The sequence below is a fragment of the Rhamphochromis sp. 'chilingali' genome (genome assembly GCF_963969265.1).
Source record: "Rhamphochromis sp. 'chilingali' genome assembly, chromosome: 11".
Lineage (NCBI taxonomy): Eukaryota > Metazoa > Chordata > Actinopteri > Cichliformes > Cichlidae > Rhamphochromis > Rhamphochromis sp. 'chilingali'.
The window spans coordinates 5,847,926-5,992,104 of record NC_137938.1 but is presented as its reverse complement, the minus strand read 5'-3'; the positions used below and the strand labels follow the sequence as shown (position 1 = coordinate 5,992,104).

The 144,179-nt window shown below is 40.0% G+C and overlaps 2 protein-coding genes across 7 annotated transcripts; both read right to left on the bottom strand.

Annotated features, from left to right (window-relative positions):
• Positions 1 to 51,706: 51,706 nt before the first annotated feature.
• cndp1 (carnosine dipeptidase 1) lies at positions 51,707 to 95,983 on the bottom strand. Of its 5 annotated transcripts, none has more exons than XR_013973259.1 (13): positions 95,847 to 95,983; positions 95,450 to 95,560; positions 92,535 to 92,678; positions 91,728 to 91,890; positions 83,494 to 83,582; positions 82,749 to 82,946; positions 82,583 to 82,667; positions 80,152 to 80,312; positions 79,626 to 79,790; positions 79,391 to 79,532; positions 77,711 to 77,858; positions 57,002 to 57,161; positions 51,707 to 54,169 (listed from the first exon to the last, which is right to left on the bottom strand). XR_013973259.1 is itself a non-coding variant. In XM_080895434.1 (13 exons), the coding sequence occupies exons 2-12, from the start codon at positions 95,558 to 95,560 to the stop codon at positions 77,013 to 77,015; spliced, it is 1,485 nt and encodes a 494-aa protein (XP_080751560.1). In that variant the 5' UTR covers positions 95,847 to 95,983; the 3' UTR covers positions 51,707 to 54,169; positions 77,004 to 77,012. The 5 variants fall into 5 exon arrangements, 4 of the variants coding, with proteins under 4 accessions (XP_080751560.1, XP_080751559.1, XP_080751558.1 ...); XM_080895434.1 differs by lacking the exon at positions 57,002 to 57,161 and adding an exon at positions 77,004 to 77,091; XM_080895433.1 differs by lacking the exons at positions 51,707 to 54,169; positions 57,002 to 57,161 and adding exons at positions 69,060 to 71,471; positions 77,004 to 77,091.
• Positions 95,984 to 101,566: 5,583 nt separating this feature from the next.
• On the bottom strand, positions 101,567 to 143,025 carry tgfb2 (transforming growth factor, beta 2). Of its 2 annotated transcripts, XM_080895431.1 has the most exons (8): positions 142,310 to 143,025; positions 141,773 to 142,075; positions 123,654 to 123,817; positions 107,842 to 107,974; positions 107,641 to 107,751; positions 105,837 to 106,011; positions 104,424 to 104,577; positions 101,567 to 104,309 (listed from the first exon to the last, which is right to left on the bottom strand). In XM_080895431.1, exons 2-8 carry the CDS (start codon positions 142,032 to 142,034, stop codon positions 104,151 to 104,153), a joined length of 1,158 nt encoding a protein of 385 aa, XP_080751557.1. In that variant the 5' UTR covers positions 142,035 to 142,075; positions 142,310 to 143,025; the 3' UTR covers positions 101,567 to 104,150. The 2 variants fall into 2 exon arrangements, with proteins under 2 accessions (XP_080751557.1, XP_080751556.1); XM_080895430.1 differs by having other exon boundaries at positions 141,773 to 143,025.
• Between the last annotated feature and the right edge of the window lie 1,154 nt (positions 143,026 to 144,179).

The following is a 144,179-nucleotide window of genomic DNA, read 5'->3' as shown; positions in this document are numbered from 1 at the left end:
TCCAGCTCTCTCACTGCATGTTATGCAATATCGGGGAGGATACAGACAATTGAGTTTCAGCATCTGACACTGACGGAGCACGTCTGTCTGGCTGCTTCCCTGCTGCCCTAAGCAGTCCTCCAGCCCCTAACAGAAAACACCACACACTGTGATTGGGTTGGAGCACTTTCTAAAAAAATATGGGAGTAATAACCTCCAGTGTTTGGCTCTGTGTGAGGGTTCTCATCAGTCTGTGTCTCTGCGATTCAGCTGACCCTGAGGCGTGATGCGAAATTGTGTTCCCTGACAAAAAGAAAGGCGGAGAAAAAGCAAAGAGACTCGGTTTAATAGGCAACATTTATTTTGGAATAATGCACAAATTGCAGCTTTGGTGTTTTGACTAAAAGACAGTAGACAAAGAAAAGGGAAGAAAAGGGAAGCAACAGTGAGAGAAAAGAGACAGACACAGCTGATGTCCCCAGGCTCAAATGAATCATAATGGCTTTTCAAAGAAGATCTTTTAGAAAATGAAGGCCAGAATATGCTGTGAAACTTTATGTAAGGTCAAATCAAATGAGAGGGAGAAAAGATGGCAGGTAAAAAAGAAAGAAAATGAAAGAAAAGGCAAAACAGAAGATAAAAGAGAAAAGAAGAGGCTACAGACGAGGAGGTGGAGGCAGTGAGCTAACACCCTATAAGCTAATAAAGTGGCAGTACTCTGCTCTCCCAGCCTGCTTCTGGTCCTGCTCTGCTGCTCTCAGTAAAACTGCTCTCATTCTGCAATCAATAGCCCCATAATTTCACCAAAATAGCTACCCCGGCTGCTGTGAAATGGCGACAAATCACGGGCGTGGTGGCGGCAGCGGCAGTAGTACTGCCGCAGCTCGCTCAGCACCACAGCTTTGGCGAGGAGCCAAATATTCTATTTATCTTCCTTCAGATCACTAAATGCAAATGGTGAATAAGTGAGAATGTGAGAAAGAAAGAGGAGAGCCGCAAAAAAACCAACGAAAAAAAAAAAACGGAGCAAGTTCGGCAGCACGTATTTAGACAGGACTTACAGGCATTTGATACCAGCTGGCTTTGAAGCAAGCAATGATGTTTTGATTGCATTGTTAGGGCTTTGTTTGAGGTCCAGGCACCACTCTTCCGAGAGGAACTGCGATGCTCTAGCCCATTTTGTGCATTTGTGAGTCACATGTGCTTCTGTAAAGTCAGGCCGAGCCCATCACGCATCACTATCATAAAGAACAAATAGAAAGCTTGGCGAGAATTCAACATCTTGCTGTGCATAAATGCTGTTCATGGACAGCTGATTCAGAGCCAACACAGAAACAATTCCTCTGCACTTTTTTCCATCCGAGTAGGGCTTGTAGTGTCAAACTTTGTCTCTACCCTGGGAATACTCACCCTGTCATTAACAGCATTTAGATCACATTAAGTGGTGTTATAGCGACCGTAACATGCGGCCGGAAACAGGCCAATATGTCGGCAGCAGTGCTGGGGCTTTAACGAGGGGAGGAAGTGCTGGTCTGGGGGTCATTACAGAGTGTAAACGTGATCTAGCTGTTTTGAGGTGGACACACACCCGTGCTAGGATTAGAGATAAAACGATACACATAAGCGCAAATGCAGACATGAATACACCAACACTATAATATACAAAGGCAAAGCTCTTATGGATGAAAAAGTATTTGACTCATCCGTACCTCTGAGAGCCTGATAAGCTTATAGGATTCACTGCGGATGGCAGGCTGCCTATTTTCTAAAATGAGTCTTGTCATTTGCAGCAGCAGCCCCGCCAGTCGCTCTGCACGCTCAGTGCCTGTCCCTAGACATTATAGTGATGATTACAATCTTTTGTATCAAACTAGTTGACCAATATTGAGTGGGAAAAGAGCAGGAGAAAATTAGTATTTGTATTAAGCATTGTTCCATCAGCTTGACATACATTTGATTAAGCAGGATAGAATATCAGATTGCATTTTAGACACTAGTGATGAGATTAGAAGGAAACTGTAGCTTCTTAGTAACATAAGAAAATGATCAATATTACTATATGGTTTTTGTGTTCCACTGGTTCAGACCAAGTTGTTGTTGTATCTATTTTGTCAGGGGTACTGCAGATAAGTAAGAAGGAGATATTCAAGTCAACCAAAAAGACTTTTTTGCGAAACTATGTTGGACCATGTTACATTAAAAAGCTTCAGTTCGTCTAGTGTCCACTCGAGGCTGGCTCCAAAGGCAAGTGAATCCTCACAGATTCTTATGTGCTTAATTAAAAAGGATGTTTCCAGGCTGGTACAAAAAAACTATGTTGGCGTCAGCAGACAGTTTGTGTAACAAACAAGAGAAGAGGAGCCAAATGCAATACAATCCAAACCTTCAATTCAGCCAGAGCTCTCACACAGGTACACAGTCATCGTTAGAGTAAACAATCAAGGCAAGCAAAAAGGCAAAGTCCAAAAAACAGCCATACATTTAAAACACATATGGAGAAGAAAAACTAGAGACTAGAAAAACTGACTGTGATGAAGAAAAATGGAATGCTTGATTCCATTAAAATAAGACTATCTTGTACCTGGGGAAAGCTAGACATGTAGTTGGACATTAGCTCATTGTTTACTGTTTGTGCTGTTAGTACCTTTGGGAGCATTTTTAATAGAATTATCTGACAAATATAAGGTGTGGTGTTTAGTAACATGTTTCCTCTCGAGCTTTGGTTGTTGTACATTTAAGTTACTTAAAACTAATTGGCAGATATGTGTGTACACCTGTACAAGATTATTAATGTTAGCTATAAACTTTGCACTTCATGCTTTTATCCAGTTGAGTCACTACTGGCTCCAGTGACTAAAACAAGGTAGCAGCAAAAATACTAATTTTTGCTGCTACCTAATTTTGACGTTTTGACGTCCATTAGTAAAACTAATGGACACATGACTGTGTGACTCCTCTACATTGAAAGAAGCCAGTTCCAGACCCAGGATACACTGGAGAGATTACATTTCTCAGCTGGTCTAGGAATGCTCCGGTGTTCCCCTAGATGAGTTTGAGGTGGCTGGGGAAAGGGAGGTCTGGGCTTCTCTGCTGAGGCAGGTGCCCCAAGGAACTGGTCTGACAGACAATAGAAAATGTACGAATGGATGAACATGGCTGCACCCTGTCAGCTGCCCACATTCGACACCTTCTGCAGTCTTGATCAAATTCAGTCAAGGTTGTATATGGCTTTATAACCCATAGCAACCACTATTTTGGTCATCTGTCCTCCTGAAAAACTGTCGTCTTACCTGAGAGTGTTTGCCTGATTGATTTGCCTGCTTCGCGTTTTTGCGTTTTTGCTATCGTCTAGCCTGGCGTTGCTATAACATAGCTGCAGTTTTGTAGGTGGACTCCTTGTTCACTTGGTCATGGGTATAACTAGTATCATCTGGCTCAGGTGGCAGTCTAACTTTTAATGAGAAGAATTTAATGAGAATGAGAAAAACAAATGGGAAGACGACTCCGGTTGAGTTCCTCTGTCTCCAGGCCTGTGGAGCTTTGTAGAGTCTTTGATAACCTGTTCATAATGAGTTTGAGTTTGCAGAGTTTGAGTTCGTTCCTGTACCAAAGACATCACATCCCAGTGGCCTCCAGGATTACAAACCTGTGGTACTGACTTGCCATGAAGACCCTGGAAAGACTCACCCTTGACCAGTTCAGACCTATAGTCGGCTCACATCAAGATCACTTAGATACACATAGATAATAAACTGGACTGGGTTAAAATACCACTGCACTCAGTTTTCAATTCAAGTCAATTTGATTTTATTTATACAGCGCCAAATCATAACAACAGTTGCCTCAAGGTGCTTTATATTGTAAGGTAGACACTACAATAATACAAAAGAGAAAACCACAACAATCATATGAACCCCTATGAGCAATCGCTTTGGCGACTGTGGGAAGGAGAAACTCCCTGTCGCGCCCTCCATGCTGTGAAAGAGAGCCAGAGATTAATAATAAGTAATGATTTGATGCAGAGGGGTGTTTAAACACATGAATGAGAAACTGAAGAAGGTGACTGAAGAAGAAACACTCAGTGCATCATGGGTATCCCCCAGCAGTCTACACCTGTTGCAGCATAACTAAGGGAGGATTCAGGGTTGCCTGATCCAGCCCTAACTATATGCTTTAGCAAAAAGGAAAGTTTGAAGCCTAATCTTAGAAGTAGAGATAGTGTCAGAGATAGTGTCTGTCTCCCGAATCCAAACTGGAAGCTGGTTCCATAGAAGAGGGGCCTGAAAACTGAAGGCTCTGCCTCCCATTCTACTTTTAAATACTCTAGGAACAACAAGTAGGCCTGCAGTCTGACAGCGAAGTGCTCTAATGGGGTGATATGGTATTAGAAGGAAGTTTGGTGTTCGTGTGTCTGTGTCTTTATTCCCCCTCCCTTTGTGGTCCTTGGTTACTGGTATCCTTTGCCTGTGTTTGTAGCTTGTTATTGGTACTGCCTTTTAGTACAGCATCTCCACAGTACTACAGGCTAGTTTTGTGTCCAGGCCTAACTGCACTGCCATGTTCTGAAACCATAACTCTCAAAAAGAACATTAATATATGCTTATCTAATTTGGTACAGTCTAGTTTTAAACATTTTCAAAACACGTAAAATCAAAACTATCTATGTAGTTACAGTCCTCGTGATGCATTTAAGAATTTATTATTTAAGAGAAGTGCATCTTTAAAAATGTCACTTCCTGTTTGTTGGGCAGATGCCACCAAGCTCACACCACTATTGTACATTATCCCTTCATCCTTCCACTTCTCTAGTGTCAAGTCATCAACTCTGTGATCAATTTTTTTTTTTTTAAAGGTAACATACACGGGAGTATTTTTTTAATGGGCTCTTGAAACATTCATACATTGAATGGGGTTTGCACCTCTGCGTTCTACCTACACAGAGCTGTGTAACAGCAGACGGCATGTTACACAATAAGAGGCTTGTCCCTGGAGAGGTCCACTAAAGACTGGAACTTAACTCTGAAATGGCTATCTGTTCAGAAGGAAGGCTTGTTTTTGTTACAGCAGCAGATGAGAAAAAAGTTAGTGAAGGCTGCAGAGCAGAGAGAGATAGTAGATGTATTGGGCGTTGGGGCAAAGAAGAGGAGAGGAGGACTGGAGGTTAGACACTGATGAGTGCAACAAATGGCCACATGGTTTAGGTTAAGATGAAGTGTCACAAAAGCACAATGACACAGGAATTACTCCCTGTCCCCAGGACACGCCATGCAGCATCAGCAAATGAATTCTAAGTTGTCATTCAGTCTTATGTTATTATGTCGTAGATAATGTAGAACAGACCGTGAATGGAAAACACAGGTTCGAACTTTTTAGATCAGATTACAGCTGCGCCAGTTGGTTAAAGAAACTTTTTTTGCTTTACTAACACAAATTCAAATATTCTCTCAAAAGAACAGCAAAAGTTTGTGTGCAGTACAGTGTGAATACACAGCTGTCACCTCACTGGGGATTTTAGCCGCTTTAATTAGTTATATTATATTCCACAAGACTGCAAGCACATTGAAGTTTCTATTCACTAATAATTGCACTAGTTCAACTTCATAATTGACAATGGGCGTTATACGGAAAGAGAAAAAAAGCTCTGATTAATTATCTGCCTAAAACATAAAAAGCAATATTCACGGTGTGAAAGATACAATAAAACATGAAAAACTGAAACCCACAGTAGAGGAGAGGAAAAATGATTATATGGATCAAAAAAAATTTAATTATTATTTTTCCAATTTTCTTGGCCAATTCCAGGGTGACCTGCCAATACAATACAAACAACTGTAACTGACGGCATTTAAAAACAAAAGACAACTTTTTTTCAATGCAAATTTATTGTTATTTTTACAATAAATGAAATGATGAAACAATTTCCCCCAAGCTGCACTATGCACCCAAGTCACATGTGCAGCATATTTATGTAACAAAACAAATGTCAGTTACTTACATCATTTTTTTGGTACTTTAATAACTTGGCCAGGTAACAGGAAACCAGCCCTTTTCTCTTTTTCCCTCATCTCCATAATTTTCCCCATAACTGCTTTGATCCTTTGATCATGCCATCACTGCTGGCTTGTAGCTGGCTCTGGACTCTGGATAGATTTAGGTTTAGCCACTTTTTCTTTATTAAAATGCCTTTGTTCAGCTGGAAGTACCATTTTGATCACTTTCAAATGGTTGCTGGATTTCCTCTACGTTGTCAAAATGGTAACCCTCCACCTTGAATTTCTTTTCATAGTGGGGGACAAAGTCACAGGGACCAAATGGATTAGGGCTGGCGGTGAGCACCACTGTTAAGCTGGGTTGCATCACTTGTCCTCCCTTAGATGCCTCATGAGATCAACATGGTTCTCTGTTGGCACTGTGCTGGGAGACTGTAGGGAATTACGAACAGCCTGTCTACCTGTAGTGAGCATCTGTTGCTAGATGGAGACAGTGTCTCAAGCAAGAGTAGCCAACACTCTGGTTCCACCAGAGTGTTGGCTACTCTTGCTTGTGCTTTTGTAGAAGAAGAAAGTTATAACATAGAAAGAACTGAAGAAAAACTGAAGGTTGAAACAAACAAAAAGTGTCACTGTAGCCACTCTGTGCTTTGTATGATATTTTTATTTTTGTACTTTTGATCTTTTATGCTTTTCTTCTTTTTCAGGTGAACTTCGACATGGTGCGGCATCGCTGTTCCGGCCATCATGTCAACCTATTAGCATTCAACCTACGCACAGTTGAGGTATACACAAACTGGAATTGGCTGGGCCGCGCTATGAATTCTGGGATATGGTTTTTCATTTTTGTTGTCCGGGTGGAAAATCAGGAGAAATTCGGGAGAATGGCTCTGGGAGATTTCTGGGAGGGGCACTGAAATTCCGGATTCTCCCGGAAAAATCGGGAGGGTTGGCATGTACAGTATTAGGGCTGGGCGATATGGCCTAAAATTCATATCGCGATATAATTTGAAGCATGTGCGGTAACGATATATATCACGATATATTCTTTTCTTCTGTATAATGTATTTTACACACTATAAGGCACACTTAAAATCCTTTAATTTTCTCAAAAATCGAGAGTGTGCCTTATGTATGAATTCTGGTTGTGCTTACTGACCTCAAACCGATTTTGCCGTGCAGAAATCTGTTAAAAAAGGTTTTAGTACAACTTTGGTAAGCCGCACTGCTTGATGGATTGTCAGAGCATTACGGCTGCTGTAGTGAGGAGCTTCGCGGAGTAATCTGGGTCCAAAACTCCATCTACTTCTGGTCCCAAAGTCAAACGAACACTAAGAATTAAAAACGGTCTATATTCTTTCATCTTTTAATTAAATCACCAGCGTTGCTGCTTTATCGGGTGTAACAATTAAGTTTAACATCCATGCATCCATGAAAACAGAAGTTATTAAATTTAACGGAGTTAGAAGTTAACAGGAATTTAGCTCGCTAGTTTACACCTAAACATTTCATACCGTGTTCTGACTGAGAGATTTTTTTACCTCTTCCAATATAAATGAAGACAGAAAACTAAACAGCAGTGGTGTTTGCAGGGTTACTGAAGTTGGACTACCTGGTATATAATGTTGTGCTACGTGATTGCTAGCGACACAGCTATGTTAGCATAACATTAGCACAGTGAAGCTGGAGGATGAACGCCAACTTTTTTCCCACTCATTAAAAGTTAACGTGAGGGATTCTGGTGGTCAGGGACAAATGCAATCGTATAGCAGGATGCTGTACACGGGCCAAACTTCAGTCAGGAGAACAACTGAGATAATTCACATCGCCCACCCCTAGCATGTATGGCATGAAACAAGCATTGTTTGATTGGTTGATTGTGTAACAGAGGACAAAATGACAAGCACCTCCCAGTGGGATTCCTGAACCCACTATGTTAAACACTACAGATTTACTTGTCACTGTGGACTCTTTCAGTGAATTGTTTGGTGTCTGGGTACAAGTGACGATCATTGATGTAAAAGTGTAGTTAGTTTTATACAGCTGTTCATGCGTAATTTGTGATTGGCGCAATTTTGAAGAAAATCTGTGGTAAAATTACAAATACGGGTACAGTTTTCTTTTTATTCCTGACATACAATACAAGACAAAACTAATAATACAAAACTGCATACAAACATTTAAAAATGTAATGTGTAAATAATTCGAACAAGTGCTATTTTAATTATGTAGACAAACTAAGCCACAAAAGAAGTGACAGAATCATTTACACAAAGCAGAATTCAAAATAAAAAACTGTCATGAAACCAGATGGGCAATTCATTTTGAGTGAGGCTTTATAATCGAAGGCACTGCATTATAAAACCATATAAACAGTGTGATGTCTGTGGTTATCGCTTGCAAATTACATGGACATCTGCACAGCAGACTGAGGGAGAGACAATAGTTAAACTATCCAGCAGACACACAAGGAGTGTTATGATTAAGCACTGTACTAATGTATCTTACTGCTTTGTTATGCTAGTAAACATTTTTCTGTACTTGTGGGTTTTCTCCAGGTTTATAGATGCAGCTCAGGTCCCCGTCCACATCCTGTATGCTTAGATGTGCACACTTAAGCACGCAGGATTAAGTGTGCACACTTAAATAGTCCCTGCTTAAGTGTGCACACTTACGCAGGGACTACTTACTACTAGGGATACTTAACAAGTCACTAGCTTCTGCTTAGGTCCCAGTGATGTAAATTTTAGCATCAAATGGTTAATGCAAAGGTCTGTAATGTCTGATTTTTGTGACCATGTCCACAAAGGAGTATAATCTAGGCTTTACACCATCATTTTGAGGTTTCATTGTCTATTTTGCTGACAATTTCTACACCAACACAGATTTCATCACTGTTATTATACTTTTATCACTAGTTTAATATGGCGTTATCCCTGGTTGTCTGTCCGATGTCTGAGTCCTCACCCAGCACATTGTGCAGTACAGACTCCCTGCAATAAGAACACTTCATGTTGCTTTTTTCCTTTAATTGGTCATTCATTTGCATATTGATTATATTGTTCACTGGGAACCTGAGCACATCATGCACATTTATTTATTTATTTTTGCTTAGTTTTTATTTGTTTCTTATGTTGTTTATTTGATGTATATACTAAAAAGTAGCCTGTATGCCTAATTGTTTAGAAGACTGCGTTAGGGGTTGTAGAGTTGAGGGAAAAAACCCCCAAAGAGAAGTCATGGTGAGAAAATCACAATGAATGACAGTCGACTCTGTAGTAGGCTCTTCCTGAAAGTGAAGTTGTCTAAAAATAGTTTTGTGTGCTATTTTAAAAGCACAACCCAAATTACAAATAAAGATAATGCAGTGAAGTATCTTTGTGTGTGTGTGTGTGTGTGTGTGTGTGTGTGTGTGTGTGTGTGTGTGTGTGTGTGTGTGTGTGTGCGTGTGTAGAGGTGGGACAGCAAAGGATTTGCTCTTTTCATGTTTTCCGTCATGTATTAATGAAATGTTAGAACTGTAAGCCGGTGATAAATGGTTCAATATCTTCATTATTTGGAGCCCATTTTTCTTCCTGATGAATGGCTGTATCACCACAGTAGCTTACAACCCTTCAGGTTATCAATGCTGTTGCACCATTGGTGTGAAGATTTGAGTCTTTCTGACAAAAAGGCAAAAAAATTCAACCAGCAAAAACGGGAACAGTAGCCCGACAGATGAACAGAGAGCGGCGCATTGCTGATGGAAAGTGATCTTCAACACAGCCCGGTGTGCATTGTGCTGCCTTGATTAAAGCCTTCAGCATCCACTCACTCAGTTAACGTGCAGGGGAGCGGGCAGGAGTGAGGAGAGGGTAGGAGAGGCAACCTGAGGAGGAGACAGGAGACAGATGGAATGAAAAAACTGAATACAAGTGCATGAATGTGCATCCATCCATGTGTGTGTCTTTGTGGAAGTCAGAGAGTGGGGAGGAGATTTTAGGTGGATGCAGACAGGAGCGGCAGTTCCGTTGCATAACGGCTGCTCTCAGCCAGGAAGCAGCCTCCTCACTAAACTTGTCAAGAGCTTCTCAAAGCCCCAGTTGCTTAATGCTAGAGCCACACAGAAACACACACGTGCCAAGAAACCACATATATGTGCATATTTGTTTATGTAAAGCTAAAAGCCTAAGCAGGTGGATATGAACCCTTTGACCTTCCATAAATACACACATAAACAGAGGTGTAAGTGCTGTCACAGCTACTAAATGTGTCTCTGCATACATGCGTGCATTAAGGGATGGATGTAAGTAGGTTGTGTGTGTGTGTCAGGGGACTGGTGTTGAGGAGGAGGAGGAGAAGAGACTAACAGCATATTAACAACACTAAGAGTAGGTGGGAAGAAGCTTACTGCCTATTTTACAGCAATTAAACACCGCAGTGGTTTCAGCCTAAAGTCTGCCGCACCTCCCCCCTTGCTCTTTGTGTCTCCTTTTCTCTTCATCTCTGTGTCTACCACTTCTCCCTTGTCTCTTTCTTTACTTGCTCGAATTTTCTCTTTCTGTGAATCAACGTTTCGTCTTTGTCTTCCTTCTCTCTCTGTGTTAACGTCTCCCTCACTCCCTACACTTTCTGGCTTTTAGCAGTGATGAATGGAGTTTTGATTTTAAGCTACATGATGATGGATGGGGATTCTTTCTTTTTCTTTGCGCTAAGATGTTGCTCCTATCAACATTTCTATGCCCTGCAGAACATAAGTTGTGTTGAAAAAAATAAAATAAAAATATCAAATGTATGACCTTCATTTTTTTGTTTTGAAATGCATTTTACTGGATTTTTCAATTACAGTTCTGTCTCTCACTGTTCATATAAACCTACCATTGAAATAGACTGACCATTTCTTTGTTAGAAGGCAAACTAACAAAATCAGATGGGGTTCAAATAATTTTTTCCCTGACTGTGTGTTGTTCATGTTATTACTTTAATGACATCTGCCACTGTGTGTAGACTATTGTTGTCACCGAATTTGTTTTTCTAACTCAACGTTTGCTGACGTTTAGCATTTAAATTCATGCACTAACTTTATATGTATCCCTGTGTGATATAATCTCTGGGAGGGCTGCGTCAGAAAGGGCGCGTGGCATAAAAACATGCTAACTAACATAAGCTGTGGCGACTCCTTGTGAATAACAGAGCAGCTAGTAGATGCTTTTGGTTTAACAAATGAAAATTATGGTAACGAGAGAATCTGTAACTATAGCCAATTAATATGGTTGAAGCAGCGACCTGGGCCAGAACTGGTTAAGATGTGACTGGAAAAACTGAACCATGGCTGATGTTGATGTTGTTTCCATGTATACTACAATTTTAATCCAATGACATTTGATTAACAAATAATTCGGTCACTAATTAGTAAACAGGAAGCCGCACAATATCTTCTCTAGTTTTTTTGACCTACTTATTAAGATAAGATAAGATAACCTTTATTAGTCCCACACGTGGGAAATTTGTTTTGTCACAGCAGGAAGTGGACAGTGCAAAAGTTATGACGCAAAAATTAGAATACAATAAGAATAAATACAGTACACAACTGTACAGAATAGAATAAAATAAAATACTATATATAGTAGAATAAAATAAAATAAATATACAATAAGATAAAAATAGAATACAAATACAAATACTATATACAACTGAGTAAAAATACAACGATGACAGAAAGGATTATTGCACTTAGTATTATTGCATATGTATGGATGTGTGTGCTTGATCAGTTAAAGTCTTTATTATGGAGTCTGACAGCAGTGGGGAGGAAAGACCTGCGAAATCTCTCCGTCCCACACCGTGGGTGCCGCAGTCTCCCACTGAAGGAGCTGCTCAGTGCTGTCACAGTCTGCTGCATGGGGTGGGAGATGTTGTCCATCAGGGATGACAGCTTAGCCGCCGTTCTCCTGTCACTCACCACCTCCACTGGGTCCAGAGGGCATCCTAGAACAGAGTTGTGTGTGAAACAATTTTTTAATATACCGGTAACCTTTTATTTTCGTGGAAAGTTGAACATGTTTAAGAAATGCTGAAGTTAAGAGATAGCAGTGAATGAAATCTAGAGATCAATACTTTTTGGAACAATTTCTTATAACTCAGATGTCGAGAAAAGACGACCAACGGACCATTATTTAATGCTTAAATGTTTGCTGAATACAAAAACTACAATTACACAATTATATATAATATTATGATATTATATATAATGCATTATTATTATTATTATTATTATTATTATTATTATTATTATTATTATTATTATGTACATATACGCAGATGACACATTCGGTTATCAATGCTAGCAAAGCTAGCACTCATTGTTTGCAACATTAGTGTGTGAAACCAAACCAAATTGCTTGTAGATAGTTTTTAACATCATTCAGTATTAATCCAAGCATTTAGTGACAAAATGGAAAGTAGAGAATCTTCCACAGGATATAAAATTTGGTTTGACCTGTTTATCTGAGCCCATATGTTGTATATTAAATATTGTCTCATATTTTAATTTTATTTACTATGTGCCAGACTTCAAAAGTCATTCCAGTGGCTCTGTCATTGCTCCTTACTGCTGATGCTACACCCAAAAACCTCTGAGTCACCACAAAGTCACAAGCTGTGCAGATTTTAGTGGAATTTGATTGATGAATCTACAAAGCAAATGAAATCCTGCAACAACAAAGAGGAAGCTACTTATGACTCACAGGAGTTGGAAGCAGGTGATTCTCATAAAGTTTTTTATTTTGCCTTTTGTCTAAGTTATTTTTTAGTTTGGCATGAGGAGAAGACAAAACTAGCTGTGGAATTTAACATTTTACATACATCATCATTTTAATCTCATATATCATTTAATCTCCTATAAAAGCTCCGTATTGATGATAATTATTGATTCACAGAACAAACAAATAAAATTCAGTGCCATACCATATGCTGGTAGTCCAAAGGTCTACAAACACATGTTAATGTACTTTCTGCCACTTATCAAATCATTGCCATTTTGATGCATTTTTTGTCCATCCATCCATCCGCTTCCGCTTATCCTTTTCAGGGTCGCGCCAGTCTGTCGCAGGGCCAACACACAGGGACCGACAACCATTCACACTCACATTCACTCACACATAGTGGCAATTTGGATTATCCAATTAACCTATCCCCACAAGCTGCATGTCTTTTGGACGGTGGGAGGAAGCCGGAGTACCCGGAGGGAACCCACACAAACATGGGGAGAACATGCAAACTCCACACAGAAAGACCCCGGCCTGATGTTGGAATTGAACTCAGGACCTTCTTGCTGTGAGGCAACAGTGCTAACCACCGTACCACCGTGCTGCATTTTTTGTGATCGCATTAAATTAACACACATTGAAATTCGGCTGGATGACATCAAATGAACCAGGTAATCGACCAGCTTCTCTTTGTCCATGCAACACATATGCCTGGGTGATATTTTTTTTTACCATATATCAGTCTAAAATCCAGTTGCGAGTTGGATCCACTTGTGAACTGGATTTTAGCTTAGCAGCTGTGTTGGGGAATAATTCGTAAGATGTTTAAGTGCATTTGTCACGGTTTGCGGGGCAAGCCGTGTGTGAATTATTAAAGGACCCAAGATACAGGCAGCTTCTGAAGTGAGCGAAGTGAGCCTTCTTTTTTAATATGAAGGGCGAAACAAACAGGAATGTAGTGGACAAAAACCAACACCTAACAATAACCTAAACTGGGAAAAGCTAAGCAAAAACAAACCTGAAACCTTGAGACATGAAACAGAGATGCAGGGAGACGTAGAAAGATACAGGAGAAACCACATAGGATGACAGAGGGCGTTACGCAGATGAACCAGCAACTAGCAGAGGCAAACACAAGGCTTAAATACAGAGAGGGATAATGAGGGAATGAGACACAGAAGGAGAACACAGCTGGGAGTAATTGACAAGACGAGACAGGGGAAGCAAAACTCAATGCATTTACATAGGACACAGACTTTCAAAGTAAAACAGGAAACATAACAGACACGGACTTGACTAGGAGGGAACAGCAACCATGGAACACAGAAACAGAAACCAAAAGACTAGAAAAGATAAACAATGACAAAATTTGCCTCATAACAAAGCTACATAGAGCAATTCAAGAATTACTATATATAATGATAAGAATTGGAGAAGGTAAGAATTAAGAATTTCATTACAAGAGTAGCATGCATATTAACAAACTATATGCATGTTTGTAAGTGTGAGTGTGTGTTTTCCAACACTTGATTGTGCCACCGAGACGGCCCAGTGATTCAGTCGTTTCTCACTGTCAGGGAGCCAGACTTTGCACTGATCCAGCATTCCCATCTCTCAAAATCACAAACAGATGAAACACAACACCAGGGGAAATTCCTTAATAAAATGTACATGTGGTGCTGCTTTAATATGGTATATTAAATTACAGAACAAAACAAGAGAAATTCAATCTGTGCTGCCTGCAATGACTCTGCAGATCAACTTTTTGTGCTCTCTGTTGAGTCAGTTTCCCATACACTGACAATGACGCTTTTCCAGAAAATTAGTCATTTGATGGATTACTGTGCGCAGCTTCTAAATGTTGGCGTCCCCAAACCTTTAAGTACCATGATTTCAGTGGTGAAGGCAAATAAGAAAATGTTCTTTGCAGTAATATCTTAATAATTTATTCATTTGCACTGTTTGGATATCTTGTTGTAAAGCCTAAGGCATGATTCAGTGCTCACAATAGCTGAGGGATGGAGCTGCTGTCTCTCTAAAATGAACTGACAGTTTAGATCATGAAAAATATGGATGCAGTCAAACTCAGTGTGCTTCGCAGTGGGGTAATTTGCAGCCCTGTGTGTTGCCAGACTTGATTGATTGTTTCCATGGTGTTTCTTGATGCACATTCAAGCATGAAACAGCAAAATGCAAAATATCACAAGTTGCTGAATGACATTGATTGCTGCAACTGCTTAATGCTGCAGTTAAAGAGAAAATAACATGTCACGAAAGCATGCGGCTCTTGGTTTATGATGGCTTTTCAATTCACGACTGCCCTCAAAGAGCAAAACTAATTTTTTTTAAATAAAATATTTTTTATGCTATGTTTTTAAATGTAAATATTTGATTTCATTGATTATGCATACACATTAGGGACAGAGTGTTTCTGGTAGAATTAATGAGCACTCTTTATTTGCACAGCACTTTCGACACATTACTAAAAGCCTTTGCTTTCCAAAATTGATTTTCTCAATGAACAACCAAGTGTTTCTATAAACACTGTATACATAACTATATACTGCAATTATGTGTGTGTACACATAAGAAAGATAATCACTCTAATGAAGCACTAAACTTCACATTAGGCCCAATTATTTTCCACCATGTTGATATTAAACAAAACTGTGTAATGTACAGTAGAGGGCTGCTCATGTTCATGAATGGATTTACGTCAAGCTTTAAATTCACATGATTCTGTATATACTGAAAAAAATGTTCCCTGGGCATTTTAAGGATAATAATAACATTTCCATCAATAGCGAGCTGTAATTATGGCTGTGAAAGGTACAGAAAAGAGAGTTCAATATAGAGTGCTATATTGAACGAGGACTGTATATTTAAACCTCGTATCACTATTCCACAATTACATCTGAATAATACTGCTAATTTCAAGCATTTATAGTATTTTTAGCACTTCATCCTTTAACATTATGTATCTTAGGTAGTATGATCTCCAAAAGTTGATTCTGTTCATCTGGACGTAGCGTTTTGTGGGAGAAACGTTTCATCACTCATCCAAGTGACTTCTTCAGTCTCAGCTGACTGCAGGTTTTCCCAGTCTTATAAACAGTACATTTGCATAATGACTGAAACCAGCCCACTGAAGGAACAATGGAAGGAAGGTGGTCAGTTCCTTAATCTTAATTATGCAAATTCTCATGACCATTGATCAACAACCACTGACCAAAACCCACTGATCAAAGACCACTGATCAATGGCTATGGCTACATTCACAGAGAGTTGGGATGATGTTCTTTGGAGAAAATTTAGCCCAAATGTTTTCTATTCAGTTGTTAGTGTAGGGGCAGTACATCAACGTGCAAGAGTGTGAAGTAAGATTATGGCAGACTCTGACTTGAACTTTGATTTATGAGCTCGAAAAGCTCTGTGACTAATCGGCTCTAGCTAACATGTTAGTTAGCTTGCTAGCTTTAGCCACTGCTGCTCGTAATATGTCACCATCATCATCATCAATGATTTCACAAGGTACATGCTTTAGTTTCGCCATGATCCTGTGATAAAAAGAAACAATGCAAAGAAAATTCAACTATAATTCATTTTTTATCTACTCCGTTTTTTGCAAAGACTAGTCAGACAGTAAAGAAAAAAACAAACAATTTTACATTGGTAAATGTTGACACTGACTTGTCAAATAGTCCAGTACTCTGAATAATTCAGTGCTATCTACCAGGATAAATAATTAATTCTTATACTTACAAACCTGTCCGTTTTTGTGGGAGAACAAAATGTCAGAATATTGAGATGAAATGTAGCGAGGGCCACGTGGGCATGAGCTGATAACATACCGAGCACATGGTTTGGATCTTTGTCTGACCCATCTGGATACGCTACATATGTCACAGTGGGGCAATGCTCCTGTAAGTATGAGTATATCCTATTTTTATTTAATTACACAACGGCCAAATCGGCCAGTGTATTCTTAAGCCTTTTGTCATCGTGACCTGAGTCATGATGACGATGTTTCTTTTTTTGTTGATGATTATGAGACCGATTATTGTTATAGTGACAATGCTAAATTACACTGATCACTGCCTTTGCTGCCACAGTGTATGGCTGATAATGATAAAATATTCGGTGCTCTTAGACACAGAAAGAGAGAACGAGAGATGAAAAGATACAGGCTGAGAGGGGAGGCTGACTCACCCGAAGGTAAGGAGGTAAGGGAGATGACAAGTGGACAGCTGGTGACTGGTGTCTGGTGGCTGTCATATTAATGACTACGGAGACTCAGAGATACTGGGACGTTCCACCTGCAGTCTTCGTACAGGGGTGTTTGCAAAGCACGACTGTGCACAAGCCATTTCACTTTGGCAGGCACAGCTACAGTGTAACAGAAAGTTACAAACACAGATAATATTAAAAGGAAGCTGTGACTCGCTGTTAAAGTCCAGGGGAATTCAGCCTCGGGTCCTGTAACAGCTCCTCCTGTGAAAGGATGCTGCTGATGCAACTGTCTGCACCTCACTGCGTATTTTTTTGTATCACAGTCTCCAGTCACACTGAACTGCCAGCTATACTGAGTAATATTCAGTAACTACAGTTTTAAGTAAAGCAAAACTATAGTTAAATATAATTAATTAAGTGCATGTGTACTAAATGCATCTTGAATAAAAATTATTTTATGTTTACCAGATGAATATTTTTTCATGCTGATTTGCCTTAAAGGCTAAATGCCACATGGTGAACTTGTTGGTGCTACTTTAAAGTACAAATAAGTACAGGTAAGGTTAAGCGCCCCCCGCGACCCTGAAAAGGATAAGCGGAAGCGAATGGATGGATAAGGGTTAAAAAAGTACACCCTACTCAATTTAGTCCTTAGTCTTAAAAATGGATAAATAGATCCTCAGATGAGCAAAAACATAGAACATATTCCACGTTGTCATTACTTATTTAACAAAAACTAGGTATGCTGTTTTCCTAAATATGGTTCAGTCGCTTGCAGCTCAAAGTAATTGTTTTCAGTATGACTTGATCAGCCTGTCACACTGTTGTGGAGGAATTGTGTCCCAGTCTTCGTAACACCTGATTTCATTGAGGTTTATAGGCATCTATACATCGCTTCTCTTAAGACACAATAATATTTCAATGAGGTTGAGGTCTGGAATTTAACTGGGCCATTGCAACACTTTGTTATATTTCTTTTTCACCTTTCTCTGTTGTAGATTTGCAACAGGTCCTGTTGCACAAACCAATTTTGACCAAGTTTTAGCTGTGAGACAGATGGCTACACATTTGATTATAGAATACTTAAGCATAGAGATTTCATGACTGCAAGGCTCCCAGGCCCTCTGGCTGCAAAACAAACCCAAATCATCACCCAAAGATTTTCTCCTGGCAACACTTCCAGACAAACCGCACTCACTGTCTTACTTTTACTTGTCATGATCTTTAACATTTAATGTGCTAACTGAGGTCTACTCTGAAGTGTATCTCTTGTATGTATATATATATATATATTAGTGCTGTCAATAGATTAAAAAAAATTAACTAACTAATCTCACAATTTTCTGTTATTAATTGCGATTAATCTCAATTACTTTATTAATAGCCTGGCTCCAATTACATTTTTTTATTCTTTATATTTTAAGTAATTATCGTTGTTCACCGAAGTCCAGTGGTCTCCGGTGAGAGAGACATTCCTTACTTGCACAAGCTTGCTGGACTGCTGAGCCCTCTGGTCCCCATACAAAGTGTGCAGTCTCGACACAATGGTTCCTCTCGAGGGCAGATTGTAACACTCATCTCCTGATGCAGCACGAATGACTTCTCTCAGTCCATCATCTTCTACTATGCTAACTGGTCGGCAGTTTTTAGCTATCCAAACAACCAAGGAATTGGTTACCTTTTCTCTCACATTTTTTGTTATTCGTCCACAAGCACCATACTCCTGAAGCGTAGACTGGCGAGGTCCCGTAGAGGTGGATTCAGTTGGGTGTTTTGCTCTCAGGTGATACGCCAGTGATGAACTGCTTCTGTGGTACTTGAATTCAGCGTTGCAAATTGTGCATCTTACTCTCGTTTTGTCCAACAAGCCATCAGGCAACTTCTTAAAGAGAAACTTTCCACCCAAAAGTCCGCCCTCGTCCATGCTTGCGTGTGTTAGCTAGTGTTAGCTAGATAGTAGCATGGTGTCACTTCTTCTTCTTCTAATCATTTCTGTCAGGCCAAACGCCAGCATAGCACACTGTTGCCCCCTCCTCCAGAGGTGCTCATGAATTTAAAGGTCTTAGATTACAGGAAATTAATAAAAAAACAAAATCAGCGTTAAATTTTTTTAATGCATTAAACATTTCGCGTTGATCTTAACAATTAACGCGATAATTTTGACAGCACTAATATATATATATATATATATATCCATCTTCATCCGCTTTATCCGGGGCCGGGTCGCGGGGGCAGCAGCCTAAGCAAAGAGGCCCAGACCTCCCTCTCCCCAGCCACCTCCTCCAGCTTATCCGGGGGAATACCAAGGCGTTCCCAGGCCAGCCGAGAGATATAATCTCTCCAGCGTGTCCTAGGTCTGCCCCGGGGCTTCCTCCCGGTGGGACATGCCTGGAACACCTCACCCAGGAGGCGCCCAGGGGGCATCCTTGTCAGATGCCCGAACCACCTCAGCTGGCTCCTTTCGATGTGGAGCAGCAGCTGCTCTACTCTGAGCCCCTCCCGGATGGCCGAACTTCTCACCCTATCTCTAAGGGAGAGGCCAGCCACCCTTCGGAGGAAGCTCATTTCTGCCGCTTGTATCCGCGATCTCGTTCTTTCGGTCACTACCCACAGCTCGTGGCCATAGGTGAGGGTAGGGACGTAGATCGACCAGTAAATTGAGAGCTTCACTTTTACACTCAGCTCCCTCTTCACCACGACGGACCGGTGCAGCGTCCGCATTACTGCAGCTGCAGCCCCAATCCGTCTGTCGATCTCCGGCTCCCTTCTCCCATCACTCGCGAACAAGACCCCGAGATACTTGAACTCCTCCACTTGGGGCAGGAACTCATCCCCGACCCGGAGTGGGCACTCCACCCTTTTCCGGGTGAGAACCATGGCCTCAGATTTGGAGGTGCTGATCCTCATTCCCGCTGCTTCACACTCGGCTGCGAACCGTTCCAGTGCGAGCTGGAGGCCCTCACCCGATGAAGCCAACAGAACCACATCATCTGCAAAAATCAGAGATGAGATTCTGAGGCCACCAAAGCGAAAGCCCTCCGCCACTTGGCTGCGCCTAGAAATTCTGTCCATAAAAATTATGAACAGAACCAGAGACAAAGGGCAGTCCTGGCGGAGCCCATCACCCACCGGGAACGAGTCCGACTTATTGCCGGCAATGCGAACCAAGCTCCTGCAACGGTTGTATAGGGATCGAATGGCCCGTAGCAATGGGCCAGACACCCCATATTCCCGCAATACCTCCCACAGGACACCCCGAGGGACACGGTCGAATGCCTTCTCCAAGTCCACAAAACACATGTAGACTGGTTGGGCAAACTCCCATGCACCCTCAAGTATCCTGGAGAGGATAAAGAGCTGGTCCAGTGTTCCGCGACCAGGACGAAAACCGCATTGTTCCTCCTGTATCCGAGGTTCGACTAACGGACGAACTCTCCTTTCCAGCACCCTGGCATAGACTTTCCCAGGGAGGCTGAGGAGTGTGATCCCCCTGTAGTTGGAACACACCCTCCGGTCCCCCTTCTTAAAGATGGGGACCACCACCCCGGTCTGCCAGTCCACAGGTACTGCCCCTGATCTCCACGCAACATTGCAGAGGCGTGTCAACCAGGACAGCCCTACAACGTCCAGAGCCTTCAGGAACTCGGGGCGGACCTCATCAACACCAGGGGCTCTGCCACCAAGGAGTTGTTAAACTGCCTCAGTGACCTCGCCCCCGGAAATTGGCGGGTCATTCCCCTCATCCCCAGACTCTGCTTCCTCCTCGGAAGACGTGTCAGTGGGATTAAGGAGGTCCTCGAAGTATTCCTTCCACCGCCTGACAATTTTCTCAGTCGACGTCAGCAGCGCTCCGCCAGCACTATACACAGTGCAGGTAGAGCACCGCTTTCCCCTCCTGAGACGTCTGACGGTTTGCCAGAATCTCTTCGAGGCAGTCCGAAAGTCTTTTTCCATGGCCTCTCCGAACTCCTCCCACACCCGAGTTTTTGCTTCAGCCACTGCCCGAGCCGCATTCCGCTTGGCCTGTCGATACCTGTCGGCTGCCTCCGGAGTCCCACAGGCTAACCAAGCCTGATAGGACTCCTTCTTCAGCCTGGTGGCTCCCTTCACCTCTGGTGTCCACCATTTGGTTTGGGGATTACCACCACGGCAGGCACCAACCACCTTGCGGCCGCAGCTCAATGCAGCAGCTTCGGCAATGGAGACGCTGAACACGGTCCACTCGGACTCAATGTCCCCAGTCTCCCTCGGAATGCTGTTGAAGCTCTGCCGGAGGTGTGCGTTGAAGATCTCGCGGACTGGGGCCTCTGCTAGACGTTCCCAGCACACCCTCACTACGCGTTTAGGTGCACCAGGTCTGTCCAGCGTCCCACCCCGCCACCTGATCCAACTCACCACCAGGTGGTGATCAGTTGACAGCTCAGCCCCTCTCTTTACCCGAGTGTCCAGAACATATGGTCGCAGGTCTGCTGATACGATTACAAAATCGATCATCGACCTACGGCCTAGAGCGTCCTGGTGCCACGTGCACTTATGGACACTCTTATGTTCGAACAGGGTGTTTGTTATGGCCAAACTGTGATTAGCAGAGAAGTCCAATAACAAAGCACCGCTCGGGTTCAGATCAGGGAGGCCGTTCCTCCCAATCACGCCCCTCCAGGTCTCGCTGTCGTTACCCACGTGAGCATTGAAGTCTCCCAGCAGGACAACAGAGTCTCCAGGTGGAGCACCCTCCAGCGCACCCCCCCCCCCCCCCCCCCCCCCCCCAGGGACTCTAAGAAGGCTGGGTACTCTGAACTGCCACTCGGCGCATAAGCGCAGATGACAGTCAGGACCCGTTCCCCGACCCTAAGGCGCAGGGAGCAAACCCTCTCGTCCACCGGGAAAAACCCCAACGTACCGGCAGCAAGCCGAGGGGATATTAGAATACCCACCCCAGCCCGCCGCCTCCAGGGGCAACTCCAGACTGAGACAGAGTCCAGCCCCTCTCCAGGAGACTGGTTCCAGAGCCCAAGCCATGCGTAGAGGTGAGCCCGACTATATCTAGCCGGTACCTCTCAACCTCACGCACTAACTCAGGCTCCTTCCCCACCAGAGAGGTGACATTCCATGTCCCTATTGCCAGTCTTGGCAGCCGGGGGTCAGTCCGCCAGGGCCTCCGCTCCTGGCCGCCACCCGGCACACAATGCACCCGACCCCTATGGCGCCTCCTGCGGGTGGTGGGCCTGCGGGAGGATGGGCCCATGTCTCCTCTTTGGGCTGTGCCCGGCCGGGCCCCATGGACTAAGGCCCGGCCACCAGACGCTCGCCCTTGGGCACCCTCCCCGGGCCTGGCTCCAGGGCGGGGCCCCGGTAACCCTATCCCGGGCAGGGTAAACTGTTCCCTCGGTGTCCTTTTCATAAGGGTCTTATGAATCGCTCTTTGTCTGGTCCCTCACCCAGGGCCAGTTTGCCATGGGAGACCCTACCAGGGGGCAAAAGCCCCCAGACAACATAGCCCCTGGGATCCCTGGGACACACAAACCCCTCCACCACGATAAGGTACATTAAGGTACAAGGAGGGGTATATATATATATATATATATATATATATATATATAATTTTTTTTTTTTTTTTTGGAGGGGGGGGGGGGGGGGGGTCTCTGAGTATTGCACAGTAGCACACCTGAATGCCTTCAACCAGCTTCTGCTTTTGTTCTTTGCACAGTTGCTGATGATAACTGAAATCCCTTTTCGTAAGCCTGCATAGTCCTGTGATAACTTAGGGCTTCTCTCCACATTTTCATACTTTACTTGAGCGTCACTCTGGATCTGAGGGTGTGTAGCTGCTAGATTTGTGTTAGGATCATAGACAGTGTGTAAAATAGCATGTCTTTTGCAGGTGCTTGTAGATCTTCGATGTTGTGTCCACAGCAGTGAACTATGGATTCTGGACTGAGTAAATGTGCTTTTTATTTGCATATTCTTCTCCCCTTATGGTTGAGAAGTTATCAATAAGTGTCTCACTTGAACTAAAGTCAAGTGGTGGTTGTCTCAGTGTCCATAAAAAGGCAAGCTGAAATATTTATTGTCTATCCATTCATTTGTGCACACATTTGAAGAATATATTTAGCACTGTCAGTTGATGCCAACCATGTGCTTTGATTTTTTTTTTTACAGCTCTGCAGGACTATGGTATATTCCAGGGGTCGGCAACCTGCAGCTCCGGAGCCGCTTGCGGCTCTTTAGTCCTTTTAATGCGGCTCCGGGTGGTTTGGGAAAATAAATTAGAAGTATTTAGCTGAAGTGTATTTATTTGTGTTTAGTTCTTTTTTTAACTTGTAGTTCTAAATTGGAAGATTATTGTGATTTTGAAATATAAAAATAAAATTATATCTTATTATTTTTTCATCGCTCAAAATAAGCGTCACACTCGCAGAAGCCGGTATACCCGCCGAAACGCCGTGCAATTAATCGAGACTTTCGACCACAGGTAGGCCAATTATGGATCTTCGGATCCACAGTATGTCGGCAGCTCCACTTAGCTGCTGCAGCTGAACTTAAAAACAAACACCGCTCACGCCCCACAGATGACAGCTTACAGTCCCGCGTAAAGATGAAAGCCCCAATTTGCAGACGCTGTGCGCAGAGGTTCGGGACCATAAGTCTTATTGTAAACATATCACGGCAGACCCGACGATGTTTCCATGAACACGCTTTTCAGCATCTCTTTATTGACCACTTTTCACACACGGTTGCTGTACGCACACAGCCGGCTGTAGCTTTTCAGCTCACAGTCTGACAACACAACAGCATAGATAGCACAGACTTTAAGGCGGTGAGGCGTGATTGCGGGTGCCGCTCAGGTGCGTCCGACTCCCCTGCAGCGGTGCTGCAGACCACGCCCTGCCACACACATTAACCAGGTAAAATACATATTTAGGCAGAATTTTGCAAATATCTATTTTTTTTTTAGCGCCATAGTGCTTTTTTCCAATTATTTTTTAAAAGTCAGGTCAAAGCTCCAAAAGCCCAAAGGCAATATAAGAGTGGCGGCTCACAACAGTTTTTGTTTGCTACTTGGATCATTTTAGTTCAGCTGGGTGCCTTTCCTTTTTTTATATTTCTTTAAGAGTTCAAAATGTGTTAATTACATAAATAAAATGTAATTTTCTCTGTAGCACTTCTTGGATTTCATAAGCAACACACTTTAGTTGCTCTGTGGATTCTTTTAAAAAGCAGTTAAAAACTTTTCTGTTCAAACAAGCCTTTTGTTGATCTACGTATTTTATATTCTTTACATTATTTACATTTGATCTTTTACATTGTGTATAATGTCTATTGATTGCATTGTTTATTTTAATATTTGTGTACAGCGCTTTGTGAATGCATGTCTGTGAAAAGCGCTTAATAAGTAAACTTTACTTACTTACTTTAGTTGTTCACACAAAGCATAAAGGTAAAAAAACCAAAAAAAAAAAAAAACAATATATGCAATGTTTTTTTCATTTTAGATGTCAAAAAGTATTTGCGGCTCACAGTGTTTTCTTTTGCGTGGAAACCGGGTCCAAATGGCTCTTTGGGTGTAAAAGGTTGCAGACCCCTGGTATATTCTATCCTGTCCCTTATATGTAATTTTTTTTTCCAATTTAATAATACACTTTGAATTAAACAAAAATGAAATAAATTCCATCTCTAATTCATATTCAGTCAGTAAGATGTAAGATGTCACTGGTACCACCTAGACTGAGTTTGATTATCTGTTATTCATCATGAATAACTACACACCTTCACATTGCCTTCTGCTAGCTTATTCTGCAGCTGCAGCTAAATGTTCCCTGTCTCAGTGCCTCATATCCAGCCATTTCAATACACATTTCCTGATTCACCATTTTGTCTTCCACAGAATAATATGAATATGCTAACATACGTCCACATAGCAGTGGTTTTGGAGATGATGAATTTAGCAAAATACAAAAACATGCAATCTGCCTCACAAAAGAAAGTAATTACAAGTTTAGTGGCTTGTTGCCTGCGGCCATGTTGGTTATGAGACAATCTGAAAACATACAAAGACATCCACTTCATGGTGCTACAGTTTGTCTCTCCTTATCTTTAATTGGTATGCCAGTGGCCTCGACTTTCTGAAACCCCCTACTGGAGCTTTTACAAGTCTTTCTCGTGTGTGTCCTGTATGACTCAGCCACTCTGTAAAAATGTTTTGAAGTGCCTCTTGTAGGTTCATACTTGAGCCCTGATGAATATCAGTGATGAGGTTTTATTTCTGCATATTTTCTCTTTTAACCTCTTGATGTGCAGATGACTATTACCTCAAAACGTGTAATGTGACTCTTCCAGGGTCCCTTTTGAGTGTCAAATTGTGGTCATGACTAGTACTAAAATGTTGCCCAGGTTCGTCCATATTGCTGCTTTGTGTGCAGTCTGTCTCTCCATTTTTATAGTCTAACAAACAGACATAATAAGGCTTTGCTTTACTCACAGCCTCAGTCCTCAGCTTAGAGTCCTTGATATTACTTATTTATCTTCCTTCAGGGAGAATCATGAGAGCTGGCAGCTGTATACAACAAGGACAAACATATAGAACCCTATAAAGAAGGCTCAAAATTAACTTGAGACAAATTCCATCTGATTTTATGTCAGTGTGGTCTCAAATCTAAAAATAATTTGACTTTTAAAATAAGAAATATTAAACATTTCATATCGAAAAATTCAAGACCATAAATCTTTACCCACTGAAAGCCTACCAGGAGTAAAGCTTGAAGCTCTTTTGTTAACTGAGTGTTTTCTGTCATATTTCAGGCCAAAATATCCATCAGAAGTTAGTGAGGGTGGTTTCTGCCTATGCAGCTACCCTTTGAAAAATCCGAAGTTATTCTAATGGTCAGCAAACCATTTCTTTATTGATATCTAATGAAGTATCAAATCTCATCATTAAGGATACTGGAGAGGTTGTCAAATGTTATCTATATGGGGGAAAGACAACATTTTGTAATCACAACTTTAAGATAATATAATGCACAAAGAAATGCAAGAAGAGAATGCAAAAAAAATACCATTTGTGCTTCCTGTCCTTTATTGTTTTAAATAAGCTTGCAGACTCCTGCACCTTGTAGCACTCTATGTGGAAATTTTCACCTTTCTGCACTCCTTCCTGGCTGAAGAGCTGTAAAATATCATTACTTCTTCAGGTGAATAAATATCTATTATATTACCAAAACAATTTTAGTGGTGGAAGACTATTTAAAACATTCCTACAGGAAAAGAAAACAACATGAAGACACTAAAATAAAACTATATTATTGTAAAAAGTGTCAAAAGTAAAACTAAATAATTAATGATGATTACAAATTATTCTGCAGAGAAAAATGTTTACCATTAATGTTAAATAAATTAATATTTGTGCTGCATATCCTTTCAGGCAGAGCTCATTTTGAATGCTTTATACTTTTATACAGCATCAAGTTATATAAATCATATCACAGGCTTGTTGTACTGTCCTGTGAGGACACCATATCTCTGAAATAGAAAGTTGTTCATTAACTCAGAAACACAGGCCAAAATCTTGATTTTAAAAAGTCAGACATTAATTAGCAAAATAATCAGCTAAATCCCCTCCGTGAATCACCACCTTATCACGGTGGAGGGATTTATGTGTTTCAGTAATCTCAGGAGCTTTGTTGTTTGGGGCAGTTTACCTCTGGTAGGGCTCCTGAGGCAAATTGGTCCTGGGCGAGCAGTCAGAGCGTAAAAGTTGTTAGATACATTTACCAGTCAGTCTGTGTTCTTACCCTCACCTGTGGTCACAAGCTTTGGGTAGTCACCGAAAGACTGAGGTTGCAGATGCAAGTAATGAAAATTAGTTTCCTTTAAAGGGTAGCTGGGCTCTCCATTAGAGATGAGAGAAGCTTGGTCATTTAAGAGCAACTAAGAGTAGAGACACTGTTTTTCCACATCGAGAGGAGCCAGTTCTGCTGGTTTGCGCGTCTGATTTGGACACCTCACAGGAGAGGTGTTTCGGGCATGTCCTTCAGAGAGGAGACTCTGGGGCAAGCCCAGAACTTGTCAGAGAGATTATATACCTCAGGTGGCTTGGAACGACTCAGTTTCCTCCCAGAAAATGAGCTGGAAGGGCTGAGTCTGGGCTTCTGCGCTCATCTGCTGCTGCCACGGCCCAAATGAGTGGCAGAAAATGGATGGATTGATGGATCAGCTTAAGCATTGTGCCACAAAGTTAACTGTCAATTTCTTCAGAGAGATTCAAAATATTACTGAAAAATGTAAGTGGAGTGCTAGAAAAACAGACAATTGTCTTTATTGTATTTATTCAACTGAGTCATTTCTCATAGTTGCTGATTTGAAAGTGCTGTTGAGCCTGCACCTGGTGAGCTTTTCTGTTTTATTAGACCAGTCAGACATGGTCAGAGCTATCATCCCTTCTCCATCATCGTCAGAGCGTTCTTTCCTAATGTGCTAAAGAAGTTCTAAACAAGTTTTCCAAACCCCACCTTCTCTACATTGCACATGTTGGACAAGGTGAAACACATCTGTCACAATGACAAATCACTGGATCTTGTCTGGTTGAGAGCTGGTTCTCTATTAATCAGAAGGTTGGTAGCTTGGCTGCTCAAGTCTGCATGTCAAAGTACACTAGGGTGATGCCTCTGATGCATTCATCAGTGCGTGTGGTCGTTAGGTAAAGCACTTAGGGACAGAATAACAGTTCTATATAAATGTGTGTAAATGAGATGTGTCGTAAATAAACATACTGAGTGCTCAATTAGAGTAGAAAAGTGCTTTATAACTATTATCCATTTGCATACTGTCACTTGAGCAGAGCCCATGTATGGACTGGGTATTAGTCCTGAAACTAAATAAAGCAGAGTCTACACATGAATTTAAAAGTGGTCTAACATAATACTCTAACCCTAGTGCCCTGTATAAAAATCCACTATTTGTCACTTTCACATCCAAATGTGAAGTTTTTGCTTCTTTGCCAAGAGAAAGCCATTCTGTTTCTGTCTTTCTGTAAGAAAATATTTTTCCCATTCAACCTTATTGTATATTGCATGTCCGATTTTGCCAAATAGTTATTCAGTCAGTGTTACTAGGCAGGTAATAACAATTACCCTTTTAGATTAGTATCTTCTACCATAGAGGTAGGATTAACTTGTACAGGTTAGCTAAGAAGGTTGCTAACAGCTAAAACTAACTAAGCATTATATATAAAAATGCATCTGGTGCTGTGCAAATTGGAGTTCCTGCTTTCCATAGTATTTCAATATGAAATGGCAATTGGTGGAATTGTCAGCCAGTACTGTATACAATAAATAAAACTGAATCTAACTGAACTGAACTTACCACCAGTCATTTGTTACAAGGTCAAAATAGAGATTAGAGGACGTGGTTTAAGTTAAGGACAGTTGGCCACTCTTTCTGTCTCTCACACACACTTAAATTTATAAAGTATGCCACAAAGTTATTGAAAATTAAACTGCATGGCTTAATTGTTCTTAATCATTACATCTGTAATATGACATCTACACACACATATACACATCACATGCAAGATAACTCCAGAAAACTGCATGGCAAGAAATTCTCTCCCTATAGAGGAGATAATCTGATTAGATTTTGGATCACCCTGATGCCTGCATTTGCATATTAATGAGAAAAATTTCCTTCAAAACTACCATACTGATGATGGCTCCATAAGACCAAAGTGGGTTAAATGAAGACAAGAGTGGAAAGATAGAAAGACAGATTTGCTCATTTATATCATTTAATTACCATAGTTTGTTTTGGTTAATAATAATAGTAATTATGTTTTCAAGCACCCATGTTTTTCTCACTCCTCAAGCAAGACAGGTAGGGAAAAAGTCAACTGCATAAACTCACACCAGCAGATGTAAACAGATGTGGAAGGCTCCCTCTAAAAGCAGATATTTTGTGTTTGTCTTTAATGGTACAAATGGTTCTTTTCTATGAAAGAAAGCATTTTACGCTGCACATTGGTAAAGGAAATAAAGCGAGGGTGACCAATTTACCAACACACTTAATTGTTTACTTAAAAGCCACATTTGGAAAATATAAGAAAACCACAAACTCAGCTGTCATTTCAGCATTCACAGAATCTTTCTGCATCTTACTCTTTTCTCCATCCATTAGCATTGTTGGGTATGATAATATAGCGGCTAGCTTATGTAATCATAACAGACAGAGGAGTGGGTTTACAGCCTCCTAATGGCCTCATCACTGTTAATCTCTTGGATAATAATGAGATGAAATGTGGGTACATGCACAAGCTAATGCACTGCATTGAGAAGAAAATAATTAACGCACATAACTTAATACTTAGACTAGTTTGCTAACATGGACTCATGTACTCTATAGTCTATAATTTGGTTGTAGGTGTCATTTTGGTGTTAATACCCACAAAACTGCTGTGGTGGTTTCATTTTGGTATAGCTGTGTATAGAGGTTGAGCAGTTAAAAAGACAATCTGTTATACTAGCACAGCTTTAATTGTAATTTAAGTGAACTTAATTGGTTCTGCTTTTTTCTAACATTTGTAAAGGTTACAGTTACAGTAACGGAAACTCATATTAAACATGGCTAAATTTCCACTAATGGGGTCACAATATGTACAAGTAATACCTGTAAGCCAAATGCCCAAGTTTGAGATTTCTCTAAACACTCGATTTTAAGTGATTTTTGTTTCATCTCTTGTGCCTGGATGATGCCAACTGGAGGTAATTCACTGTGCTGGTGGAGCACTTCGACCCTCCTGTTAATGTTCAATCAGATTTGGAAATATTTATGCTCTACTTATGAGTACTATTCAAGATTTGGAGGATAACCAAAAAATGTTTGTGGAGTAAATTGAACTTAGTCAGTGGGGATTACAAGCAGGTGCACTTCTAATGTTGGTCCCAAACCAAGATAAATAGGAAGGGTTGCATTAAGAAGGGCAATTGGTATAAAATATTTGAATAAACAACTTTGCGGATTATCTTTTCATACTAGATGGGTGGCGGCTGGAGTTAACAATCACAGCCACAGGTATGACTGACCAGCAGGTTATTGGTGGAAACTCTGCTACTGATAACCAGAAACATTTGGCAATGATAAAGATAATTGACAGGGCTATTACATCAATATAAGACAATACTGAGAGGTCCAAACAAGGATGAGCAATGGTGATACTATGCAGTCACAAAGTAACAGCACTAGCTACGTGCTACATTATCTTCCGAATTTCCTGATAGAAGTTGTGTACTTCGGTCAGCATTTTAGCACATTATTTTCCATGCATAAACTTATTGACTAAGACATGCAGTATACTGACAAAATACAGTTTTTGACTAAAAAGATTACATCCATTGTTATGTCCTTTGCAGATAATGAAAGTAGCATTTACCAGACATGATCATGCAGTAATCATTTTTGCTGTAGGTGTTTTTTTTTTACTGTTTTCCAGTGTCACTCAGCTTTTTTTCCACTAGTACCTACTCAGCTTGACTCAACTTGGTTTCAGTTGTAGGTCACGTAGGTCACTTGACATTACTTGTATGCAAAAGAAACAACGCAACAATAGAAGACATTGAAGCGATGCTATACCTGCCACCTCATCAGTGGACAACACAGGGAAATGGTTTGTCTGCAGCCATTTAACTCATTCCTCGGTTTCAAAAATGGCGGTTTTAATTTTAGTAAAAGAGTCCCTCTCATGTCTCATCGAATGATGCCACTGACTGGCCAATCAATGGCATGCAGTCTATTGACGTCACATTTTCAGAATGACTCATCCCACGTGGAACCACAGCTGAGCAGGTAAAAAAGTACCTGGTAACAGGTCCTACCAGCTAATGGAAAATGGGTACAAATGGAAACCAATTTACTTCTCTCAAAAAACTATCGGTCTTCTTCCAAAATGTGAAAATTAGTATCACTAAAAGAGTGCAGATGTGTAGCTCAGTCTTGTTCTGGTGAGACGGCTCTGTTTTGTTGTGAAGTGCGCTTGGAGTTGTTTGGTCTCTCCTATGTAGAGTCTAAGCACTCCTCAGTGCGCTCACAGCCTCTGGAATGAGAGGTGAAATGGCTTCACAAACCCAAACCATTTCAAACCCTCAAGAATTCACATGACACATATGTTCTGTTCGAGGTTTAGATTCTGACCTAAGAATGGTCTAGTAATAAAAACCGAGGAAGAGGCTGAGGTATTTATACTGGAAGCCTCAGAATTCGGACATCAGAGTTCCAGAAAAAATGAGGAAAACAGGATTTGTATTGGTCCTTACCAAAGTACAGACATTCAGATTACACAATACAAGACAATTACTTTTTTCAAACACTGCTGCATCACAGTTATGGATAGAGCCATGGTAATGCCCTGCATATGCCCAGGCTCTGTCCATGCCAAAGTGCATTTACTCCATCATAAACAAGCAACAATGGCAGTAGAGATGAAAGGTTTTATAGTTTTACTACTGTTTGCATTCAGCATTGTAATCTTGGATTGTTAACTCTGATTACTATCTGTTACACGGCACTAAGTTGGCAGTTTTAGCAACAGTTAACTTCAATGTTTAACCTAATTGAACCTATTTTAGAACTAGTATTTTACTATCAACACAAGAGACAAAAATGTTTATGAGTATGCCAAATTTAATCATTAGCATTAATAATTTAATAGGTATTCATTTAAAAATACCTATTAAAAAAACTATGAAAGATTTGTGGACCTGTGACTATTGCTCATGTATAGATATAGACATAAATGCATTACCAAGTCCAGCTCCTCTTAAACAATATGGTGGCTGCTTTGACACATCACTCAAAGGTATAGCAGCGACCAGTGTGCCATCTGTGTGTATATACCTTTGTAACATAAGATAGCTACAAGAAGCTCCACTTAGGGGGGTGGTGCAAAGAACACCAGCTGTTTCAGAATCTGAGAGTGTGCTGCACAGTTCTATAAAGTGCTGTTGTGTTTGTGTGCATGCACATAGTTTGATCATGCAGTTGACCCCACTTTTTCACTTGATGCCGTTTTTGTAGGAGCAACGACTGACATGTGCCATAATGCACCATAATATGCATATTTATGGTGTGTATTGTTCATGTCAGTTTGTATGCAAAGAGAAATATTGCAGTCAGTTGTACACCCCCACTGCTGGAACAATGCGCAGCCTGCATTATTTTTCATATGTTTATGTGAAACTGTTGTATCCAATTAGTGGCAGTGTGGTAATAAGGTTTTTTTCTTTAACAACAACAAAATTAAATATTGTTTAAAAAAATAATTTTCAGAGGAAATAACAACAGCTGATTTTCATATTGCAGACAAAATGAGGATCCCTAAAACTGCCATAGCATGCTCACTATGTGGTGGCAGTGCATGTGCAGATGTGCCACATCTGTTAGCTCAGGAATCAGAATAGCAGACACACCACATCACGTCTGGACGCTCTCATACAATGTTTCGCTTTATGGATATCGTAGACATACAGTGCTGCATACAATACACTTACAACTGGAAGTATACACACTCACGAAATGTCTCAAACACACAACAAACTGTCTGTGGATACGAGCATGAGTGCTTTGTCTCGCTTCTGTCATTCTCCCTGACCGACACACAGGCAGAAGTACAGAACACGACATCAACTGATGCACTCTTGACACAGCTACGTGAAAATGCACATGGATAATAATGTGCACATTAACATAACTGGATGGTACACGTTCTGTCTTATGTTCTTTAAAATGCAGCATAGAAAGATGTTGATATCTGTGCCTGAGCCGCAGCACTTCTTTTGCAACAGAATGTCACAGAGATGCAGTGTGACTGAAATTAAGGCTTTAGAAAAACACTTCACATTTTTGAGTGGCATCTAGCAGCGGCATCCTCCTCAAAGAAGGCTACTTAGCTTAACATGCGGCTCATGAAGCTAAAATAGGTTAATGATACAATTTGTTACACAAGCATAGTGGTTAAAATCGGTTTCCGAGCTGCAAGTTACTCCACATGGCGGCATGTAAATGGGGCAGTGAAGAATATGGCTGCAGCGAGCTCAGCCTTGACTGCAGGGCTTCTTTGTGCACCTGTCAATCATACAGCCTGTCGATATGAGCCCCGGCGCCCATTAGCCTTGCCTTATGGTGCCAGTAACTGCAGGAATCTGCTGTATGCACTTATCTTGTGTGTTGAGTACAACACTGATATATATCTGTAGATAGAATGATAGATAGTTATGCTGTAGGCATAACACATATGCCTACAGCATGCCTACAACATGTCTACTAGCTATGTAGACATGTTTCTAAAACAGAAGGAATTTTCTTTGTTTTCCAGTTGTAGTTCACTGATTTGCCGTTCTGTTTTTAATCATATATGCATTGTTTTGCGGATTGTTTTTCTTCTGAGTGTGTCTGTGTGTTCTTCCGTGTTTGCAGTGTATTCATTTCTTTTTGGCCCTCCTTTTGCTTACTTCCAAAAGGGTTAGTTTCTTATGTGGTTTTCTGTGTTTTACTTCCCTCCTTTGTTGTTTTCCCACCCACATTAGTGTCTGTTCCTTGTGTCTCTACACTTCCTAATGTGTGTATTTAATGTGCATTCTCACTCAGTCTTTGTCAAGTTGCTGTCACTGCATCTCCCTCATGTGAATCCACATTATTTCATCTCCTCTGTCCTTTGTCTGTCTCCTTCTTCTTGCCAAAGGAACTATTATCGAGGGTGCATAAGATGTATCCTTTGCTGATGAGTTTGTTGAGTTTTTTATTATCTTCAGAATGCAAAAGAGCACACCGTTGGAATATACAAACTATGGCAGGAGGAGGCCTCTTTAAATGGCTTTTTATTCATAAGCTGGTTAATTTATTTAAGTTAATCAGACTTTGTACTGTTCCGTGATTCTGCATGTGCGAAATGTAACAGTAATAAACCACTGTTGTGAATGTTGTCAGTTTTACATTATTATGTTTCAGATCACAAAATACAGCTATAGGTGGGCAACAAGCATAAATGTTTATGATGCAGTTTTGTCAAATGTCATGTTTACAATGATGGACCCCCTCATGCCTCTTCTCCATCCGCTCACTTCTCTGTGGGAGGGACTAAGATGCCAGGAAATGAAGGTGAGCTTTCATGGTTCTTGGATGGTTACTGTTCGACGTTGGATTCTTTTATTGAATTGTCATTGGATTTTCCTCTCTCTGTCTATAGTTAAGGCCACAAGTCCAATATTTTTAACAAAACTGCCGGTCTCTGTTGTCTACAACTTGGCTTTTCTTGAGGTAATATACCCAGTGTTGGTCAAGTTACTTGAAAAAAGTAATCAGTAACTAATTACTGATTACTTCCCCCAAAAAGTAATCCTGTTACTTTACTGATTACTTATTTTCAAAAGTAATTAATTACTTAGTTACTCCGTTACTTTTTAAAAACACGATTTACAACCTGAATAGGTGATAAAGCAATAGATTTTTCAGCCCAATTCTACTTTTTCTGCATAATCCATCATACAAAATGTAATCAAATGGAAAAGTCTCTTTTTAAAACTTGTTTTATTAGTTTTAATCTTTTAACTTTATGCATCAAGCAAAAATTTTATTAAATGCAACATTCTCTGACTGGAAGAAATTTGTTTAATATTTAAACCTATCTTCTGCACATTCCAGCACATAAATTTTTTTTTTTCTGTTTGTGTTTACACTCAGTCTTTCAAATAGATGCAAGTAAAACACAGCAGAAAATAAATAAAGTCAAAGACTAGCGGTCCTGTCGCTCTACTTTCACCTGTAAAGCAGGAGCAGGGTAGGCGGAGGTTTACCCTGGTGCAGGTGTGCCGCAGCGGTCAGTTGAAGAATCCGCGAGTTTCTCTGTGAGTTTCCCATTACGTCGTTGCGCACTCGGTGCTTGTTGGAAGTTTAGGGGGGTTTTTCGCTGTAAAAAGAAGTTTTCTTCCCACGCACAACGGACACTAATGTTTTTGTCACTTTTTATGGAATCAAACTCAAAGTAAGGTCAGTACTTCCACGCTTTAAACGCTGCACGCTCATACTCTCTCCCGCACTCGATATATGATCCACTGTTGATCTGCACACAGCTGTTGTCACGAACGTCGCACTCGCTTACGTCACTGTCATGAGACACTCTTGCAAGAAAATCACGGTTTTTGTAACGCAGTAACGCAGCGTTCCTACGGGTAAGTAACGGTAATCTAATTACCGTTTTTGCAATAGTAAGTGTGTGACCCCATAAATGACTTCCCTAAACCTGCTGGTCTGGAAGTCCAACAGTTCATCTAAACAAAAGGCACTTAGCCTAAAACAGATATAGATACGTTTATCCTACCATAAAACAATAAAACAAGGTACGACCTCTTCCCATGCTCCCAGGCTGTAGGTGTGCAGAATGCACACCAAGCCTTTGCGGCCTGCTAAAGATCACACATCCTATCACTACACAATTGATTATACACCTCTAAGCATATATGGTTAAATATTTCTAAGCATAAATGACAATCAACAATACAAAACACAAATCTAATTAAGCATGCACTCAGTACCCTAAGAATTATTATGGTAGTTAAACACAGTGATAGTTGTATATCATATTATATCACTTCAAACAGAGGTGACCCAGTAATGCTGCACTAATGAATTAGACTAACTATTCACTTTAGCTAAAGTTATTAAGTTAGCTAAAGAGTTGGGATGCTGTGTAAGACATAAATAAAGCTAAAATACAAAGGTTTGGACACCGTTTTGCATGTTTCCCTACTGTAGGGGTCTCTGCAAGCATACAGAAGGGGTACTCTGAGAGGGTACAAGATGACAACTTTGGAATTCTACTAGAAACAGTCGATCATATTTGTTTGTCAAAGCTGAATCCAGGGCAAACAACGCTAAATTAGCGTTTTTAGCTAACAGCTACAATAAGCATAAAAGTTACCTTACGGCTATCATTTGTTAACATTGACGCTTGTTCTTATACATGTAATACATTTATTACCAACCTGAGAGTTTATCCGCTGGTCATTCGACATGACGAATGACTTCTGAAGTCTTAATTCAGCTCAAGATGCTGTAGATTCCCGTCGGTAACACTTTCGGTCCGCTAGTAAAACGTAGTTCTATTAATCTGCGCTTGAACCGGAACCGGATGTAAGTTCCAAAAAACTGAATTTTGGAACTGAAACTGAATGGTGAGAAGTGAAACTGAAATTATTTGAGAGCTGAATTTTTAAAGGATAAAATGTAGTTTCAAAGAAAATAAATTCATTTTCAAAATTTAAAATGCAATTTGAATTTAGTGATGATCATTTTCAAACCATAAATTCAATTTCAAATTAGACTAATTCAAATTCAGTTTTCAAAAGCATTTATTCAAGTTACAATTCAGATTTAATCTGAGCAATTCAAATTCAAATTTAACTTATTCAAATTCAGTTTCTGATGGCACAGATTTCTGCCCATACTCAAGTAATAAGAGAAATTATGAAGTCTAATATGTATATACAAGGTCTGAATGATGTCAGTTAGTGTGGTGTGGGCTAGGCTCATTTCCCAGTCCATTGTGATTGCATGTGGATGACGATCGATACCTCCTCTCACAGGCATAACTAACTGACTTCATCCATAGCTGAGCATGTGCATCAATCCATAGGTGGCACATAGTTGTGGTGACTGATGTATTTGGGTAAATGAATTGGAATGAGTGTTTTCAAATGGTTGAAGAAAAAAACCCTTCAGTCAAAATGCTGCCTTCATCTTTGCATTCGTCTCTGCTTAAGATGTAAAAGGAGGATGGAGCCGCGGACGCTGGGAGCTTTTTCCTTTTAACCACCATAAAAGTAAACAGCTTTGCTCTAAATAATGTTTGCCTATGTGTTCTCAGCACCATACTGTATCTTACATTCATGGATAATCCCTTTCACTTTCTCGTTCTTAAACAAAAATATATGGTTTTATTGTCTCCTTTTTACATAGTTTGACTATACTTCAGTGTTGTAGTGTTGTCACAGCTTTACGCCTCTGAAAACTATTCATATTTATTATCTTTAAATAATTTATATTAGTAATAATGAGGCATTTGCAATAAATAAGAATTAGATTAGAAAATTTCTTCCAATCCACCCTGGAAGGCTGCTCTTCATTTAGAGAGGAGGTGAACCCTTAGCTGGGCACAGATGTCAAGCCAGCTGTAGAAATACTCCTGCTCAAGACTTTTTATTCAGGCACATGCACACTCTGGTCACCTTCCTTCATGGTTTGGTGGGTATTCATTCAATCAGACCACCTTCCCTCTTCCAAACACACACACATAGTCATTCACACTGTACACATTAGCATGTCTCACCCCAGCAATTAAACCCAGCCTACTGTAACATATAGGCAAAGCTTGGTCATTAACAACTGATTAAAATATGCTTACATGAATTAATACAAGCAGTTACATATCAATGTGAGAATCAGTATTTTAAGGATAAAGCAACACTGAGGACATAATACTATGTTCAAGTGGTCTATGTTCAAAAGAGTGCCTACACAACTGAGATAATTGAGACAACAGGTTGGGTCATTAGAAATATGGTCAAATATATGAGATTAAAATTATATCTAATGGATAAAATTGTCAACTGTCATGTAGTCCAATTTTTATGCCTATTTATAATCACTGTATTCAGTTCTGTCTGAGTAGTCTCGCAAGCAGAATCTGATCAGTGAAGGATAAAGGTATGTGAGAGTTTGGTGAATCATTAAACAATATATGAAACCCTCTTCACAGCTCACATCTTGGACTTTGATGGACAGTGTCTGGTTTTTAAACCTGCTGGAATAAGACCACATATGACATTAAGTCAGGTGCAGCATGAAAAGGAGCAGCTAGGATGGAGGTTGGTTGCAAAGCAGCTTGCAGATGCACAGCAACTGTAGACAGCCCAAAGCAGTTTAATAGCATGTTTCTATACATTTATTCAAGGTGTGACAATTGGATGTGCAAAGGGGTATTAGCTTAGCTAATGTTGGCTTTGGTGAGATCAGCTGTTCTATAGGGATTGAGACTGAGTTACACTTTGTGGTTTGCCACAAGTTAACACTATGGCATTTATCCACCTATCAGTCTGACGTCATTAGCCGTTTCTGGGTCCAAACTCCTCGTCAGGTCCCAAAGTGAAACAAACACTGCAGTATCACTGAGAGTTACAAAGTGTCTAAATTCTTTAATCTTTAATAAAATGATCAGTGTGGCTGCTCTACCAGGTGAGTTTAACATCCAGGCATCCATGAGAAAGGGAATTTGTGAAATTTAACTGATTAATAAGTTCGCAGGGAGTTAGCTTGCTAGTTTCCATTTTAAGATAATATAACATATTCTGACTGAGGGATTTCTGTAAAAATTAAAATGTACAGCTCTGCTATTATATAAACACATTAGCTCAGTGAAGCTGGAGGATGAACGCTAACTTGATAAAAATTAACATGAGGGTTCTCGATGGTTAGGGACAAATGCGATCGCCAGGATCCTGTAAATGGACCAAACTTCAGACAGGAGAACAAGTGAGATAATGCATCCACAATACGAGGTTAGTCAGTAAAATACTGCTGCATGCTCTGGACTGTAGTTACAGCGTAAGGTTTTAAAAACTGAGCTTTAAAACATGCTGCTGATGAATATTGGTAATAAAAACCGAGAGATCACTGACCAATGATCACTGACTTTTTTTTAAGGGCTTGTTCCGATTAAATACAATAAGACAAAAACTGAACAGCCTTAATAAATGCAGAGTAGTTTGGACCCGGAAGCAGGGTTCATACACATCACTTAAAGATAATAGATAAGGAAATTTCTCCCCAATTCTGCTCCATAAGTAGCATTAAATGCAGGCATAATGTCCAGGCTCAAAATGGTAGCAGGATCTGGCAAATCTGTCATATCAATCACACTGTAACTGCTGAAGAGCAGCATCTTCCTGAACTGACTGTGGTGAAAGTGAGGATGAATGGACAGCAATTTGACCAACTGCAGGAGAGATGACAGCTCACAGCGAGGCAGACAGTCGCTTAGCCACTGAGTCCTAACCTCTGTCTTTTTCTTTGGCTGTCTTTCTACCGCTCTCTTTCTGCTCATCTGTTTGTTCCTTGCATCACCAAATCATGACTGCTCTCCTTGTTCCCGTTTTATCACACATTTGATTCCTATACTTAAAAAATATCTCCTGAAGAGGCATCATTGATTCAGTCTACAACCCTTCGAGGCATCCCTCTCCCATTCCTTTCCTCTATTCATCAGTATCTTTTCCTCTTCCTTTTCATCCCTCCTTTCATTCCCACACTTCCTTCCACTCCCATTCTCCCTCATCCTTCTTTCCTTCCTTCTTTCCTTCCTTCATCTCCTTCTTAAAACCTCAAACTCGCAGAGAGGATGTAGTGAGGCGAGACCTCGGCGTCGATGGGAAAAAAAAGGGAGAGACCATCAGCTCGCAGACGGAGGGATGCAGAAAAGGTATAGGTTGGAAGGTAGTAGTATAGGCCTTCTAAGTCCTCCCTCACCCCTCCCCTCCCTCTGTGCATCCCATCAGCCCCCCCCCCCCTTTTCCTGTGCCAGGGTGGTATGACCTGCTGGATTACAAAACAGCCCTCCCATGTGTCTGCCTGTTCTCTGTGCCAGCCGAGAGACAAGCGATACCAAGCTCCTGGAGCACTGATGAGGGCGACAGAGAGGAGGAGAAGAAGAGCGGGAGGAAAAAAGAAGGAGATGAGTAAAGAAGAAAGTGAGTGAGAAAGTGAATAAAGAGTTTCCAAATGGAAAGTAAGAGAGTAAGAGAAAGATGAGAAGAAAGAAGAGGAACGTAGTAGAAAAAGAGGCAGGAAGTATGGAGATATAGCACGGGAAGATAAACACTATAGAAACAAAAAAGAGTGTTCAGGAAGCAGAGGAGGGAGTTTTGAGTGATAGCGAACATACTGTAGATGAAAGCTGTCGGAGGAGTGGGACGCTGAGAAGCGTCAGCATTGTCAGAGCATGTTCAGCCCTCAGGGACAGCCAGGGGTAAGTCACACACTACTCTGCTGCACATGCATGCATTCGATATCCACCGCTCTACACGCACGCACGCACACACACACACACACACACACTTTCACTCAGGCGTTTACACACTACAGCATCTCAGTGTATGGATATGCTCCCCTTTCGGAAAGGCCTAAAGGCTACATTTCATACCTAGTGGACACTTGACAATCTTTCAACAAAGTCTTAAATGCTGTTCCAGTCAGGTTAAACGGTTTTCCAGTCGGTAGGAACATTCTCCTGATGTGGCCAGCCCTGCAGGTTAGAAGCTTTATCGCGGGTTTAGCGAAGGAAGATCTCACAGACCTGAAAGGTACCAACTTCTGCACGCAAAATCAACTGTGACAGTGTTTAACGGACATTAACGATGCCTCCATTTGTGATCTGTACTTTTCTTTGTCTTTGTTAGGATACTGTAGCATGTTATCACATAATAGGATTGATCAAGAGCGGAGTCATCAGGGGACAATGGTGTAGAGAGAGTGAGGGGAGCTTTGGCTGCATGGAATCAATTTCATATGATGTCTGACAGGCTGTCATGGAATCATTATGCAACCCCCTGACACAAAGAGATGCTTTAAAAAGCTGTGTGTGTGTGTGTTTGGATTGTAGTTGTAGTGCACTTACACATTCCTGTAGCACACAATCAACCTGTCATTTGAGCTCAGTTTCAAAATAAGCAAGACCCAAACCAGGTTACAGAAGCCATTTAGAAATTTTTCTGGATGGGAGAGTAATCATGGGTAGAGTTTTTCATGTGAGAGAGGCTTGCCAGTTCTAAGGAGTTGTTAGGCTGATAGTTAGCAGCACTGGACATCAAATTGATTCCTATGCTAGCAGGCAATGGGTCACTAAACCCAGTGGAACTGAAGGGTAGAGTGGGTTTTATTGTCTGAATGACTCCTTGGATTGAGTTGCTTTAACCCCCTGGGGTGGAGGAATTACAGGAAAGGAGGAGGAGAGGGCTGGTGCTCTCAGTGTCGCTGGGCGCTCCGCAGCAGCAGCCATATTAGCTCAGTTACAGGCCTCGGGAGGACAGCTGGGTGGCAGAGGTCGTCATGGTGAAAGGAGATGGGGGGGGGAGGCGTCATGGTAAGTGGTTGTCATGGAGACTGTGCATGTGCTTATGATGAAGTTGAGTGGGTGGGGACCCTGTGGACGAGGCTCACCTGGTCTAGTGAGATCATTATGATTGTTTTCTACCTGGAGCAGTTTTCTTTTTTCATTATTCACAATGTAAGCATTCACATTGCTACTTGGTTTAGTATCTCTGAAAGTCTTAATACTTAATGTTTATTATTTATTCACCAAGAGTAAAAGAAACAGGTGTTAACATGGCAGGACTGGAGAGACAAGGCGGGGTCAGTGGTTTTTTGTCTAAGCTCTGGAAACAAGCTTGCAGCTTGTGTTGATATTGACAGAGTATCAACGCAGCTCTGACACCGTGTGCTTCATTCATTAATCCACAGATAAATTCAGCCTTGCACATGCTCAGAGCTGCACATGCAGAGATGCATTCAGAAAGCTGTTTTAAACAAAAAAGTTTTTTTTAAAAACCCCGCAAGGTCTTTTCATCGTTTAAACTGAGCTGAGTGTCAATTCTGGTGAAGTAAAATATCTCAAAGATGTTTAAATGATCGTGTTCGTGGGCTTGGGATCTCCTTATTTGCATTGAATGGCACAGAGAGGAGTACACAGAGCTGGGTAGCTCATTACTATGCCAAGATAGGGCAGGTACTGTACATGTGGCACCAGCCCACCCTGCCTCATCCTCCCCCACAGGTTCCGTTTATCTAAGCTGATATCACACGCGCAAAAACATATTTTTTCTCTTATCCTGTTTTCTTTTTCATACTCTATCATAGTACGATCAGTTTACACCCCCATCCCCCCATGTATCTAAAAGCTTCTTTTATGTGTTAATAATTGCCCAAAGCATTGATACTGATAGCTTATGAGTTTGTATATTTGGCCAGCTTTTATGCCATGAAGCCTCTGTGCTCTCACATGCCAGCGAGCACAAGCGAGAGATAATTTGAATATCTGAAATACACGGAGCAGTTGCTGTATGCAGCGGTGTACTGCAAAACCCCTCCACTCTTCTGTGAATCACACAAACACTTATTGGAAAACGTTTGAATATTTCTCATTAATTCCTATTGTTTCCCTGCTTTGTCGTGACAGGTGTTTGGAACCAGAGCGGAGCTCCAAGCTGGTTTAAAAACGTTGCATTTCTATTATAAAATCCAATAAAAAATTAATCCATACTAAGCATTTATATTTAAAAAAATCTGATTAGTTTTGTATGTTTTATTTGATCCGATCTGCACTAATTCAGTCTGCTTGTCTCGCTGACTGTTTGGTCATCCTTGTGCTCTCTTGTCAAGAGGCTGTGAGGCGGCAGCCTCGGTGGCCAGGCCATCTCAGAGAATACAGCGGTGTCATCATACACGGGGAAACTTGTATTTCACTGAGACTGGCCACTGACCCTGCTGCTGTGTGTGTGTGTGTGTTTGTGTGTGTCAGTGAGATGGCCTCTGAAGGAAAAGGAGTGGGTATCCATATACTGTGCTTGAGTGAGGGACCTTGGGTGTGGCATGCACTGACTGAACGCCTTTGTGCCACTCCGATGTGTTTAATCCTCTCAAAATTTGTCTGCATCCTTTTTCTTTTCCTTTAGCTTTGTTAGTTTTATTAAAAGCATTTTCAGAGAATGACATGGAGTGGTGGAAGGGCATGTGTAATAGAACACAGTGTACTATAAAGAGTCATATCTTCCACCGGGATCGCATTGAAGCTGAGAAAATGCAGACCATCAAAGAAGCTCTCACATACTCATACATTATTTTAAAGCGCTGCTTGATTATGGTTGCAATTAAAGGCTGTAATATATTTATAATGTTTTTCAGTCTATCAAAGAAGTTCCTGACATTTAACAGTAAATACAGTAAAGTTTTCTGATGTTAATAAATACTATTCATTTAAAACATTTTTACACATTACATATAAACGCCTGCAGGTGAAATGTCTGTGTGACAAACTTTAACTCTTCATGGCTCCAAAGTCAGATCTCATTGTGTTCACATTAAATCCCAGACAGTAGACAAGTGCTTCTGCACTGCTCTCTACAGGTGAAAACACATTATGATATATATAATATATATATATATATATGATATACTGATGAAATCTCACTGCTCACTGGATTTCACCTGCATGTGATCTTTAACAAAAAGGTAATATATGTATGTTAAGTGAAAGAGTACCTACTAGTTAGTAGAAGGACAATTACAATTATATAGATTTTTCAAATCTATCTTGGTTATAAAAAACGGACAATGGTACACATGGGTCAAGTTTCCTTGAGAACAAACTAACATTTGTATCTGTAGTAGAGCGAGCAATAATTATCATATATAAGCTGCACTAAGTGAACTTTGTGAAAATGGCAACTCCTCTACTCCACTTCATTCCCATTCACATCCTTGTCCATAGTTTTGTTTTGTTTTTGTTTCTTTACCATAAACCCAATTCCTACTAATACGTATTTGTTATTTCAAATGTATATAACAAGCTTGACCTAAAAAGAAATAGTAAGTAACGCTAAAATATACAGAAAATATGGATATGAAATGTAAGCCTTTTTAAAATAGTAAAAATGTTCATTCATTCTTAATGTTTCCATTATTTGCAGAAAATACCTGCAAGAAAAAGTAGTGAAAATTACCAACAGGTAGGTGTAAGTTCTGTACAGTTAACAGAGTAGAAGGCACATCAGACAACGCTTACTTGAGAATGCACGTGTATTCGTGCACGTTCTCTGAAATCCTTTGTTCTCCAACACAGAGTCGATAACAAAGACACTTACCCACAAATCCAATTAGAGTTTTTTTTAAATGGGTGTTTCAACACATCTGTACTTGCAGACATGTTGCAAAATTGTCTAAATTTCACTTTCACTGCAGAGTTAATAATTACAAATGTGACTTCATTTGCACCCTTTTATTTTATTTAATTACACTTCATTTGAAAACTTGTTTAACAAAGCTGCTGAGGAAAGTACAAAGGCTTATCAGATAGGAAGTAAATTAATTTCATCTTATAATTAAAAAAAAGAAATCAAGCCAAAGCAAAAATACGATTTACAAACTTCAGCAGGTGTGTTCTGATTTATTTTAAATAAAAGCCATGAAAAAAAAAACCATAATGCACTTTGGTGCTGGATCAACACAGTATGGTGTGTTCATGGGAGAGCAGAGTGTCTTTTCTTGCATGTGTGTGTGTGTTTTTCTAATTAGTAAGACAGATTGTAAATGTTGCTTGGATAAAATCCTGACCCTCACAACCTGTCTTGTTTCCACAGCAGTGCTGCCTGCTACAAATGCAGCCGGTATGCAGATCAGAACAGGAAGCCAGCTCGGCTTTTTGTCACACACAACCACTTTGCTAAAAGGTAGCCGTCTGCTGTTTTTAAGATTTACGTCTATAAGATTTACACCCCATGTCTGCACATTCAAAAAATACAGACGGCTAAGTTGACGACTTGGCTGGACTCAAACGCCTCGGTCAGCAGGATATAAACCACAGTGGCTCGGCTCAGACCAGTACTATCACACCAAACTGCCATATCTTAGAACATTAATTAGCTGTCTATCTTTTTTATAAAGGCCTAGAAAATAGCTGAGCTGTGTTAGCGCTTGGACCACCATTCTTTTAGTAACCCTCATTCTCTGTGAAAACACTCCACTCTGCTTCCTGCTCCTCTCCCTTTAAAATGCCAAAGTTGGCCCAGTGGACTTTAATTCCTTAACGCTTCCTCATTAGCCCTGTGTTAAAACATCAGCAGCTTCCTATCCTTGTAACTATCCTTGTAATGGCACCATTACATCCATCAATAATGCAGTGGGGGTAAGTACAGGTAGCTTTACTGCCCCTCAGGACTAATAGAACGGACATGAGAGCAGTTTCCTCGCCCAAGTGGCCTCGCCAAACAAGGGCTTGTAAGGGTGTGTGTTTGTTTATCCTCACCCATAATGCCTTTAGTGGATAACACACAAATACGCGCTTATGTAGTCACATGTTACACAGTGTGTACGTGCGAGGAAAACACACATCCTACATTGCTGTATCACAGCAGGGTGCAAAAAGGAAATGTGCGCAATGTAGACAAAGTAACTGTGGAAATATACCACATGCTCTCACAAGCATTGTGCATCACACGCATCACATGATCACATGGTGTGTGAGTGGGAGTCTTTGTGTGCTGTAAGCATATAGAGTGGAGAAAGTGTGTGTGTGTGTGTGTTGGAATTCCTAGAGTAAAGAGAGGGTACAAGAAGATAGATTGTTGATGCTGCGTGTTTCTTTTTTACTAGACACTGTGAGAAAGTGTGTGTGTGTGTGTGTGTGTGTGTGTGTGTGTGTGTGTGTGTGTGTGTGTGTGTGTGTGTGTGTGTGTGTGGGAGAGTGCTACTCCTACATGTATCCATCCAGACAGAGCTACGCAGCCGTGTGGGAGGGGTTATGAGAACAATGATGGGTTCTCGTCTCTCCCTCCCTGCACACAGTGTGTATGAGCGCGTGGGAGCACATGCATGATGACTGTGTGTGTGCATGTGTGTGTGTGAGGGTGATGGACTCTCACATGTGGCTGTGGAACTGAAAGGTAAGCCATTTTTCTTTATCTTGGTGGACTCCTTCAGTCTACGGACTTTAAGAATGTTTTGAAATTAATTTTCATATTCTCTCTACACACCTGGAAGATATTTGACTCCTATCTATCACCCTAACATGTCTTAACTGTATGCTCATCTTTCTTTGTTCACGTTGCCTGCCTCTCCACTTTGAGCACTTAGGTACTTAGTGTGTCTAAGCGGGATTGAACATATTAAAGAGATTATTGGCTCACAGTAACTCCATCATCCACACCTACCATTTGTCATGTGTCAGTTTCATGTGTGCGTATATTAGCTGTGGGCTGCGACAAACCCTCTGAGACAGTTTACCCTCAGTCCCAATTTCTCCAAACGGTTTACGACAGGGTTCCCCGAGGATACACCTTCCATTTTTCATTGTCTTCCCACGCTTGTCTCGCTCTGTCTGACACACATACATACACACACACACACACACACACACACACACACACACAGAAGCACACAAATGCAGTGCATATGTGTGCATCGTACATGGTGGCAGTGGTGGCATTTCCATATCAAAGACTGTCTCCCATCAAAGGAGCTGTAATGGGCGGTAAACTTTCCATAATCATTTGTTGCGGGCTAATATTAGCTCCTGGCTGTGTAGTGGAATGACATCTGAGGCACAGACAGGAAGAGGAAGCATGGCGGGAGGTGGGAGAATTAGAAGGGAGTAGAGGGTGAAAGGTAGAGGGGTCGTGGAGATGAGGCGAGCGTGAATGAGATGAAGGAAAAGGACAGTGGAAAGAAAAGAAACAGAGCACAAAGGCGTCAGGAGGAAGAGGAAAGAGACAGGCAGTGTGGAGTAATTTCACACGCCTGGTTGCTCCCCGCAGACAGCACACCCCCCTCCACTCCAAAATCTCACACACATGCACACACACCCACATACTACATCTCTGCCCCCCACCCCCACTGGCTGGCGGGGTGGGGGTGGGGGGCAGGCATAGCGGCCCTTTGTTTGACATATAGCTGCACACAAAGACATTCAGACCTGAAATAGCAATGGAGAGTACACCCCTCCACACACACAGAGTCAGACACTCTCATCAGGACCACTTCTGATTGGCTCAAACTAAACAACGTGCTGATGCTGGAGGTTGCCTCTATAATCAAACAATGCTTCTGGTTGCATTTCTCTTTCCAAACGTCTGCACTCTTCTTCTCTGACATTATAAAATGCACTAATAATGAAGCTGCTTCCAAGAGAAGCTGCAAGAGACCTTTGTCTCCCCTCAGACAAAAGAGGAGCTATTGACTCTACAGAGCACATCAGCTCGCTCTGAGACCATTCCTGTCCTGAGGTGATGCGAGTCGACTGTCACTGGCATCCTCGCAGAGACCCTACATGAATCATTACACTGACTGTACAGTTCTCAGCGATCAATGTTTTTTTTTTTCGTCTTCCAGTTTTGTATTCAGAACTGAAGCCAGAGTGTCTGTTGTGGGAAGGATTTTTTTTAAAGGTTTGATGCATATTGATCGTGAGTAAGAGCAGCATTTTGCCTCCATATGGTGCCTGAACGATGGAGGGGCATTCAGTGATAACCCGGCATGAAAGTGATTGTTGCACCAGCGTGCATGTCTGATGAAATCAGCCATAGGTTGTTGCATTGTCGGGGCACGGGAGCAGAAGTGCTGTAGTAAATGAAATGTTAAAGCTTTACTTACACCTGTTAGTGCTACTGTGCCGCGCACAAGGGGGCGGCTGCATACTGCATACAGACTTTATGAAAGATTAACGCCACCATGACAGAGACGCGGCAGCCATCTTTGTTTACTACCAGCTTTTCTTTTTGTGTATTACACTGAAGAAGAAACAAAGGTTCGGTCTCGAGGGTTGTGGTGGGGCTGATTTTGTGGCAGTAAAAGAACATCCTACTTTTTTTCTGTTTTGTAGTTAAGGCTTCTTTCCATATTTCAGGGGGGATCTTTTCAATGAGATGACAAGCTTTCTGCAGGAATCTGTGCTAAATGGATTTCACACCACACTCCTCGCAACAGGGGATTTATGGCGCTGGCGGGCAAGAGAGCAGTATCTGCCACCAGAATGTCAGCACTTTCCAATCCGCCATTTGAACTGCAAAACACTGTGGGAAAACACTGTACAAGATAGTTCACGGCATCAGCCCCCCTTGGAATCCTTTAAAAAAAAAACACCAAAAAACCAAACTTGAAACATAAAACGCAGCTGGAGTTTCTCCACAATAAAACCAGAATAAAACCCACAGAGGACACGAAGTCTGTGGGTATATACAAAGTGTAAGGCATTTCTGTTTCTAAGAAGTCTTTGTGAACGTGAGGAAGCCCAACCCTGCATTTTTTTTTCAATATGGAAGTTATTACCACAGTGCTTAATCCTGCACACTGTGTGCAGCTACTTAGAGAGAGAGAGAGTTAAAGAGAGAGAGAGAGAGAAAGTGTGTGCATGAAGGGGAGGGGAGAGAGGGGGGAGAAAGAGGTGAGGCTTTAATTCCAGCTGAGGATGGCAGGTATGTTAAAACCAGATAAAACGAGACATTAATTGAGTGACAGAGTTTGCCAGTGGGTTTTATCACAGGATACGTGTGTGTGTGTGTGTGTGTGTGTGTGTGTGTGTGTGTGTGTGTGTGTGTGTGTGTGTGTGTGTGTGTGTGTGTGTGTGTGTGTGTGTGCAGGCTTGTGAGAAAAAGAGGATTTATGCTTGTGTGGTCTTACTGAGTCTCTCTTTTTTTGGTTTGCTGGTTTTGGGCCATTCCTAGGAGCCCGGTGTGTAGGCAGGAGGTGTGAGAGCGAGGATGGGTGAACCAGGTGCCGCTTCCTTCCTCAGCGTGTGCAGCTGTCTCAAAAGCCTCTTGATCCCAACAGAAACTTGAAATCAGAGAGCTTTGATAGGCCACTCGGAGGGGAGGCTTTAAAAGATGTGAACGTCCTTGCACGTCATTTCTCTTCAGATGCTGTGGTTTGTGTCGAAACCTTCAGATTCTCACACAGTTCGAATCACCTCCAGGAAAGAGCAAAAGTGACCCTTTTCTCATACACGGACATACGTGAGTCCCGAGTTTGTTAATCAGTGCTCAAAATGTTTTTGCCTTGTGTGAGTGCATCTCCAGCAGCCTCCGTCTGACGCTTTTAGCGGGGCTTTGAGGACACATTTGCTTTCATTTGAGGAGCAGACCGAGGTAATTTTGACCAGACCCTGGAGCCTCTGTGCTCATCTTTTCTATTCCCATCTCTTTTTTAGGCTGCCCTGATTCCATATCCTGGTTTTTTTGTAGAGGAGGTGAGGGACTATTGTAGCACAAAGTACAGCATTCACTCCGATGGTAACAGAGATACATGTGAACATAACGCACCCCTGAGTGCGCCATATGACGCCTCATTATATTTCACTGACTGATACAGTTCAGGCTTTACAGGAATTAAAGGCTCGGTTTGCCTAAAATACAAACAACACTGTTAGCAAAGTCAGATAAAAGCAACATTATCCACATGGATGCATTAACCTAACCATGGATTTAAGAGTTGTTGATAATTATAAATGGTTTAAACAGCTTCTTGGTTCTTCTTCTTCTTTTTTTTTTTTTTTTTTTACAAATACTAATATCAGTTTGTGTGATCAGTCAGATGATCTGCATATGCCTTTGAGCTGACAACGAGCAAAATGGGCCTCATTCATGCATTTGTAAGCCGAATTAATTAAAGCGCAATGTATGTAAGCCTAATAGGTGATTATGTATATGAATGTTATTTGCATAATATATCCAATATATCCATTTTGTTAATGCTGGTAATCGATTTTTGTGATTGCAGCCTATTTCCAAACATACACAAGAATAATAGCAAACAGTCACTTTTTAATGTGCTTACAAACAACGATAAACTACATTAATGACTTTTGTTATTTATTGTTATTGTTATAGTTCATTATTATTATTCACCCTGAATGAATAACTCTGTTGCATAGGATTTTGAATGACATAAACAGAATATGCATAAAACACAATAAAGATAAAAAAGAAATAAATCCCTGCATCAGTGGCATCCAGTACAACATGACATGATGTAAGCATGAAAAAGTGAATCGTATTTATCATTTAACATAAGAATTTATATTTTAGTAGCTCCATAATGTAAAGATTATCCACCATACAGTCTTTTCACTTCATAATGTGAAGCTTAAAATTTAAAATTCTATTTAGACGCTTCTTCCTTCCAAGCAACATTTTCAGATTAGTTTGTTGTTAAAAATGAAATATTAATACTTGATAAAATTGTAAATAGTTATGTAATTATTCTATAGCTTTTGCACAGTTATTGTCTTTTTCCACCTCCGTACAGTTCTGAGTAAATTCATTTGCCAAAAAATTGACAAACACATATTAAAGATGAGTTTTACACAGTATAAGTGTATATATAGTAATTACATTTTCTACTGCCATTTTAAGGAAATCATTATTGTGAGTCATTTTGAATGCAATAATCATGCTGTGGAAATTTGATATCATGACAGTCTGCAGCTGCACCCTGTCACAGAAGCAGGTAATCACCTTTCAGATACCTGTTATGAAGAAATCGTGGAAAAATTCAAATTTTTTACACAATATTTTTTATTGTAGGGTCTACCTTACATTATTAAGCACCTTGAGGCGACTGCTGTTGTGATTTTGCGCTGTATAAATAAGGTTGAATTGAATTGAATTGATGCTATTTTTTACCATCTTTAATTCCATGTTGTGGTAAATATATTTTAGCCCTTTGTAATCTGCTATGACAGCACAACTTTTGTTATATTAAAAATTATAATAATAATTAATTCAAACAAAAAAAACAACCAGATGAGGTGTATTATTTTGGAACTTTTCAGTGTAATCAAAGTGATGTTTTACCGCTTTTGCAAGACTGGTTTAGAATCTAATGCATACAATAAAATCAACAGAATTGAATAAGAGTACAAAAACATATTTGCAGGGAATTTTGTGATCAAGCTGTTTAATTATTATAGACTCTTAATTAATATGAAGTTATTATATCCTGAGTGCAAAACTGAATCCATCCTTTTGGGGACTGTGTCTTGCTGACACATCCAGCACCACCAATAACTGTCTCATCTCTGAGGAAAAATATTCAGATTCCATTTAGTCTCCTCTCACACTTAAATCAATAACCATCCACTCTGTTACACCCCAACAACCTCTGCCTCCATTGGTCCAAAGACGGCAGTTGCTTTTTCTCTGAGCCAATTGATGCTGATAATCATAGGTATGGAGCTGCAGGCTGTGCGTGTGCATGATTAACGAGACTGCTATCAACACAAAACGGACCTCAGCGCCGCAGCGCTGCTTGGGACAGACATGGTCAACAGGGAGGTGCATGTATATGTACACACAGATGCAAAGCACATGCATCATATGCCTGTGTGCAGTCGCTGACCATGCTTATGTGATTTATTACAGTTAATTAATACAAAGATTCTATATGTGTGAGGAGTCCCAGTCCAGCCTGTTTAACACACACCACTGGCCCTCTATTATTATTCTTAAAGGAAAACAAATTAATTACTCTGACATTTGCTTTCCTCCCACAGGCCGGCCGTCAGCCTTTATTTGGAGAGCAGAAGCTTTTCCACACTACCTGAAATCAGCTGAGAGGTAGGAATTACTGCAAATGAGTCTGTTTACTGCCTGTTTGCTTCAGCCGTGTGAACATGAAGGTCACTTTCATTTGGCTTTGATTGCACTCAGTTGATTGCAATAAATTTATACTTCAAGTTTCTCCTTTTCAGATGTAATAGTTGCAGTGACACCTTGTAACCAAACTCTGTGTGAGAAAAGAAAAAAACAATGCTGTTCCACCCATGTCGGAATTTAATTGCACCTAATCATGGGTCCAAATTGAATAATAATATTTTTATTATATTTTATTTTTATATATATATATATATATATTTTGTATTTTAATTGAATAAAATAAATTACATTTAACAAGTATAGCTCCATAAATCAATGAAAAGCATTTGCTTTTTTGTGGTTTCCACTGGTTACTCTGGTTGGCAGTCAGGTCAAGGTCACACTCTGCATGCCTCCTCTGTATAAAACTGCCTGTTTGTTCAGTCGGGCTGGTTCCACTGCTGATTAGGAGGCCACTGTGGCTGATAGTGTGAGGTGGCAGCAGGACGACTCCTCGTCCTGGAAACTTCCATGATTCAGCTGAAATGCATCAAGGCAGCTATTTTAAAGGCGACTCTAACATTCGGAATTATCCATATTTTTCCAAAGACGATGATACAAAGGCAGTTATTTTAATTAGAGTCTCTTATTTTTATGCTAAGGTCTTATAAATTGTGTTTTATATATATACAAAAAAGACATAGTGACACAGTAACAAAGGACCATTATTTCCTAACATGTCTATAAAAATGAGTGGGTGCTCATTTATTTTCATATATGGATAAACTGTTTTTCAATTACTCTGTGATAAGAAATGTAATTACTAACTAAATGGGTTTTTGGAGAATTTTTTTCATGAATGAATGAAGCAACATATTCATAAAGTTCATCACAGTCAGTAGGAGGTGGTTGGGGTGTATGATGGCCATACTAAGTGCTGACTAATTTATGTCCAGCAAAGCATCTTTAAAGAATAAAGATAAATAATAACCTTGTATTTTTATTATTTTTATTTTTTAAATAATATTTTCTCACATTAAAACAACTTTTTATCGCATGTTCTATTTGTAATGATTCACAGGCACACATATTATAATCTACTTGCTCCAGTGTTTTTGGAGCAAGTCGGTTTTGCCTTGCTCCAAAAGCATTAAACCAGACATCAACTGCCTTACTGCACGCTGACGTCTTTTACTTTTTAGAATTTTGATATATTCTGCTACTTTCACTTGTGGTGGAGTAGTTTATTACTTGTACCTGCTGGCAGACATAAATCCAGTTAAATTCTCTTCTGTCAACACACACTGATGTCTACAGTGACAAAATATGATGAATAGGCTCTGGTTCTTTACACAGTGTGAGCTACATAATGCAGTGTTGGTCAGTTCTAACATGTATACTACGAAAATGGTTTCTGCCAGCCGGCTGAGCTTCACGTCAAGCGCTCCTCTGGCGTAGCTGTGTGTCCGCTGTGACAGACCACTTTCATAAAGTCTGCCTGTCAGTCCATTCAGCAAATCATGCCCCACTGGAACTACTCTCCTTCCTCTAGCTCTGTTTTCTTTCTCTCTCACACACACAGATCCCTGGGGAGTTTGGCAGACATCCTACTCAGTTAACTAGAGGGATAAAGCAAACTGTCTGCACAGCTCTTGAGGAACGCCATAGCAACCTTTTCTCTCCTCCGAATAATCCCACACTTTCACTCTTATCCCTGAAAGTTCTTCCTTTGCTTGAAAAATCGACACTAAACACACAACAAACTTGCTCATAAAGACCAGGAGATAATGCTCTTGTGTCTGAGAATGTTTTAATTAGTTTTGAGTTCTGGGTTGGATTCAATCAGATAATCCTGCCTCTGCTCGTCTGCACCTGCTTCGTGGCTGTGAGTCACTGTATTCAATTTGCATTTGCACTCTTCGAAGCATGGAACAAATTACATAATTGCTTAAATGCTTGAATGTATTTTTTTTTCTTTTCCTTTCTCTTTTTTGTTACACAACTGGCACATCCAGCTCCTTGCACGATTAATCATTTTCATCCCTGACTTCATTTTTCTTCCATCATTTTCACATTAGGATTAATATGACAAAAGCTGTCTCCTTCACCTGGCTCAATCAGCTAAGCTATATTTCAGCCTTATTACAGATCTTATCATTTAATGTGGCCTGGAAATGACTCCAGCCACGGTGCAGCCTAAAGGTAGTTACCTCCCATTTTAAATTGCTCTGCGGGAAGGATTATAAAAGTGACACACATTCTGGGATGCTGGGCCTTAGAGTTCACACTGGAGCTAATTAGGGAAAGCAACAATTTAATCTGTGATTCGCTACCACAGGCTCTTGCAGATGACAACTCAATTTGGTGCTCTGTACACAGAGAGGAGAGAACCAGATGTGAACATTTCTCACATGTGTGTGTGACAAGAGTGCTTGTCTTCCATTCCTTTCTATCCCTCCTAACCTTCCCTCACCCTCCCTTTCTTCACCTCTGTCTCATAGCTTCCTTCCTGTCTCTTTCTGTTCCCGTCTTTCTAATTGTGGATGCCAGCTGCTTCAGAGCCTCTGCTGCTGCTGCTGTGGTGCCACGCCTGCGAAGTGTCCAGCCCAGAGTCCCTCTCTCTTTTCTCCCCCTCTCTGCAGCTTCAACACAATAGCTCCCCCATCATGAAATTATCAGTGGCTCCATGGCCTCTCCTTGCGACACCGTGACACACCACTTTGTTGCATTGTGCCTCTTACTTGCAGGCACAGATGGCGGTATAGTTGGTGTTCTCTGTCAGAGTGCTGACACACGGTTCCTAAAAAGGAAAAGAAAAACAGCAGGGAGAGGGATGAGAGTGACAGTAAACACTGGTTAGCGCTGTCCTCTTAAGGCAAAAGGTGGGAGTCCCTCAGGTAGTCCAGCTTCCTCCCACATCCCAAAGACATCCACATTAGGCTAACTGGTGATTCTAAATCAGGATGTGCAGTAAAGTTCTGTACAGCCTACAGACTTTTAAGTGGACGCTAAGACTAGAGCAGTATATAAATACAAAGTCCGGTTCCATTTCCACACCCATAAGATGCTTTAAAATTAATTTCATTAAACAGGATGCAGCAGGGTTTAGATTAAAGGTTGCTGATCCTACCAAAAAGGCACTAATATAGGTGACATGTCAAAACATTAAAGCAGCAAAGCTCAAGAAAAGATAACAACATACCAGATTTTTCCAGTTAAATAAAGCTAATACTGCCGTTTACAGTCAGCTACACCGTAAAAAAAAATCCTAAAAAAACAGTAACAGCTCAGGCGCCAAAATAATACCATAAAATAACAGAAAATAACTTGCATGAAAATACGGTTATTTTCAGTAATGACAATACAGTTTGTTGCCCTAACTTTACATGGAATTTTGCCTTTTTCAAGTGCTTTTAAACATTAAATTAGGAACAATTTAATGTGATTAAACAATGAAATTACCTATAAACAAGGTCAATGAATGTGGCAATATGAATAATAATACTTAAATGTACAGAAATATACAGTTAACAGTTGGTTTAAATAATAATGGATTGCATTCATATAGCGCTTTATGAGACCCTCAAAGCGCTTTACAATTCCACTTTATAATTCCCCTCTGGCCATCACCAGTAGATAGCAGGTGAAGTGTCTTGCCCAAGGACACAACGACCTAGAGTGTCCAATCCAGGGCTTGAACCGGCAACCTTCTGATTACAAGGCGAACTGCCAACTCTTGAGCCGCGATCGCCCTAAATAATAATAATAAATATATATGTAAACATTTTAGAACACTATATTTATTTAAGTCCACAGTATGCTTATAATTTGCAGAATTTGGAACTGTTTGCATTTCATCTTATATAATTAATTCTGTTGAAGCATATATATTTCACATCTTATTATCCAGTATAATTCCATTTTTATTTTGTTTCCAGTGTTAAAATAGTAAAATATTCCAGGTCTTTTGCATTATCTTAATCTCTTTGTGCTATGCTGCATAGAAACAGCCCTGTTGCTGAGCTATTTTCCTAACTTAAACCAAAATAGTGTCCTCCTCCAGTGTAGCTCTGTAAATTACACTTGAACTGACAGAACAATCAGTATGATATCCACATCAGTTAAATTAATTTTTTTAGAGATGGTAAATGTACTGCGCAACTACAAAATTTAAAACTCAGATAAGATTGCAGGGGTGGGAGTTAAAAAGCTTGTCTTCATCCCACTCCTTTTCGAGCTAAACTTGTTTTTTTTTTTGTGTGTGTGTGTGTAATTGTACATTACAATAACTTTATTATTTGGTTGCTCGAATAAAGACATTCATTCATTCATTAAAAGGCATTAATATAAATATAATGTGGTGTACAAATTTAAAAACTAAAGATTTGACATGTTTTTGTGAGCTCTCTGGCACAAAATGGAAAAAGACATATTTGTTAGTTGGTTTTGGTTCTTTTCTTGGGATTTGTAGGCACAAAGAAAAAAATCTCAGAGTTTTCAGAGTGCTGTGCACATGTACCTACATTTGAGCATGTTTGTTCCTGTAGCATCCTCTAAACCACAGAGACTTTGATAGCAGCCCATGCAGAGCAACAGACACAGACCAATGGCTTTCTCTAATGAGCAGACTGTTGTTGGTCTGCCGTGGGGACCCTGCTTCAGGGCTGGCACACATTGCAAGATTTTATGAACTAATTAAGCACTAAAAGTTGCCTTCTTTGACAAGAAAGTCCAGATTTTTATGCAAAGTCAAAGAAAACTACTGGGGGATGGGAAAAACATCGGAAATTTCATTCCTATGTTTCATTTGCATTTGCAGTTCAAGTTTAGACCAGATCTACGAGCACAGAAAGAGACAGTTTGCTGTTGATAGGTGTTAATGAATCTTCCTGAAGCTCTGCCACTGTCCTGATATGACCTGGCGATACTGCCACATTTACTTTGGAGAGAAAATGAAGGGTTAGGTAAGTATTAAAACCAAACAGCTGCTTAAATTTTAGCATGTATAGCTAATTCTGCTCCATAAAACAGCTTTCTTATGTTTAACTGACTGTTTTAAACAAAGCTGACAGGTGGATGCAAACACAAGTTACCCCTCTATGGGGATTCACCTCTTCTAATTCCAGTCACTGCATTAGGTTGTCACGTTTGTCGTGTGAGTGGCAGTTTTGATGGAATTATCAAGAGTGTGTGTTTATGCTTTGTGTAGTCTTTGTGATGCCTTAAGTGCAACATTCAGAGTTTAATTCTTTATGGTTTTAAATGGTCACTTTTTTCTAATTAGTTAAACATAAAGTAATGAAACCTTTCTGACCTTGAAAACTGATTCTGACTCGAGGAAAAACAAATATCAAAAAGTTCAGTTCGTGTTTTTCAGAGCATTTACATTAATGCTCTTTCCAGGTGTTTCCCACATCAATGTTAAGAGCTCCTTTGTGCTGATGATCTGCAGCACTGAAACATAGTTTAAATGAACAGAAAAGACTAGATAAGGATGCTGAAAATGAACCGCCAGGAAACAGACACATCCACTGGGAGAGGCTAAAAAACAATATAAAGTTTTGCTTAATGCCTGGGGTTTTTTTCCCCCAAGAGTCCCTGCAGATACATTTGTGAATAAAAGCTGAATTACCTTCCCCAAATTCTGGAGCATGAATGTTGTAAAATTAGCTGCGATGTCACAAAATCCTGCTTGCAGATCCACGTGTCAAGCTCGGAGTTGAGGTGAGCACAGAGGAATGTTCCCTTCTTCAGCAGATGAAGATGTGGAAACAGCCCTCTGGTGTCAAACTCTACAACATCATAGTGACAAAAACATATTTTTGGTGAGTATCAAAAGGAATTTCCTCTGAGATCAGGCTCTGTCACTACATTTTGAACATGCGGTACCAGTCACTCAGCCCGGGGATTGTTCCAAATTCCTCGATCCTATTAGATGACGCATGTCAGGAAGTCACATTTTGCATTTCCTAAGCTGTAAATGCAGCTCAATCTGTAGATCAGCTACATTTTTCTGTGACTCATGAGAAGACTGCAACTTTAACTGTGCAGCTCCTTTCAAGCAGCAGTGGAGTTCACCTCCACGTTTCCCTCCTCGCTCTGGGAATCTGGAAAGACGTTAGATTGGCAGGTCGGGCTGCTGTCAGTATCTGTCTCCGTCACCTGTCCTGCTCGGCAGCCAGCTGCTCCGCCTGTGATAAGACTGGAGTTTATTCTGAGGCTGAAAATACCGGACTCAGTCTGGCTGCGTGCCGATCGCCTAGCCTCTCTGTCTTCTCACAAACCAGATTACAGATTTCTCACTGTCATTCAGTCGGCCGTGATGAGGGTGAACGAGCTTGTTTGTAAATTCCTTTTGTGTTTTTTTCCTGGTAATTTTTTGAATTCATAGCTGAGAAACTGTTTTGTTTCTACACTCTCATCCTGTCACTAAAGTTGAATAATGGATTTGATTCACAGTTAAATCTTAAAATAGGAAAACATCTGCTTGAGCAATGAACAGGCCTTTAATGGCGGTACGCTGGAATCAAAAGATTCTGGTTATGCTTTAAACTGACATATTTATAAAAAAGAATGCGACTTAATGAATGACTGGGTTAATGCAGAATTCCTGCTGCTCTCCTCATTTCTCACAAGTGTCAGCTACCTTCAGCTCCTCGTTCTCCTCCTCCTCCTCCTTCTGAAATGAATGATGTTAAATCAATGATGCCAATGTCAGCCACTGCCTGCATGACTGATCTGAATAAAATGGGCAAGGATCCATTAGGAAACAAAAAGCTTGCTTTTATCCAGCAGGCACTCTCTGTTTCTCCTCTCCATCTTCTGTCTTCCCCACACTCTGCTCTGCGTAATGCAGCGTAAGCACAGCTGTCTAAAAGCAGCATGAAGGATAGACGTCTCTTACAGGAGCTGAGGGAAGAAGGAAGGAGGTGGGGAAGGCTTGGACTCTACCTCTTCAAAGACTATCAGAAGTATCACTTGAAGCTCTTTTCTCAACTGAGTGGTACTGGGGTTAGTGAGGGTGCTTTCTGCCTTTGCAGCTAACCTGCAAACTGTTCTGATGGTTGTCAAACCACATCTTAACTAATACATACGAAGGTGTCACAACTCGTTATTAAAGATACACAGTTGTTGTCTCTGTTGTCTTGTGTTTACAGGGGAAAGAGTTAAGCCCAAACCTTTAATAACAACTTTGATGATAACATGAACCTACGCGGTATTTTTAATAACCAAAGCTTTAATTGTCCTATTAGACAATGGGAAATCTTTCCCTAAATTTAAGTTCAGTCAGGACCACCCATCTGTCAAAGGCAGGTTGTTATTTCTATTCTGGGACCCCTGCCCCCATCCTTCCATGGAAAGCATAAGGCAGAGAGTGCAGCAGATAGACCCCAGCACACAACAGGACTGTCCTTAATTATTCTGATTAAGTCAGGTGCAGCAGAAAGGGAGGAGCTGGGTTGCAAAGTGGTATGCAAACACCTGCTGTAGCAGTGGACAGACTGAGGGAGCTTAAATAACACAGCCACTAGGAGATTTATTAGTAGGATGTCAGTCAGTAGTATTGCATTGTGGGCTGGCACTGAACTGCCAGCCTTGCAGAAGAGAGGCACCAAGAGGGTTTTGTCCTGTACTCAGTGCAGTCAGTGACCACCTCAGGCAGACAGCTGAGGCTTGATACAGAGAGAGATACACTGTAAAAAAAATTGTAATATAAAAGTATTTTACTGTGTATTTTACAGTTTTGTACTGTTCTTCTAGAATATCATTAAATTCACATAAATAGACTGTGATTTTACATTTCAAATGTAAATTAACGTAAAATCACTGTAAATGTAATAAAACATAATATTCTTGTTTTTTAAATGTATCAGTCTGTACATATGCATATTTAGATTGTTAAAATAGATTCACAAATGTATCATAATTTCATAAATATTTGTCCGTTATTTGAAAGATTGAACTGTTAAATTCAATGCTATGGAAAAATATATAAAATGATTTGTATAAACGTTTTTTACATCAAATAATAATAATAATTATTGCTATTTAGGGCGAGCGTGGTTCAAGAGTTGGGAGTTCGCCGGTTCAAGCCCCGGCTCGGACACTCTCGGTCGTTGTGTCCTTGGGCAAGACACTTCACCTACCACCTACTGGTGATGGCCAGAGGGGAATTATAAAGTGGAATTGTAAAGCGCTTTGAGGGTCTCATAAAGCGCTATATGAATGCAATCCATTATTATTTAAACCAACTGTTAACTGTATATTTCTGTACATTTAAGTATTATTATTCATATTGCCGCATTCATTGTCCTTGTTTATTAGTAATTTCATTGTTTAATCACATTAAATTGTTCCTAATTTAATGTTTAAAAGCACTTGAAAAAGGCAAAATCCCATACAGTTTGTTGCCCTAAATCCCATGTAAAGTTAGGGCAACAAACTGTTTTGTCATTACTGAAAATAACCGTATTTTCATGGGAAAGTTATTTTCTGTTATTTTCTGGTATTATTTTGGCGCATCAGCTGCCGGAATATTACGTTTTTTTAGGATTTTTTTTTTTTTACGGTGTACGTTGCAATAGGCCTAGGCTGCTGGGGCTTCCCATGATGCACTGAGTGTTTCTTCTTCATTCACTACGTGTCTATACACGTGCAGTTAATCATTAGTTATCAGTAGTCTCTGGCTCTTTTACATAACGTGTCTTTGTCCTGTCCTTCCTCCCATCACCCCCAACAGATCGTGGCAGAAGGCAACCCGTCGTGAGCCTTGTTCTGGTGGCGGTTTCTTCCTGTTTAAGGGGAGTTTTTCCTTCCCACCATTTCCAGGGGTTCTAATTGTTTCATCACTAGAGTTATAGCTCAGATATTTAAGGTCTTAACCTGTCTTAACCAGTAAATTACCTTGGCATTGTTGTCATAAACAGACATTTTTTTAAGACTCCAGTGATTAGCAAATTTTACACCAGGTGGAGGCATAGTGTGCTGCCACAAAAGCCATGATAGAAAAGCTTAATAAATAATGTGAAGAAAAAATATTAGATATATAAAACTAAAGCTGTTTAGATATCTTTACTTTGCATATTAGATATGTAAAGAAAACTGTTAAAGAAATGTTCCCATTCTAACCATCAAGCCCCCAGCAAAACGTAATAAGACATGAAAGTCAAAATGATTAAGAAGGTCTGAACATTTAATATTCAAGAATTAAATAAAGCAATGATAAACATATGAGAAGGGGAAAAAAAACCCAAAAAAGCAAGCTTGCGCCCAGACAAACGCAGAGCAGGAGATGAAGCATAGCTAAATATGTTTTCACCTGCACAAGTGCCAAGGTAGGTCTCCCCTGCATAATTGGTCTTTCCTTCGTCGGGAGCATGCGCTGGGCTCTCCAAATCACGGACAAACAGTATCCCACATTCTTGATTTTTAGTTCACAAACACTTCTTATAATGACTAACTACTCCTGACATTTTGGAGATGTTAGCTCTTTATACAGCAAAGTTACAGTGGGATACAAATAATATCAGGCTGATCCTGCCATGATTTGTTGCCCCTGTCTAAATCACGGACAAACAGGATCCCACAGCTGTTTATGTTTTTAAACCCATTTTGCACAGAGAGGCATTTTTTGAAAAATGTATTGATAGCAATGTTGAATATTATTTACACAGGAAAAAAACAACTACACGTAAAATAATCACATCGTGACGCCTTTCTAAACGGAGGGACAGTAACTGCGTGTATATGTAAGCGTGTAAAACCTGAAGATAATCAGATTAACAGTAACAGTATTTTGTCTCTATCTGCCATTCTGCAATTCATCTCATGTAAAGAATAACGTGGCGCGCAGCGTGACGTGCAAACAGACACATACCTTTGACGTTGAGTGATGAACCCTGTATTCCTCGTCCACACATAAAAGGAGTTTTAAAAAATCTCAGTTTTCAGTGATTCGAAACGCCGTTTACGTGTGGACGAAACAGCTGCGTTTTCAGAAATACCCGTGTAGGTGTGGACGTAGCGTAAAAGAGTTAGTAGTTTATTTTCTTACTACCTGTAAGTTATTGCAGATTACTTGTATTTGCTTAATTGTTTACTAAATGTTTGAGGTGTGAAATAAACCGCAATGGAGCAAAACATGGTGTGTGTGGTTGGAGGATGTGTTTGTGCGTGAGTGCGTGTGTGTTCTTGTAAAACAAAGGGGGGCCTTGCAAAAAAAGTTTGGGAACCACTGCATTAGAGCAAGTGACCTTTGAGAGGAACCAGAAAAGAGGCTGAGTGGCAGCTCTGTTTGCTGCTCTCTTAATGCATCTGTTGTTTCAATTCTTAGCAGATGTCAAAATATTAGAAGTTCCTAATATTACAACGAAGTATTGGTTTAACACTGGATCATTCACTACAGGGAAACCTCCACCACCCTCACTTTCTGCCTCTGTACACACACTAACAGCATTGGCACTGAAGTCTCTGCAACTGTACACACACTGATGTGTACGGACAAATACATATGAGCCTTTTCTGACAAAGTGCACTGCGATCCACTTTTTCACAAGCTCTGTGCAGTCGTATGTGTGACTCGGTCCAAATGAACTGGTGATGTAAAGGCTGCTGAGAGAGTTGGGTGGTAAAGCTTAAAATCATTCTGGACAGTCAGAGAACGAAAGAGTTCTGGAGTCATGCACTTGGATGTTTTAAAGGAAAAGGAAAGATCCTGTGAGCTGTGGTAAAATATGAAAGGTTTTCAGACTTGCTGGAACATAAAACAAAACAGAAATCAATGGAAGCTTTTAAAAAAGTCATTGCCCAAAATCTTCAAACTGAAATGCTAGATCTAAACTGCTTTTCCTCCAATAGCGTTTTGTGACTGAACTGTGACTGAGCTTCCCCCTCTATTTCCACACGCACACACACACAGCGTTCTCCGGCTCCTAATCCCTCAGGCTAGTTTTGATTGTTACTTAAATCTTTGTGTTCCTTCCCTCTGAAAAGACAAAAAAATCCCCCCACATTTTCCACTTCTTTTCCTCCTTCCTCACTCAAGTGTTTCTATCCATTATGCGCAGTGACATTCTTTGTCTGAAGGACACTGGCGTTGAGCCAAGAGGCTTCCGCTGGGCTGGCCGAGGCGTTTAATTGAAACCTTAAAAGAACTTTCTTTTGGCACAAAAGCCCTTATGTGTGCTTTGTCACAATTAGATTGACCAGAAAGGCCAGCAGACCTGATAAAAAGGGATTAGAAAAAATGCTGGGATATTATGTTCAGTGTGACATGGCCGCTTGTGGAAGAATTAGTGCAGGCCTGACCCGTCCTGGATTAGTCAGGCAAAAGGACAAACCTGTGATTAATGGAGTGGTCAGAGGCTACACTTACAACCCAGTTTCACAACACCTCCTGCACACCTCCCATGGTATTGTAAACTGTCCCTCTCGACTGCTGTCCAGCACAGCACCTCAGAACAGCAGGGTGCAAATTCATCCTGTGAGGTCGCCCGCTGTGAGGGTGCAGAGTTTGGCCTAAAGGGGGCGACACAGTCAGGTTGCCAGGAAAATCTGTTACGTCAAACAGCCCAGTGTAGTCAGCCCCAGTCAGCAGGGCCCAAACTGGTGGAGTTAGGTGCCCCCACCCCCAGACCAAAATATGATTTATGCCAACATGGGTGGCCCAGGAAAAGATCAGATTTGACCATCCTCAATAAATCACATTGTTCTATTAGAATTACAATATGGATAAATATACAATATAGATGCAGTGCCCAGGTCTACAGTTACCACACACTGATGGTGACCTAGGCTAATATAATACATTATAATACAACAGCATGTTCTATACTTTGTTATTATTTTGCCACATTATTTTATTATGACTTTTTTTTTTACATGCATTACAGTAACAAATTATTGCCTTTTAAATATATAACAATTAGAATACAAAAACAGACATTTCTGAACAGCTATAATTATCATAACAAAGTAAACTTGATATTTATTCCTAAACAGAGAAACAAATTTTCTAAACAATGAAACACATAGTATTTGTAAAATTGATATTTGTTTATTTAATGCATGTCCAACACGTAATTAAAGTAATAACCAAAACATTTTTTACAATGACGCTTTGAGCGTGAATTTAAAACTTTGGTACAGTATTTTGTAAAAGTTTATAGTACCAGGAAATGTGGAGGTTTTGATCAGGTCTTAGGTGCCGTAAAGATTTCATTTAGCTCACATCTTGTTATAAATGTTAGTCCGCTCCAGGAATAAAGGCAACCTGTCTGTTAGGACAGCCAGAGGTTTAAATGACAGTATAGGGGGAAACAATGATTTTAAGAATTCACGTTTATGTTAGCACAATAAACTGATACACTTCAGTTAATGTAGCAACAAGACAATCAGAGCACTTTTTAAACAAGAAATTCTCTCAAGTTGACAGATAAAACAAGACACACAGTTTAATTGAGTGAACACCATCATGAGGACAGATACTTCCTTCCACAGTATGAAGCCTCTGGGTCCCTGTCTGTCCCAGAAGGGTTAGATTGGGGTGAAGTGCCTACTTGGGCGAAATATTTTGGGTAACTGCCAAAGTGCCGTTTAAGATGGCAAGCATTTGGATTTTTAACAGAGCTCTGTGGGAGAGCTGACTAAAGGCATCCCATTAATAACAGAAATATAAATACTGCACATGACACATCCCAGATCTGACTAGCTGCTGCCATAAATAAGAAGAATCAAGCACACAGTTATAAAAGAGGAACAAAAGAGCCTGGCACAGCATGACAGACTCACCAAACACCCACATTTTAGTGGTCAGGAGTTCAGGTTTTTCCCTTTGATGCCCGAATGGCTGAACTTTGATTAACAGTAATATTTTTATGTTTTGGATTTTGATACCAAAGTATCAGGACACAAATTGGATGGCAATCTTCATATTTCATAGACTGACAAATTCTTTCTAACTCTATTTTGCTCCTGGCTCTTAAACGTCATGACTCTTTAGGACCTGGCCATTGCACAATTGCACAAAGCCTGTACACAATTCTGTTAACAATTCCAACATACAGACATACCAGGAAACTGATTTTCCAAACATGCCCTGTTATACTGAAGCCCTGCATGCAGATCATTTTCCTGTAAACCTACTTTACAGTGACATTACTCTGAGCTTTGGTACACAGCGGGCCGCTTCAAGGTGGATTAAGGCTTGCCGCTGTGAAACCAAAGTTATTCTCAGCTCCATCATGGCCCTAACCTCAATTCCAAAGCACTTTAAAAATAGGCAATAAATAGAGCACTGTTACATCCAAGGACCCTGCTTAGCATTTCACTTTGCAGTCACACACTTTTGGCTAAAGATGTGTTTATGTAGCTGAGTCCTGTGTGATGTTTAAGGCTGTCCTTGGGTCACAACCTGCTTATTCAACTTTAATTCTCAAACACTACATTTGCATTGAAAGCTAATCCTCCAGCATGAAATTAATGTTCCTGTTTCTGCCTCATTATCTCCAGGTTAAGTCGTGGTGTGTGCAAGCTGCCAGCATCAGATCATCGTCCTCAAAGTGTGGGGGCAAGAAGGAAAGATGTTAGGTGCCCCCCGGTGGAGACTGTTTACTGTGTGCAAAGTGCTCTCCGCTCTCCTTTCAGTGTTTGTTAGTTAATCACCATCTGCTGCTGCTGCAGTTAGTTGTATAGCAAGAGTGGAGAGGAAAGGTGAGTATTCTCAGTCAACCAGCTTCTCATGCAAATAAATGGTTTTAATGGCTCCACAGTGTGATGAACAAAAAAGCTTCAAAAATACTGGTTGACAGTTTGACTTGGTCCTGTCACTGAAGATTAGCTTCCATTAGCTACTACAGCACTGATGGGTGGGGAGGGTCAGCTGGTGTTGTGAATCAGGCCGCTGAAGTGTCACGCACGGCTTTTTCACAACACCAGGGTTCCTCCCTACTACTTCCTGCTAGGACACATCCACCACATGTCTCTGCACAATGCTGTACATTAGAATACAGCAAAACACAAAGTGTAAATGTACGAGTTACTAACAAGTTTTTAAGGAATGTCATTTCATTGTTAAACAGTAAATAACTATTAACTTGTGACTTATTACCAATAGTATCGTGTTACCTACCAGCTTTGGAACAGTTTGCTATTATCACTATCATCTACACTGTTGTGCCCTTTTGAAACTGAAAAAAAAATAATAATACACACACATATATATATATATATGTGTATATTTTCTTGCCATGTTACACACAAAACTATTTAAACTATGGATCGTAATCTACTTTACAACTTTTGGACTTTGCAAAAGTCTTGGGCCACCCTACATTTCATTGCAATTCTAACAAGCTTGAAAGTCAACCCTTGCTTTGAGCACATTTATTCTTCAACACAGCATGAACTCTCTTAGACAAGCTTTCTTGTCATTTGTTGAAGTATTCTTCAGGAATACTTTGATAACTTTAGGCTCATTGAATGACATTACAAGCTCTTCTCTGGATGCTGGCTGTCTTTTGTTCTGCACTCATTCTTTCAACATGATCCCACACTTCAGTGAACAGCAGTGTTGGGTAAGTTACTTTAAATTAGTAACTTAGTTACATTACTAGTTACTTCTATTAAAAGTAACTCAGTTACTTCAAGTTACTCGTTACTTTCAGAGTAACTAGTTACTAGGGAAAGTAACTTTGATTTTACTCAGAATTCTCTTGTTAATGTGTTGCTTCCATAAATGGATACCCATCAAGATTGCCAGTCTTCTAGCTTCCTTACTTGCCACAAGTGCACTGTGCCACCTACCAATAGAAAGGAAAAAATAATGTGCACATTTCCACGAGAGAAATCCCACGCCTGATTCTATCCTAGCCTGCTTTTTACATCCAACACAAAAACTGCAGTCGTGGTGCTTTCGATTGTACTCAGAACTTGGAAATTCTGCCTTCTGAATAGGAAGATGTAGGCAACACCAGACTGAAGATGAGCTGCATACAGGGCTGGACTGGGACAAAAAAATCGTCCCGGGCATTTTGACTAGAGACCGGCCCACTATTATAGGAAAAATCATAAAGCCTTTGAATGAAAATAAACACTGTTGTGACAGTGATGTACACTGTTCTGATGGTATATATGTATCAATCTATCAATTGTTTGTTGTAAGACTCAGATAATTATTTTTTTAAAAGTGAGACATTTTAAATGAGAATAAGAAAGTATTTCCTTGTGCCCCCCTTTCCCTTTTAATGCCCTACATGGACCCCTGGCAACACTTTGCTAGACCCGCCCCTGCACAGTTACCAGCTGTCAGCTACATAGAAAAGGATCCTGGTGTTATTTGTCTCTCAGAAACAGTCCATAACTTCCCTTCAACTCATTCATGTTAACTAAAAGGTAAACCTGTTTCTCCATCACAGCTCTGATGATTCAGTAAGGACATCTCCTGGTTTCATCTTCATGTTTCCCTCTCACCAGATAACCAAACCGATATCATGACCAGCAGCTTTACAGCTGTGGCTCCAGCAAACATCAGCTGATACTAGAAACTAATATTAAATAAATTCTAACAACAGCTGATCAAGCTTAAAAGTGCTGCTGTTGTTTAGCGCGACATCCGCTGGTTTCCTCTTTCTAGCGCAAAGTGGACGATAAATAAACAAGAGGGAAAAGCCGATCAGCTGATCATTGATCAGTTTCATGATTGAAGTAGAAACAGGAGAGGGAGGGTGAGAGGATGAGAGAAGAAGAGGCAGCTGTGCAGCGCAAAGACAGAATAACTCCAGCTTTGTGTCTTTTTCATTGTAGCTGAAGTCCGGGACAAACTGTTCCTTTTCACCTAAATACGTAACACGTAATAATTTCTCTGAATACGGGACGATTCCGTTTTTTACGGGCGGTTGGCAACTCTAATAATTAACCTTATGAACAAAATAAAGTTCAACATCAGTAACATAGCACCACCCAGCTGTATAGAAACTCAGTCATGCTAGCTAGCACGCAGTACGAAAAAGTCAGCACAACGAAAATAAACTCCACCTAAACTTGGTTCATATCTGACCCAGATAGACTTAAGTAAAAAAAGTAAGTAAAATTTATTTATATAGCACATTTCACAGATAAAAATCACAAAGTGCTTTACAGTAAGATCAGACATACAAGTTAAAATTAATTAAATTAGTTAAAAGCCCGTTTGTATAAAAATGTCTTCAGCTGCTTTTTAAAGGAGTCAGTATAGAGTCTAGACAGCGTAAAGACAACGGCAGAGAGTTCCACAGCCTAGGTGCCAGTGCCTGAAAAGCCCGATCCCCACGTGTTTTAAATCTAGTACATGGGACCACCAGTAGCCTCTGACCTGAAGACCTAAGTGCTTGGGATGAAGCATGAGGTTTCAACAGGTCAGAGATATACTGGGGAGCTTCACCATGCAGAGCTCTAAAAGTTACAACTAAAATTTTAAAATGAACCCTAAAATTTACAGGCAACCAATGAAGAGAAGCCAAAACTGGAGTAATGTGTGACCTCTTGTTTGTACCAGTTAAAAGTCTTGCCGCTGCATTCTGTACAGACTGAAGGCGATCCAGAGCTGATTTGTTAAGACACGTAAAAAGACCGTTACAATAATCCAAACGAGAAGAGATAAAAGCATGAATAATTATCTCAAGTTCTGCCTTTGACACCAGTAGCCTGAGTTTAGAAATGTTTCTTAGATGATAAAAACAGTTCCGGACAAGTTGTTTAGAGTGTTTCTCAAGAGACATCGAACTGTCAAATATAACACCTAAGTTTCTGAGACTCGACTGAAATGAAGGTTCTAAAAAACTGATATGCTGCCTAATTTCTGAGAGCATGTGATCAGGTGCAATAATCAAAGTTTCTGTTTTATCTGCATTTAACTGAAGGAAATTGTCATTTAACCATTGTTTGATTTCTGACAGACAATTATTTAAACAAGACAATTTATACAACTCAGAAGCTTTGAAAGAACAGTACAACTGAATGTCATCAGCATAGATATGAAGAAAGTTATTGAGAAAGAAATGTTATTGTAACATCTGATAATGTGGCCTAGAGGGAGGATATACAGCAAAAAGAGAATAGGACCTAAAACAGATCCTTGAGGTACCCCAGAAGACAGAACTGATGTTTCCGACAGCACATGATTTATACAGACAGTAAAGGATCTCTCAGATAGATATGACATAAACCATTTTAAAACAACGCCAGTAATCCCAAACAAGTCCTTCAGCCTATTTATCATGATGCTGTGATCAACAGTATCAAAAGCAGAGCTGAGATCCAACATAACCAGAACAGTGTACTCTCCAGAGTCTGCTGCCATCAGAATGTCACTAGACACTTTAAGCAAAGCGGTTTCAGTGGAGTGCAATTTGCGGAAACCAGACTGGAAAATGTCCAGAACATTGTTCTTTTCCAAAAAGTTGTTAAGTTGTTCTGCAGCTGTTTTTTCCAAAATCTTTGACACCAATGGAAGTTTTGATATTGGCCTGTAACTGCTTGGAAGAGATGGATCCAAATTTGGTTTCTTTAATATTGGTTCAACAATAGCTTGTTTAAAATAGCTGGGAACTGAGCCAGTATAAAGAGAAGTATTAATTATTTCCAGAATACAGGGGCCAATAGAATCAAACACACTAATGAAAAATGATGGAGGAAGTACATCAAGGTGGCTTGAAGTCAGTTTCATTCGACCAAGCAGAGCACTGATGTCCTGTAAGGTAACAGGAGTAAAAGAGGACCAGGTATCAGAGGTAAGCAACGTGTCAATGTGATACTGAGAGGATGATGGAGAAATATTAGACCTGACAGCAGCGACCTTATTAACAAAATAGTTTAAAAAGTCATTACAGTCAGATTTAGTATAGACTGGTACATGAGGAATATCAGGAGAGACAATGTTTTTAATTGTATCAAACAATACTCTGGGATTTTTCTTTTTTGAAGCTATTAAATTAGCAAAATATTCCATTCTGGCATTTTTTATCATGTTGTTAAGTGAGAAAATTGATTCCTTGAGATGTACCCTATGGACCTCAAGCTTGGAAGCCTTCCATAAACGTTCTAATTTGCGACAATATCTCCTAAAATTTCGAATACTTTCATTTATCCAAGGACAGAAATTTGAAGAATGGACAACATTTAGTTTCAGAGGTGCCACCGTATCTAAAATAGATTTACATTGATTGTTAAAAGACAAAATAAGTGAATCCATATCATTTTGAGCCATGCGAGGGACAAACATGGCAGAAAACCTTCTAGCAGCATCCTGGTTTATAATCCGCCTTTGGATCATCAATTTAGGAGGTGAAGGATCCACGTAAAATGACAAATTAAAGAATATACAACTATGGTCACTCACATGGACATCTTCCACACATACATCATATATATTTAAACCCAGGGAGAAAACAAGATCAAGAGTGTGGCCCTTCGTATGTGTGGGGCCAGAAACATGCTGCTTAAAGTTAAAAGACTCAGTGATAGTGATGAGCTCAGCAGCAGTGTTACAGGAAGCGTCATCAATATGAAGGTTTAAGTCTCCCAATATTACAACCTTCTCCAGTTTAATGATCGATGTCAGAAGGTCGTTAAATTCAGTTAGAAAGACCCCAGCAGGTCCAGGAGGTCGATAGATTAAAATACAATAAAAGGTTTTCAGAGAACCGACCTTCATCATCTGTGACTCAAATGAAGAGAAGAAGTCCGAAGTCACCAGTTTGCATATGAGTCTGTCCTGGTAAACAACAGCAAGTCCTCCACCACGTCCTAAAAGACGCGGAGTTCCAATGACAGAACAGCCAGACGGGCAGATTTCATTCAAGTGGACATAATCCTTATTTTGCTGCCACGTCTCAGTCAGACACATAAAACCTAGAGACTCTTTGATAAAAAGATCATTTAAAATAAATGATTTGTTCGTTATAGAGCGAACGTTAAGCATGATGACGGTTTATCTGCGGAATCTACAGCTGACTGCAGCGGTACTTGAATTAAACACCTGTGCAAACCTGTGGACCTGCCGGGCAGGGCAGCGACTCCAGAGTTGGAAAAAACCTTGATCGATGAGCAGACGTAGCTGTCACCAACAAAACGGGAAATGGGTGACGGACACAGAGTGAGCAAACTGCTTTCGAGCCATGGGGCTCGGGTCCCAGGCGGCAGCGTAACATCCCCAGCAAACGACAGGAGAGGAACTGGTCGCAGACACCGAGAGTCACCCCACAGCAAAGCAGCTAGCCTTCGGTACCTTCTCCGTTTGCAAACGACAAGTGACGGCAGTGAAAAACTACACTGTCGCCTCCAACGAGCTGTAGCAGCAGCGGCAAAGCCAAACACAGGCGCCATTGCTGTGCGGGTCTCTCCTCTTGCCTCCCTTTTCCTTCATCCACCTGCTGGCCTCCACCACTTGCTAATGTTACTGAATCTGTGGAAGCTCCGCGATAGCCACCACACGAAGTAACGAATAACGAGCCTATCTAAATCCCAGTAACGAGTAACGCGTTCATGGTTTTGGCATAATAACTAGTTACCGTGCTCGTTACCACAATACTAACGTAGTTACTGTAACGCGTTACTTAATAACGCGTTAGTCCCAACACTGGTGAACAGTAGATGGATCACCAGGTGTCAGGTGCATCTCTCAGGTTCTGTATTAGGTCTTTGTTGGATTTGTTCCAGTTATTTAAGGGCATGACTTTCAGAATCAGTTTAACTGTTTCAGCCCTGCCACTTATGTTTTTGTGCTCTGCTTGTCCAGTTTCCTCAGATTTTTACAGGACACACCGCATCTCATGTCAAGCTTTCACCACCTCTGGAAATATTATTTTCTGTCTGTCAAATTGTATTTTATTTGGCATTTTTCATAGTTTTAAATAAAGAAACAGGGTGGGAGGTTCTAATAACAATATGTCTGCGTAAAATAGGTTCATTGCTAAGTTGTCTGTTGTGTGTAGACACAACAATGGTTTTTCACTTGTACCTTTTTAGACAAGTGTCTTAAAAACATTCAAAAAATTCAGAAATCCAAAAATTCAGAAAATGATCCAGTGCAATGTCTGAAGAAAAGCTTTGAGAGACTTTCAGAAAGCCTGGAAAACAAAGAAAGAAAGAAAAAAATTAAAAATAAAAACCAAAAATGGAAGTCTAGCAAATTGAAAGAAAAATATCAGGAAATGAGGGGTGGCTAGAGACTTTTTGTATATATCTCTTTTTTCTTCTCTAAAATGCTTGTAGGGTTGCTTCATGCAAGACTGTCAGTTTATTCTGAATGTCCTGGTGTAAGTAGTATTGCATAAGAGTGTAAAGAATAAAAGAATGATTTTGAACAAATTCATTTGTTAATTGATCTAAAGTCATTGGGAGTTTCTTTCATTTTCTTCTTTTTTCATTTACTATAATTTCAATTATACTTCAATTTCACATTTAACATTTCTTAGAATAGAGACATGCATGCTCCTCAGCATTTACTTTCATAGCAGTCTTGTATTGTCTTTTCATTTAATTTGTATTGCTACAGTACAGTCATGGCATAAAGAAAGTCAGTTTTAAGAGTTTTCATATCAAGGCACAATAAAAACTCATTTGGTCGTCTATAGACCTCAGTTAACACATTAAATGTTAAAGCTCATGACAGTGCAATTAGAAAAAACTAAACTGACTTGTTAGGAATGGTTTCCAGGATGCTTGTTCTCGCTAAAAATGAAGATCGCAATACAGCTTAGATTTGCAAAGTTACATCTGTTACATCTGCAATTAACAAGATTTCTGGAACACTAATGTTTGGACAGACAAGTGGACGTGGTTGACCATAATGCACAGTGTGGCTACAACCAACCACAACAGTTTTTTTTTTTTTTTTTGTGTGTGTGTGTGTGTTACTGTTCACTGGGATTGGGAACCACTGGACAGTATAAGGCAAGGGTGGGCAATTCCAGGCCCTGCAGGTTTTAGATCTCACCTTGGGTCAACACACCTGAATCACATGATTAGTTTGTTACCAGGCCTCTGGAGAACTTCAGGACATGTTGAGGACCTAATTTAGCCATTTAAATCAGCTGTGTTGGGTCAAGGACACATCTAAAGCCTGCAGGGACACCGGCCCTCGAGGCCTGGAGTTGCCCACCCCTGGTATAAGGGAAAGAAAGAAAGCGAGTGGCCTTCTTTAAGTTTCTTGAAAACATTTCACCTCTCTGTCTGCTTCTTCAGTTCTAAAACCTTTGATTTTAAAGCCCTCCATGGCCTAGCCCCATCTTATCTCTCTGAACTGCTACAGCCTTATATGCCCACCTGCTCTCTGATCAGCTGATCAGCTGTTCCTGAATGTACCCAGGACTGAGTGTAAACTTAGAGGAGATCATGCTTTTGCTGTAGCAGCTCCAAAACTGTGGAATGATCTGCCTGTAGAGATTAGAAAGGCTCTTCTCTGCCTGTTTTTAAATCGCTTCTGAAAACGCATCTCTTCACCTTGGCCTTGGCGCCTTGTGAGATGTTGGTTTTAGTTTATTATTATTTCAACTGTTTAAGTTGATTCCATGCTGTTTTATCTTGTTTTTTAATAAAGGGCTGTTTTAATTTTATATATTATGTGTTTTATTTTTTGCTGTTTTGTTTTATTCTATTGTTCTTAACTTATTTACTGTACAGCCCTTTGGTCCTGTGCTGGGTATTTTATAGCACTTTATAAAAGTTGGATTTGATTGGATTGGATCAGAAACCCAGTGTTGGTGAGTCCCAGGTATTTAATCCCTAGTAGGAGTTGTCCCTTAAGAGGGTCATTGACCCACTATTCACCATGTGCCTCACCACATGCACCAAGGTGTGAAAAAGGGTGTGGGTCATTATCAGCAGAGGCTTTGTGTGAAGAAATTGTGAGACCTTACCTCACCCTATCATATGACCCATTCAGATCACCTGACACAAGATGTGGGGATTGAGGTGCCTGGAAAGGCACCTCAATCCTGATAGCTGGTGTTATTTGTGTCACCTGTGGTTTAATGCTCTGGTGGGCCAGATATGCTGTATATGCACTAGAGATTTAAGACACAAATCCATGTGTCTAATTAATAAAGCCAATCTATTTGACTGGATATTATTGAGTCTATTTTACAGTGAACTACTGACATTAATTTTTTTAAATTCTAAAACTATAAAGAAAAAAATAGCATAACTGTTTCTTGTGCTAGGAGAAGAACAAACACATTTTAAATGTTACATTTAAGATATAGTCTTAGTCATTAAGCAAATCTGCCGCGATCTTAGTGAACAACGCCAACTGTCAGATGCATGAAGAATTTGCATTTATCTCAACGGGACTCATGGGGAACTTCAGACAATGCCTGGACTGTCAGTCTGCACATCGACTGCTTGGAGCAGAGCATGTGTCTTTGCAGCCACTCTCAATCTAGACCAGGTGCGGGGGAACTCCAGGCCTCAAGGGCCGGTGTCCTGCAGGTTTTAGATGTGTCCTTGATCCAACACAGTTTATTTACAGTTTTTCTCAGTTCCTTTGGTGCTTTTCTCAGATCAGAAAATTCTCAAAACCATTAGTGCAACCTCCACAACATTTATTCATTTGTACACATCATAGTTGCAATTTCTCCTTCCTCTGAACAAGAAAATTCTCAAAACCATTAGTGCAACCTCCACAACATTTATTCATTTGTACACATCATAGTTGCAATTTCTCCTTCCTCTGAACAAATTGCAAATGCTCTTGTACATGTATTAGTTGCTTTCATACAATTCTCTGCCGTTTTATAACATTATCATTTTCTTATGTCATGTCAGTCAAAATGAACTCTACTTTCGGATGCTGAATAGTCGTTCCCAATAAAACTAATAGACTTCATTTCATTGCTGGAGTCATTACATACAAAATTGTTGACTTAGTTATCAAATTCTGCCCAGAAAATTTTATACCTTTTGTTATTATTTTTCCTGGAAATGTCTCCTAAATAGAACAATTTCTCTCAGGTGAACTTCAGCTTTCACTGATGAGGAGGTGTGGAAAGTATTAGTTGTAACCAATGACAAGCCACTCATGGATCAATCATGGATCAATCCCATGAACCCTCAACTGGCAAGCATATATGAACCGAGCAGGACATAGGCTGTATCCCAATTCAGGGTCTACAGCCTTAAAGTACGCAGCCTTAACGATCCTCAAGGGCCGCATACTCAAAGACCGCTAAGGCCGGAAGTGCGAGGCTTGTGAAATGGGACGGTCTAGCCTCCGTTGCGCTGCCCAGGTTGCCCAGCAACCATGATACTAACAGCTGGAAACGTGTCATACAGCTTTGTTTGACAGAAATGAAGGAGAAAATCTTTTGTTCATTTGTTTGTTTGTTTCTACATGAGCTTTGATCATTCTCTGTAAGATTAAGCTCAGCTATTGAACGGCGTATATTTTAAAGTAAAGGCTTTAAAACCAAGTTAGTAAAAACGTCACTAATGTCACATAACTTTGCCGACATGTGGCCAAAAGTAACGTTTTAATGTTCTTCGTCATTAAACATTTGCACATAAATAAGTGACATGATATTTAGTACTTACTTAAAGTTTACTCTTCGGGCGCCCCTCATCCGCCGTTTTTTTTCGGCAAAATTATCCACACCCGCCGCCGCGCTATGCATTCTGGGATATGTTGGGCCACGAAGTCTACACCGCCACAGCCTTAAAATTCAGGGAAATGAAGGACACATTTCAGGGCCGCATTTCGAGCAGCCTTTGAATTGGGACAGCCTTCGGCGCGCTGCTGTGACGTAATCGGCCTTGAAATGCGTACTTTAAGGCTGCAGACCCTGAATTGGGATACAGCCATAGTGTGTACCATTTCTACAATTCTGTGACACAGAAATGGAAGGTCAGCATCGTGGAAGAGGGTTGAGGATGCGGGGGGGACAAAACAGGGGAAGAGGGAAAAGATGCCAAATACAGGCAGATTCCTAATTAAATTAGGGCAACACTTGTTGATCATGTTGTCAATCACGGCCTGGATGAGGCTGGTCGGAGGGTGTTGGAAGAACCACTGTGAATTTAATCATTTAAACATTTCGTAGGGAGAACAGGTATGTATAGTATTGGACAGTAATCCAACATCTCGTAATATCTCATGTTTAGTGTACATTATTGTAATTTTACTGTAATCTGCACCACAACGGATTGAAAGACAACCTCGCAGAGGTAGAAGAGGGCCCTTTTTTACCCCGCAGCAAGATGAAGCCATTTGTGCAATGGTGATTGCAAACAATGCAATAAAGTTGAAAGAAATTCAAAGCGCTGTAATTAATATACTTTGATGATGCGGGTTTCAATCTGGCCAAAGGCAGAAGGCGTGGAAGAAATCGCATTGGACAGAGAGCAACCACTGATGTCCCAAGCCGGTGCGGAGGGAATGTTACAATGTGTGCAGCCATCTCAGACAATGGCATTCTCCCATATTCCCCTTCTTGGCCCATACAATACACAACATCTCCTGACTTTTTTAGACACTCTTTACAGGGACATAGTCCCTGAGAATGAGAGGGGTGGAGGCCAACTCAACAAGTATGTTGTTGTGTGGGATAATGTCAGTTTTCACTACTCACATCTGGTCAGACAGTGGTTTGCAGCACATGACAGAATGCTGGTTCAATATCTCCCTCCCTACTCCCCATTTCTTAATCCGATAGAGGAGTTTTTCTCTGCCTGGAGGTGGAAGTTTTATGACTGGCATTCACATGTGCAAATGGCCCTGCTAGCAGCCATGGATGCAGCATGTGACAACATCACAGCAGAGTCATGGAGAGGGTGGAGCATTTTCTTGAGCATTTTCAGGTAGTGTCAACAAGTTCTGACCTTCTTTTGCATTGGAATACACTGAGAGAATACTGTACACTGTCATAATGAAAACATGACAAGCCATTTGACTATCTTGTTCATAAAGATGGTGTCACGACTTCTCATTTTGATGACACTGGCAGTTTCATTGACATGAATACTTGCTTTTGAGGAATGGATTATCGATTTTGAGCAAGTGACCTGCTTTTGCAGGTTATCCACTAGGTTTTGCAGTTTGCACCAATTGTTTTGAGAAATACACTAAGTGCTGTGCAAATGTTACTAGTGATGTGAGAAACGCACCAAAGCGACTGTAAATGGCGTAATTACCTCCTCAACATGTTTTGGAGATCTCCAGAGGCCTGGTAATGAACTAATCATTTGATTAAGGAATGACATACTATAAGAGTGAATTTTTCAGGAGTGAATAAATGACTAATGGCTAAAGAAACAGTATTTGTATATGTCTCTCGTATTATTAACATTCATAAAATAACATTTTGTATTTCTCATAAAATAAATGACGTATTCGTAATATTGCATTGTCCAGCTTTTACTACATGACACACATACAAACACACTCACAGTGCTGCCCAAGTTTATGTGAACATAAACACTGGCAAAAGAGATGGAAACAGCCAAAAAACCATGAGATAATGCAAAAATAGATAGACTTGAGGTGCAGATCAGTAAATGCGCCACAAGTTTCAAAACCTTATGAAATAAAGATAAAGGCACAGTAAAAATATCAAAACACACTTTTCTATAGCTGGAATGTTTTTGAAGAGGTCATGTGATCATACCATAAAACATCACACACTAGTCCTCTTAATCTGGGACACTTCATTGAGGTATGCGATGAATAACTTGGTTCCTTCAATATAATTGTACCTAGGAGAGAGAGAAAAACTATGGTTGGCAGAGTTAAAGGTCCTGTTTGTTTGGGTTGCAAATTTCCAAGTTTCCTTAACATAAATACAATAAATTCACATACACTATTATTTGCAGCAGTAGATGGCTACATTACACCTTCTTATAAGTCCCCAAAGCATTGTTCCACTTTTCTGCTGCCAGCAGCTTGTAAGACTTACAAAGCCCTCTGGAAACAGACCAGTATGTCTTTATATCTGCTGCTTAAGTCTCACAGCATCCACCTTATAATCGGAGAAGTCTGCTTTTAACCATCTTTTCTGATTTCTCCAGAATTTGCCCATTTACCCTTGTTGTCTTATGCTGGATTCCAACAAATCTGCCCCTAAAATTTGTCTACTTGGGTCTGCTTAATGTTTCAGTGTTAAAATAATTTCCTGTGTCCAGGTCCTGTATGGTGTCTCTATGGTAGTTAAATTATTTTTCAGTTGTGGATGGTTCTAACAGACTGCAAAGCTTTCTCCCTCAAGCTTTTCTCTTAAATATTGTGTTGAACACTCAGAAAGACTCAGTACAAGCTAATTTCTTTAAACATTCCTGTGAAATGAATAAAACTGCAGGAGTGTACAGACAGTCTAACCTGCTCATTTTCTCATTCTGAGAGTGCAGACCATCATCAAAGCCTCCGATGGGCATCATGATGATACTTTTTCCCGTCACATCTTGGAAGGTCCTGGCAATTGGGATGGTTCCACCCTCACGGATTAGATCAGGGTCCATGTTGAAAACTAAAGGTAGAGCAAAGACAGAATATTTTCTGCTAGTAAAGTGGACATGAACATTAAGTGGGAACTATTCTGGCATGTTTGAATGACTAATTGTGAAAATTGAAAGACTAACTTGTTTTCTTTACATTGTCTCACATTTTTTTTATATTCCTATAATACTAAACAATTAAGGACAGGTGAAAACATACACTGTTTCTTTGGTAACCTTTCAAAACTCCTGCAGGATATAAATGCAACAAAGCACACTACAAAGGAATGAAGCTATAATAATAATAAAAGGATACAAAAGTTAAAAGTTAGCCAATATCTTAAGGCTGTGTCAAAACCACTGAAAATGCATTTCTTGTGTTTCTACTAAACTAAGAGCTCCAGGTTTTGTATTTTACTGGTGTAAAATACTGGTGGCCTTATAGTGCTACCCCTCAGCCCACGGTATCAATTTCTAAATCCTAAGTCACCTAGGTCCTACGTTGTTGCATTCGCAAGATTTTCGAAAACATGACCTCTGACCTTGGCCTTGAGATCAAGGTCACTGGGATTTGATCTCATCGAAGATTTTTAGTACATACACCTATATCATGTCAGTTTCTAACTCCTGTCGCCTAGTTCTCTGTCATACAACAGACGCTACAATACTTTGTGTATATACTAATGCTGTCAGTGTTAGTCTCGTTAAAATGACGTTAAGGTCATAACTGCATTAATGCGGCATATGTCCGTCGGCGACTTAACGCGGCTCGCCCCGTGCGAGGGGCTGCACAGCGCTAACAGATTAACAGGCTAACTGCGCTAACACGTTGACGCCGTGCAGCCCTTGCACGGGGCGATCCGCGTTAACTCATTAACGGAGATTTGCCGTGTTAACGCAGTTATGGCGTTAACATCATTTTAACGAGATTTACGCTGACAGCACTAGTTTATACAATAACTATAACCACCAAGAATCATTTTCAAATATGATGAAAAAGCAGATGACTGCTCCTCCCTGAGACTGGTTCTGGAAGCTTCATCCTATTAAAAAGAGTTCTTCATTCCCACTGTTCCAACCCACTTCTTTGATGTCATCAGTTTTCGTTAATACTCTAGAGTCTTTGCCTTGAGGAGACTGTTATGTAAGGGAAACTGAAGACTGCCATCCAAAACACCAATGTGATCATAATCATAACTAAGAAATCGTTGTTATTATTACTACTAATTCCACTAGGTTTAGGATGTACTCCTGTCAAAACAGAGTGGCCTTATGCCAACAAAAGTCATTTATAACTGCTGTGGGACAGGGAAAATCAGTATCAACACAATGTCCCAATTCTTTATCGTTTCATTAAAGTCTATTCAAATGACCGAAAAATGAAAAAAATTGCCTAGTAATGTTAACATATGAAAATGAAGATTATTTGGGTAAAAACTGTCAGTAATTGTCTGGCTTGTAAGAGCCAGTTTTGGTGAAATTTTATTTGCAGTTTATCAAACCCGAGACCCGACATTCTGATAGCAACATCACCGGTGATTAAAGTAAGGTGAACGGTCAATACCTCTCTTAATAGCAACCTTTCCAGCCTCGTAGAGTGGATGGTGAGTGTCAGCCAGCCAAGGTTTGGCTCCTATCACCATTGTGACTTTGAGCTTGTTGGGACTCTTTCTTTTGGCAAACACAGAGTGAAGGTAGTCTGTTACCTGAAGAAGAGCACATCAAGAAAACAGCAGAAGCAGTTTACAAAAAGTAAATGCAACAGAACAGAGCACGTACATACTTTTCATGTATTTTACCTGTTTCTTGACCATAGCAGGGTCCATGTCAGGAACTTGCCTAATTGAAAACTTAGCAGTAACCTTAGCAGGGATGACAGTCTTAGTCCCAGGGTCTGAAAAGACCCCCTCAATACCGTGGATGGAGACTGTGGGGTAGCGCCACATGTGAGCCAACAAGTCCACCTTTGGGAGAGGGATATAATTCTTTATTTTCACTAATAATTTTACTTATATATTGTCAATGAAAACAACACTCATTTTAAGGAGCTTTATCCTGTAAAGATCTCACGAGATTGTAAGCGTTGATCTCCTATGACCAAGCACTTTCATGGAGAGAAGCAAATAGATGAACTATTTTTTCAGGATCATCCTAGTTCTGGTAATGTTTTACGTAAGAAATAAAGCCATATGAGAGACTTGTTTAAACAGTAGTTAAAAAGGTTCTTCACAGTAGCATTGGAAGCAAGGGTAATGACAATCTAAATTCTGGATTGTACTCACCTGCTCTTAATGATCTTCTGACACCAAGGATGCCTTACATTACCTTATTGCTGTACATGAGTTGGTTGACACCAATCTTATTCTTGTAGTTGTCCATGTCAAACTGGATATCCTGGTACATTTTCCATTCTTCATCAGAGAGGGGAGCTACAGCCTCTCTGATCCCAGGAATCAGGATCTTGCCACTGGGGCTGATCAGTGTGTCTAATGAAGTAATAATAGGATGATGCTATTGTTAATGGAACTAAACTTAGATTTTCCAAAGATAAGACTGGACTGGTTTATTGCAAATACTTATTTGATGCTTTGCTCAAGGACTTCAGTAGGGAAGATTCTTTCAACGCTGTAAGGACTAAAAAAAATCTCTATTATGATTACTGATTACTGTATATGACATTTGAAAATGTAACAAAATTCTCCCACTCCCAAATCAGCGAACACTTTTAACATTTTTCAACCAAATCTTAGATTTTATTTATATTTATATTACATTTATCTTTGACACTGACTTAGGCCTCACAGGGTTAAACACGTACTGATGAGACCCGATCCTCCTGATGCTTGAGTCCCACTGATTATTACGCATGCCTCTTATGCCTGATCCAAGAGAATGTAGCTTACTGAATGTTTTTATTAAATTTAATGTCAGCTAGAGTTGTCAACAAGGAAGTCTTGCATTGTTGAAAACACACAGGACAAAGATGATAAATATATTGTTAGATGTGACTGGACACCAGCACTGCTTATTGTCACCTGACTTTTGTCAGTTTGACAAAACATGAATTTGCTTGTGAATGTGCTAAATACGATCTAATGAACAAAATTAATGAGTGCATGATAACTGAAATGAAATAAGAGCATTTTCTTACTATTAAAATCCCCATCTTCTTCAATTTAAAATAGCCAACTTAGAGCCAGAGGTTAAAAAATGCATGTTTGTAATTACTAAAGTAAACTTAAACTTCAAACTTCATTGAGATTTAAAGTTGCAGCAGCCCTATGACAGGCCTTGGCTGCAGTAGGCAACCAAGGCCTGTCATAGGGCTACAAAGATTTATCAAACTGTAAATAAAAAACTCTCGTTGCAATTCTTTTGCTCTGATGCTCAAGGACTGAAGTGGGCGCCTGCTCAACGCACTGAGCTAAAACGGCACCCTAAGAAGACAATCTTTCTGGAAATGTGGTCTCATTTCACATTTCTGGCTGGAATAGTGGGATTCCTTATCATAGTGAGTTCAAAATGTTTGAAAGCACCAAGGGTTAACCTTATCACCACTGGGTTCATATAAACCCTGCTGAACAAAATCAATGAAACAGCGACTTGTCAGCAACAGACAGAACGCTTGATTGGCAATCTCTGTTTATCTGAAGGTAGGAAAAAGATTTCTTGTTGCAGAGAGCTCCTCCAGTTTCCATTTGTAGTTATTGCTTCCAGGGAACTGGAAATGCAATGTTGAGAGTACTGGGTATATTTTCTGATAACAATTTAGCTTCTACAATTTCTTTAAGTCTATGTATTGATGCATGCTCAATCATTTAGGTAGGTAAATCCTAAAAAAATGGCTGATTCTGTTAATTTTCAGTGAGGGAAACTTTTTGTCACTCATCCAACTGACTTCTGCAGCTGACTGCAGGTTTCCCCAACCATATAACAGTACATTTGCATGATAACTGAAACTAGTCCACTCAATGAACAATGGGCTGTTAGATCAGTTCCTCGATTATTTAATTTAAGTCTAATTTAATAGAACAGGGCGCTTGGGCGGGGGTGGGGTGGGGGGGGGGATAACTGGTATTCTGCTGATGAGCCAAGAGTACTTTTAAAACAACAGTTTCCTTTACAGTAAGTATATACCCTTACTGGCCACTTCATTAGGTAAATCTTGCTAGTTGGACCCACTTTTGCCTCCAGTTTTGCTTTAATTCTTCATGAATTTCCTGAGATTTTGGGCTGTATTGACATGATGGCATTTCACAGTGTTGTGAATCTTCCACATCCCAAAAAGGTGCTCTATTGGATTGTGATTTAGTGAATTTGGAGGCCATTTGAGTAAAATTCAGTTATTATGATGTCCATGACACCAGTATGAGATGATGTGAGCTTATGACATGGTGCATTATGCAGAAGAGTACAGAAAATCGGCATTTAAACTATGCTCCACTGGTACTAAGGGCAGTATCTACTGAAATACTGTAATGCTGATAACAGGCAGGATTAAGAATCATTTAATGTTGTTAATGCCAAATTCAGACACTTCCATCAATGTCACAGAAGAAATTAAGATTCATCAGAACTGGCAACATTTTTCCAATTTTCTTTGGTTGAAGAGTGGCACCCAGTTCTGCTGCTGTAACCCATCTGCTTCAAGGTCTGATGTGTTGGACATTCAGAGAAGTTCTTCATACATTTGACTGAATTATGCGGTTTATGAACAAAGGCTGCTTGCTTACGCGCATTCAAATATGAGACTCACCGAGAATTCCAATGAGGTCGGTCATTGGTTCAATCACAGTCCCTCCATAAACACCAGAATGCAAGTCCTGCTTCGGTCCTTCTACCTGCAAACATGGCAGCACAAATCAAAGACTGGAGGGTGACTCTTTGAATAAAGGATGGATGGATGCTTCTTAATACACCACCTCAGCAAAGAAGTAGCAGTTGCCTCTGGTGCCATAGGTGAGGGCGGGGCGTCTGCTGAGCCAGCCACAGTCTGATATGATGATGTAATCCACTTCTGAGAAGAAGGTGTCTCGCTGGGCCATGATCATGGCATCCAGGCCGTTAGAGCCCGTCTCCTCCATGCCCTCTATGACAAACTTCACATTCACTGGCAGATCCTGGTGAATGGGGGGAACAGCTCCATGATGTTTGGTAGGAAGCAAACAAACAGGCTTTCTGGGCAGAAAATTATTGTTTCCATAAAAACCTAAATTGTCTTTTTGACATTGTGAGTGATTAGCTTTGTTTGAATCAGTCTTCTCAGCGTCCACACCAACGCATTTCTCCTTCCACAGTGCACTCAGCATGTGGCTGAGGCCTTCTGATGTGTGCATATTGCGCCATATTTTTTAACATGACAACAAAGCAGCATGGATGGAACAGACTGCTCTAGTGACTCCACACAACTAGCACTGACATGGAAAGTTAGTCTGCCTTAGACTTGGCTCTGCTGTCTCACTAGCCTGAGGGTACGCACTTTGTTCCCCATATATCTGCTGAGTACTTCACTCAACTTAAAAAAGTCTGCTACAGCAATAGAAGTTATCTCTTGAATCTAGCCTGCCGAAGGCATCTCTCTCTGTTCCCACTCTTTGCATTTTAAATGTTTCCATTCAGCTGGGACATGAAAGCCTATCTAACAATATGGTGAACTCAGTCTCTTACCATACTGAGAGCCTGGTAAGCCTCTACAGCATGGATCCAGGCTAAAACTGGGGCCTTGTTGTCTGATGCTCCTCGTCCATACAGATTGCCTAAAAGTATAAAAATTACAATATCACTGTATTTATTAATGATGTACATAAAACTTTTGCATTCTATTTTTCATCCTATTTTGTAAATGTATCTACATGCATCCATGAAGCCTCATATGAAAAAAGCATCACCTTCCAATTCGTTTTGACTCTTTACATAAAACGCCAAAAGTTGATTCTGTTCATCTGGACATTGCATTTTCAGTGGGAGAAGAGTTTCGTAAGCCATCCAAGTGACTTCTTCAGTCTCAGCTCAAGGTTTCACCAAGAAACTCAACTGCTCATTGTTCACCAGGGGTGCTAGTTTCAGCCATTGTGCAAAAGTACTGTATATAAGGTTGGAGAAAGCTGCAGTCAGTTAAGACTGAAGAAGTCACTTAGATGAGTGACAAAACGTTTTTCCCACTGAAAACGCTACATCTAGATGAACAGTCCCAAAGGTGCCCTACGGGTTGATATACTCTACATAGCTTGGTTGTGATGAGTAGTTATTACCCTCCCGACTCACCTCACCAATCTGAGTCATGGTCTGAGTAACCCTCATCACTCAAGCCACTCATATGTGGACTATACTCAGACCAAGTTCTTTGCACTACTTCAACTTTGCACTCCAATGTGTGTCTTTTCTCTTGTTTTGTGTATATTCCTCTAGTTTGTATATATTTCTCTTAACTGCATATATTTATCCTGTTTGTTATTTATTCCTGCTGTCTTACTATTTGTATGTTATCCCTACACAGTTGGCATGGAGCACCCATAATTTCCTTGTACATGCTTCTCTTATGCTTTTTTGGCTGTACCATTTCATCACATGAGAATATTCTAGCTGTTTAGTGTGTAGAAAGTTGGAAATAGCTTTCTATTAAAATCTGGTATCAGAAATAGACTGGGAAAAAGTTTTTTGGTATGATCAGTGATGGGAATATCGGCATTACTTTTTTTTTTTTTTTTGCCTGTCCCGTTTGGCTCTTTTGCCATCAGAATTGTTGTCTAAAGGCAAAGAAAGATGCCCAACGGATTTACTTTACCAAATTGACCATCCCAGCCTTGCCGTAATGGTCCATTTGATTCACCTTTTATTGTTTATTTTATTTTCACTTACTGAATACGGGACAGACTTGACTGGGGGAAAGAAGGGGAGAAAGAAAGAGGGAAAGAGAAACAGCTGAGAAGAGGGACGGGGGAGAAGGGCAAAAAACAAAAACCAACAGAACGGGCAGAAAAAAAGAAAAAAAAATACATATATCGATCACCTGGGTCACCTGCTGAGAAAGAAAAAAGAAAACAAGCAGAAGAGAACAAGAGTAATAGAATAAACAACATCACAATGATATATGGGAATATGACAGTAAATACTAAATATTAAACATTATTGTGCAGCACATAAGATCGACAGAACACAGTGTGCTTTGAGGTAGGAGCCAAAAAGGGTGTAGTTTGTGGGTGTGATCACCCGTGTGTACACCTGTGAGCATGGACATGCTTGTTTTTTTTAAAAGGTTCCTTCATGTAATGATCTGCTAGAGGGTGTGTGTGGGGGGGGGGGGGGGGGGCACAGCCCCGTCCTCCAGGGCATGAAGCAGGTATGGAGGAGATCAAAACTCCAGACATCCAGAGGCCCTCAGAACACAAGAGACCAAGGAAGACCAACAGAGGGGCAGCCGCGCCACTGTCCCAGAAAGAGCTGAGGAGAGTCCCAGATGAGGGTTCACTCAGCAGCCGCGGAGCAGAAGCCAGGGGGAGTTGCAGTGACGCGCCCGTGAGCTCCGCCGGCAGCCAGCCGTGCCTGAGTGACCGAGCCCCAGGCCGAGAGGCCGGGGGCACCCCACCTCTGAAGTGGCCCGAGCGAGCCCCAGGCTCCAGGCCCCGATAAGCGGCTGCCAAGGAGTGAGCCGGTGTGTACCTGGACGCCCATCCCCGGACACAAAGAACCACCAACGCACCGACACCTGAGGGAGTCCGCCACTGGCAGGGGAAGTTCCCACCCTCATGCTCTCATATGCACTTACTTCACACTCAACCAACGTGGAGACAGACATAAAGAGACGCTGTACACACGATCACACTCCCCAAGCGTACTCTACGAACTGGGTCTAGGTACCCTTGCCCCTGGAGGGGGAACTGCACCCAGACCCAGGTGGTGTTACCCTTTTCCCTGCGGTGGGGAGAGGCAGACCGCCCCGACTCCACAGCAGCAGGGAGGCCCCACACTCCAGACCGCAGTCGGATGGCCAACTCTTCCTCCTAGCCCCCCCGCTCCAGCAGGCCGCAGAGAATGGGGGTGAGAGAAGACTCCAAACCTCCCTCCACCCGCTCATTGTAGTGTTTATGCATGTGTGTTCTAAGGTGCATTTAAAACCCAGGAGGGCATGGAGCTACCTGCCAGAGAGCAGCAGGTAAGCGCATGGTCCCTCCTGCTAGCCCTCAATGTCTACGTGTATTTAAAATTGAGAGGTGGGCAACGACGCCAGGGGTGAGGTGTACACCCTGATGGTAATTTGGATTCCGTGTATCGTGCCCACCCCCAAGATCCTATATGTATGTGTAATGAGAGTGTGAGTAATGTGAATGTCTAAGTTGTGGGATAAAATTGAGGCAGAGGCAGCCAGAAGGGGACGGGGGGGGGGGGGTAGCCTCCTCTGCACCCTGGTGACATACCCCTACTCCAAGGTCCTGCATGTGTGGGTGGTTGTGGTGGAGCGGGAAGGGGGAGGCAGCTGGAGATGGGGAGGGAAGGGAGGGGCAAGTGACCCCTCCCTGGGGCCAGCTCCCCCGCTGACCCCAGTAGTAACGCCGTTAGTAATATCGGCATTACTAACGGCATTACTTTTTTCAGTGATGAGCAGTGTGAGAGCAGCTGATAAAGGATTCAGAAAGTTTATTCATGCGGGCCCATATGACAGAGAATATACATGTTCTTTTTGTTTTCATATTATAATTTATATTTAATTGTGTTGTGGTTTGCAGTGTTTTGTGTTGTTTCACTTTAAATTTGTAAAAGGAAAAAGCTGAAAATTTAAATAGTTAAAAGTTGAAATGTGAATAGTTGATTTTTGTATTATATGATTTATTTATTACATTTTATGTGGAGTGAATAAATAAAAGTATATTTACGGTGGCCCCTACAGACAAAGCACATACAAACTTAAAATCACGTACGAACTCTGAAGCACGTACAAACCCTGAAGCACGTACAAACTCCAAAACACGTAAAAACTCCAAAACACATAAAAACACGTACAGACTCCGAAGCACGTACAAACTCCAAAACACGTAAAAACTCAGAAGCACATAAAAACTCAAAACACGTACAAAAGACAACAGAAGTGCTCCAGGATGCTAGGGGCAGTGTTGAGCTTTTGTTACGTAGTGGCTACACAAGCCAGCAAGTACCAATGACCGGATTTGGTGTGTGGTAATAACAGGTAAATGAACTTTTTTTTTTTTTTTATTATTTGACTATATATGAATGCTTGTGTATAAATACACAAACAATACACATATGCTTTCATGCTTTCAATTGTGTAATTTAAGTGATCTAGGTAGCTCTGTTTTGGAAGTTCAGTTCATGCTAGAAATGTGTTTTGGAGTTTGTACGTGTTTTGTCTCTAGGGGCCACCGCATATATTTATATATAAACATATATAAATAAAAAAAACTGACTTTTTCGTACTGGGTACTAGCTAGCATGATGGAGTTTCTATACAGGTGGGTGGGTGCTATGATGTTACTGATGTTGAACTTTATTTTGTTCATACGGTTAATTATTACCAACAATCCCGTAAAAAACGGAATCGTCTCGTGTTCAGAGAAAATATTATGCGCTTCGTATTGAGGTGAAAAGGAACACAGTTTGTCCCATACTTCAGCCACAATGAAAAAGACACAAAGCTGGAGATATTCTGTTTCTTTACCCTGCAGCTGCCTCTTCTTCTCTCATTCTCTCCCCCTCCCTCTCCTGTTTCTACTTCAATCGTGAAACTGATCAATGATTAGCTGATCGGCTTTTCTGTCGCAAGTCCCGTCTCTCTTGTTTGTGTATCGCCCACTTTGCGCCATAAAGAAGAAACCAGTGGAGGTCGCGTTAAACAACAGCGGCACGTTTAAGCTTGATCAGCTGTTGTTAGAATTTATTTAATATTAATTTCTAGTATCAGCTGATGTTTGCTGGAGCCACAGCTGTAAAGCTGCTGGTCATGATGTCGGTTTGGTTATCTGGTGAGAGGGAAACATGAAGATGAAACCAGGAGATGTCCTTACTGAATCATCAGAGCTGAACAGGTGATGGATGACATGAATGAGTTGAAGGGAAGTTATGAACTGTTTCTGAGAGATAAATAACACCAGGATCCTTTTTTACGCTCACAGCTGGTAACTGTGCTGGGGTGGGTCTAGCAAAGTTTTGCCAGCGGGGCCACGTTGGACATTAACAGGAAGAGGGGGGCACAAAGAAATACTTTTCTTTCTTATTCTCATTTAAAATATCTAGCTTTTAATAAATAATTATCTGAATCTTACAACAAACGATTGATAAATTGATACATACAGTGGGGCAAAAAAGTATTTAGTCAGCCACCGATTGTGCAAGTTCCCCCACCTAAAATGATGACAGAGTAATTTGCACCAGAGGTACACTTCAACTGTGAGAGACAGAATGTGAAAAAAAAAATCCATGAATCCACATGGTAGGATTTGTAAAGAATTTATTCGTAAATTAGGGTGGAAAATAAGTATTTGGTCAATAACAAAGATACAACTCAATACTTTGTAACATAACATTTGTTGGCAATAACAGAGGTCAAACGGTTACTATAGGTCTTTACCAGGTTTGCACACACAGTAGCTGGTATTTTGGCCCATTCCTCCATGCAGATCTTCTCGAGAGCAGTGATGTTTTGGGGCTGTCGCCGAGCAACACGGACTTTCAACTCCCGCCACAGATTTTCTATGGGGTTGAGGTCTGGAGACTGGCTAGGCCACTCCAGGACTTTCAAATGCTTCTTACGGAGCCACTCCTTTGTTGCCCGGGCGGTGTGTTTTGGATCATTGCCATGTTGGAAGACCCAGCCTCGTTTCATCTTCAAAGTTCTCACTGATGGAAGGAGGTTTTGGCTCAAAATCTCACGATACATGGCCCCATTCATTCTGTCCTTAACACGGATCAGTCGTCCTGTCCCCTTGGCAGAAAAACAGCCCCATAGCATGATGTTTCCACCCCCATGCTTCACAGTAGGTATGGTGTTCTTGGGATGCAACTCAGTATTCTTCTTCCTCCAAACACGACGAGTTGAGTTTATACCAAAAAGTTCTACTTTGGTTTCATCTGACCACATGACATTCTCCCAATCCTCTGCTGTATCATCCATGTGCTCTCTGGCAAACTTCAGACGGGCCTGGACATGCACTGGCTTCAGCAGCGGAACACGTCTGGCACTGCGGGATTTGATTCCCTGCCGTTGTAGTGTGTTACTGATGGTGACCTTTGTTACTTTGGTCCCAGCTCTCTGCAGGTCATTCACCAGGTCCCCCCATGTGGTTCTGGGATCTTTGCTCACCGTTCTCTTGATCATTTTGACCCCACGGGATGAGATCTTGCGTGGAGCCCCAGATCGAGGGAGATTATCAGTGGTCTTGTATGTCTTCCATTTTCTGATGATTGCTCCCACAGTTGATTTTTTCACACCAAGCTGCTTGCCTATTGTAGATTCACTCTTCCCAGTCTGGTGCAGGTCTACAATACTTTTCCTGGTGTCCTTCGAAAGCTCTTTGGTCTTGGCCATGGCGGAGTTTGGAGTCTGACTGTTTGAGGCTCTGGACAGGTGTCTTTTATACAGATGATGAGTTCAAACAGGTGGCATTCATACAGGTAACGAGTGGGGGACAGAAAAGCTTCTTACAGAAGACGTTACAGGTCTGTGAGAGCCAGAGATTTTCCTTGTTTGAGGTGACCAAATACTTATTTTCCACCCTAATTTACGAATAAATTCTTTACAAATCCTACCATGTGAATTCATGGATTTTTTTTTCACATTCTGTCTCTCACAGCTGAAGTGTACCTCTGGTGCAAATTACTGACCTCTGTCATCATTTTAAGTGGGGGAACTTGCACAATCAGTGGCTGACTAAATACTTTTTTGCCCCACTGTATATACCATCAAGACAGTGTACATCACTGTCACAACAGCATTTGTTTTCATTCAAAGGCTTCATGATTTTTTCTATAATGGTGGGCCGGTCTCTAGTCAAAATGCCCGGGCCGATTTTTTGTCCCAGTCCAGCCCTGTATGCAGCTTATCTGCAGTCTGGTGTTACCTACTCGGAAATTCTGCCTTCTGAATAGGAAGATCTATTCGGAAGGCAGAATTTCCGAGTTCGGAGTACAATCAAAGGACCACGACTGCAGTTTTGTGTTGGATGTAAAAAGCGCACATGAGGCTGTGACGTTGGCTAGAATCATGGCGGCAGTCAACGACGGTCCAGGTGTGGGATTCCTCTCGTGGAAGTATGCACACTATTTTTTCCTTTCTATTGGTAGGTGGCACAATGCACTTGTGGCAAGTAAGCAAGCTAGAAGACTGGCAATCTTGATAGGTGTCCAGTTACGGAAGCAACACATTAACAAGAGAATTCTGAGTAAAACCAAAGTTACTTTCCCTAGTAACTAGTTACTTTGAAAGTAACGAGTAACTTGAAGTAACTGAGTTACTTTTGATAGAAGTAACTAGTAATGTAACTAAGTTACTAATTTAAAGTAACTTACCCAACACTAGTAACGAGTAATCTAACTAATTACTATTCCTATCGTTACAACGCCGTTATGGTTACTAACAAGAAAATCGGTGCGGTCACGTTACTATTTTTCAACAAACAGACGGTTGAAGTTGTGTTCAGCTTACCGCACCTTACATCAGTTGCACGGAAGTCGCTGAGTGCTACAGCTGTAAGCAGCTGCGCGCGCTCCCGCAGACGGCAATCATGATCACTTTCTGGCACAACACCTGGAGTTAATGGGGATGTCACTACCTGATCCGTACTGGAAACCTGATCGGTACCACGCATGTGCGAAAGGTGTCTACTTCCGGTCATGATAAACAATATATACGCCGTGTGTTTTTTTCTGAATAGTTTCGTCACGTTTATCATCAGTACAGTGGAAATACATTTCACATAAATAATTTAGTGCTGAAACGAGAATTAAAATGTTTAAAAATGACATTTTGTTTATCTTTGTAAAACAAATGTGTTTATTGTGGATGTGATATTGTCAATGGATTTAAGCAGCATTTTGTTCATGCTTTGTCAAAGTTGTGTTGAGAGATTAATACAGTCTCTAGCTCAGGAAACTGTGGCCATGTACTGTAAATTGGACTGAAGCATATGGACATTTCTTTGCAGTTAGTGTGGTGATACCTGAAGCTCTTGTGAAGAATAAACCTTCCTGTTATGAAACCGACATCAGCTCCCTTTTTCTATTCTTTATCACAGCACCACACATTGTTGAACAGGAAACCAGTTGCCCCTCTGGTCATCATCTTAGGAAGGCAACAAGTCCAGCATTTGTACTTCACCAAAGGTTTACTGTCACGGTTCTGGGCCAGTTTGACCCAGTATTTTGAGTTGTTATGTTTTGGTGTGTTTTTGCATAATGGATTGTTTTCTTATTCTCTTGTAGTGATGATGATGATGATTATTAGAGTTCCATGTTTCTGTTTATTCGTGTTTAAGGATTTGTTGTCTCATGTATTGTTTGAGTTCCATGTGTTATATTCTGTCTGCCTCTCAGTCTGTGTCCTTGTTTAGTGGTTTCTTGTTTCCTGTTTTATTGTGAAGGTCTGTGACTCAGGTGAATGTGTTCAGTTTTACTGTGTATGCCCTTAGTGTCGCGTCGTACCCTCAGATTATGCCTGTGTGTTTTTGGTCTCTGCATTCCGTGTTCACTTCATGTTTTGTTTTCATGCCAGCAATAAAGCTGAGGTTTTGAGTTGCATTCTGTTTTCGAGTGCTGCATTTGGATCCTCATATCCACCTGCCCGCACACAGAGCCCTGACATTTACCCAGACATGTTCCTCTTTTTTAGAATCAAATGAAATTTGTGAGTTTGGATAGCATTCCTTTGTATTTTTAATTAGCTTAAAGGCTCTTACCATTGATCTCAGTCAGGTTGTATGGATCTGTTGCCCAGCCGTCTTCCAGTTTTGCTGGCTGGACATCCACGTGGCCGTAGATGCACACTGTGTGTTTGCTGGAGTCATTACCAAACTGAGCCGTCACCACTTTAGGCAACTCTAATGTCTGGCCATCAGGAAGCTGCACATACAGTCGAGATCAGCACACAATTTCTTTTCCATCAATCTATCAATCCTTCTGATTTTAAAGTGTGTTCAAAACGCTTGCAATAGTATTCAGCTGGTCTATGTCTCTCTCACATATCAATGCAATTTCTTTTATAGTCTTGCACTGTGTGTAAGACTATAAAAGGGATACTCCTCCAGGAGGCCAGAAGATCTGCTTTTCTGGAGGCATTATAGTACAGTAACAGTTCACACTGGGTGGCACCTAATTAATGGTTAATGGTGAAAAGCTAGGCCCTCTAGTATGGCCTCTTTCTCGCTCTCTCTCTCTCACACACACACACACACACACACACACACACACACACACACACACACACACACACACACACACACACACACACACACACACACACAGTGTGTTTAATGAGTGTGGAAAGCGGCTTTGTTGTGGCCCAGTCAGTAATAAGAAGGCAAAGCTAGTCCTGAGCCCTCTGATTTTTTTTTTTGAAGTTTGCCAATGAGCTGACCTCTGTGAGAAATCCACCACATTTACCAGCCAATTACACTGACAATTAGATACAAAGCTCCAATATCAACAAGCACTTCTAAAGAGCAGGGAGGGGTAATATTGCAAAGATAGGTGGTTCTTTCACTGACTTCTTGTTCTCCGATATCCACCAGCTGTACAGTCCCCCCCATCAACTGGAGTTTCTGAGCCACAGTCTCCATCATACGGTGCAGCTCTGGTCTCTTTTGGACATTGCTGGAGTCGCTTTCGATTGCAACCCAGTCCCTCAGCATCTGAAACACACAACCAAGATCCAAAACATTGTCACTGGACTTGATCTAATCCACCTGCCACTGAGTTTTATGTTATTTAATACTCCTGCCCTCAACTAGTGTCCAGTTCGCAAAATGTGCACTTGATTCTAAAGACATATTTTATTTGCAACACTGACATTCAGAAATAGTCAGTTGCTATATTGCCACTTTTTGACTTTGGCCACCAACACTCATTCATAAGACATTACATATTACATTTCCCCCTGTGGAAAATCACTGCGTTCAATATGTAAAAAAACACACAAAAAGTGTGAAATACTGTTGATGATTTATTCAAGTCTCCTGCAATGTCTTGGAATAAGCTGAATGTGAGAGTTGGCTAATTTCTTCTTCAAACTTGCTTTGTGCCTCAGCGGATGTATTCGTGGATACTAATGGATAGTAAAATTTTTAAAAGTTGTGACTATTCATGATATTTGGAGATTACCTAGGGCTGCTCGATTATGGCAAAAATGATAATCACGATTTTCACTGAAATTGAGATCTCGATTATTTGACGATATTTATTTAACAATAACAATGTATTGAATAATGACTTTAAAGATTGTCAAAAAATAATATAAAATAGTGTGCAAATACTGATAACAGTGCAAATGTTTGCAATATAAAAAATAAATGAAAGTTTACACACTATGTCTACTTGATCCACGTCTGACTCCGCGAACCCATAATGTTTCCACACCACTGAAGTTTTTTTTACCTCTCTTTTCAACCAACGGCAGTCACTCTCCTCTCCAAATAACTTCTGCTTAGCTTTCCGAGCTTCCCTCGGGTCCTCTTAATCAGCGGTCCCCAACCCCCGGGCCTCGGACCGGTACCGGTCCGTGAGTCGTTTGGTACCGGGCCGCGAGAGTTGAGGCTCAGGTGTGAAATGTATAGTTTTCAGGGTTTTTATCGGTTTTCAGCGTTATTTTGTTATCGTTTTTATCGTTTACTCGGTTTTCCTTGGTCTTTTCACGTGTGTTATGAATAAATTTTCTTTTTTTCGGTACCAGTACAAGTTTTATTTTGTTGTATTTATCCGCGACACCTTAAAGGCCGGTCCATGAAAATATTGTTGGGCATAAACTGGTCCGTGGCGCAAAAAAGGTTGGGGACCACTGCTCTTAATTGTTGTGACATGTGTTCGAAATGCAGAGAGGTGCGCTCGATTTGCCACACGGAGCAGCGCGAGAGTAAAGCACAAGGGAGGGGCTAATAATCAGCTCAGTCATTTTTAATGATCGTTGAAAGCCCAGATCGTAATCGAGATTAAAATTCGATTAATTGAGCAGCCCTAACTCTACCCCATTTTTTTCTAACTCCTGAGCCTTTATTTGATGTTTTTGTTTTAAATTTTGTCAAAATTTTGACAAAAATACATTTTAATGTCTCTTTAGTTGGAATAACTGCTTTCATATTCAAGTAGTCAGAGTATTATTATTTTTCTCAACAACAGCTGATATTGTACAGGTAAAAGTTGTGGTTGTTACTTCAGAGTCAACACCTCACCTTACTGTCTTTCCGTGTTGATGCCGAGTAAAGAAAGTGATCCAGAATCATTACAGTGTACTTTTGACCTCAGCCCCGACAATCTTCAAGGAGTCACACTTATATCACATGCAGATTCTTTTGTAGTTTGTGATTATATACAGCACGCTTAGCCTTACTTTTATTTCTTATTTGGTGTCTTATTCTAATGGCCTATCTATTGGTATTAAATTATATTCTTTCTTCTTGTCTAATAATGGTCTAGAGTGAAATATGGAACTATAAGTATGCTCTATTGAGATCAATGGGAGAATTTTGTAACAACATAGATTGCTTTCCACGATTGTTATTATTAGTTACGCTAATTATTACATTTGATTGGAGACTGTGTACATGCAGTTTGTAAGTCCTAGTCTCCACAGAAATTAAGTTAGTTGAAATAATCCATGTAGCTGCCAAATATGCAGCTACATGCATTATATATATATATATATATATATATATATATATATATATATATATATATATATATATATATATATATATATACACTAGAGGGTCAGTTCAGCCGATTGGTGGTGTTTTTGTTTTTGTTGTTGTTGTTGTTTTAAATAAAAATAATTACATTTTGGTTTGAAGATAATATTGATACATTTATGCATTTGCATGAACTGGGGATGGAGGCCATTTTTGGCCAAGGTCTTTAAGGTTGTCAAACTGTATGACACACTGACAGACAGAAGCCACACTGCAAGACCAACAAATGGACTGTGACAGGCACACACATACACCATTCTCCTCATAAAAACACTTAGCTGATCTAACTGAATCCCTCTCTGAGCTTACCGCTGCTAGCGGAATGAGTGTGATTGTTTTACACTTGAGTTTGCTGAGTATCTCGGCAAGCTGATTGTTATACAGTACTTTTATTTTTTACTGATTATTGCAGTATATAGGCTGTAATAATCATTTAATTTCAGTCTGTGTATTTTTGTAGATACCATACGAAATGACAATAAACCTTGACGACTTGACAGAATAATTTAATAAAACCAAAACTCATATATTTTGAATCTGTGTAGGGTTTAGGATTAGGGCTGGCACTAGGGTCATTATTGATGATGATTGAGATTTTGTTTGACTCACAAGCTCAGATATTAAAGTAAATTGTCTAAACCCAATACACCTAACAGCATAGATTACAACAGTTCTAGCATTCAGAGTTCAGTGCTGCTAGAGTAAGGAGCAGATATTTGTACCTCCACATATTCGTCCTGGTGGCTGTCAACATACTGCGCTAGCTCCGTGTACTGGAAAGCATGGGCAGCAGAAATGAGCAGCAGGATGGAAGGCAGGACTTGAGGGTTCATCTGTTACAAGAGTCAGAAACAAAATCAGCAAAACCACACACACAAAAAGATTATTACTTTATTACACTAGATGTGTGTACTCCGAAAGCTCCCACAGCCAAAACACAACAGATTAAAACTTTCCTATTTTAAATTTTTGTCACATTTTTGTTAATCTCCCCATCAGTTTAGAATATAAGCTGAATGGGAGGACTGTATCCTGAAATCATGCATGTTTTAATTTAGTTTGATATAAAATTCACCTACAAGCATTCTGAAAGTTACTGTCCGCTAACTTGTGTCTTACCTTTTCTCTGCTGGAAATGTGTAAGATAGTTTCCTCAGGCTCGCAGACTGTGGTCCTGTGCTGTTGACTTGATTTTTATACCGAGCCCCAGGGTCAAGCAGTGAAACATTTCTTGACATAAAGCCAGGACAGCTGACAAAGTGATTTTTTTTTCTGCTGAAAAGTGCAGGAATTAAACTCTGATCTATTGATTTGACTCCAAGTATGTGTACCTGTGGGCGAAGAGTGGACCTTAGGAATGCAGGGTCAGCGGGAACAAAGGAGCATGTGAAAGTCCAGTTGTTTGTGTTTTGGAATCTCCAAGCAAACCCAGCTGTGAGGACAAAAGCAGAGCTCAGCAAAGCTTTTGTTGTTCCATATTAGCCTGGTGTCCCACTGTGGTTAACTTAATGTCAGCCATTTCTACCTGACATTATTAACCTAAGCTGGGATTGTCTGAACATATTTAATCCCGTCACCACCTCCTGTTCATTGGATAAATTGTCCTCGCTCACAACATCCTGTTTCTCTTTGTGTGCCTCAGTGTGAGACAGGAAAAGAGACTCAGGAGTTGTTACACTGAAATAAAAATGTACGGGGGGGTGTTTAAGAAAGCCAAAGACAGCTGCCAACTTCTTAGTTCTTACTTTGTTTACTTATATTCATTAATGCTCTTATGGTCTTTCTTATTTTCTACAATGAGCTGATACAGTCATGTCAAAAAGAAGTTTTTTTTAATGTAGCCCTAAACTAAGCAGACTCCTACTGCTTGCATAGGAATTAAGAGGGTATGTAGAAGCTGCTGCTATGCACTTGGTTTAACTGCTCATCGAAGAAAGTTTTGGCAGTTTGCTGATGTGGAGCACTCAGTAAACACTATACCAACAAGGAAAGACATTACCAGTGACCTTAGATTAGTAATTTTTCCCATCATTGTGGAAAAGGTCATATCGAAAAAATGTGAACTATCTAATTCTACACTGAGAAATTCAATTCACTTTTAAATTCAAGATAGATTACTCACAAGTGAAAAGGATTCAAGACAGAGAAAAACGATCAGAGAAAAAGCAAAAAACCCAGGACCTACATCTCTTAATTATATTTTATGGTTTATTCAATGGGTTACCAGGAGAAAGCCTGTTCTCTTTAAAAAGAATATGACACATTAACACAGCTTGTTGGGCTTGTTTTGCCCCCACAGGATCTGTACAGCCATTCTGTCAACCAACTCCTTTGTATACCACAGTAATGTAGAGTCAAATGTAACACCATCTGTTTCACAGACTAAAACTGTGTCATACATCAGGAAAACAACCCAAGCACATCAATAAATCTACAACAGAATGACTGAAAACGAAAAGAATCAATGTGTTACAGTAGCCCAGTCAAACCTCAACCTGACTGAAATGCTGTGTCAGGAAAGAGCCGAATTAAATGCCAGCAAACCTCAACTGATCTGAACTGAAGCAACATCATAAAGATGAGTGGGCCAAACTTCACCCACAATAATGTGAGAAACAATAAGTAAGTTAAATCAAATTTATGTTTGATCTACGATCACTAAATTGTCAATACTCTTGTCAATACTCTCTCCTAAGAGACATGAAAGAAGTCTCCTTGTCTGACAAATTTGGAAGGAAAAGGAAGGTTAGAGATTGGCCTATAATTACCTAAGACAGTCAAGTGATGTGTTTTTAAGTATGTTTAACTCCTGCCAGCTTGAAGATTGACTGTCTGCTTTCCGTTTGAGATCAGACAAAATTGGGTGTGCTCAGGGTGGTATGCTCTAAGCTCACTATAAAATGCATAAAGAGAACTAATAATTTTTTAAATAACCCCTCAGATATCTAAACTCAGTTATTTACATTTTGTATTAATCACAACATAGCGTAAAGCATGCATAGCTTTTTTAGTAAGTACCTGTTCTGCTATCGTGGCTTTTCATAAAACACTGAGCATGTCTAAATGTCTGTGAAGATTCTCCAGGTCATCGTAGTCTAAGGAGCTTGGAAAGAAAAGCGTCTGGACTTCTTTAAGTTGCTTGAAGATGTTTCACCTCTCATCTGAGAAGCTTCTTCAGTTCTAAGAGTCAAATGGTGGAGAGTCCCAGATTTAGGACACGCTGGTGATCCTCTACCTAATCACATGAGCCAAGGTGCGAAAGTGGGTGTGGGTCACAATCAGCCAGGGTTTCGGGTGAGCTCATTGTGAAACCTGGCCCCACCCTATCATGTGATTTCCTGAGGTCAGATGACCCAGGATGTGAGTGGGCCTTAAGGCGTCTGGGAAGGGATCTCAAAACTGGATTATAGATGGCAGACAGTTGGTGTCATAAACCACCGCCTCTGTTCAAAGATGGTCGCTCACAGTGGACATAGATGGCTTCTTTCACTCCTCTTTCAAACCATCTGTCCTCTCTGTCCAAATTGTGAACATTGGCATCCTCGAAAGAGTGACCTTTGTCCTTTAGATCCAGATGGACAGCTGAGTCTTGTCCCGTGGAGGTGGCTCTTCTATGTTGTGCCATGCGCTTGTGAAGTGGCTGTTTGGTCTCTCCGATGTAGAGGTCTGGGCATTCCTCGCTGCACTGTACAGCATACGCCACATTGTTAAGTCTGTGTTTTGGCGTTTTGTCTTTCGGGTGAACCAGTTTCTGTCTGAGCGTGTTGCTGGGTCTGAAATACACTGGGATGTCATGCTTGGAGAGAACCCTCCTGAGTTTCTCTGATACACCGGCTACATAGGGGATGACAATGTTGTTGCGTCTGTCTTTCTTATCCTCCCTCGCTGGTGTCTGATCTTCTTTTCTGTGCCTCTTTGCTGACTTTATAAACGCCCAATTAGGATAGCCGCATGTTTTAAGTGCTTCCTTTATATGTGTGTGTTCCTTCTTTTTCCCTTCAGGCTCAGAGGGAACATGTTCTGCCCGGTGGTGTAGGGTCCTAATTACTCCAAGTTTGAGTTCCAGAGGGTGATGGGAGTCAAAGAGGAGGTACTGGTCCATGTGTGTGGGCTTCCGGTAAACTTCAATGTTGAGGTTGCCATTCTCTTCGATGTGCACAGCGCAGTCCAGGAAAGGCAAACAGTCGTCCTTTGTGTCTTCCCTGGTGAACTTGATGTTTTTATCCACAGCGTTAATGTGCGCAGTGAAGGATTCCACTTCTTGTGTTTTGATTTTGACCCAGGTGTCGTCTACATATCTGTACCAGTGGCTGGTTACTCTTCCTTTGAAAGAGCCAAGAGCCTTCCTTTCCACTTCCTCCATGTAAAGGTTGGCTACAATAGGTGACACGGGGAGCCCATGGCGCAGCCTTGTTTTTGTCTGTAGAAACCCTTGTTGTATTTGAAATATGTAGTGGTGAGGCAGAGGGTAACAGTGTGCAAATCTGATCGGGTGTGAAGTTGGTCCTGTCCTCCAAGGAGCTGTCTTCTTGTTGTCGTTTTCTGACAGTCTCCACGGCCTCCGTGGTGGGTATGCAAGTGAAGAGGGAGACTACATCAAAGGACACCATGGTTTCATCTGGGTCCAGGGTAAGTTTCTAGACCTTGTCGATGAAGTCGGTGGAGTTCTTGATGTGATGTGGGGTGTTCCCCATAAGAGGTGCTAGGATGGTAGCAAGGTGTTTCGAGATGTTGTAAGTGGCTGAGTTTATGCCACCTACAATGGGTCTGAGTGGGACACCTTCTTTGTGGATCTTAGGAAGTCCGTAAATGCAGGGTATGGCATCCCCTGGGTAAAGGCGGTGATATGTAAGGCGGTCAATGATTTTGTCCCTTTCAAGGTCTTGAAGGCAAGCTATAACTTTCTTTTTGTAGCTGCTTGTGGGGTCTCGCTTTAAGGCTTCGTAGGTATTGTTGTCACTGAGGAGAGTAGTAATCTTTGTGTGGTAATCTGTTGTGTTTAGGACCACGGTGCACCTTCCCTTTGTCCCTCTTGTCTCCCACTGGGTGTCCTAAATCTGGGACTCTCCACCATTTGACCATTAGAACTGAAGAAGCTTCTCGGATGAGAGGTGAAACGTGTTCAAGCAACTTAAAGAAGTCCAGACGCTTTTCTTTCCAAACTCCTTAGACTACGATGACCCGGATGACTGAGAACCTTCACAGACATATTTATTTATTTATAAAGTGCCTTTTAAGACACCCAAGGACACTTAACAATAGAACAAAAATACATAATAGAACAATGGCAAAAGAAGTAATATAGGTGCTCTTTTTTTGCCTGCTAAACAAGAGCACCTATATTACTACTGACAAAATGAAGAACAATGTAAAGGGTTCACGGTAAGTATGCAGATAATAAAATCGCACAGCTCTATCTCTCAGTGCGTTTCTCTATTTTCTGCCTTATTTACTTGCTTATTAGACACCAGTCTAGCGTTGTATACAGCGCTGTCGGCCGCTGTATACCGCTTTTTTTTCCTCCCCCCAAAAAATTACATCTGGCAAAGCCTAATTTCTGCTATTCAATACCAAAAGAAAATCACAATTTATGCAAAATTTTGCAAAACCTTTTAGCTATGTCTCTAATAAAACCTCTCTTACTTTGTGAAAAAAAGAAAAGTTTTTTTTCCCACTTTCTGCTATATAATTCTATTTTTTATGACTACAGTTAAAAAAAAACCAAACTAAAACAACAAAATGGACAGTCTGGGCAACGAGCTACCAGAACTTCTTGTGTAATTTTACACATTTATTTCTTACAATTTAAATTCCAAAGAGTTGTGCTTGACAGATTCTTTTCTTTGTCACAGCAGCTTTTTCTTTAACATGTAGTGTCATGTAATTAATATATCCTTAGTGCTTATTTTGTTTATTATATTGTTTTATGTACTTTAATAATGAAGGTTTGTAAAGCAAGGCCGCTTTTGACTCATAAACTAAGTGCTCAGCCAGACTGAAAAACAGGAAGTTCCTTGTACCTTGTACCTTACATGGTACAAGGAACTTGGGTGAAAGTGGTATGTTGTATTGATTGCTTTGAGTACTCCGGGAGAGCAGAAAAGCGCTATATAAGAATCATTTACCATGGTAACCCTCAATGTAAAGCACCACCAGCAGACTATTGTTGTTATTTGGTGCTATGTAAATGAAAATGAATTGGATGGCCTCTGGATAATCTTTAGTTTTCCCCATTATAATATAAAATGTGGTGGAGCTTAGGGTTGCATATTTCAACAATCTTAATTTAATTTTAATTTTAAGCACTAATAACTGGATATTTCATTGAGCTGAGCAGCAGGCCTTTTTTTCACATTTGTTTCCATTTTTCCATTCCATTGAAGTGCAGTACTCAGCTCAATAAGATTGTTTGAATTTGATTTTATTTCATTAATATCCATGTTTTATATTCTCTCTATCCCAACCTACCTCAAATTGCTGAATGGTAAATGGTAAATGGCCTGTATTTGTATAGCACTTTACTAGTCCCTAAGGACCCCAAAGCGCTTTACACATTCAGCCATTCACCCATTCACACACTGCTGAACTGACGCAAAGAATTATATCTTTAAAATTGCTATGATAATAATAATAATAATAATAATACTAATGATAATAATTTAAAAAATATTACTATTATTATTATTAGTAGTATTGTTGTTATTCATAAAGTCAGAAATATTTCTGTTGTCAACAGTTTTACTGTATGTATTATTGTCACTAATACCGTACAGTATTACTGTCACAATTATACATAGGATGTGACCTCACATTGTAAACTAATTTCAGCAAGTAACCTGTTAATGATGAAAACACATTTTATTCATTGCCATTACACATTTACAGAATTTTCTGTTTCAGAAATCTGAACATCATAAATAAACATGTATTTTCGTTTTTAAACAACACAGACAGCAGACTCGGGGTTGTAATGATTCAGAATCTAAGCTTTTTACTTAAACGTGTTATGGCATCTGTTACACTGGGCTATTTAAAAGGGCCAGTTGCCAGTTCATCCAAACAAACAAAACTAATAATTTTCATAAGAAATTCTGGAAGGAGACTATTGCTCCATTACTGCTTAAAACTGTTAACAAAGTATGCCAATTTAGCAATTAAAAGTTATTACATACAACACTGTTTTTCTTACCCCTTAAAAAAGTGTTTTATAATATAAATGGGAAGCTATAAAATTAATACTATTGCCATAATAAATCAAAATAGCCTTTACAATTCTAATGCAACATCTTATTCTCTCTTATGGCGGCTTAATAAAAGTTGTGCGTGTGTATTATATAAACTACAAAATGGAGTAGATAATATATGTCAACACTGCAAGGTTGCAGGACATCTTACTGCAATGTTTTACTGTACAGAATCAGAAAATGCAAAAATAAAGAATAATTCTTAAGGAATAAAATAAATAATGATGTATAAGAATGTGATATTGTGCCTTTGATATCTGCTGAAGGGCGAAGTGGTTGAAAGCAAAGTGTTAGGTAGGTCTGAGTAGATCTGTTTTTTCAAGGACTTATTTCACATATATACACATATCACTTACATTTCCAGTGTTTGCTGTATTCTCACATAACTTGGTACTGAATACTATATCGGCCTGGATTTTTTGAATGTGTGCCACTTTAGCGCCACAACATTTCAAAAAGATATTGGAGATGACAGTACTTTTCAGTTTTTTTAAATTCAGAACTCTGCAAGTGTATGATTTAAAAAACAAACAAACAAGCAAATCTCTAGCCTCATGTAGTGAACCAAAAACAAACAAAACTGGTGGAAAGTTTGTTATGATCTAAAACGCCACTGGATTTTAACAAGACTCCTAAAAAGTCAATGACGAAGACTCAATAATAAAATTAACTGTAAATACTAGACTTGATAATTTTGTTATTGAGGAAAATATTTCAGTATTGCATATTGGTGAGGGAAAAAAAAAACTATGTGAATTATTCATTATTTATTTTTCTGATGGATTAAAGCGGACAAAGGCTAATTTACACCATGGAGCCCTGCTCTCAAAAACTGATATGGATTTAACACTCCTTGTAGCTGGATTTAAGATACTTGTGCTTGTTTTAAACATGTTTAGCACCATCTTGTGATACAGAATGCTACATCACCGAGTTGGTTGGTTTGTTTGACTTCCGTTTATTTCAGCAAACTAGTAACTCAGTGGAATATGAGGAGGCTAAAACTAAAATTTAATTTAAAGGGTTCACTTTTGTGCTGCCTACTCTGTAGGGTGGCTATAGCTCAGGAGGTAGAGCATCTACTGATCGGAAGGTCGGTGGTTTGATCCCAGTCTGCATGCCAAATATGCAATGTGGCGTGTTGTATAGAGCGCTTTGAGTATTCCGGGAGAGTAGAAAAGGGTTAGGGTTAGTTTTAGTGTCCTTATTTTCACCTGAGTTGGTTGGTTCAGTGCAAGTCTGTTAACAGCAACCAACAAACCAACGAGGTGACATGTTCTGTACTGACACAAGATGGCACTAAACATTTTCTAAAAAACTTTTAAGTGTTTGTGTAGCTGGATTTATCTATATCAGTTTTTGAGAGCAGGCCTTCATGGTGTAAATTACCCTTACTAAGAAATATTATTAAGAACTATTATTCTTCTTTGACCATTTATTAGGAGAACAGCACACAAGCTCATTTTACTTGCAAACCTGTGTCAATACAGAAATACAATTCTTCCTATATGAACAAAAGTAATGGGTTACCTATACATGAAGCTTCTGACAGCTCTGGTATGCAGTTCTGGTATAAATAATAAATTAACTCTGTAGTTATTGAATCAACAGAGCGTTAGCGACTTTTATGTACAACATGCTTCAGAACTCCGTTGTAACTTTACACGGTCTTTCACTTCCTGGATGAGTTGCTGTTTCACTTTGCGATAAAACTGCTTACAGTTGATCACTTCATATCTATGACAAATAAAATTTAACATAATGACTCGTTGCAATCTTTAAATCTTATTATAGTACCATACTCAGTCAATGAGCTCTTTAGAATGACCAATTCTTTTACAGATCTTTTAAAGGCAGACTTCATGGCTAGGTGAATGTTTATTAACACCTGCAGGAACAAGACTGAACACACATGAATTTACATGAAGGCCCAACATTTTTGTCCATACAGTGCATCGAACTAAAGTTTTTGGTATTATAACTGCTCTGGTCCTGTATGTTGAATATGCATTGAACTCACATTGACTTGTTCCTTTTATTCTCTAATACACCATTCCTGGCCATGCCTGTGTGAAACGACTGCTGTAGGATTGCTAGTAAATGAGTGCAGCGGCACTTTGACGGTACGTTAACTCACTCCACTCTGGATGAAAGAAGAGTATGTATTTTCTAAGGACCTCTAGCTGCACTTGCAGGACTTGACCTTCATATTTGAGAGCTGTTCTATTTTGGGGGTCTTGCCGATGTAGTACAGGATAGTGAGAGGCTCCAGGTCTTGGGAGACACAGCAGGGGGATGCCGATGCTGCAGGGTTGATGGTGTTATACAGACCTAACACCTGGAATATACATATTAGAACCATATCATAAAATAAAATCTGATTTACAGTGCAGTGCGACTGCATTCATGTTTACGTTTACTGTGTAGCCTTTCAAACTTCCTCATTCAGTACCTTGGAATGCTGGGTGTCTGCACTCCACAGATATGGACAGGCCCCTGCACAAAAGTTGGCCTCATAGCCTTTGGGCTCATGGATCCACCTCCAGCCCAGGTCCCTCTTAAAATCAATGTAGAGCGATCGTAAGCAGCAGTTATCCTGAACATTTCTGTAAAGACATAAAGTGGAAAAGTGAATAACAGAGCTGTGGGAATCCTCTCGTCACTAGTGTGTGCAGTCTATAAAAAGTCACAGATGGAGAGATGAAGATAGGTGAAGATGCGCTCAGATTAGATTCTTTACTTATTGTGGGCAACCACTGAACCAGAAAAGATAAATATACATAGTTAAACAGATCAGCCAACAAGTTGTCCAGGGTGTTGCCTTTCACTTCTGCTTTCAGCCTGTTTTGAAAGCAGTTTGCAATACCAGTTAGTGGTCAACTTGTTGACACTCTCTGCATGCTGCCAAGCATCAGTGCCTTAGTATGTATGCCCCATTGGCTGTCCAGAGAGAGGGACTGTGGGAACTGAACCAATGCACAGTTTTTCATTTTAATTCACCAGGAAAGGGTACATCAAGCGTAGTTCATGAAGAAAAGGAAAGCTATATCCAGAATCTTGTTTTATTTGTTTGTTTGTTTGTTTGTTTTCAAATTGTCAGCATTCTGTTGGAAAAAACTTTGGAAAGCTGTGCTCTTCCTGGCTTCTTCGTTTAACAAAATTGTTCCAGTTTCTTCAGTTGGACTTGAACTGGTACAGACTTTTTTTCTTACAACACTGTTGCTACTTTTTCCCCTTCACCTGGAGGTAAAGATGTTTCCTTATTGAAAATAGGGACTGCATGGCATTATGAAGTATTGCACAGTGGTAAGAAAAATATAGCTTGCGTAGGGGTCATCACTCAAAAGTAACAATGAAACTCATTTGTTACACTATAGTTACATTAATGCATTGTCACATAATTACCAGTTAACAATATAAACCTGAGCACAATCCAACACATCAACACAAAACCCTATCCTAATGAGGATACACATAATATTTTTCCTTTTACACTTATGAACTCAAAGCAAAGATGAAAACAAGCACAAAGAGACTGAAACCAATCACCACGGTGATTCTACTTTAGAAACATGAACATGATCAGTGCCTTTTGTTACTTGTTGAAGTTTAGGCTGTGGTTGATGGGCTGTGGGTTAAAACACGCACTCACCTTTAACATCACTATGGGCTCTAGCCAAGAAGTCAGAGTGTTAACAGTTATTCTATATCTTTGTACCTAATGACAACCAATTCTGTGCAGTGCCTAGTGCTATTAGTGTTGCTTGGCCCCTTTTTACTTGATGACTCATTTCTGAAAATCTCCACAACAGATAGGGACATTGTTATTGCTTTGCATTTGGCAATTTGGTTTTCAGACAAGTACTTGGAGCAGTAGGCAGCATCAAGAGCTCTCTTGGATCGATGGTTCTTATGTTGGGACTGGGACTCCAGGCGGTATGAAGGTAGCAACATGAGGAGAAGATGTGGACCCCGAACACTGTGCTGCCACTTCCTAAAAACCTTTAGGTCACGACCACGGATTAGGTTGTCGTCGATACCTGAAAACATAAGAGATTAATAAGCAGCACTGCAAGGGCTGGTAATGACAGAAAAGTTCATTACAAAAAAACCATTATCAAAGTATTCAGAGTAAAATTATCAGCATAGCTCCAGTGCTTATAGAAAGGTGAAATTTCTGTTAAAGGGAGAGGGGGTCAGACAGAAATAATGACTGCATGTACTCTACTTAACACAGAACACAAAACCTGCATAGATTTGCAATGCCTTGACACAGTGAAAATGGCTAAATAGCACAAAAGAAAATGACAACACCTATTAATTAATGTGTGTGAATAAAAAGATTTTGAATCTGTTATTGAATGTACGCACAGATGTAATTGATCTCACGTCAGCAGGCAGCTTGTTCCAAAGAACAGGACAACAGTAACTGAAATAACCCTCAGCAGACTGAGATCGGATTCTGGGATCATTTAAAAAATCTAAACCTGATGATGTGAGAGGTCTGACTGGGTTGTAGATGGTGATTAATTCTAAGCTGTACTGGGGGGCCAAACCACAACAGCTTTCTAGTGTGAACTATTATTATAGGGTCTACCTTACAATAGGGCTGCCACGATTTGTCGACTAGTCACGATTACGTCGACTATCAAAATCGTCGACGACTGATTTAATAGTCGACGCGTCGTTTGAAGCTTTGTAAGATCACAAAAGACGCAGGAATAAGTGGCAGGATTTAAGAGTGTAATAACGGACTGAAATGGCAGCATTGCATGTACAAGGATGTCAGCTACCGTTAAACCCCGAAGAAGAAGAAGAAGAAGCAGCTGTGTCCCAGAATTCATAGCGCGGCCCAGCGCAGTTTCCAACAATGGCGGCAGCTAGTTAGTTTTAACTTTACTCTTATTATTCTTTCTGGGTCACAAAATAAACCTTTAACATATTTTCAGGCGAGAATGTAGCTGTGTAAACCTCAAATATCTGCTCAGTTTATCAAGACACCACATATTTTCAAAAGCGCTCTGACGTTTTCGGAGACATCTGTTACCCACTAGCTCATTAGCGAGCTGGGGGGCTAGGCTCACTAGCGCCGTGAGAACACCGGACCCCCCGCAAATCGTTTTCAAACCCACCGCCGTCTTTCACTCCTCAGGTTAAATATATATGAGTCACTTAGATAACTTAAAATGTTATTGTTTGGCTTTTTTTTTTTTTTTTGTATTTTATTTGTTCCTGAGTAAATCAGTTTGTCTGAGATTAAAGTTATAGTTTTTACACAGCTGAATAAACGTCAAGCAGACAACTGATTATCAGAAGTGTGAGATGCTCCAGAATATACTCCAGTGTCCTGTTATATTTTAGATAGCAAGGAGTTTATTAAACTTCACCGAAACAATCTGCAAATTTCATTAAAATTTAATAAACTATCATCTTGTCTTTATTTTTAGTTAGCACAGACCTTAAACACTTAAAGCTGTAAGCTAATGATAGTTATATAAGAGCAGATGCTGCTGGTGCAATAAGCTGTAGTTTTACGTCCAATGGATGATGATCTGATTAGTCGACTAATCGCAAAAATAATCGGTGACTAGTCGACTATCAAAATAATCGTTTGTGGCAGCCCTACCTTACAACATAAAAGTGCCTTGAGGCAACATTTTTCAAATAACCTGCAAATCGTGCCTCCAGCTCCTCACTCTTATTAGGAATGATGTAGTTATTTGATGGTACAAAAGTGCAGCATGGGCAGTGCAGGCTGATCTTGAATCCACTGTTTCGGTCTATGGAAAAACAAAAGTAATGAGAAGTTATTTAACACAAAGCATAAACAATTGGGAAAAGGCAATACTGATGGGACAGAATGTACTCACCTCTGTGGTTTAGCCATTCACTAACTGCCTCTGTAACATCAAAGGATAACCACTCCCCCTCTGTTTGTGTTCGTATTACCTTGCTGTCAATATACCGCTGTGTTGGGGATGTCACATCTTTATATCCTAAAATCTGTTGACAAATTAAAGGAATGTGAGGTCAAAGTTCTGATTAATTAAATGTTGAATGTTCAATAGTACTAATTTACACTGTAGATAAAAAGATGGATAAAATACCTGTATTAATACTAAAACTGTGCCAAAATTTAAATAAAATTATTTTGTAGCCTTGTAGTCATGGCCAACAATTTACAAAAAATATTAGTAAATGGTTTCTAAAATTACCTATAAAGGTCTTTTTAGACCTATGTATATCTATAAAGGTTTGCAGATGGCATCTGTGGGGCTAAGGGTTGTTAGAATTAGACACCCTCAAGACATAAATAGTTAAAATTAAAGCTGCAAGCAGCGTTAAGTGGGCCCTCGCACCCTGGCACATCGAGCCATGTCCAACACCTACACCCATCATGTCCGATCTGATGTAGCATTGATGGAATTCATGCGTAGAACCACCAGCTAAAATTTCATCTCGTTCAATGATGAGTATAGTCGTCCCACTAGGTGGTGCTCTAACCATTACTGACGAATGGCATATCAAATATTTCCGAGCTTGACTCTCGACTCATGCCTATGAAGTTTGGGAGAGGTTGGACATTGTGTTTCTTAGTGACAGCAGATTACTGCTTTTTGGCAAGTGATTGAAACTCCCCATGCCGTTGTGACCACCCGTTTCCTTGAACGTAAAAAGCTTTGCAATTTAACATCACAAAGCTCTTTAGATTCCCTGCACTGGAGATCAAGTCAATCTGATGAAATCCCTGGGAGGAGTTCGTCAAAGTACGAGACCTGAAAAGAAGGGAAAATGTCGCCAAAATTACACATTAATGTTAAAATGGCTGACTTCCTGTTGGATTTGGGATATTGCTCCAAGATACTTTTTTGTAAATCTTGATATCCTTCCATAAGCTTCCCAGGTTTCAGACTCGTAGATGAAACAGAGCAGAGGTTGATGTTTTAAAATTTTATAGAGGGCACTGTGGAGCCATTTTGCAATATTCCATGGAAATGATCACATAACAAGAAAGCCTTCACGACATTAGAGGTGTGGGCAAAATTTCAAGACTTTTTAAACTTTCTAAGCCCCTCAAAAGCTACTTCATCTTTCACGGTGAACCGCCATGCCACCAGGGTGCGCCGTTCAGTTTAAACTCACAATTTTCTCACTGAAGCATCATGAGGGACGGATGTTAATATTCACCGCTTTTGAGGTGGCCATCATGAACCTGTGAAAATCAGTATATCAAAGTGAAAGACATGACATTTCCTGTTCCCACTAGGTATTGCTCTGCGTATTCCTGACAATGGGCATATCAAACCTTCGCACTTTTAGTGCTCGGGCCCTAATTAAAAGTTATGGTTTAAAAACATTATGTCAACCTGAATTATCACTTCATTTTATGTCAGATAAAACTATCCATTTTGATGTCATGTTAATATAATTTCTACACAGGTTTTCAGCCATTATTTTGAGTCCTGAATGCATGTAATTATTAAACAAATTTGATTTACTGTTTAGCAATTTTGATTCATTTGTAATTATTAATACAGGATAAATAAGCAGCCAAGGCCTATAGCAACATAATTAAGAGAGGATTCAAGGTAACCTGATCCAGTGCTAACTATATCCTTGAAAAAAGGAAGGTTTTAAATCTAATCTTGAAAAAAACAGAGGGTGTCTGTCTCCAAAATCCAAGGTGGGAGCTGGTTCCACCTTACAGAGGACTGAAAGTTGAAGGCTCTGCCTCCTATTCAATTTTTAATTATCCCAGAAACCACAAGTAAGCCAGCAGTCTGACAGTAAAGTGCTCTGTTGAGTATAATTCACTCTCTGAAATGACTAGATAAGGTATTATGAATTCCTAAAGATGAAATGGGCCCTGATTATTCAAAAACTTGAACGTGAAGAGAAGGATTTTAAACTCAATTCTGGATTTAACGGGCAGCCACTGAAGAGAACACACTACAGTGGTCCCTCGCTATAACGCATTTCAACTTTTGCAGCTTTGTTATTTCACAGATTTTTTTGTGCAATTTTGCATGCTTTTTTTTCTTTTCTTTTTTTTTCACAGCACATTGTGTTCTGTGTCCTGATCAGTGTTGGTCAAGTTACTTGAAAAAAGTAATCAGTAACTAATTACTGATTACTTCCCCAAAAAGTAATCCCGTTACTTTACTGATTACTTATTTTCAAAAGTAATTAATTACCTAGTTACTCAGTTATTTTTTAAAAACACGATTTACAACCTGAATAGGTAATAAAGCAATACATCTTTCAGCCCAATTCTACTTTTTCTGCATAATCCATCATATGAAATGTAATCAAATGGAAAAGTCTCTTTTTAAAGCTTGGTTTTATTAGTTTTAATTTTTTAACTTTATGCATCAAGCAAAAATTTAATTATATGCAACATTCTCTGACAGGAAGAAATTTGTTTAACGTTTAGACCTATTTTCTGCACATTCCAGCACATAAAATAAAAAAATTTGGGGGTTTACACTCAGTCTTTCAAATAAATTCAAGTGAAACACAGCAGAAAATAAATAAAATCAAAGACTCAGCGGTCCTGTTGCTCTATTTTCACCTGTATAGCAGGCAGATGTTTGCCCCACACAGTAAACAGCGGACGCTAATGTTTTTCTTTTTACGGAATCAGACTCAAAGTAAGGTCAGTACTTCCATGCTTTAAACGCTCATACTCTCTTCCGCACTCATATATATTATCCATTGTTCATCTGCACACAGCTGTTGCCACGAACGTTGCACTCGCTTACGTTGTCATGAGACACTCTCGCAAAAAAAAAAATCACGGTTTTAGTTATGGGAAAGTAACAGTAATCTAATTACCATTTTTGTAATCCCTTACTTTACTCGTTACTTGAAAGAAGTAATCAGATTACAGTAACGTGTTACTTGTATTGCGTTACTGCCCAACTCTGGTCCTGATTGGCTGTAGACCATTGTCAGTTAATCTCGTGCTGTGTCTCCTGTACAGTACAGAATGGGTTCAGTTTGTCAAATTTACATAAATCTTCGATCGCTAACAGTGTGACTCTGAAGTGCTGTACTGTATGTTTGTAAGTTTTCTCCCCAACGAACACAACAATGTCAACAAAACGCTTTGCACCGTCAACGGCACCTGCGGGTGCCTTTGGTTTCATTCTTTAATACTGGACTTATTTTTCTATGAAGGTTTGAACTTTGAGAGTGTTTAAGCAAGAGAGAAAAGTGTGAAAATGTTCGTGCCTGTCTGAGAAAAGTGTAGAAAGTGTGTAGTGAGGGGTTTACAGCCTTAAAACATCTATAATAATTGTAAAAAATAAAGCTGGCTGCTTCGGTCCGCAGTAAGGTCCCCTTTACTAAAGGGGATAAGAGAGGGGCTCTTTTATCAGCCAGCCTTAATTAACAGTTTTACAGTCCTCACCATAGGTCCATGATTATATACGCTGTTTAAAGTGTTCCTGCAGAAAAATTGAAAGTCTATAGAGAAATTAATTTACATATATTCCTATTATACTTGGCTGCATTCACAGCATTGTAAGATGGTGAATGTTGATGTACCCTTAGGGCCACTCCTCGATACATGTAATAATAAGTTGTTATTCAGCATTATTAGTGGCATCATTACTCCTGCTACACTTACTGCTCCTATATTGTCAAATAAGGAGTGTCAGTGTTTTCTTTCCTTTTTTGTTGACAAGGTCAAAAATGTAAGAAATAATCTCTTCCTCAGCATCTGTGTTGATGGTTCCCACACCAGTCAGCCTGTTATCTTGGTCTAGTGAAGCTTATTGGTACAATGAAAGACTCTTCTTGCTCCCTGGATGTTTCACCTACAGTACATCTTTGTTCAAAAATGTCTTGCAGTGGATTTGTTCCAGTTTGCTCAATATTCTAAATGTGTCCTGGCCTGTGGTAAGTTATCTACTTATTTCAATGCTGTCATCCACCCACTTTTGAAAAAAGACAACTTGGATCCTTCTCTCATTGGCAGTTATAGACCCAGCTCCAAGCTTCCATTTACTGCTAAGGTATTAGAGAAGGTTGCGGTCAACCATTGAACTGCTGCTCTGACTACTTTTAGTCAGGTTTTCTTAGGTCACATTCAACTGAAACAGCACTTCTAAAAGTATGAAATTACATTTTGATGCAGAGTGACAAGAGTAACTGTTCTATGTTGCTCATGTTGGACCTTACGTCAGCTTTTGATACAGATGACCATCATATTCTGCTTAACAGGCTGAGGTGCTTGATTGGGGTATCAGGAACTGCCTTGGAGTGGTTCTCTTCATACCTATATGACAGATCCCTTTCTGTAGCTACTTTTAAAGTACAGATCTCCCCTTTATCCAGTCCATTTTGGTATAACCCAAGGTTCTGTTTGGGGGCCTCTGTTGTTCTTATTATATTTGCTCCCCCTTGGGCATGTTTTATCAACCTTTAAGGACATCCCTTGCAGATGATATTCAATTATAGATAGATTATAGATCAGTGGACAATAAGTAGACAATACAACACTAACCCTAAGTTTTATTTGAATTTAGAAGCAGAAAATTAGAGGATATGAGGGTCTCTAAGTCTTTAAGCCAGAGGTGTCAAACTCATTTTGGTTTGGGCATCTTTCTTTGCCTTTAGACAATAATTCTGATGGCAAAAGAACCAAACAGGACAGGCGGAAAACAAACAAACAAAAAAAAAACAACTAATTTTGGTTCAGGGGCCACATAGAGCCGGAGCAGTACAATTATAACATAATTACCTATAAATAATAATAAGTCCATGTTTTTTTTCCTGCAAAGAAGTAGTACATTAAAGAACCTCCATGTTTAATCAAATATCCTTTTACAAAACATATGAAAACAAATAACAACCTCTGATTTCTTAAAGTAAGTGTTTGCACAAGTACAAACATAACTATAAGACAAAAACATTGGGAAATGGAAAATGTAGTATTGTACTTTAAAATTCATGGCATTGCATGAACAATAGGAGTCCACCAAACCAAACTCTTTCGCAGTGAAGCTGTTGACTTACATTAAATTTAATATTTTTTAACTACAGCAAAAATTCATTTTCACAGAACTGTTTTCTTTAAGTGTAATCTGTGTCTGAAGCAACATTTTAAAGGAGTTAGTCATTTCTGGGCTATTTTATTTTTGCTTCTGAAACTTGGCATCTTTTAGTTTGCACATGTGCATCAATATCAGGTGTCATGTCTTGACTAGCAGTCAATCTTAGAATGTCATCTAGATGCTTATGTGTGAGGCTTGAGTGCAATTTTGTTTTATTGATGTTCATTACTGAGAAAACTTCTTCACAAAGGTGGTTGTCCCAAACATGCACAACATTTTTGCAGCCAGGGCTGTTAATTTTGGGTACCCTGGCAAAAGATATTGATAAAATGTGTCCAAACCTATTGAGGCAAACTTGTCCTTTAAATTACATTGCAAATCAACCGTTGGATTTCGACAGGCACATCAGAAGTTTTGAGTGTGAAGGGTAAGCGAAAAACTGCAAATTCTGTCTCGAGTTCATCAAAAATTTGAAACAGTTTCTTAAACTCACACAGCAATCCTGCAATCTTGTCTTTATCCTGTTTAATGTCACCATTAATGCCTGTTGCACATACCTTTCTTAGGCAAGGGAATTGTGCAGGGTCACCACTTGACAGCTGTGTCTCCCACAAGTCAGCTTCAATTTGAATGCACGTATGCTGTCATAAAACTGTGTGACAACTTTTTTGCAGCCTTGGAACATTTTGTTCAGAATATTCAAGTGCTCTGTAATATCCACCAGAAATGCAAGATCCTACAGCTGTTGGCTAATGTTGGCAAATGCTTGTCTCTTCTCAGGACACGAGTTCTGCAGCTTTGGTCATGCATCTTTTAACAAACTCACCGTCGGAATACGGCTTTGATGTTAATGCTATTTCATTAACAATTACATAGGTGGCTTTTACTGCTGCTTCACTGACCTCTCGGCTCCGGGTAATAATTGACCCCCCAGCAATTCATTTTTCCTCTCTCCTCAGTTGTCCTCGCAAGATGTTGTATTTTCTACCATGATGAGTCTTATAGTGAATATATTATATAAATATTATATTCCTTAGGCACAGACACACTTGTTGATTACACTCAAAGCACACAGGTCTGTATGAATAAATAGGAAGCGTGTATTTCTCTTGGAAAACCCTACACCCCATTATCCACTTTTCTCCTTTTTGACAAAAACATTTTGGCTAATGAGGGTGTCAAGGTGAGTAGGGAATAAGGTAGCCTACACCAAATTTGCAGAAGTCGTGTTGCTACCATCTGCTGTTCACAGTGGCAGACTTGCTGCTTCTTTTACTCTAATTGTGTGGATGCCTCAAAGACATCCACACTATTGAGTTCCTGTTTCTCTTTATACTTTGTTAAGTGTGCCTATGCCAAGAGGCACACTTACACTGGTGGGCCAGGTTCGAATCCTGCTCAGGGCAACATTTTCTTTTCACCACTTTTCAGCAAAAATTTTCTGCTTCTTCACCTGTTTTCAGCAGAATTCTCAGTTTCTTCACTGCCATACAACTTTTTGCAACTTTTTCAGCTTTTTTCAGCAGACATCTTCAGCGTTAAGGCATCCACACAGCATTTTCGCAGGAAATGCAAATTTTTCTAGTTCTTACTATTATTCTCCATCTTCCGCCTAAATTTCGCCGCGTAACTCGCCCCACAGTTTTGAGACAAGGTTCACATATGTTATATCATTTTGTGCGGCTGGATCTGGAATGGTATGCTATGACTTTTGGTGTTTATGACTTTTATAGTTTTTTAAATATTAATATTTCAGTTCAAATTTTCCCGCGCTTATCTGACCCAGTTTTGAGACAAGGGTTACATATGTTATATCATTTTGTGCGGCTGGATCTGGACTAGTATCCTATGACTTTTGGTGTTTATGACTTTTATAGTTTTTTAAATATTTTGATTTTAGTGCAAATTTGACCCATTTCTAGGCCCAATGGGAAAGATTCAACTTTTGGCCCCATAGAAACAGATTTCAAACTTCATTTGTGGTGTGCTGGCTCTCTCTAGTGGTATGTCAGGAGTAGTACGGCCTGTCTACCCTTATTTGGATTACCGTAGTGATGACAATATCAACGGCGCGCACGGCATCGCTGCTTTCAGGAGCCATTGGCATTTTTAAGGTTGCGCGAACCATTGAATAGTTACGGTAAGCGAAAGGGAGTATGCTTGGTGGAAAACTCCATATCCCACAATTCATAGCACGCCTCTACCGAGTGAAAAAATGGCGGCTGCCACCTCGTTTTTATATTCCTCTTATTCGTGTTTCTAGGTCACAAAATAAACATTTAAGATATTTTCAGGCGAGAATGTAATTTTGTAAACTTCAAATATCTGCTCGTTTTATCAAGACTTCCCATATTAGCAACAGTTCTCTCACAATGTTGCTACTAGCCGGCTAGCGCCGCTTCGCTCGAAAGCACCCAGGCTTGGCTTTCAGTGAGGCGGCTTACACTCGTTTCACCCCCCGATCGCTCACAAATAGTCTGTGTCTACGTATATATGGGCCGATGATTCCTTTATTCATTTTAGTAATGGTATAAACAGTGAAAGGTGGTTGTCCAGATGCTGGTCGATGTGGAAAAATTAACTGAGTTGCTTGGTGGTGGCTAACGCGGAGCTACAAGAGAGGGCAGCTAGCCACTGGTGTATGACAGAAAGGGCATGCGGGGAAAGACACATGCGAGGCGGCAAGGCGGCCGCCGATTGACCGGTGGTGGCTAACACGGAGCTCAATCGTGGATAAGGGAAACCGAAGGCAGGAGAAGCAGGCGGCTGCTGGTCGGAGCGTCAGGTTAACTGAATTTCAGGTAAGAACTTATGAACTGCACTCTATTTGGGTCAGATATAAACCGAGTTTAGGTGGAGTTTATTTTCGTTGTGCTGACTTTTTACAATCACTTACTGCTAGCTAGCATGACGGAGTTTCTATACAGCTGTGTGCGCGCTAAGTTACTGATGTTGAACTTTATGACAGCCTCCCCTGTCATTCTCTCGCCTGTTGAAACTTCAATCATGAAACTGATCAATGATCGGCTTTTCTCTCGTTTGTTTATTGCGCTAAACAACAGCAGCACGTTTAAGCTTGATCAGCTGTTGTTAGAATTCATTTGATTTTAATTACAAGTATCAGCTGATGTTTGCTGGAGCCACAGCTGTAAAAAAAGGGCTGGTCGAAACCAGGAGATGTCCTTACTGAATCATCAGAGCTGAACTGGTGATGGAGAAACAGGTTTACCTTTTAGGTGACATGAATGAGTTGAAGGGAAGTTATAAACTGTTTCTGAGAGACAAATAACACCAGGATCCTTTTCTAAGTAGATGACAGCTGGTAACTGTGAAGGGGCGGATCTAGCAAAGCCTTTGCCAGGGGACCAGGTAGGGCATTAACAGGGAAAGGGGGACACAAAGATATACTTTTCTTTCTTGCTCTCATATAAAATATTTACCTTTTATTAAATAGTTATCTGAATCTTACAACCAATAATACACAAGATTGGCTGTAGACCATTGTTAATCATTCAGAACACTGTGTAAAAATAACAAAAAATAAAAAGTAAATGCAAAAGTGCATAAATATTTATTTTACGTGTTTGATGTGTGTGGCAGGGCGTGGTCTGCAGTGCCGCTGCAGGGGAGGTGGACCCACAGGCGTAAAGTCTGTGCTCTCTCGGTTGTTTTTGGCAGGAGGCCCGGGTTCAAATCCCGCTTTTGGCAACAATACTTTCAGTTCACAGTTGAACTTTTTTAACTCTTTTCAACACAGATTTTAGCTTCTTCACCCATTTTCAGCACAAATTCCAGTTTTTTCAGCTGTTTTCAGCAAAAACCTCTTTTCAGTAGAAATTATGCTGATTCACCTCTTTTTCAGCAGACATCTTCAGCGTTGAGGCATCCACACAGCATTTTCGCAGGGTATACAAATTTTTCTAGTTAAAACATTGCGCTCCTCCCCTTTGACTAACACAGTGCTCCCCTCTCTTCTGACTAACATCCGTGTGGACGATTTAGGAATGGCATTTTGTTACAAATTCTGAGTTCCTGTCTTTTATGATTTTTTGTTTTTATATTTCAAAATTCATCCAGCAGGCTGGTTTTGGCCCACATGCTGTACGTTTGACACCCCTGCATCAGGCTGTACATGTGTGTAATTTGGCAGCATGAATATATATGGTGGGCATCATCTGCATAGCAGTGAAAATGCTATGTTTTTGATACTGCCTAACTGAAGCACCTATAATGTAAACAGAATTAGTGCAAACACAGAACCTTGTGGAACTCCATAATTAACCTTAGTGTATGAAGAAACCACTGCAGAACATTACTGTTAAATCCTACAGCATGCTCTAATTGTTATAATAAAATTGTCATGGATCGCTGTGTGGCAAGCAGGAGGAGGACCCAAATGCATAACTCACAAACACGGGGATGAACTCGAGAAACACAGCTTTAATGCTGGCACGGCAGAACACAGGAAATACAAAACTAAACTGGGGAAAAGTAAACTAACACTCGCAGGTAGACACAGGAAGATCCACACAACATGAGGGAGAACGCGACGCCGAACAGAGGGAGACGCAGACAGAAATACACAGAGGGTTAACGAGGAAAGTGGGAACACACGGGGAACACAGCTGACACAGATAACCATAACGAGACAGGGCGGGGTGAACATAACACTGACGGAAGACAGGCAGAGTCAAACAGGAAGTACAGAGGTTCAGACAGGAGGAGAGAGCACGGGGAAAACACAGACATAACGGGCTGGGGAAAACATGGAATAAAACACGAAAGGGGACAAGGGCTCATGAATACATAGAGGGGCACACAGGGGGTGAGAGTCACAAAGGGAAAGCACACAGGGAACAACATAACAGGGTAACTCAGGAAACAGAACCTAAACAGGGAACTGAATACAAAAATACAAGAGAACTAAGAATACTGGGCCAACACGGCCCAGGACCATGACAAAAATATTATGGTCAGCGGTATCAAATGCTGCACTAAGGTCTTGTAGGACAAGCACAAAGATGAGTCCACTGTTAGAAGTCATATGAACATCTCTTTGTAAATTTCATTAAAGGTGTTTCTGTACTTTCATGAGCTCTGAAACTCTTTAAATAAACCCTCCTTCTGCAGATCATCAGGCATCTGTTTTACAACTACTCATTTAAGAATTGTTTAGATAAAAGGAAGGTTGGAGATTGGCCTGGTACTGTATATTGGTGGTTTAATTACTACCAGCTTAAATGCCTTTGGTACATAGCCCATTAATTGAGTTATGTTGACCATATTTAAGATTGAAGCATAAATTAAGTCGCCCTCAGGATTACAGGCCTGCATTCAATACCGTCAGGCCGACCCTCTTGGGTGATAAGCTGACAGTGATGCAGCTGGATGCCCCTTGTGTCCTGGATTGTTTGAATACCTGACAGTAAGGCCAAAATATGTGCATGTTCAACACAAGGGACCATCCACTCCCCTTTTCTCTTCATCCTCTACACCATAAGACTTCAGCAGCTGCACAGTGACCTGCCATCTTCAGGAGTTTTCTGCAGACTCTGCAGTTGGATGTTGGATGCATCAGTGAAGGTGATAAGACAGAGTAATTGGCTCTGGTTTACTCTGTAAATGGTGAATGGAATGGTTCTTATGTAGCGCTTTTCTACTCTGAGCACTCAAAGCACTTTATACAACTCGTTCGTTCACTCAATTACACCCATTCACACAAGCACTTTTCTAAGGTTTTAGTGCTAAGGGAGACCCCTTCCCTCCATTGATATTTGCCTTAGTAATAGAGCCCCCTTGCTGAAAGCATATGTAAAGATCCAATTACAACGTTTTTGGTTATAATATTGACACAACTACTAATAAAATCTCACTCTACATGGATAATGTGTTATTATACATCACCCAGCCAGAAAAGACTATTCCTGCTGTATTTGTCAAAATTAAGTTATTTGGGTCCTTCTCTGGATATAGGATGAATCTGAATAAAAGTAAACTAATCCCTATACATGTGAGTAACCCATCTTGGCTACAAAACCTCCCATCCAGCATGGTATAGACAGAGTTTATGAGAAGCTCACTTATCTGGGTACTCAGCTGTTCCTCTCTATTAAAACCTAACTTCTCTCCTTTAATATCTGAGCTTCAGTCAAGTATACAGTTCTGGAACATGCTCCCTATATTACTCATTGGTAGAGTTTATGCTATAAAGATGATAATTTTGCCCAAGTGGTTGTACTTATTATAAAATCTCCCCATGTTCCTTCCTAAATCATTTTTTAAAAACCTGAATTCACTCATCTTACCTTTTTCGTGGAGCAATAAAACACATAGAATTTGCTAGGAAACATCTTTTCAAGTCTAAAATAGAGTGAGGGTTAGTGCTTCCAAATTTCCTGTTCTATTACTGGGCTTCGCATATAAAATTCATGACATTCTGCTTAGCTGACAACAGCAGTCCCCTCACGTGGTTGCAGCTGGAGCTTCTCAGCCTTATTGTATAGGAGCTTTACTGCTGTCTTCCCTGCCCATTGATAAGTCGATGTATGACGGCTACTAAACTATACTTTAATTTGAAGTCTTTATCTTCTATCACACCCACTGTAGGCAATCCATCTTTTCTAGAAAATACATTTAGACTTTGGAAACAGGTGCACAATCAGTTTTGCACAATCAGTAATCTGTACTGGGAGGGTATCTTTGCCTCTTTCAATCAGTTACAAGGGATACACAAGTTACCAGGGAGAGACATTTTCAGATACCTGCAGATACTGTAAGAGACAATGTCAGGAAATGCGTACAGGGTTTTGAGTGTCTATAAGCCACAGTTTAGTTTTTTGCTCTGGTCTCCTGTTAAGACTTGAGTGAGAAACTTTACAGACTAACAATACAAAAAGTAAACAGAGAAAAAATACTTGGCAAAGTTTTCATGATGTGATTTTTTTTACAAACTTTTAAAGATTATATAATTTGCTCTTGACTGTTAATATACACCTTATACGAGACAACAGTAAATGTGAAAGAAGCTAAAAAGAAATTGGTCTTCCACTAATTTAGAAAAATGTTACCTAGCATGGATGTCTTTATGATAAAAAACCTATATATTATTATTATTATCATTATTATTATTATTATTATTCATGATTAATAAACATTTCCATTCTTTCATCTAGTACAACAACAAGAGGCAACCGTAAGATCTATGACAGTAGATAAATGCTATATATGACCGAATCTATTTACCACCTTTGTCCTATTGACTCCCTCACTAAACTAGCTTTAACTGTCACTTGATCGAAATCATCAACATTTATTTAGCATGTCTAAAACAATTCAATATTTACAGTATTTTCCGCACTAAGGCGGACTTAAAATCCTTTAATTTTCTTAAAAATCCACAGTGCGCCTTATATTGCGGTGCGCCTTATGTATGAATTCTGGTTGTGCTTACGGACGTCGAACCAATTTTATGTGGTACACGGCGCAAAAATCTGTCAAAAATGCTTTAGTATGACTTTGGTAAGCCATGAAGCCGCACCGCTTGATGGATTGTTGAGGCATTACAGCTACTGTAGTCAGGAGCCTTGAGTAATCTGGGTTCAAAACTCTGTCCGCTCTAGGTCCCAAAGTCACTGCGGCATCACTGAGAGTTAAAAACTGTCTAAATTCTTTCATCTTTAAATGGTAAATGGCCTGCATTTGTATAGCGCTTTTCTAGTCCCTAAGGACCCCAAAGCGCTACACACTACATTCAGTCATTCACACACTGGTGATGGCAAGCTACATTGTAGCCACAGCTACCCTGGGGCGCACTGACAGAGGCGAGGCTGCCGGACACTGGCGCCACCGGGCCCTCTGACCACCACCAGTAGGCAAACATGGGGTTAGTATCTTGCCCAAGGATATTTGGCATGCAGTCAGGAGGCAGCCTGGGATCGAACCACCGACCTTCTGATTAGTGGCTGACCTGCTCTGCAACCTGAGCTACAGCCACCCCATCTTTAATAGAATGATCAGTGTTGCTGCTTTACCAGGTGTAAGAATTAAGTTAAACATCCAGGCATCCATGACAACAGAATTGATTAAATTTAATAGAGTTAGAAGTTAGCAGGAAGTTAGCTCGCTAGTTTCGACCTAAACATGATATACCATGTTCTGACAGAAAGATTTCTGAAAAAATTAAAACCTACAGCTCTGCTATTGCTTCCGACAGAAAACTTAACAGCAGTGACTTTTGTAGGGTTGGACTAGCTGGTATATAATGCTACGTGATCACTAGCGACACATCATAACAAACACAGTGAAGCTTCAAGATGAATGCTAACTTTTTTCCACTTGATAAAAGTTAATGGGGGGGTTCCAGAAGGTTAGGGACAAATGCAATCACATGGCAGGATGCTTTAAACGGACCAAACTTCAGTCAGGAGAAAACTGAGATAATCCATTCACAACACAACGTTAGTCATTAATATACTGTAACAACATGGGAATAGAGCAGCTGTGAGAGAATTCAACATTAATGAATCAATGGTACAGAAGTGGAGGAAGCAAGAAGAATAAGTTGAGTAAAGTTTGGCTTACCTGACTGTTTTGTTTCGTTTAATGCGCCTTATAATCTGGTGCACCTTATGTATGAAAACAGACCCGTTTATCGACAGTGCGCCTTATAATTCGGTGCGCCTTATGGTCCGAAAAATACGGTAGTAGGGTCATATAGCAGGCTGCACACCACAGGCTTTTAGACCTTCTGTAATCAAGTATTTTCACTGAACAAAAATGTGAACGCAACACTTTTGTTTTTGCTCCAATTTTTCATGAGCAGAACTTAAAGATCTGAAACATTTTCTACATACACAAAGGACCCATTACTATCAAATATTGTGCACAAATCTGTCTAAATCTGTGTTAGTGAGAACTTCTCGTTTGCCGAGATAATCCATCCCACCTTACAGGTGTGGCATGTCAAGGTGCTGATTAGGTAGCATGAATATTGCACAGGTGCGCCTTAGGTCACTCTGATATATGCAGTTTGATAACACAGCACAATGCTACAGATGTCGCAAAACCAGTCAGTATCTGGTGTGGCCACCATTTCTCTCACAATGGTGCCTCACACAGTAAGGAAAATGGTGTGCAGTGGGCATAGAGTTGATCAGGTTGTTGATTGTGGGCTGTGGAATGTTGGTGAACTCCTCTTCAATACTTGTACAAAGTTGCTGAATATTGGCAGGAACTGGAACATGCTGTCATATATGCTGAGCTGAGCGTCCCAAACAGTCTGGGGAGTATGCTGGCCATGAAAGAACTGGGATGTTTTCAGCTTCCAAGGAATTGTGTACAGATCCTTGCAATATGGGGCTGTGCATTATCATGCTGTAACATGAGGTTATGATCATGGATAAATGGCACAACAATGGTCCTCAGGATCTCAACAAGGTATCTCTGTGCATTCAAAATGCCAACAATAAAATGCACTTGTGTTCATTGTCCATAACCCCACCGCCATCATGGGCCACTCAATCCACAACGTTGACGTGATCATGCTGGATGTGGAGGTCCTGGGCTGGTGTGGTTACATGTGGTCTGCGATTGTGAGGCCGGTTGGATATACTGCCAAATTCTCTGAAACGCCTTTGAAGATGGCTTATGGCAGAGAAATGAACATTCATTTCACAAACAACAGTTCTGGTAGACATTCCTGCAGTCAGCATGCCAATTGCACACTCCCTCAAAAGCTGCGACATCTGTAGCATTGTGCTGTGTGATCAAACTGCATATTTCAGAGTGGCCTTTGATTTGCGGCAGTCTAAGGCACACCTGTGCCATATTCATGCTTTCTAATCAGCACCTTGACATGCCACATCTGTGAGGTGGGATGGATTATTTCGGCAAACGAGAAGTTCTCACTTACACGGATTTAGACAGATTTCTGAACAATATTTGATAGTAATGGGTCCTTTGTGTATGTCGAAAATGTTTCAGATCTTTAAGTTCAGCTCATGAAAAATTGCAGCAAAAACAGAAGTTGCGTTTATATTTTTGTTGAGTGTAATTGAGTGCTTTAGACCTACAACCAACATCCCTTTTACTGATAAAGTCCTTTAAAATCCCTGTGTCTGTGAAAGGAATCAATTGTTTGAAAAGTTTCAGTTAGCACAAAAACGGATGTCCAGTCAGTTACTAACAATCTCCTAATGGCGCCAGACAATGGACTGTCTCTATGCATGTCCTGCTGGATCATTGTTGCTTTTGACACCAGTAATCGCAAAATTGAATTGCACTGGAACAACTGAGAATAAAAACTATACTACAGTGATTTGAGTCATATTTATTGGATTAATTAATTTTTAAAATTTAAATGATGAGCCTTCCACACACAAAAGTTAGTTATACAATTCCACAGGGCTCCCATTCTGATAATCTCATTATACTAATCATTAAGAATCTTCAAAGTTTATGAAAAAGAACCTACAAAAATCAGAATATATTTTTTTGCAATGTAAAAAATCTTTGCATTTTAAAATTATATTAAGCAATCCTTCCTAGTCTTTATAAAACACAAAGCAACTCATATTTAGGAAATATGGCATAATGAATGTTACTCCAGACAAAAGTGTTTGTACCTGATAGAGCTCAATTCGTTGCTCAGACACTCGGGCCCCAGGGTTTTGAAGACGGAAGATCCTGAGCTCTGCCTTCACCAAGTTGGAGGCATTCTTCTCCATAGAGGACACATCAAAAGTCAGCCGCCGGAAGTAAGGGCTGAAGAGTGTAGGAGAAATAACATCTGCAAAAAAATGTAAAGGAATTGTGTGAATAAGGATTGGATACTTAATGACTGCTAATGGAACGCTTGCTTTGGACTGAGGCAGTCAATTCCAACTACTAAAATGAAACTACAATTAAGGAAAGACATCACAGCCTGAGAGGGTTGTGGGACTGAAGTTCAATGGTCCAATCCCCTACTAGTCAAGCCTGCTTGAGGAGTTCTTCAGCAAGACATTACAAAATTGTCACCACCAATTAGTGTTAGTTTGCATCTGATAAAGTGTTGTAAGGGGTGCTTTCAGTGGTTACCAGACAAGAAAAGTGCTGTATGAATGTTAGTGCATGTACCATTTACAACTGCGCCCACAAATTACACATACTTTGTCATTATCTTCTAAACACAAGCAGAAAGGGAGGGGCAGCAGTCTTCCATTGTATTAATCAAAGACACAGCCAAGGCATACCAGTGGCCAAGGGAATAGTGGGTGCTATGGCAGGTTCCTTTGCTCTTACTAACAAGAGCTATCACCTTGTCCACCCCTAATCTTTCAAGATTAATGGATTAGGCAGGATAACTTGGTGGGACAATGCTTAGTGGTGGGCTCACAACAGATAGGGACATGTAGTGTCTGTGCTGCACTCAGTGGTGATGCTAGGTTGATGCTGACTTCGGGGTGGGTCTTCCCTCTAGACTGGTTAGAGAAAATCGGCCACAGATTTTTTTTCTCCCACTTGTGGCACTAGGGGTAGCAGTAGGCTAGGCCAGATGGCTCCCTGGCCTAAATGCTTGATTTAGACTTCTCAGGAAATCTACATCCAAACTTAGATGGTAACCAGAATCGCCTTTTAATCCCTATACTGCAACGTTACATTCCAATTGTTGTGGTATGCATCAAACTGACATGTAGTTACATTTCTCAAGAGTTGCACACCAGGCTACGTAGAAGCTTGTGGCGAAGGGTTAAAATGGGACTCCCAGTTATGGCTTAAGTTATGACGTAGATCTGATGCAGAAATATAATTCACACGTAAATGAAGTGAGGCTGGTTATTGCAGCTGTGGCCAGTTGCTTAATTATGCCTCCCCCTGTCTTTGAGAACAATAGTATAGTAAGCAAATAACCAGCTGAAAATGCAAAGGGAAATACAAAAAGAACTAAAAAGACATGGTGTTGCACCAAGCTGAACACCCCTGTGTTGTGTCAAGTTTCCTCAAATCAGGTGAACCAACACAAAGCCTACTACAGTCATTACAGTGTGTGGCTATTGATAAAGATGTTGACAAGGGCAGCTTCATTAAAACATTTAATTTATTAATAAAGTCAACTGACTTCTCTCAAATATAAATAAACCCATTCATTATTTTAATTACACCTTTCTGGCATACAGAAAATAAACATTTAATAGTACTTCTTCAAATCTTCTTTGCTCCTACCATTTTTTTAAATGTTAGTATTTATATGTGGACTATGTTACTTTTTGAGAAATGTTATTACAATTGATATCAAAAGTGCTGTAACCACATCTAAGAAAGTCATGAACCTATTGTTTACTTGCATTTCATGTACCATTACAGTAGAGGACACCTACCTACAATTCCCACACAAGTCAGCTATCTTGTTGACAGTGCTGCAGCCTCACTGTGTATGACACTCAATACTGTTGGTCCCTTTGAAAAAACAAGCATTGAATCAGAGAAGACCAGATTCTTGGTACAACTCAGAAGAGAATAGAATAGAATAGAGAATAGAAAAACAGTAAAGAGTAGCTGAAAAGCATGGACAGATATATTTTGTGGCTGGGCTTTTTCCATAAGGAGTGTCCCTTTCATGGCACAAAATTTGGGGGGAAGAGTATTTAAATCACATAAATATGATTTATGAAGATTAGTGTTAAATGTACTATTTTTCTGTTTAGTGTTAAACCTACAAAAGTTTTGGTTCCAAGAGTATATGGGGCTTGTGACATTTGAGGTGTTTTATTTATTGGGAATGAGAGTGGGAAATGTTTTCAGAACTAGTGCATAATAGTCCCAGGCAGATGGTGCAATGCTTTGAACATAGTCCAAAAATTCGACCCTGCCCTGTAACTCTTCACTGAGTCCTCACCTTGCATGTTTAAGTCCCTTTCTGTTCCTCTATAGTAATACTCATATTTTACTGAAACCAACCTTAACTGAGATGTTGCAGTTTTTTGTCACATTTCTACACAGAGATCAGTACAAAATTAAAACATATTTCCTCAGCAGAACAATTTTCATGTGGTTTCTTTCTTTTGGTTACTACCTTATTCACAAGCTACTCAGTGTGGAACTACCACACTGGGTAGCTCCACATTTGATATTGCAGAGAGCACGCCCAAACACGCAGATCGTCCCAAGCAGCCAGGAAATCAGATTTTTTCAGACATATCTTAAATTGAACATCATATTGACAACCAGGTTGGGTCATGGTTGGATGTCCAAATTGTGGGCTTAGTTTAGAAAACTTATGTCCAGAATTGGTCATGGAGCAACGGGCCCAATATAGAAATGATCCACGTATCTATCTGACACATCCCATGTTTAGTGGGAACGACCTTGATGACCTCTAATTTTCTGTTTCTGAATTCAGATAAAACTGAGATTATTGTATTAAACTTAGGCATAAAAGATCTCTTAGGAGTATGGCATCTAACCAGATGCTTACTTTGGTTGGCATTATAACCTCCAGTAACAATGAGGAATCTTGAAATTGTTTTTTTTCCTACAATGCGCATATTAAACAAATGCCTAGGAACACTTTCTTCCATTTTTGCAATATCTCTAAAATTAGAAACATCCTGTCTCAGGGATGCTGAAAAACTAGTTTATACATTTATTATTTCTAGGCTGGACTACTGTAATTCATTATTATGAGGCTGCCACAAAAATATCCTGAAAAGGCTTTGGTTCATCCAAAATGTAGCAGCAAGAATACTGACAGACTAGACAGACTGACAGACTAGAGAAAGCATATTTCTCCTATCCTGGCTTTTCTTCATTAGCTCCCTGTTAAATCCAGAATTAGTTTAAAATCCTTCTCCTTGCATACAAGGTCTTGAATAATCAGGACCCATCATATCTTATATTAATCTATTGAAAGTTGGTGCTACTAATTCCTAGAGGTGTTCCAACTCTTGGCTTTATAAAGTGAATTTCCTGATTTAAATCGATTTTAGTTTGAATAATGCTATATTGATTCATTAATTCTAAAAACTAGTGCTGTCAATAGATTTGAAAAATAAAAAAATAAAAACTAATTAATCTCACAATTTTCTGTAATTAATCACAATTACTTGATCAAGAGCATGGTTGCAGTTACATTTTTTTTAACTTTATATTTAAGCTTGTAACTGACATTTATGCAATATAAGGAAGTAAATGCAGAATAAACACAAAGAATGTATGCTTAAATTCAAAGAGAATTTGAATAGTTTTCTTTAATCTTTTAGCACAGGTTCTCTCCTGTGAAATACAACTTTAAAAAAAAAAGTACACACAAATATATAATATATATTAGTGCTGTCAAACAGTTAAAATGTTTAATCAGATTCATCACAGGGTTACTGTGGATTAATTTTGATTAATCACGATTAAATATCATTCATTTTTATTCTATATTAATCACATTTCATTTTGCATGAGCAAACAGACTGGAGAAAAAAGGGAAAATATATGCACTTAACATGTTTATTGAACATCTTGAACATTCATGTTAACAAAAAACTCTGACAGAGAGAGTGGATAAATGTTTACACTCTTGGGGAGGCACTTCAATGTCCTTGAAACGAGGAACCAAAGATATACTCTGGCTGCAACATTTTGGATTAAATGTTTTTAAGACATCCTTATAATAGTGACATACAATAGTCCAGGCCAGAAGTAATAAACGCATGAACTAGGTTTTCCACTGGTTCTTATATAGCTCTTTTCTATTCTACTTGAGCGCTCAAAGTACTTTATACTTATCTCATTCACACAAGGACTCTTTTCCATGCTTAAGTGCTTTAACATTCAAACTCCAATAGACGTATCAGAGAGAAACTTCATGTTAGTATCTCGCCCATGATTTGACATACAGATTGTAAAGTCAAAAGACACGTCGTAGTCTCACTCCAAGCGCTTTATTCTTTACGCCATCATACACCACGTACACAAAACAACAACTCCTCGCGGGCAACAGTACTCTCGCGATATAACAGAAAATAACAAGTTAACAATCTCCCTCTTTCTTTTTTAAAATAAAAATATAAACACCTCTTTAAAACATTTGCATAAATATATATGTAAACAAAAAAATTGTCAACATTGTTGAACATTCAGAAAACATTTCAATGTACTTTACTTAAAGCATACTATCACTGCACAAAATAAACAATAGTGCATTTTAATGCAAAGAAAACTTAGTAAACAAAGGATCACAGTATCCAGAGTCCTTCGTCTAGTGCTTTTAGGAGGGTTAAAGGTGAAACTCCCTTTTTTGTCAGACAATCAGCAAGTTGGGATTTGGAATCTGACCAACAGTCTGATTTCCTTGGCTTGTATGAGCTCTTTTTGCTGCTCATTTCTAGCCTCTGTCTCTTCTCTGTAACCTGCTTAGTGGACTTGAGTGCATCAAACAAGGAATGATTGTCAGTCACACAGATCAACAGAAGAGCATTCAGACTAGTGTTATCAGTTGTAAGCTCAGAAAAAAGTGTTGCCTGGAAGACTGCACTGTCTATTCCATCTGACATGGCAAGAGTTTCTCCTGCCAGTGTACTTCTGACCACACGCCTGATTTTTTTAGACTGTCAAAAGAGAGGACAAAACTTTCCTCCTTTACCCATAAGGGCAATTAATGCCCCTGCTTGAGTACCGCCATCAGGAAGGTTGCCAAATGATGCGACACTGAAAACAACCAATGCCAAATCCTCACTGTTACCCAAGTGCTGAAACTTAAGAGTCACTTTCTCTGCCTTAAGTTTACGGATAACTTTGTTCACATCATGAATGGACTGCACAGTTGCATCTTTAATATTAGATGCCAGGCTGTATATGTCAAACATAACATCTGGCCTCGTTTGTTTGGCAACCCACAAAATCTGTCCTATTTTTGACCTGAATTGCTCCCGTTCTGTTTCACTTAAGGAAGCATCCCCCTGTACAGCCCATGCTGCTTGTAACTGAACCGGTTGTAGGTTGTCAATGTAAAGTTGTTGATGCACCTCTATTACATCATTAACTGTACAAATGTCCATACCAACATAAGAAAAGCTGTCATATAGCCCGTCGGGCTATATGATAACCCAACGGGCGGGGCTGAGACAGATTTTGGTCGCCCGACCGGAGATATCGCTAGCTCCGGGACGTCGGGCTAGCGATTTTGCGAGCCCTGTAGCAAGAAATTAAAGTGTGCAGCAAAAACACTAAAAGGAAAAAGGGTTTGGTATTGTATAGCAACAAGTTACTAGAAGGCAGTATACACACACATCACAGCATGGCAGACAAATATTGGCTCAATAAATTAGGCCATACTTGAGACACAGCCAAAAACAAAGCTCCAACTCCCATGTAGCATGAGAAATGCTCCCCAGCCCAGGCTCAGCCTGAGCATCAAACATCTTCCCCCCCATTTCCCCAGCACTTCTGCAAAAACCATCATCTTACACCAGACTGGTGCCATTGCTGTAAACAATGCATTGTTGGAGGAAAATGTAGTATTCTTAACTCTCTCACTCAATCTCCCCTTTTCTCTCCCTTCTGTTTTGCAATGCTGGCCACCGTGGCTGAGCAGTTCAAATAGCAATAGCATTCACGTCCTGCATGCTAGACCATGACTTAACAAAAATGTAGTACAAAAAAGTATGTGGAGCACACTGCTAGTAATTCCTTACATTTCCATTATGCCTACTAGCCAATTTGTATTACTTGTAGAAAGTTGCTTGTTTTACCAAATATTACAATTCACTTTGTGGTCTGTCAGTATTGGATACTGTAGGGAAAGCAAAACTACAAAGTTGATAGAATTTAGAAAATACATGTGGGTTAGTATTTAAGAAAAATAGCCAAAAGGTGTTGGGTCACAACATCATGGCATAATGGCAAACCTTGGCATTGATTCTCCTAGTATCTGTAACTCTACTCTAGGGATCAAAAAGTATTATTTTAGAAAATTTTACTTCATGTTGTAAAAAGATAATTATAAGATAAGATAACCTTTATTAGTCCCACACGTGGGAAATTTGTTTTATGAGTTTACTCTTGCTTTACTAGATTGTGGGGCTTGCCACCGCTCTTGTGGGACAACCAATTAAAAAATATAAGATGAAACACAGTTTTTGTTTTTAAGGATATGAGGACATGAACCTTTTTCAGCTTCTGAAATGGAACAAGCCAGAAAAAGTTTCCTCTTCATCTTTGTATAACGGTGCATGTGTGTGCATGACCCATAACTATCGTAAAACGCTACGACCGGAAGTAGACACCTTTCGCACATGCGGGGTACCGATCGGGTTTCTGGTACGGATCGGGTAGTGACAGCGCTCAACACCAATGACTGTATAAAAGATGGACGACGCGACAGCTCCCAAAAATGAAGCCAAAACATCTCTATTGCCCCCTGGTGTCTGGCTGCAGTATAGGTCATAAACCCCGTCTCCTCCATGTTAGCGATGGGATTGGGGTCAGACTAAAATTAATTAATTCTCCTCAGAAAATTTTTTTCCAAAGATTCTTTCTTTTGTTTTCAATAGTTCTCATCACGCTGATTTATGTCCAAGGGGTCTCCTCTCACATAAGTTTGATTCTAATTCCTACCGCGGTGATGTTAAATTGGGGTGAAACGTCATCATAACAGCTTTGACTGGCAGCTGCAGTCACGGAGAAACTTGCGTATCTCTGTTCGGGAATAGCAGATAGAGCGTAGGCTCTGAGAGGAGAACCAGCATTTACATTACGAAAACATGACCGACTGTTTTAAACTGACAGCCTGAGGTGTTCTTCAGTAAACTGGACTACCCGACAGAAGGACCCGAGGCCCCGCTGCACTTTTTCGGTAAGTTAAACGTGTTTGTAAGCTAATCCGTAACTACCATCCTTAGCAAGACCTCACTAGCTAAAATGAGCACTGAGGTTCGTTTAGCTAATCTGTGCAGGTGAATGAATTTACCCTGACTAAAGAAATCAAGAGAAACTTTTATTACAAGTATTATACTGTAAAAGCAACAGGCTGCACTCTGCTTCAGCTCCTGTGCAGAGCTGAATATTAAATATGTGCAAACAACAGTAGATTTTCAGTCTCTTGCCACATCTGTAAAGACAGTAACATTTTTTTAAAAGCTTGTACTTCAGTAACTCCTCATTAATCAGGAACTATGGATTAAAGTACTGTAGTGTACTGTAATACTGAAAAGAATGTAAGAGAAGAACTTCAGATCCTGAGTGTGTGAGGACAGAAGGATCAGCTTTATTTCAATTTTGAGGGATAAAATTTAGATTTGAGTTTGATGATTCTGATCTCTTTGTGATTACAGGAGCTGCCCTCACATTCAGACCTCAGCACCACCCAGTGACAGCAGACAGATCATCCAACATGTTCACATGTTAACTGCAAAATTAACTGATGAAAACAGTACAAAGGTTAAAGTACCATACAGGGAGTGCAGAATTATTAGGCAAGTTGTATTTTTGAGGAATAATTTTATTATTGAACAACAACCATGTTCTCAATGAACCCAAAAAACTCATTAATATCAAAGCTGAATGTTTTTGGAAGTAGTTTTTAGTTTTAGCTATTTTAGGGGGATATCTGTGTGTGCAGGTGACTATTACTGTGCATAATTATTAGGCAACTTAAAAAAAAACAAATGTATACCCATTTCAATTATTTATTTTTACCAGTGAAACCAATATAACATCTCCACATTCACAAATATACATTTCTGACATTCAAAAACAAAACAAAAATCAGCGACCAATATAGCCACCTTTCTTTGCAAGGACACTCAAAAGCCTGCCATCCATGGATTCTGTCAGTGTTTTGATCGGTTCACCATCAACATTGCGTGCAGCAGCAACCACAGCCTCCCAGACACTGTTCAGAGAGGTGTACTGTTTTCCCTCCTTGTAAATCTCACATTTGATGATGGACCACAGGTTCTCAATGGGGTCCAGATCAGGTGAACAAGGTGGCCATGTCATTAGTTTTTCTTCTTTTATACCCTTTCTTGCCAGCCACGCTGTGGAGTACTTGGACACGTGTGATGGAGCATTGTCCTGCATGAAAATCATGTTTTTTCTTGAAGGATGCAGACTTGTTCCTATACCACTGCTTGAAGAAGGTGTCTTCCAGAAACTGGCAGTAGGACTGGGAGTTGAGCTTGACTCCATCCCCAACCCGAAAAGGCCCCACAAGCTCATCTTTGATGATACCAGCCCAAACCAGTACTCCACCTCCACCTTGCTGGCGTCTGAGTCGGACTGGAGCTCTCTGCCCTTTACCAATCCAGCCACGGGCCCATCCATCTGGCCCATCAAGACTCACTCTCATTTCATCAGTCCATAAAACCTTAGAAAAACCAGTCTTGAGATATTTCTTGGCCCAGTCTTGACGTTTCAGCTTGTGTGTCTTGTTCAGTGGTGGTCGTCTTTCAGCCTTTCTTACCTTGGCCATGTCTCTGAGTATTGCACACCTTGTGCTTTTGGGCACTCCAGTGATGTTGCAGCTCTGAAATATGGCCAAACTGGTGGCAAGTGGCATCTTAGCAGCTGCATGCTTGACTTTTCTCAGTTCATGGGCAGTTATTTTGCGCCTTGGTTTTTCCACACGCTTCTTGCGACCCTGTTGACTATTTTGAATGAAACGCTTGATTGTTCGATGATCACGCTTCAGAAGCTTTGCAATTTTGAGACTGCTGCATCCCTCTGCAAGATATCTCACTATTTTTGACTTTTCTGAGCCTGTCAAGTCCTTCTTTTGACCCATTTTGCCAAAGGAAAGGACGTTGCCTAATAATTATGCACACCTGATATAGGGTGTTGATGTCATTAGACCACACCCCTTCTCATTACAGAGATGCACATCACCTAATATGCTTAATTGGTAGTAGGCTTTCGAGCCTATACAGCTTGGAGTAAGACAACATGCATGAAGAGGATGATGTGGACAAAATACTCATTTGCCTAATAATTCTGCACTCCCTTGTATGTGCTGTAGTGAAAACTGCAGCTGCAGTTGCAGAGTTATTCATACCAGAGTAACCAGAGAGGATCATATATTTTTAAATATATAACTTTCTACAGGACTGAATATAATATCTTTATGTAAAAGTCCGGAGCCTCTGGGGAGTATTTACAACATTACACAAACCAAAGGTCTCCATCACAGTGTTCATGAAATGCTGGGTTTATCCATCTCCCAGGGCAGGCCTACGGAGGAGTGCTGAAGATTTCCCTGTGAGGGAGCTGCTGGTGAAGATCATGAGTCCTGCTTGATCAATGCGATGAGCTTCAGTGTTCCTGGTGTTTCTTAAATGAAGCCTCTCTCAGTGGGTTAACAGAACTTCTGGCACAGGACAGCTGTCATGAAAAAAAGGGAAGAAGTTTCTCCAAACCTCTGGACCCAGGAAACCCAGCTTGGTCCTGATGGTCTCCCTCACTAGTTTCTCTCCAGGGTGAATGTAGCTGTTGATATGGACTCTATTATTAAATGAAATGAACAAATTAGACTACACTACTGAAACGTTCTGCTGATGTTTTTAAAGTTTCCATGTTACCAGGATGTAGACGGCTCTGAAGATTTAAACCGTTTTAGATCCATTACACTAACAGTCTTATGTTAATATCTCAAAGGACAGCATTACATTTTTGATATTAACAGTAACTCTGGGCCTCGGGAGAGTGTGCAGCTGAGCTTATCGCTGTCTAAAAATGGATTAATAAAAAAAACATAAGAAGTGCTGAATCCTTCAATAATACAGACTATTAGAGTAACAGGTGTGTAGCATCCTAACTAGCTAGCAACAAGCCTCCAACACAGTGCGTATGCTAGCGGCTAATCTAGCAAAAATTAATAACAGGGTGATTTTAGAACTATAAGATGAAAAGCTGTGTGTCTTTTTTTTTTTAATATAACAGTGACATGGTTGTATTTACCTTAATTAAACGAGTCGTCAGTCGCGGTAAACCAGCACAAAAACTCGAGCCGCCGGGCTACGTAAAAAGTGTAGGGGGGCGTGTTTGCGGTCACGTCCAGCGGGTGTGTGGGCGGGAGCGTTACACAGTCACTCCACCTCAAGTCACTACTGCGCAGACTCTGGCTCCAAATTTGCAAGATGGCAGCCTCCACAAGCGGGATATTTTGGCTTCATTTTTGCACTATGGGAGGAGGCGGTGTCGCGTCGTCCGTCTTTTATACAGTCATTGCTCAACACAGACAGCATCGTCAGAAGAAAAGTTGCTAAAATAAATAAAAAATTTTGTATTGTTCAATACATATGCATACCGAACCGAAAGCACTGTATCGAAAGGTTCAATATCGATACGAGTATTGTTGCACCCCTAGTAAATGGTGGAGTGATCTAGAGCAGAGTCATGGACATTACTTTTAATTTCTATTTTTATTTGGTTCTGGGCAATCAACATTATCCAGAACCAACAGTTTCTCTATTACTATCAATAACTCGCCGGTCTCCGTTTCTTCTTCTGTGAAGTTTGGGTGTCATCCTCAACAGTACTCTATCTTTTAATTCACACATTAATAATGTCACTCGGTTTGCATATTTTGAATTGCGCAACATTAATTGTCTCCGTCCTTTTCTTACTCCACGTGCCACTGCCATTCTTGTTCACAGCCGTGTTACTTCTTGGATTGATTACTGCAATTCACTTCTTGTTGGTCTTACTCAAAAATCCATGCACAAGCTCCAACGTGTCCAGAACTCTGCTGCCCGTATTATCACCAGGACCCCTTCTAATTACCACATCACCGCTGTCCCACAGCTCATTGTCTCCCGGTCAAATATCGCATCAATTTTAAAATACTTTTGTATACATTTATGGCTATTCATCGTTTCTCTCCTCCATATCTCTCTGATTTGGTTCAGATCACCATTCCATCTCGGGGTCTTAGATCTTCTTCTTCTCTCGCACTCTCTCTTTCCCTTTTCCCTGTCTTGCCACCATGGAGAGCAGGGCTTTCAGCTGCTCTGCTCCTCGACTCTGGAATTCCCTACCTCCTGACATAAGAAATATCACTTCCTTCTCTCTTTTTAAGTCTAGACTCAAAACTCACTTGTTCAAAATAGCTTATCCCACATAACCTCACCACTCTGCTATTTTAAATTTGTTTTATATTTTATGCTCTTATGATTGTGTAAACTGCTTGCTTTTATGCTTGTTTTTATTATTCTGCTGTATACAGTGTCTTTGTGTGTTCTGAAAGGCGCTTTCAAATAAAATGTATTATTATTATTATTATTATTATTATTATTATTATTATTATTATTATTATTACTACTACATAAGGCCATAAGCATGATGGTAAAGTGAAAACAGCATCCAGGGCAGAAACAACTGCATTATGCTGCTAATACAACCTCGGCTTATGCAAACAAAATGAACAGACAGCATGCTAATGCTAAGCTAGCCAAGAACTCAGAGAACCCAAAGATTTGTGACATTTGGCATGTTTGGTGTGTATGGTTAGTGTGCTGTGTAGTTGCTCTTTCTGTTTGTCAAACAATGAGGCCTACACCTACACCATCCTCCCTATTCTGGTATTTTAAAGAGTACTTAGCATAAATATTAAGCAACCTAACTAATAGGGTTCCAACTCCCAGCAACAACAAAAATAAATAAATAAAAAATAGGGAACCACCCCTCACGCTCCACCTCATGATGCTTAATCGACGTAATCAACCTTAATTTGATGCAGTGTGAAAAAAAATGCACAGAAATCAATTATTTTTCAAGAAATATTAAATAGATTCAACATCTTTCTTCAACAAAATTGCAGACTGCACAGATGGTACCTTCCCAAAGGAAAAAGTACTATAGCTTACTAGGGTATATATATTAGACTTAATAGTTACTATATACAGTAATTGACTTCTATTCATTTTACATCAAATTAAAACTTTGGGTGTCAGATAATTATTTATTAAAAGCTAGACATTTTAAATGAGAATAAGAAAGAAAAGTATGTCTTTGTGCCCCCTTTTCCCTGTTAATGCCCTATCGGCCCCCCTGGCTAAACTTTGCTAGATCCGCCCCTGCACAGTTACCAGCGTCAGCTACGTAGAAAAAGATCCTGGAGTAGAAAGTAATATTAAATACATTCTAACAATAGCTGATCAAGCTTAAACGTGCTGCTGTTGTTCAGCCGCTGGTTTCCTCTTTCTGGTGCAAAGTGGGCCAAAAGCAAACTAGAGACACTGACTCGCGACAGAAAAGCCGATCAGCTGATCGTTAACCAGTTTCATGATTGAAGTAGCAGCAGGAGAGTCAGTCGCTTGTTAAGCTTAACGCAGGAATGCTTTACAAACATTCAGAGATGGACTTACACACTTGCTTTACTTCTCTTGGGATAACTTTGTCGGAGATGAAATGCCGGGTTGCTAGCGAAGCTCCAAATGCTATCCAGACCACCGACAGGTCCCGCATGCCACAGCCGCTCTATCACGTGATGCATACTGCTCCGACGTGCTAACGTTCTGAGGTGAGTTACGGCGTGTTGCAAGTTTTGTGAGGTGCTTTCGTGATATTTAATGGATCGGATTACATTTTTTTTATTTTTCTCCGATATCCGATCCAGTAATTTAGGTCAGTATCGGACCGATACCGATACGTAATATCGGATCGGTCCATCTCTAGTACACATAAAATGGGTTTAAAGAAATTATGTACAGGTAGAACGCAGCAGCAAGCACAACAAAATTTTTGGGCCATTCGTGTCCAGCAAGTGGGGACAGTAGCAGATGCTGTTTCTTACATAAAAGGGTTTTAACAATCCCACCACTGAAGGTGACAGTGCTATCCACAGCACTACTGTGTTACTCCATTTGTACAATTAAACTTGAACGCATAAATGTTATTTTTTTTCAACTAGTCATTAGCACTGACAATTTATATTTATGGGAAAATCTCCTGGGAAGTTGTTACCTTGATAATCCTGTCAATAATAAGTTTAACATACAAAGTATGTTTTTGTTACCCTACTTGACTAAATCATTCGTGTGTGTGACTGAATATAAACTGTAGTGGTCAGAGTAATGCGGGTAACATTCCACCTGGATGGTAAATGCCAAATTAATAAGTTAACAGACTAATCAATTATCACTAATCTATCATGAAATCCTGAGAGAATCTGGTCATATATTTAGTTAATTATTTGTCTCAAATTACAGTTTTAGCCCTAAGATAAAGGAAGGAGGAAGGAAAATAAACTTGCATGTGCAATATGTACATCAGGAAGCAAAACATATCAAGTTCAATTAGCGACATGATGAAGCGAACAAGAAGTCCAGTAATTTGCTTGTTTTTGTGCCACAAGTTCAAGCTCACAAATGTATTGTGGCCAGCTGACTTGGTATCACGTTACTCGGGCAAACAATAAAGCTCACACTTGACGCTGTCGTTCGAGTGAGAGACTAAACTTGTGTCAAGCCAGCCTCCAATTCGAGACTTGCCGTCAAGCCAGCCTCCAGTTTGTTTTACGTTCCCTGTGTATTCAAAGTATTACGGGAATGGATGTGGAAACCGGATTTCAAAATAAAAGCCAACTTCGAGTGAATTAACAGATATGTTAAGAACATAATAACATATAATTTAGGCTTTTTTTTTCTTTTCTTTTTTTAACAAACTCTAATGTTAGATCTATATGACACAGCCTTGTACCCCAATTGTGCCCTGTCACTATCAAGGCCATCTTATTTTGGATTTCAAAGTAAAAGCCCTGTGAATCTTCATTTTTGAACTACTCTTTTTTCAGTTCAGTTCAGTTCATTTTTATTTCAAACATTTCAAACATGTGCCTTCACAATCATTACAAAATATCATTCCATTATTTGTTTGAAAAGGAGTAGGCTGAAGTATTTACTTATTTGTCCCTACCCCCTCAAGTTTTACCTCTCATTCATTTAATTTTTTTTTTTGTCTTAAATTAAACAAACAACATATGAAACATATAAACATATGAAGTAAAACAAAACATAACATACATAAATCAAAAACAACTACTCTTTCAATGACTTAATAATGCTCTTAAAAGCAAAAGTCGTATTTCCAAATACTATTTGAACTTTATATCAACACTTTCCAACCACAGTCTTTTTCACAGTGATACCATATCAATATCAAGTCAGTCTGATTTTGCCTTTCATAGTAATGTCCCTTTGAAATTGCCGATATTTGACTTAATCTTTTAACGATTCAAAATGATCTAAAATGCAAAATTCGTGTTTCCACAGGGTAATTCCACCTTAGATCAACAGTATACAGCCCCACAGTGATACCATATCAATATCAAGTCATTCTGATTATGCCTTCCAAAATAAAAGACTTTTTAAATTGTCCATAATTGACCTACCTTTCAGTGATTTCAAAATGCTCTAAAATGGAAATTTCCTGTTTCCACAAGTTAATTCCACTCCAGATCAACAGTATACAACCTCACGATGTTACCATATCAATATCAAGACATTCTGATTTTGCTTTAAAAAATAAAAGCATTTTCAAACTGCCCATATCTGACTTGATCCTGGAACAATTTCAAAATGCTCTAAAATGGAAAATTCCTGTTTCCACAGGGTAATTCCACTCCAGATCAACAGTATACAGCCCCACAGTGATAACATATCAATATCAAGTCATTCGCATTATGCCTTCCAAAGTAAAAGCCTTTTCAAATTGTCCACAATTGATCTACCTTTCAGTGATTTCAAAATGCTCTAAAATGGAAAATTCCTGTTTCCACAGGGTAATTCAACTCCAGATCAACAGTATACAACCCCACAGTGATACCATATCAATATCAAGTCATTCTGATTATGCCTTCCAAAATAAAAGACTTTTCAAATTGCCAAGATACGACCTGCTCTTTTAAAGATTTCAAAATGTTCTTAAACAGAATTTTGCTGTTTCCACAGGATAATTTCACTTTAGGTCAACAGTATACAGCCCCACAGTGATACCATATCAATTTCGAGTAATTCTGATTATGCCTTCCAAAATAATGGCCTGTTGAAAATGCCCATAATTTACCTAACTTTCAGTGATTTCAGAATGCTCTAAAAAGGAAGATTTCAGTTTCCACAGGGTAATTCCACTTTAGATCAACAGTATACAACCTCACGATGTTACCATGTCAATTTCAAGTCAGTCTGATTTTGCTTTTCAAAATAAAAGCTTTTTCAATTTGCCCATATATGACTTACTCTTGGAGCGAATTCAAAATGCTCTAAGATGGAAAATTGCTGTTTCCACAGCATAATTCCACTTTAGATCAATAGTATCCAACCCCACAGTGATACCATATCAATATCAAATCAGTCTGATGTTGCCTTCCAAAATAAAAGACTTTTCAAATTGCCGATATACGACCTACTCTTTTAACGATTTCAAAATGCTCTTAAATGAAAAATTCATGTTTCAACAGGACAATTCCACTTTAGATCAACAGTATACAACCCCACAGAGATACGATGTTAAGATCAAGTCACTCTGATTTTGCCTTCCAAAATAAAAGTATTTTTTATTGCCTGTAGACGACCTACTCTTTTAACGATTTCAAAATGCTCTTAAATTGAAAGATGCTGTTTCCACAGGATAATTCCACTTTAGATCAACAGTATCCAACCCGACAGTAAAACCATGTAAATTTCATGGTGGTCTGATTTCGCCTTTCAAATTAATGGCCTGTCGAATTTGTCCATATGTGATATACTCTTTCAATTATTTCAGAATGTTTTAAAAATGAAAATTGCTGTTTCAACACATATTGGGTTTTCATTTTGAAAAGCAAAATCAGACTCAATTGATTATGACAGAATTGAATCATAAAGATGATGTAAAAGGAAGCTGAAAAAGCTTTTATTTTGAAAAACAAAATCAGACTGACTTGAAATTGACATGGTAACATCGTGAGGTTGTATACTGTTGACCTAAAGGGAAATTATCCTGTGGAAACAGCAATTTTCACTTTTAGAGCATTTTGAAATCTTTAAAAGAGTAGGTCGTATCTTGGCAATTTGAAAAGTCTTTTATTTTGGAAGGCATAATCAGAATGACTTGATATTGATATGGTATCACTGTGGGGTTGTATACTGTTGATCTGGAGTGGAATTACCCTGTGGAAACAGGAATTTTCCATTTTAGAGCATTTTGAAATCACTGAAAGGTAGGTCAATTGTGGACAATTTGAAAAGGCTTTTACTTTGGAAGGCATAATGAGAATGACTTGATATTGATATGTTATCACTGTGGGGCTGTATACTGTTGATCTGGAGTGGAATTACCCTGTGGAAACAGGAATTTTCCATTTTAGAGCATTTTGAAATTGTTCCAGGATCAAGTCAGAAATGGGCAGTTTGAAAATGCTTTTATTTTTGAAAGCAAAATCAGAATGACTTGATATTGATATGGTAACATCGTGAGGTTGTATACTGTTGACCTAAAGTGAAATTATCCTGTGGAAACAGCAAAATTCTGTTTAAGAACATTTTGAAATCATTAAAAAAGTAGGTCGTATATGCTCAATTTGAAAGGGCATTTATTTTGGAAGGCATAATCAGAATGACTTGATATTGATATGGTATCACTGTGGGGCTGTATACTGTTGATCTGGAGTGGAATTACCCTATGGAAACAGGAAATTTCCATTTTAGAGCATTTTGAAATCACTGAAAGGTAGGTCAATTGTGGACAATTTAAAAAGTCTTTTATTTTGGAAGGCATAATCAGAATGACTTGATATTGATATGGTATCACTGTGGGGCTGTATACTGTTGATCTGGAGTGGAATTACCCTATGGAAACAGGAAATTTCCATTTTAGAGCATTTTGAAATCACTGAAAGGTAGGTCAATTGTGGACAATTTAAAAAGTCTTTTATTTTGGAAGGCATAATCAGAATGACTTGATATTAATATGGTATCACTGTGGGGCTGTATACTGTTGATCTGGAGTGGACTTACCCTGTGGAAACAGGAATTTTCCATTTTAGAGCATTTTGAATCGTTAAAAGATTAAGTCAAATATCAGCAATTTCAAAGGGCCTTTACTATGAAAGGCAAAATCAGACTGACTTGATATTGATATGGTATCACTGTGAAAAAGACTGTGGTTGGAAAGTGTTGATATAAAGTTCAAATAGTATTTGGAAATACGACTTTTGCTTTTAAGAGCATTATTAAGTCATTGAAAGAGTAGTTCAAAAATGAAGATTCACAGGGCTTTTACTTTGAAATCCAAAATAAGATGGCCTTGATAGTGACAGGGCACAATTAGGGTACAAGGCTGTGTCATATAGATCTAACATTAGAGTTTGTAAAAAAAAAAGCCTAAATTATATGTTATTATGTTCTTAACATATCTGTTAATTCACTCGAAGTTGGCTTTTATTTTGAAATCCGGTTTCCACATCCATTCCCGTAATACTTTGAATACACAGGGAACGTAAAACAAACTGGAGGCTGGCTTGACTGCAAGTCTCGAATTGGAGGCTGGCTTGACACCAGTGAGACTAAGTGTGTAATGGTAAAGTTACAAGGCAACACACAGCCTCGTGAAGAGTAGAAGCGACCGATATATAAAAAGTGTAGCTTATTTTTAATATTAGCACTACCTGGTTTTCCTTACACTCTCCCAGCACAGCGTGATGGAGAGGATTTTCCAAAAGAATCACAAACACGCGTAGCAGCGGTATTCGAAGTTGTGCCTTTTGGCCTGAAATGGCATCAGTGCGGGCACACAGACTTACTCTCTGACGGGTAGAAGCGCTGCATGTCGATCTTATGCACCTCTTTGGCGTAGTACTCCTCCTCGCTCCGCTGCCGTTCGCAAGTCGCCGCCCGTTCGTTCGCTTTTTCTTGCAGTAAGTCCCGGGTGCTGTTATAGATAGAGACGATGTCCCGGGACACCTCTTCGGGTTCGGGGAAGTCCTCTGGGGGGGCTGCGAGTTTCAGCTTACTCAGGATCTGCCCTCGGATGGCTTCGATGCGTTTTTTCTTGAATTGATCCATGTCCAGCGTACTGCACGTAGACAGACTGAAAGCCACGGTGGCTATATCCAAAGTAAGGAAAAGGCACACGAGATACACGTTCATTTTCTCCACCAGCGTATTCAAATATCACAATAAATAATCAGGAAACAAAATCAAGAGCACTTTGCCTTTGAATATCGCCAAACAGATATATTCCTTTATCAACGATCAAATTGGAGCATTTACGAGTAAGCTGGTACCGAAAAATTATTTGAATCTCGAACAGTTCGTTTTAACCAATTTTAGCAGTGTACCGGAAAATCCATTCAACTGCCTCAGTCCAAAAAGGAATCCGTTACTGTGGGACAGCGAGGGTCTGCTCCCGGCTTGTTTAATCGTTTAAGGGGGTGAGGAGTAAATCTGGTACTGAATGTGTCCAGATCGCCAACCAAACGGATCTGCAATAGCCCACACGGATTTAAAAAAAAAAAAAAAAAAAAAAAAAAAGAGACGAAGGGGAGCCTAAAACTGAAGCGCTATCTTCAGCGAGCCTGAGTATCCGAACGCTCTTCTCATCGCTCTCCTGGAATCCAAACAGTCACTCTGTCACACTTCAGCGCTTTGATGGTCCAGACAGATAAATGGGTTTACACTAGCATCAAAACTCGAACGTGCTCTTAGCAGCGCCACAAACTTAAGCTGCCGCCTCGAAGTCGAATCAAAAATAGCTCCAGTCTTGTTCTCACAACGCTAAAGTCTTCCTGCAAAAGCAGAGCACTTCAAAAAAGAGAGAAAGAAAACAATAAACCAACAGCAAAAAAAACTCGGAGGTTGTTCTTGGTACGACTGCAGAGCGTCTCCCTTCAGCTCATCCAGCTGGAGGAAGGATCGTTTCTTATTTACAAATGCTAAATTGTTAGTAGTGGCTGTTTACTGGACCATTTTAAGGGACTGGTCGTACAGCGTGCTACCCCTTCTACCAGCTTTGAACCACAGTTATCGTCCTCACTTTTCAGAGCAGGATATGCTTTCAATTCCAGGTCAACAGACGATTTGTAGTAAACAGGAGTGTTCGTTTTGCACAGTGGGACAGCGCGGCAACAGTACTCTAATACGCTGGCTCATCACAGGTCATGAATGCGGGGTCTTATACCCGGGGTTCTGTCCTTTCTAATATGGCCTGGGCATGTGTACATGGGTCCACGATCTGTTACAATAGACAAATTGATTTTTTTTAATTATTATTTTTAACCAGAATTTGACTCTTAAACTTTAGATATTGAAACCATACATTTTCAAAAACACATATTATCTTAATAAAATTGCATAATGAGATTAGTGGTTTTTATTTCCAAAATCAAAAGCAGAAATGGGGTTGCCAAATGACAGGAAAAAAATAAGAGCTGCATAACTTAAGAAAAACATCATGGAAAATTGATTGGTTCTTATATAGTAATTTTCTATTCTACCTGAGCACTCAAACCCTTTGTACAGCATTCACCCATCTGTGCAAGATTTTTTTTTCTTCTATGCTTATTGTTATTAATATTTCTATTTGACTTTCTATTTAAATGTTATAAGGTATAATACTCCCACACTCCAATGGATGCATTGGTAAGCAACGTGGGGTTAGTATATTTAACATGCAAACTAGAGCAGCCAGGGATTGAAACAAAATGACCTGTGTAAGGACAAGAAAGACACTGTGGACAAAACAGGAGCCATAAGCCCAGGCCTAAGTCTCCGTGATATGTTGGAGATTAAAACAGACCTCACCCCCATGCAACTTTGTACCACGCTGAGGGGACACTACAAGGAGGATAGCTCTACTGACCTCTATCATCGGCTGCTAAATATCACTCAAGGAAGTAATGAGTCCCCACAGAACTTTCTATTTAGGGCAACAGAGCTGAAAGAAAGACTCCTAACATCATCAAGGGAGCCAGGGACAGATGAACAATACAGTGTCGAACTGATTCAGAAAAAGTTTCTGCGAGCCGTTGGCACAGGTCTGATCAGTGACAATGTGAAATACCAGATCAATCCCCACCTGGATGATCCAGCAGTCACTGATGATGTGCTGATTGCAAAGACAAATGAAGCGGGCCAGCCTTGAGTGGGAGAGGCAACAAAAATTCAGAAAGACTACCCGAGAAATGAAAGTAAGAGAGATAAAAGCAGAGG

Bases quoted from the DNA above. Each gene is read 5' to 3' on its own strand.
- cndp1 (XM_080895434.1), bottom strand. From the start codon at position 95,560: ATGAACCCTCAAGTCCTGCCTTCCATCCTGCTGCTCATTTCTGCTGCC. The intron at 80,313-82,582 runs GTGAGTCTCATA...TTACTTCATTAG, and splicing joins CGACCTCATTGGAATTCTCG to ACACACTGATCAGCCCCAGT. The intron at 77,859-79,390 runs GTATTGACCGTT...CTCTACCTTTAG, and splicing joins AAAGGTTGCTATTAAGAGAG to TTTTCAACATGGACCCTGAT.
- tgfb2 (XM_080895430.1), bottom strand. From the start codon at position 142,118: ATGAACGTGTATCTCGTGTGCCTTTTCCTTACTTTGGATATAGCCACC. The intron at 106,012-107,640 runs GTTATTTGAAAA...TTATGTTTTCAG, and splicing joins GCTGGAGGCACGATTTGCAG to GTATCGACGACAACCTAATC. The intron at 104,578-105,836 runs GTACTTGTCTGA...ATGTCTTTACAG, and splicing joins GATGCTGCCTACTGCTCCAA to AAATGTTCAGGATAACTGCT.